A 144,179-nucleotide genomic window follows, 5' to 3' on the forward strand; every position below is an offset into this window, starting at 1 on the left:
TGTCTCCCAAAATTGAAAATGTTAGTCGATGTGTCCCTTGATGCCAACAGGTAAGTACATCCAACAGCTAGATTTCACTGTCAATATCTTTTGTTTATTCTTCTAGACGTGTGAAATCGAATTGCATAAACATAACAGTTAAAAAATTGTGAGGATCTGATTTTGAATATATGGAAAATGCAAAGTGTTTTCAAAATATGTGTTGGGGAAATTTCCCTTCAATTTCTTGAATGAGCGTTTGGTGTAGTTTGGTTTGTTTAATAATAGAGAATGGTTAATGTTGCAGCCTGAGTCACGGTGGATATTGAATTATTCTCGTCTTTTTCCTTCATTTTCCTTTCCATAAATGAAGGGAAAAGAAAGTAATCTAAATCCAAATTTGTCCCTTTCATTGTTGGTGGTGAGAACGAAGGTATTTCTACATTGACTTACGACATTACATTAATAACATCATATTGCTTTTGCATAATACTCTATTGCAACCTCAAACCTCTTCCAGAAAAAAAACTCTCTTCATTAATAAATGCTAATTAATGGAACATACTATCAAACAGACGCTCATCAAATCGTGAGACACGCCCCCTTTCTTTATTTTCCTTCCACTTGTCGAAACTTCATTTATAAATTATTGCAACTCTTGCATTAATTAAATATAACACTAATTTACATTATTTTATAAAGTAAAATTAAATTTAAAAGCAAAATATGATCCCACGCGAGATTTATATTTTCCTGAAAAAGTAATTTTTTTTATCTTGAAAACATATATTTTCTTCAACAAGAAAATATTAATATTAGGGTGAATCATAAGATTAAGATATAGTTTCATAACATATTCCCATTTGAATATCTTGATTATGATCATAAGAAATAAGACTCAGAGTTTTGTCTTAAGAATAAAGTCCTTCTTCAATCAGAAAAATATATGTTTCTTCAAACAACTAAATAAAATATTGATAAGCTTATGAATTTTATAAGACTCTTGCATTAAAAATTGCAAATGAATTTTAAAAGTGATACAGTACAGAAAAATTCACGAAATTAAACTAAGATATTTTTTACTAAGAAAAATTGTCTTAAAATATCGTCCCACAATGAAACCTACAAAAACTAAATTAAAACCTAGAGATAATCTTACATCAAAGACTTATCACATTAATCACATTGTATTGATTTGAAAAGTGTTCATACTGAGTGTGTAACGTTCCGGAACACGCTTAACTATAGAATTTTTATGAGTTAGGCTATCGAAAAGAAAATGCATTTGATGATATGAGTAGTCAAATCAATCCTTTTAGCTATCCTTCAACTATATAGTCCCATACCTATAGAGTCTTTAGATCCCTCTCATTCCGGTGTATGTTCGATTCATCCATGTGTCCTTTTCACTGGAAGCCTGTCAGGAGCCGCTCCTTGTCTGTGCCCCATGCACTTCGTGCCTCTTGCACCGGCGATCACTCCCGGTCCTCGTCAATACCCAGTGTCACAGAGTGAACTATAGTATTTTTTATTTATTTATTTAAACTTCTTTGTAAACTTTTAAAACAGAAAATAAGAAAAAAAGTAACCTTTTAAAAAAAGTATATATTTTCCTAATTTGTACATGCTTTAATTAATAAAAAATATTTTATATTTTTTACAAATGTTTATTAAAAAAATTGGGTAAATAAATACTAAAATACTTAAGTAGTACAGCTCATGATACCCACCTTTTAAATTAGATAGGGCCCGTCTGCGCGCAGATTGGACATTTGTTCACCGATGTTGAAATCTTTATGAATGAACAACACAATTCAAAAGCAATAGTTGAGAAGAAAAGACAAACTTACAACTTGTATTCCAAACTGCAAAAGTGATAATAAATGAATATACAATTCACGGAAAGAAAATACAAAATAAAAACAAAGAGTTACAGAAATAAAAATCTCAATATGCTATTTAATGGCTTTATTGTTTAGAATATGACTCATTAGAGTGATCTTTTAAGAAAAAACTAATAGTCTCTATAATTAATAACAAAAATTAATCATTAATATTTCAACATACACACAGTCTACACACACACACACACACACACACATATATATATATATATATATATATATATATATATATATATATATATATATTATGGTTGATTTTGTTTTACAATAACTAGTAGAAATACCAGTATTGTGTTGTTAATTTTGTATGTCCACATATTTTGGTAATAAAAAATTACTAACACAGTTACAAAGAAATAATTATCATGATAAGAACAGTATTATAGATAAAAAATTCTACAAAAATATATCTAATAAAAAATTATAAGAATTTATCATTTTTTATTAATTTCCATCAATATTATATAGGTTTAAAAGTATTTCAATTCTCTTAAAATTTATTTCTATCATAAATTTTTATATATTTTTATCTTCAAACTTTAAAAATGAATATAATTTTTAAATTCAATTATATTTTAAAAAATTTACGTGTTAAACATAAATCAGGTTAGCATTTAAATTCTTTACCTGATTTAATACATTCTCATTTTAATGTTTACTGGTTTTAATGTTTATGTTATGGGTGTAAACAACTAAATCTTAACATGAAACGCATTTAATATTAAAAAAATTAACGTAATTGATTAAAAAAAACATGTTTATTCATTTTTAAAATTTAAAGACAAAAATATATTAAAATTTTAAAAAATAACAACTTCTAATTTCGTATCAAAGTTTAAGAATTAAAAATATATTTAATTCTTATTTGTCTCAAATTATATCTTTTTATTTACAAGATCTTATTTTTTAGAAAATTGTTTGTATATCACTCCATCGACCATTTATTGATTAAGTTGAATTTATGATAATTAAAACTACTTTATTTTTAACTCGTTCGAAATGAGTGTTCAGTTTAGAACAATTGAATACGTTAATTTGGTACTCTAAATGGTTCCTTAATTAGTTAGCAAGTCCCTTATCACAATTGTCTTGACACTAGGGTTTCCAATTCAACCTGTCTTGGAGCCTCTATCACGGATAAAATAATAAAAAATATTTTTTCTTATATTTTTCTTCTCTCAAATAAGATTATTAATGGAAAGTTTCACATTAAAGATGTACTTTTAAAATAAAATACTCACAATATTATTTATTATCTTGAAGAAGACTGTATCTTATCTCCAACCTCAATGAGGTCATTTTCATATTCGGTGTAGAAAAGTATATTTCCTTTCTCCATCCTTTACTTGATGTTATTTTTATACTTTATAATTTAATTAAAGTAATTAAATATTTTGGATGGAAAAACAAGGTATTAGAAAAATAGACTTAGCAAGGACTCTGCAGAAATTTCGTCCATAAACGCTGTAGACTACACCCACTATATAGTTAAGCCTCAAAAGTTTGGTAAAGAGATTAAAGTCTCTGGGAAAATCACTTATATATATGGATATCTGATATCACCATCTCTCAGTAGTGGTAACCATCAGAGAAACATGGAAGAAAAATCTTCGTTAAAAAATTTGCTGAAAGATGAAGAAAGGCCTTACGATTGTAATACAACAGGAAACGGAACCGATGAACCCTTCCTTCATAACACTGTAAGTTTTCTTACTGCTTAATTTCTATCAGATTTGTAAACTCTGGTTGTGATCAGATGCTTTCAAAACCTTAAAATATTACAAAAAAATATGATCCATGAGACCATTATTGAGGTTGACCTTGGTCTCGATCTCCTAGCTTAATTCCATTTTTTACATTTTAGCAGAATTTTTAACAAGATGACATGATTTTGAGCGATTATGAAAAAAAAAAATTATGCAGATGGGATCCGGTGTTCTCTCCTTGAACCTGAATAACTCTGGACAGCCCTTGAACCAAGTGAGTGATATTAATTTCTGGGGTACCCCATAAAGCTCAGAAATCTGTTATTTTCTAAGCATAAATTTTCATTGTCCCTTACTGAACATGCATGATTAATTATTCTTAGATGGGCATGCTGAGAATCAAGCTTGAAGAAGCTAAGAAAGAGAATGAAATCCTAAAGACCATGCTAACCAAGGTTAATGAACACTGCACTGTTCTTCAGAATCGAATACTTTTTGAGATGCAGCAACATCAACTCTCTTCATCAGTTATCAATAAAAACAATAATCATGAGTCGCAGGTAATGATAAGCTTCTTTTATAAGCATGTGGTTAACCTTCCTTTTGTAATTACTTTGATTCAAAATTTTAGATTAATTGCCAAAAAATTAAGCAATTAATGTAGTTAGTTTTACTTGGTCAACAACTCAGCGTATATATTCAGTGCCAGCAATAATGTCAGGCCCAGAAGGTCTCTATCTTCTAGCTAGCTATACCGGGAATTCAAGACAAACAGATAAACAACAACTATATATGACCAAAACAAAAGAAAAAAACATTATTTTGTTGTTCTTGTAACTTTCATGACGTATATGCATTTGACAGAAAAATATATAAGTGTAGAAAGAGTAAAATGATTGAGGGAAAAACTGTAATAAAACCAGGAAGTTCATAGGAAATTAAATAATTAATATTTTGAATTGGAGACTCACATAGATGCCATTTCATTGAGATCATTAAATGTTGTCAAAATTTTGACATATGCAATTGCAATGTGATCAGAAAAATTTATAAACATTGTAATTGAGTTGTAGTTTCTGACTTTTATCAATAAATGTTGATGAGTGCTAATGATTTTTGCGTTATAATCATGTCCTATGATTTTGAAGAAGATAACTAAAAAAGTTGTATATCTTTTGAAGGGAAAAATACAAGATGTGGAGAAACCAATGCTACACACTCGGCAGTTTTTGAATATTGGTGACTGTTCTTCACTTTCAGAGGGTTATACAGAAAAGGTTGAAAAGAAAACATTAGACAGAAGCCTGGCATGTGAGAAAAAGAATATTGTTGAAGGTGAAATGAACACAAAAATAGCATTGCATGAAGCAAAATGCATAGAAGATCAAGCATCTGAGGTTACTTGCAGAAGAGCTAAAGTATCCATAAGAGCACGATCAGATTTTTCTTTGGTAAGAATTTGTATCTCATTTGGTAACTATTGTGTTATTATGGCTTTCTATAGGACTTGAAATTTTATATAGAAAAAATATCCCACACGCAACAACACCAATTTTTGAAGTGATGAAGTTTTTTTTTCTTTTAAAAAAAATAGATAGAAAACTGAAGGGGTGCAAATCGTTTTTTTATTATTCTTTATAAATTATAATATCTGTTACTTTTACATAGAAATTGTTGACTGATTATAGCAAGAAAAAAGAATAAGATTTGTCTCATAATAATACCTGGCCGGCTGACACCTGTGTAAAAATCCAGCAATGCCATTGGATTATATATGCTTTTAATTAACTGAAGGAAAAACTTAATTACTTTCCTTTATCAGTGTGTTTAAACCTCATTTTTCAATTAAAAAGATAAACACTTCTTAATAAGATTGTTTTTTCGTATTAAACCTCCTTTTTTCAACTCAACATTAATTCTTGTCATTGTAAATGCAAATAAAAAAAAATACTCTACCTTGACTGCAATTTAATTTTACATTAGATCAATAGCAGTCATTTTATAGTTAATTATAATTTCATCTTCAACAAACTTATAATATTAAATTTTATTGGAAATCATAGTTATCTCAAACAAAAAAAATCCTAATGTGTGTGGTGTGTGTGTGTGTATATATATATATATATATATATATATATATATATATATATATATATATATATATATATATATATATATATATATATATATATATAACATATGTTGAATGATAAGTAGATTAACTACCCATGCATGCAGTGTTTACAAATTGTGTCATAGACAGTGAAATATTTCTTCATTTTCTTGAAGCCTCTCCTTCAATGTGAAAAAAAATAAAATAACGTGTGTTTTTGTATTATAAAAAGCTTATCACATGTGCGAGGGGGGTGTAATTAAGTAAAACAAACGCGTGAAATTATCATGCCTCTCGGAAAACTTATTTAAAAAATATTAATTTAGACAAAAAGAAATTACATTAATATAGCATGATAGTTTTGACAAAATATAGTATTAAATATTTGATTAAAAGTTCAATAATTGGACGGTGTTATAGAAAGACATTTGTCAAAAAGAAGGTAACCTTACTACACCTTTGTACCTTAAAAGAATTAATGTCTGACTTTGAGATATAAAGAGTATTTAATAGGTAAACTCTTTTTTTTACTAAATTTGTTATTTTATATTGATAATATTTTAAGTTTAAGTTTAACTTAATTATGTTGGTTTATAAAATCTAATTTATATGTATTTTAGAATTAGATATGTCAAAATGAATTATTCATAAGTTAATTTTGACTAATTACAAATTTCCGTATAATTGGATTGGAAAATAATACAATTCTTTTTAATATGAATTAAATTAAATCCGGTTTACTAAAATATGAGTAAGCAAGTTCAAATAAAGCTTATGCAAATTCACCATTAACAATTTGTTATTTTTTTATTATAATAATTGTTTACCATTATTAAAGATATAATCGACACTTGGGTTTCCTTTAATATTAGAATATAGTATTTTAATGATTTAAATATTTAATTTACTTGTTTGCTTATTGATATTTTGATTTTCGTATATTATAATATCAGCTTATTTGTCTAATTATAAGTATTCTCATTTTGAATTAATGGATATCAACAATATATGGGTTGAGAGTTTAAGTGAGATATTTTCTAAATAATAAGATTAGTTAACAATGAGTTTTTTTATTTTTTATTTAAAGGTTTTATGTAATCTATTCAATATACTCTACTAATATTTGATATTGTGTTGGAACTTTGTATATGAGTTAACTCAAATGTTCTGTTTTTTTAACGTTAAAAGAATGGTCTAATCATAAGTAATTATAAATGAATATTTTTGATTCTATTACAATAAATATAATATAAGTAACAGGTTAGAAAAATAAATTATGTTTAAGTAAATTAACTTATCTAACCTATTAATATCAGGTGGATAAATTCCAAAAAAAACTAATATATGAAAAAGTGAGTTAGGGTGAGTTGATTGAAGAGCTAAGTGTGAGTTTGGTCGAGTCCATTTGGACATTTGTAATGAATTTAATGTGGATTTGAGTATAACTTTTGATGTTGTAATGCATTCAGATGGGAGATGGATGCCAATGGAGAAAGTACGGACAAAAGACTGCCAAAGGCAACCCTTGTCCCCGAGCCTACTACCGTTGCAGCATGGGAACTGCATGTCCAGTTCGTAAGCAGGTTTCTGTCCCAAAATCTTAAAAAAACCTTAAATTATCACAAAAACAATGTTCAAGGAAAACCGACAAAAGTTTTAAGAAAATCTAGTTGTCACATTTAGCAGTTTAATTACTTACAGGATATGGTGGTATTACATTTGCAACAGGTGCAGAGGTGTTTTAAGGATGAGACTGTTCTCATCACAACCTATGAAGGAAGCCATAACCACCCACTCCCACTGGCAGCAAGATCTTTGGCAAGCTCAACATCAGCAGCATTGAACATGTTCCTATCTGGCTCACTCACGAGTTCTGTTGGCACCACCACTCTACCAAACTCACCCCTCTTCTCTTCATCGCTGTCTTCTGTTTCCCCAACTGCAGTAGCCACTTTCTCCCATAGTGCAACATGTCCCACAGTAACACTGGACTTGACTCAGCCCAACAACAACAACAACTATCTCCAGTTCCAAAGGGCCACCACTTCACACCCTTTCTTCCCTCTCCCACTGCATGACCACCCTCATCAAGGGTTGCCCTTATTGTGTTCCAAAGTTCCAACCTTTTTAAGCCCTGACAAAAACCTTGCATTGGTGGATGTTGTCAGTCAGGCCATAACCAAAGACCCTTCTCTCAAGGCAGCTCTTTTTTCAGCCATTTCTTCACTCACCGGAGATTCTCAGAAGAACAGCAATAACCACACCCCACACAGTAAGACTAGCAGTGGTTATGACCCTTGTTCTAAGATGCCTGCAATACCACCTCATCAGCCTTGCTCTACTGAGTTGATATAGAGTTCTATGGATATATAGTTCTCAAAATAATAAATCAAATAGAAAAAATCTGGCTTCTTTTCCTGCAGCAAGACATGATATGTGTGTTTGTGTGTGAGAGAGAGAGGTAAGTTTTATGAGAAATCTAGGTCACACCAACATTGGCTTTCCTTAGTCTTTATACTTTGTAAAATAAATTAATGAACATATTGAAGTTTTGGCTTTTGGTCTTGTAATTAACTATATATAGTGTTATAAAAAAAAGGTTGTAATTTCATACTTGTAAGATAATGCTCTTGCAGGTCGAGATATATCCTATAATGGTCTCACAATATACATTCATCAACTTTCTCTTTTTTTTCTTTTTTTTTTTTTCATTTTGAGATGTATTCCTCCAAACACCAATGTGAGATGTATCAAGCAAATATGTCTCCAACTTCCGAGTACGCTCACTCCAATGCTTAAATTAGACATATGTGTCACATAAATAAATACTAAAAATAAATACGTAACTATTATCTCGTAAATAATGTCATTTATAAGTTTTTATTTAGTTAGGTTTAGGTCATTTAGATAGTTATCTTTCTTAAGATTTTGTTAATTCATCTTATGTTTTAATCTCTTTGTCAGTTGTGCTTAACTCCGCATCCAGACATTCAGTTAGGATTTAGATGTGCTATTTTTATAATCAAGATATCTTTATCGATAAAAGATAATATTGAGTTGTTAAATTATTATGGTGAAAATGTCTTTGTTAATATGGTATTGTTTTAAGTTGACGAAATTATCTCAATTATATATAAGACAAAAAAATAATAAGATTTCATGTATACTTGAGGAGGACAAGTGAAAAAGAAGAAAAAGAAATAAAGTGAATAGAATGAAATTTATTATTTATATGGATAGATATAGAAAATGAAGTGGGAAGCTTTTTCTCTATTTGTTCAATTGATGAATAGAAAAAAAAAAAAAAGTTGAATGAAACACTGATATTTTTATTATATTTAAGGTATAAAAATTTTATATAATATAACTAACTAATGAAAAATGATTTCTTTTATATAATTTTAAATTACACAAGCGACTCAATCGATTATTCATGAGTGAAGTATAGTTCTAAATAATTAATTAGTGTTATATAATATTGGGTCATTTGATAATAAATATGTCAAAAAGTTGGTATGCTTGAATTTCATTTTTTTGAATATTTTCTTAATAATATTTTGACAACAGAACATGTGTCGCCACTTTGTTAATCTGTTTTGTTAATCTGTTTGAATTTAATTTTATAAAAATATTTAAAACCCACCGATCACAAATCACCGCATATATGTTATTAAAAAGTTGTTAAAAAAAACTTTTTTCTTATGAGAATACGTGTCATATTTACTCCTTTTGGCCGCGACGGCAACGAAGTGAATTTCCCATTCTTTGTGTCCCTTCCTAAGGTAAGAATGATTTCTTTTTTACCTACAGTCCATTTTTAGAAGTAATTTAGTTATTAAAAAAATTTAACTTTTGTTTAAGGAAAAAAAGTATTAAAATAATAAATGTGAAGTGTGCGCAAAAATTTATTAAGTGTTAAAATAATATACCCTTAAATGAATTATTTTCATAAAGATTTATCAAGTAGAAAAGTAAAAACAAAAATTTAAATTAACTTTTATAAACTATAAACTAATTTATAAACTAATTTTATCTTATAAAAAAAATATTCATTTCATATTTATTGGGCTTGATTCGATCATATATATATATATATATATATATATATAGGTATCTTATAACAAAAACTCTTCAGTTGAATGTATTTGGGAGGAGGGAGTAATTGAGGGGATTTGAAGATAAATATTGTTGTTGTTTATTTGAGTAAATTTGGAGGTAAGTGAGAATGAATTTGGAGGTAAGTGAGAATGAATTTGGAAATAAAGTTTGTGACAATTAGTGTAAGATTTGATTGACGTGACAAATTAAAAAAATTACTTCCAAATGCACTTTTATTTACGTCCAAATTCACTTAAATAAACAACAACAAAAATTTATCTTCAAATCTTTTCGATTACTTTTTTCCAAATCTATTCAAGTAAACAAGAATACGAGGATTTATTCAAAGAATCATTGATGAGTAACTTAAACTTTCACAGATTTAAGGTCGACGTATATGATTCCTGGTAAGTTGATTCAAGTGGCAAATCGAAAGTCCCTGTAACATTCCTATTTCAAAAGTTGTAGAGTTTCTGGCAAATTTCCCAGTCAGGTTATGCTCATAATATGCTTGATTAAAGTTCTGATTGGACATTTGTATTTATTTTTTCATAGCATTTGGTCAAAGATTTCCATGCTAAAGGGGAGTAACTGAATATTCAATTCAAATGTTTTTCTTGCTAAATTAGAATCCCAATTAAAGTGATTACTTCATATATAATTTAAACCAATGTTTTTATTATCAAAACAAGTGATTAGTGACAGAATAGAGATTCAGTTTCTGGTATAGCTGTTTTCCTAAACGAGATGAAAACAACTTAATCTTGGGAAGGAATCCAGGTTTTTTTTTTTCAAATCTATTTTTATTACAATCCCTTTTTCACTCACTGATGAGTAAGAGGTTTTTACTGCCATAGAGTGTAGTGACATTTTATAACATGTATTTAGTATTGTAAAATAAATGCACAGTTAATTAAACATCTCTCTCTTGAGAGTTTTTCTGCCTTATATATATATATATATATATATATATATATATATATATATATATATATATATATATATATATATATTCTTTTACTCTTGTTTTTCTCTCATTTTAACACTTGGGAACAAATATCACAAATTTTATTCATAGAATATTCCAATCACCATTTACAACTGAATAGAGACCTTGAGACAAATTCTCAAGAACTGCAATTATTATTTGTGGATCATGCAGACCTCCATTTTTATCATTCAAAACGAATTTGGCAAAGTAATATCACCAAGCTATAACTATGCAGCTTCTGCAAATCCTATACGGAGATTTCCATAGTCAAATACTGTATGATATGCCCCCATGAATATATTTCCAAGAACCCTGCAAACATACCATTACTGTCATGTCACACATAACATAAGGATATAGTGGGGAAAGAGAAAACCAAGCACTTGGCTCATTGCTGAGTGATTTAGTAGCATACATAATTTACATTAACATGATATAGAATAGATTACCAGAGGGGACCCTGTGGAGGAGGAACATCTATAGCAACAAAACCACCATAGCAGACAGTAGAACAGCCTTCTTCAAATTGAAGTACATACTGAGGACAAAGGAAAGATTATACTTACGAAACATTCTGAAATGGGAACAAACTATGGATTGCATCAAAAAGCACCGGTTTTGCTTTGTCTATTTGTCAAATCTTTGTAATGGAAAGGAGTAGAAGAATCAATTTTGAGAAGTTGGAGAGAAACAGATAAAATTGAGGTAGTATCAGATATAAATACATTATGCATGAGCACTTTTCTAGTGCTAAGACAGTGATGTATAGAAGCAACACAGCATTCATGTTAAACAACAAACCTGTTCTGGAGAGAGGGGAAAAGATTTGTTTCCAATCGTGAATGTGATGTGTGGCATGGAAGAAATACTATTGCAGTTTATAAATGAATGTCCCGGGGGATTTGGAAGCTTCTCACACAGCTTTAGAGAAGGAAATTGACACAAAGAAAAAGCCTGTGAGTGATTAATTGGAGACTTATGTGATGTGAAGCATATCTAACAACTGTAAGCTTGTAAACAACTACCTCATCCACATATTTAAATACTTTTTCTTTCACATTGCTTTGCTTAATCTGGACTTGGATCCAAAGGACAATCATATTGCAAAAGGAACAAAAGGGGCTCTCCCTTATTGGTGATCCATTCCAACTTTCATTATGCACCACTGTTTCAATAACATCACTGCAGGTTAAAGTTAGACCTATGTTAAGAGAACAGGAAGAAAGGAAAGTGTCTCTAAAGAATCAAGTTTAGGAAAATGAAAAAAGTGTACTCCATTGTGTTAAATCCGTTGTTTGAACAGAGTCCAATGTCACTGCATACAAGTTCTGGATTTAACTGCAGATATGAGACATGAGAAAGTAGGTAAAGTATCATTAAAATTCCAATAGCTGTATTCTGTGGATAATTATTAAGTGTAAGTAAAATTACAAAAGGAACAAACCCCAGCAATCAAGGATGCCCATATTGAATCCCCATAGTTATGGAGAATGCTTTTACACTCAAAACTAACATACCCTTCTGCTCCAATGGCATGGTTAATTTGAGTCACAACACTCTGCAAACAGAAAATAGTAAGAAAAATCCCCAAAGAGGAAGTGAACAGAGAGAATAATGTTCGAGATCATACGGTTGGACCAGCAATTAGAGATGTCCCTGAGTCTATAATTGCAGCACAGCCACCCTCACACAACCCTGTCAAAGGTAATTAAGAAAAGTACCCGGCATGGCAAATTTGGAAATCATGCATGGCCGCAGTAAAAAATTTAAGGTGGAAAAAGAATCAAGAGGACCACTTGAATTAAAAAGAAAAACAGTTGGTACAAAAGACCTTTTACTTCTTAAATGGCTGTGGAAATTTAAATGTCATTTCTGGAAAAAGCACCAATTTGTTGCCTTTTAGCATAATGCAACATTTAGCAACCTTAATCTAACAAAACGTACATAGTATTCAGTCACAGCTATAACAAACAATGAAAAATAAGGCAGATTTAAGCATCATGAGGAATAGCAATGTAAGAGCACCTGTTGAGTTACTTGCAACTAGAACATCTCCCACATCAATCTACAGGTGCAAACTCCCGAAGTCAATAACGACATGGTAGATGATAATAGCCACGGATGAAATTATAAACATGCTGTACCTGCCAATAACCCTTTTGAGAAAGGGGAACATATGTGTGTTCACCTCTAAAATGCCTGTAGTCAATACCACCAAAGACAATTTCACCCCCCATTTCTTCTGTTGGATCTTGATTTAGCCAAAGAGAGAAAATTTGGTGGCATATTTGCTCTTGTTCTATCATATTATACCTGCATTCACCTAACTAATCATTGCATCTGAAGCATAAAAAACTCAAGAAAAAAGGGAAGTTTGACTATCCTTCTACCCTGTTACCATAAAAATACAATCACGCATACTCTGCAACATTTATTCAAATCTAAAATGGAGAAAAGAAGAAACATCAACGAAGAGAGAAATGAATTAATAAAGTTCTTGTGTGTACCAAACTGGTGTGACTTTTCCAATTGCAGCATCCAGGAACCCGAGTCCAAGTATGCCATCAAATGGAAGTGCAGAAAGTGTGAATGATCCCTCTCTTGTAATCTCCGCAAATTCCTGAAGGATGGGAAATTACAAATCATCAGCAAAACCAAAGCAGCATAATCTGATTGAAAACTAACAGAGGTCAATACACTGACTTGATCTTTGATGATGACATCTCCAACTTGTACATTATCTTGGCTGAAGAATCCATAAATAGATCCTTGGCCATAAGGGATACTGCAAGGCGTCCCTGCATATTTTCCCAAATGCAACTTTAAGCATGTTCATTGAAACAGCATTTATATTTCTGCATATAAAAACAAATGAAGGCATCTAAAATGAAATCAATTAATTTATCTTTTCAATGATATGTCATGATAATCCAAAGTTACCAATTTCGGTATAGGTGCTAGATATCTTCGACCTATACTTGGAATGAAAATAGCAAGCGATCTGCACATGCCATGAGTGTTTTTAAAACATGTTCATTCAAAAATAAAACAAATACTAATGAGTAAGCACTTGCATCAGAATCAGATCATCGGGTAACTTACAGAGAAGATGCATTTGGAAGATGGAACCCAAAGATTTGAGCTGCCAGTGTCAAACACAACATTGAAGTATTGAGGGGGTGAACCAATACTAATCTCCCCAAAATATTGTGCATCAACATAATTCTTAAGATATATTATATCTTCATCACAACAATTTTTTTGATCACCCCCTAAATCAGTAGGACGAACGAACTCTTTGATTCTTGCATCTTTAAGACTCTGAAAGTCTAAATTCCTCCTTTTTAGACCAACCCTCATCAACCCATCATCAGAAGTTGCAAAAGTCAACGATCCTAACCAAGCCCAAACACACATAACAACCAGCAGACACTTCAAAGCCATTCTTACAATTCATCTGGTTCAACATGTTCAATAAACTCAGCAGAAGCAATATAAAACCAACAAACTAATCACAACAATCAGATAATCTTTTCCGTTTTCTGTTCTGCTAACAATTTCAATAGTTTGAGTAAAGTTAACAGCAGAATTTTAAAAACCTCAAGTTCATTCAAATGCCAGCCATGTAAGAAACAAAGACATTTCTAAACAAAACCAGAAAAAGAAAATCATGATACTATCCTTTGAATTAACATCAGAAGCAAAACACAACAATTTCAAGGTTCACAGATTGAAGTCAAGGAAATATACTGGAAATCTAAAATCAATAGTGATTGACAACATATAAACATGAAAATTTCACACCTGATGAAAAAGGTATAGGCCTACACTATAAAGAGGAGTAACATGCCTTTCGTATATGGAACTAAACAAACATACGGGTCTTGCAATTTTATACACCTAATAGCTACTGGGTATGAAGTTTGAACAATTTACAGCTTCCCCTTTACCTCAAAATCGAAGCTTACTTGTTAATTTTCTGTTTAAGTTGTTTTTTATGCTGACAAGGAACAATTCAACCTTACATGGAAACCACTACGTAGTTTCGCTTAAGATGATGTTGTTTTCCGCACGGTAATGGGAGTGGAAGTAACTGCAGCAGTTTTCAGCATACGATGTAGCACATGCGTACTAGAACGATCAATATTCTTGCTATATTCCCAGAATCCAGACGACACTGGAGTTTGTACTAATTATAACGACGCGAACTGGTGTTGGTCGTGTTCAGGGCTTCACGGCAATATGCTAATTCTAGAACGAGTTACGCGTGGACAGTTTTATAATCATGTGATGTATGCTTAAATTCTTACCAGTTTTATTTTTCAATATTTTGTTTTAATCTATCAATAAATTTTAATCACAAATTTAGTCTCAATAGGATAACTATAATTGACATTCGCATTAAATATATTTATTTATATGCATTGGGATAAATAATAATAAGTTGTGACATGATACGCTGACGACAGTAATGTTAGTATTCAAAATAATAACAATTTCTTAAATCTCATAATCGGATAGTTTAGCTTCTAAGAAAATTTGTTTCTCCTAAATTTATTATTTTATTAAAAAATGCCGAGATATATTTAAAATAATATTGAAATTTTGAATGAGAGATGAAATGAAATAAATTTGAAATTAAAAAAAAAATCTTTCTGAAATTCGGTTGAATTTATTAATTAAGTATGAATTACTTAATATAATTATTACTATTTTCTTCCTCGTTGGAGAGAGGAACGGTGTATATATTTGAAATCTTAAACCATTTAAGCAATAGATTTAATAGATAAAATTTACTTAAATATGAAGCTAAGAAACCATACTTCAGGCTGATTTAAACAAGAGTTTCATATATACTTATAATCATATGAGATATGGGACAATATTTAACCACACTTTATTGACAACATTTTAACATTATTTATGTATTATTATGTGATTGATCCAAAATTACTCCTCAATCAATAATAACAATAAGCACCAACATGAATCAATCACAAGATGACACGTAGATAGTATTAAAATGTTGTCAAAATATCATTATCCAATCATATGTGTACAAATTGTCAATATTAATAAAATTGACATGTCATACACTTAATCGAAAATTCAAGAATAGAAATAACATATGAAAAATATAAAAATTTACAACTAATCTAAATATATTTTAAGTTCATTATCACACCAGTTCCAAGTAAAATCAAAACATTTATTTCAAAGCGGAGTCTACCACTTTATTGTATCCCTGGATTCATGGAATATGTGGCAAGAAAAACAACCAAGATCATGTGAATTAAAGGGAAATGATATTTTAATACACTTTTTTTTTCACACAATTTTGACATAGTTGGATGTGGAATTTCATAAATGAATTTATAATTTTTTTTAAGTAATATATTTGTCCAAAGTGGAATTTTTAAATTTGAAAAACAAAAATTGAAGAACTTGAATGAAGCGAGGTAAAGTTCGATGGTTCTCATGGAAAGGTCGAACATGAAGAAAGTTTGGTCGGAGCATGAGATTAGTCAGTGAAATATGTGAAAAGCTTGTTGGTCCATGCAAGATTCTTTACGAATATGTGAAAAACCATTTATTTCAATTTTCATTCTCTCACCCTTATTAACATGTGGCATCCCATGTTATCTCATATATACATTAATATTTTGTTTTGTTAAAAGAACAAAATTGAAAAATTACAAAACTTTTATAATAATATTAAAAATTATTAGTTATCATGTTGAAACACATTAGTGAAGTCTTTGGAGAGAGAGAAAAGTTAGGGTTCAAGAGAATTGGATATTGGATAATAATTAGTAAAATGATTAAGTACAAGATTCTATAAACTTTTTGTTGTAATGTTTTGAGTTAAAAAGTTATGATTTTATTTTTTGTACCAGCTATTCATAACTAATTAATGTTGAATTTCCTAGAATCTCCCGTTAACTTTCTCTTAGACCTTTTTCTATACCTACTTAAATTGATTATGGTAAATTGAGATTTCATGTTTGAATACATGTCAAATAAAGAAAAAAAAATGTGACATATAATAATCAATTTTGTCATCATGAACATATATAATTCCATCAACTTTTACAAGAAACAAAATCAATTTTTTTAAAAGCTAACTCCAAAATGCAAACAAATTCAAAATCATCCATGTCCATCCTCGACAAAAGTTTCATTTAGTAGAAAACATAATTTATAATACTTTTAAAAATTATTATAATTTCTTACGAAATCTTAATATTATAAAATAATTCAAACTACCTAACTTTTTACACATTAGAATTTTACTCTTTACATTTCAAAAATAGTCTACAAGTTTTCATTCTAAAAACTATAAAAATATACCTCTAATTCAATTATTTACGAAATTCATACAAATCATTTTAAAGAGTAGACGTGGAAACACTAAAAAAAATTATTTGCTATCAACCGTTATTTTGTAGTAGTGTAATAAATTGTTAAAAATAGTTTTATTTTTGTTAATTTTCATTAATAGTTTTATCTTTAAGTATATTTTTTTATTGAGAAAGTTTAATGACCTGAAGAAGCAAACATAGAAGATAACATGTTGTTTTGGAAACTAAAGTGTTGTTTTGGAAAATTTATTTTACTTTTTGTCAATTTCTTAAAATGGCATTTAATAAAATAACTATTTTTCAAAAATAAACAGTTGCATGCATGTTAGAAAAGGAATAGCCCGAATTGTACTTCTAAACTCAATATGTCAATGAAATTATGTTATTACAGAAACTCAGGTAAATATAAGCACCTACACATGCAAACTTCTTGTTCTTGTCACGTAATCAGAGAGTAGAAGGGATCTATCTTTGGGTTTTAATGTATATATATGTACTCAACGTAAAATATTTATCATCAATCGATTAAGATCAGTTTTGCTGGTTATTATCAAAGTTAACAAACTTATCATACATGGTAAATCTGTGTCTGGATGATCATGAAAAGTGCTTTACATTGTAAGTGCATATAGCTAACATATCCTTTTTTTTTCTCTCAAAAACTGTTTAAGCTCAATGACTGAAGATTTTATCCATAGATCAAGACGAGGGAGCAGCTAGTTTTTTCTTCAAAATCTCTGCATGTTTCTTCTTATTTCTTCTGAATGATCGTCAATGGTGTTGAACATTGGGGACAAGGAAAAGAAAGCATAAAATATCAATGGCCTCTTACGATGATGCTATGCCAGCCAAAAGTTCTCGAGACCCTGCTAAGTGTCCTGGTACATGTTGCCTTATCTCTTCAAAAGCACACAGAGTTTCTGCATCCAAACCTCCAGCAAACTACAAAGACATACCAAAATATGTGAATCAGTCACATAAATGATGAAAATTGTAATATTTCATGTTGTGAGTGCAAATAAGTTTTTTGCTTTTTATAAAAGAAAGGGTTGGTGGTCATTTCAAAGGCGTGAAAGAATTACAGAATTCTGCTAAATTTTCAAAACATCCACAATCATTAAGTTTGCAGTACAAGAAACAGAAACTTAGTAGTACTCGTCATTCAAACCAGCACATGGTATTTGTTCAATTTATGATCATGCGGTCTAATGACATTTCTAACGATTTGCAAATAACTGACACATTAGTAGGGAGGTTAATATTGATGACAAGAAGATATGCAGATATTTGCAGACACTAGGAAATACCTGATGAGCTCTGTATGCAAAATGGACGCCCTGAAGCAGAAGGGATTCTTGACTTGACTGTCTGTCAGAATTCCTAGCAGATCCAAGTTCCATTGTCACTCTTTTCATGTACATTTTGACCAGAATCATAGAAGCCTGCTTAATCTGCAGATATGGCATAATTATTATTCTTCTAATCAAGTTTTACAATGAAAAATTGTAATATCAACTCTCAAAAGATAAATATCGTATGTAAGTGATATTCAGTAACCGCTAATTACAAGAGACTTGGATTAATAAATCCTAAACTGAAGCTGTTCTTCATCCAGTTAGCTGTGTTGTTTCGATTCATTTTCATTGAGTTAAAGAAAAACTGAAGGTAAACCAAGCAACACATGGCTCACACAACTCAGTTCATGGTTAAGTATTATATCTATTCATGCAGACTGATTTCAAGAATTGCCAATGTCATTAAACCATAACTTCTAATTCTTATTAGAAAGACAAGGTTTACTGAGTGGCATTATTGTTATCGTCACATTCACAAAGAAAAGATAAAAATGATACCTTTTCCGTGATTCCCGAGTCAAGCATCCAAGCGGTTGGAATTTTGTAATCTTGATATGAACGCATTACAGAATTTCTCAGCTTGATTAGTCTCTGTATGCTGCACTCAGACCTATCAGAATGACAGGAGAGGACTGTGTAAGTATCCTTCAAACTATAAACCTGGCATATTTAAAATTGAGGAAACAGAATATGCACTCATAGTATAAATTTTACACTATCATCTAAGTACAAATTATCATGTATGGTACGTCAAAAGTTGTATCACCAAGGATATTTCATTGGCTCACAATGTAAAACTGTTGACATTATCTGTGCTCTGCATAATTAGTACCTAAATATATTATATAGATATACTTTCTTACTTATCTAATAGGGTGGCCATCTTTCTCAAGGAAGCTCCACATGGAATTTCAGGGTCATCCTTGAAGGAGGAAATCTCTTGTTCTAACAATTTAAGTTCGCGATACTCAACTGCGGCTTCACGCATGGCATCAGCTTTTCTCTCAGGCCAATTAAAATGCTTCAAGACTGCACGCTCATCAGCCTGTAGAAAACAGAATATGTGGCAATAAGAAATCAACAGCAATCTATTCTATAGAAAACAGAATAGATTAATAATTTTTCTACACACTCACCAATGATGAGAGTTCACCATCAAGCCAATTCACAAAATTTAAGACATCTTCAATGTCCGTGTAGGCCGCTTCTACCACCTTTTTTATAAGGTCATTGATAAAATTTCCTTTTGTTTCAATGTCTGTCCTTATCTGGAAAGCATGATCAGTCACTAATGCTGTATATTTAATTTCAAAATGACAGCAAATGTATAGCCACCAGTTCAATTTGAAAACACAGTGCTTACTGCTAATAGATGAGCAGAACGGTTTTGAATTTCTCCAACAATGCTGCTATGTACATTCACAGCAACTGGTTTCTGCTGTTTAACCGATCCTGTTGTGTTCTTCGTTTCTTCTTGATTCTTCAATGAGTGAAGTAATTTTACAAATGCAGGGGCCTTTTGGGTGTTATTTACTTTTGCTACAGGCCTAGAAGGGATTGATGGTGGCATCGGTGGTGGAGGCGGTGGCAGACATGCTTTTAGTGCAGGCTTTCTTCCTACCCTTATAGTTGTAGCTTCAGGAATCGTAGGAATTGCTGTTGGTGCTGGAGTTGAGGCTTTAACAAAGCAGCCATCAGTAATGGCTTCCTTTTTCACTATGGACCTTTCTAATTTGTCAGCAATGAGTTTCTGAATGTGTTTAAATTTGGGGCTCTGATGTTCTGCAATTGGCTCCTTCATCTAAAATAAAAACCAGACTTACTTTCAATGCAGCAACAGCTCAAACATAACTTTTATCCCCAAAACAGATATGTGGCCTCGTTTTTACATCATTATAGAAAATAACATTAAAATATCCAATCAAACTTCAGCTGAAAATGGGTTAACCATACAGAAAATATGAACAGTAGAAGTGAAAAAACAATTGAAGCTTATGATAACAAATAACAAAGCCGTTGACATTTGAACTCTCACCTTTTCACTTCCACCCAAAGACATCACCTTCGATTCAGCAGCAGCAACATCCTTAGTGAGTTTTCTGTTGTGAGATTCCAGCTCCACATTCAAGCCCTTAACTTTTTCCAACTCGGCCTTCAAAGCCAGAACTTCAGACTGCAGATTCTTGATCAAACTCTCACTCACCTCAAGCTTCTCCATCAGTTCCTTCTTACTCTTTCCATCAGGGTCCTCCTTATCCCTCTTCATAGTAAATTCCCCAACCGCACTCCTTGGCCTAGCAAACTGTTCCACAGCATGAGGCCGCACGAAGCGAGACACAGCCTTAGCCTCTTCAGCTTCCCTACCCCTGTGGGTTCCTGCAACCTCTTCATTGGGTTTGGCCTTGTTCAGCACTAGACCCCTTTTGATCCTGGAAGTGTGCTTCAGCTCTGGAGTGACAGACTGGGCTCTCCTAGTTGGAGTTGACACCACTCCATTGACAACCTCTGGTGGAGTCCTTGGAGGCTCTCTGTACTTGGAAGGAAGTCTTAACCTTGATGGCGTTAAACTGCTCTGAAGCCTGATCACATTTTTTGTTGGTGGGGGTGGTTGTGGTGGTGATGGTGGTGGTGGTGGTGATGCTGGTGACCCTTGTTTCATGGCTCTTGTTCTGAAAACGTGCCTCAAAAAAGAGAGATAGCTCAAAGAATGACACAATAAAAAGAACAAAACAGAAATAAATAAAAAACGTACATACATACAGTTCTCTGTGTCAGTGGAATGGTGGTGTTTTTGTGAATGTCAATAATACAAATGGTGGTTGAAGCAGGAACTTGCCACCTAGAAAATACAGGATTTATGCAACACCTTTCTGTGTGGAAGATGAGACACAACAAATCAGTGATAGTATGAGGTGGTCATAGATGACGAACAGTGACAACAATCTATGTATAGTAAAGAGCTTTGGTGATTTTTTATTCTTTCTTATTCTCAATTAAAGTACACATTGCAATGAAGTGAGTAGAGTCGCACAAACACTTGTTTGACATGGAAATGAAAAGCTTAAAAACTTGGTGCTTAACTTGGCCACCAAAAAAGAAAGTGACCCTCATCCAAAGGGTGAGGACACTATGACTCTTAAGGTACAGTTAGATTCTACTAGAAAAAAGGACAGAAATTCCATTGATTCTTTGTCTTTTGCTAGGCAAAATCAAGTCCTGGTTCTTCCACTTGAGATGGAATATATGCTGCTTGCATGCCTAGGACTAGTTTTCCTCAATAGGCACTAACCTATATCTGCAACAATGCTCCAATATCAGAGTATAAATACTTTATCAAATCAGATTATTAATAGATTATCTTATACAGGGTAAACCCATTTGTTTTAAAATTGAATGCAAATACTTTTTTCATTGCTAAACAAAATTTAATGTGTGTTCAAATTAATCCCATGTACACATTGTAAACTACAACATGTATTCCTAATTATACATACAGACAATCACATGCATGTGTCGATGACGATTTTTCCATAAAAGGACTAAACCGTTATTATCATAATAAAAAAACCTCTTGGGTCCCAAAAGAGAGTTAGTGTCATGGAATAATTCCATAGAAGACTTTGTCGTGTACTATAAGAGACAGTGTCAACATCCTTAATTCAATGTGACAAAGAAGTTGAAGGCATGAAACTCAGTCATTATTTAGTAAAGTACAATAGTACTGTTGGACACTAAATCATATTCCCATAAAACACATTATATAGAGAGAATCGTGTCTTCAAAGTCGAAATTACTAGTTGTTGGGTGTTATTTATTTTTGTAAGGCCAACATAAAACTGTATTATAAAAACGAGTATACTTGATTTCAAGTACATGTTTGGTGGCATATTCTCTTTCATTGTAGCTTGAATTACAAGTTTTAGCAGTCTGATTGGTTCATCGATCAATAATGCGTTTTCAATTGACTTAACAACTTAAGCACTAAACTAAACCACCTTTTTTTTCTCTAACCATGTGGGTAAACAATGCTTTGATTTTGGCTGAAGGGAACGAAATGTCACTTGCAAGCATGGAAACAATGTTTTAAGGATATGGATTCCTCTGCCTTAAATGTCAAAATCAAACTCATAGAGGTCACACTCTTTACCTTGTCTTCCACGGATAATTACAAAGTCTTTGCATTTGGGACCACAGACTCAGAAAAAAATATCATTACAAAGGAATTAAAAGATAGTGAAAGTAAAAGGTCCTCTGCATTTTTTTTATTTCTCTCAGCACCAATATTAGTAGGCAATGAATGTATCAAACAGAAAAATCTAAGGCTTAAAGTATATTGGTTCAAAACTCTCATGTCTCAAACCCAACAATACCATAAACTACTAAACTAAAAGACAAAAAGTGTGGGTGAGTATCATTAGCTTTAGCCATATTCTTTACTTGATGCCCTAAAAGCAATAAAAAATATACAGTAAGTTCCTTTTCACTTTCTACATGAAAGATTCATCAAGAATATATGGACAAACCTATGTGTTTTAGACCTTTATAGACTTTGGCTTGAAGTGTTCATCTATCTTTTATTACATATCAGATTCTTCATTTATCCTTGACATGATATATATATATATATATATATATATATATATATATATATATATATATATATATATTTATATCAGAAGGAAAAGTATTAGTATCCCATCTTGAGAAGTCAAATTTTAAAACCTTAATGACCAGCCAAGTAAAATTTAGAAGGAACGTATTGATGGAATTTAAAAACTAAAAACATTGTTGAATGTAACTATGCACTTTATCTGACTGCAAGTGTTTCATAGATATGAAGTGAATTTGATTTGTTCAATATTTTAGCAGATGGGAACTGCTGACATAAAATTTGTCAAAGCCTATGTTCTTCTGATCATAAAAATTTTCTCATCAAACATTTGATTTGTGAGAAATGTGACATGTGAAACCTGAATGAACTACATCAGCAGCATTCCATCATTGAAGTGATGAGAGAGAGAATGGTGTTGGTAGGAGCTGCAGTCTCTACATATATATTTTTCAGGGCCATTACATGCTACCTTGGTTCAAAGCAGGCTTATGTGACATGTGCACAAGTACAAAACACAATAATCTTAAGCATATCTTAAATGAAAATTCCTTTGCAATAAACCAATATCTAATAAAATCTAAAAGTCACTATCTTTTTAAAATAAAGCAACAGATTTTATACAAATAGCCCTTTTCAATGTTCTCATATATCACGAAGTTATCTTCTATGGAATTGTAGGAATGAAAAAAATAATAAGACAAAACTCATATAATTATTGCTACTACTAATATCTGTATTTTAATCAGAAATTTACGTTGGTAATAATAATAACAAAGTTATGATCATGGAAATATTCACACTTACAAATATTGTTGGTACTCGTGTCTACGATGCGCCATAGTGCCTGTTATTATAAAACTATTTTTATTATTTAAAATAAGTTATTTTTACTAGTTATTAATTACCAAAAAGAACCATTTTTTAGTTTTAAATTTTTAAATTATTTTTGAAAAACTGTCAGAGATTAAAACTTATGATCAATCTCAATTATTTTTTTAATTTGATAAATATCTATGGGTATTTATGACGCCATTATTATAGTAAAAATCTACTATTTCATCGTTATTTTGAAAAATAATGTAACAAATATGCAACACGTTTTGTACAAAAGGTTTAAATTGATCATATGGATTTCTTTGTTTAGATATAGCTTTACCCTTTTTATCTGTGAATGTGAAAATAGTTCTCCGAAAAAACAAAAATGTTCACTTGTGTTGCTAAATCAATATATATATACTTTGTGGGCAGAAAAAAAAAATATCCTGTATGACTTGGTACTTCATAGTGAATATATTTTGCATGCTATGTACAAATGTTTTTTAACTTCAAAAAAATGTTTTCCTTATTAAAACTAAATAGAAAACACACATACACACATATATATTTTATGAGGAACATATTTGAGCCTGCAGTGTTCGGTGTTTGATAAAAAAAAAGGTCAGAATTGCATCATAGACAATAGGTATTGTGAATGATGAAAACAGAGCAAAGTACCTGTTTTCCTGAATTTGAGAGATATAGTGCAGTTTTGAATATTAACTCCCCTTGAATCATTTAGCAAGCCTTCTCATGTTCTTCCAACTAAAACAACAACACGATCATCATCTAGCCATACAAATGCTATCATGCAGGAATTGTTTAGTTAAACTTGATATGCTGAGCAAAATGACTCATACTCAGATGGATAAAAAAGAAAGTTAAGTATAGAAGGGAAGGTTGAAGGGTTGAAGTGGTTTTTGCAATGTGAAAAGTTTTGATATAGGATTGCAGAGAAAGGTAATGAGAGAGAAGGAGTGTTTGAGGGTTGAGAAGGTGATTCCCTTAGAAGGAATACTTGAAATAGAGAAGAAAAAGGTTAGTTGTGATTTCACATCAGACACTGCGGTTGTGACTTAAGAAATGTCATTATATGTGTTGGATGAGTGCCTAACATTTCATGTATATGTTGCATATATATATACATAAAGAGGTGTGAACACAAACTTCTTCCCACTTCTGGTGGGCACCAAGGGTTTCATTAAAACTATCTTAAGATGGGAGACACCACCGGTTTCATTAAAACGCTATTTTTATTAATCTTCTATACAAAAGTTTATGTAATATAATTTTATCTGCAATATAAACTTTATTTCTTGCTTTTTTAGGATTATAATTATTGGCCTTTTCTTCCTGCACCTCCTAATTTCTTGGTCTACCCTATAATTTTTAAACGTGACTTCTTCTTCCTTTGTCACTGTGATGGTGCATGGCGGCAACGATGATGATAACAATTATAACAACAAGGGTGATGTAGTACAATGAGAAAGCGTGTTTTAGTTCTTTTTTTCTTGAATGGGATGCAGCTAGTAATAAGGTGGTGTAGGAAGCAGAAACCTAAGTATTTGTCCATGTAATTGATAGATGAAAGTAAGGGTACAACTCTATTAAAAGAGTTTTACAACAAATTTAAAAGATACGCATAAAAATATCTTGCTAATTTACTAGAGTATCAATGCTTTTGAGTGTGAAAAATACAAACACAAAGGACTTCTTAATAATAAACCTTTAGCCTTTCTTTTCAAGTTCACCGAGGGATATCAAGTTTTGCTTCAAGCTAGGTACAAATCTACATTATTTAAAACCTTTCTTAGTTCCATTGTGTAGGCTAAACTTAACTGTTTCAATTTTATGGTACAAATATTCACTAATTATCTTTTCCTAATTATCTTGCATGAGTATAATGTTTACTTCATATAAAGGATTAAATAAAAATTTAATCATTTAAAGGTTTTTTTTAGCTTCCTTTATAATCTAACTTTTATTTTCTTATTTGATACTTGCCTTAAAATTTTGTCAATAAAATTAAGAATAATTGTACTTTTGAATTTTATTGAAGGAGAACTTAAAAAAAATCTCATTGAACTAGAAAAACACATATATACAATCACCACCATTCAAACTGATTCACATAGCTAATTTTCAATGTTATTACTTGATGATTAAAAAGTTCACACTCACCGCAAAACCACCTACAACACAAATACAAATACAACAATGACAAAGGAAGAAAACATCATATATATATATATATATATAAGTCAGTAAAAAATAAACTAAAACAAATCAAATACATAAAAATAACTTAAGTTCTATTATAAAGTATTAGCAAACTTTAATATTAGTGCAAATAATTTAGTATAATAGCCATTTGAGCAATTGGAATCTTATATTTAACCTAATCACCGTATAAATTTATGGAATGTTCAATTTAAAGTAATTTTCTGGATGGAGTAATTCTTAAAAACTTTTCATAATCATCTACCAGGATATGAAATATAATTTTTTTTAAACTCCCCCGTTAATTGATTTGGAATGTATTTCCAGATGAACTAATGTAGAAGACTATGCCTATAATTCAATTTGTTGTCTTTTACCACCAATGCAAAAATGTAAACCCCACGAAATTAAGATTGGTTAAGAGAACGGTTGGATGTTTGATTAAGGCTGATATTAATAATTATTAAAAAATAAATTAATTGGTTAGTATCAGACCCATTAAAATTCACTCAAAACTCAGCTGACTGAAAGACAAGTGTCGAGGAAGGGAAGCTGGAAAACAGAAAGTGGAAGACATGTGTGAGTAGTGGAGTGGCCGTTCGGTTTTGACGATAGGAGTAAAACTCTAAGTTTTCAAAAATTCACGCCACTCTCTGCATGCAACCATCTTCTTCAACCTTCTGAAAATCCATTCTTCTCCTCCTTCTCTATAAGATTTCTTAATCTTCTCTCTACAAAATCTTACTCTTTTCTTCCTCCGATCATCAAGCAGACCACACCTGAGCATTCCCGGCGTCGAGGGCGTTCGTTTGAACCGATCAGTTTTCGATTCCGAGCTGGTAAGTTCATCTCTCCCTCAGTCGTGTGGTTTACTTGTACATGCAAACCTAGTTTATGGGTTGCATGAATCAATTATCTCGTTCTGAGAGTTTCTGGATTTTCTGTTTGGTTTAGTTTCGGAAGTTGTCAAGCGTTGAGGGTAGAAGGATTTGTAGAGGTGAACCAGTAACCATATCTGTGAGCGTTTGGTCACGTTAAGAGGTAAGGGAAGCTTATATAATCTAATTTTTATTCTCGTTTTTGAATGCTGGCATGCTTGTTTGGTTGTTGGATGAAATATGAAGTATGATTGTTACTATGTTTTGGCTGTATGAATGTATGAAGATAAATGCTGAGGAATGTATTAATAAGAGTATGAATTCTAAGTTCGTATTTCTATGTGAAAATTGATGTTCGTCATTGAAGGTCATTGACCGTTCAATTTTCTTGTGGACTCGGTTGGAACTGGATTCTGTCATTTGGAGAGAATTCCAGTTGAGGACCGAACGTTTTCATTTTTGGTTATAAACTTCAGTATATCTATATGTATTTGTATATTTCGTTCATTTTTGAACACTAGTTAAATGGTATCTTATATTTATCAAGCCTTTATTCTATAAGTTTAATAGTGTTCAGTCTTACACCGAGCGCTCGTACTAAGTAGTGCTCGGTCTTACACCAAGTGCTCGATCTTACACCAAGTGCTCGTACTAAGTAGTGCTCGGTCTTACACCAAGTGCTCGTACTAAGTAGTGCTCGGTCTTACACCAAGTGCTCGTACTAAGTAGTGCTCGGTCTTACACCAAGTGCTCGTATTAAGTGGTGCTCGGTCTTAAACCAAGCGCTCGACCTTGATTCTGTAATTTAATTTTTAAATAAGAGCATTCGGCCAAAACTAATAGCGTTCGGTCTCTACAGTGTTCAGTCTTCGACTACCACTCGTTCTCCTTGATGTTAAACTCATAAATAAGCTAAGTTTTTATAGCGTTCGGTTTCTTCATATAATTCCGTCACTTATTATTATTTGATGTCCTACAGTATCAGTTTCTATGGTGTTCGGCCTAGAGTCTTAGTACTCGGCCTAGGCTTATTGGCGTTCGGTCTAAACTCTCATGAGTCAGTTCATTAAATTGGCTCACCTTGTAAATAACGTTCGATTCTATTAGTCTTTGAGAAATATTATTGTAATCGGTCTCTTTCTCAACCCTGATAGTAACTCTCTCGGTTTTGATCTGTTTTGGAACTGGAGACCTCTCGGTCTCACTCCAAGTGTTCGGTCTCGTTGGGGTTGAAGATTAACGGTCGGTATTTGGTATCCTATGGGATCTGTATTCAAATTGGTTCGATTTGAGGTTTTGAAAATGAAAGATGATGGAATATGATGTAGATGAAATGAGTATGAATATGAAAGAGTGTTCCGGGGAGGAATATCTCATGAATGAATATTAGAAATTGGTAAAGTATGAATGTGGGCACGCTAAGCTGGCGGTTCATTCTGATATTCCGTGATTACTCGTTCTCACGTAGAGAAGGGTAAGTCATGTGTGGGAATGACAGGAGGTCCTAGTCCTTATGGTTAATTTGGACAGATAGGACTAACCTCAGGTGGCAGCTGTTGAGGGTATCCCAGTTACTACATCACCCGGTTGCACGAACATCGTAGCTACACAGAAATCATACAGTCTGGACCGTCAGAGTCTAGTATTAGGCTTTGAATGAAAGAGTTAATGATTTATCTGGTTTAATTGATTTTATGAAGTATGCTGATACATGAATTAAATTACATAAGCTTACCCTATTTTCCTGTCTTGTTCGTTTTGTACGTTCGGTCGTTTGTCCTGTTGCAATGATCATCCGTGTGGATGTGAGCAGAAGGAGCAGAGCTGCTGGAAGAAGCGCTGGAAGAAGAAAGTTTGGTCGAGGTAGAAGTTAAGACCGAACAGTAGAACCGTTCGGTCAGTAGTTAGTTTATTTGTACGATGACCATTTGATCATCTCTTACCCCTTTTTCTTTTGTATGACCGTTCAATATAGGTCTTTTGTAAACCGTTCGGTCTAGATTGCTTATTTGTACAGTTTTAACTTTCTCGTTATTATGTAAGGTCGTTCAGCCATAAGCGTACGTTCTATCTTTTGTAAGACTGATCTGTAGTATTATTAACATGTGATTGTTCTATTATATAGTTTTATACTGTATTTTTGGGATGTTACAATTAGATTCTTCTAAATTTTATAAACAAAATATAATTTTGAGATAAAACTTATTTTTTTTATAATTGAATTACTTTATACTTAAAAAAATTATGATTTAAATGTCTTTTTTTTTTCTATGTTCTCAAACCAATCGGTCACCTAAAATAAAGTGTATGTTTCTCTAATACAGGAATACCAGAGGAATTATCCCGTCCCATTCCAGCGTAAACAGCTGAATGACAAGGCACTATGGATGGAGTGACAGTAGTATCGAGGAAAATTATTAGAATTTAGTATTTTATTTGCAAACGAAAGGTACAGGAAATAAAAAAACCTCCTCGAAAATACTAATTTTAAAAAACCGTTAAATTAAAGAGTTAAACATACTTTTCATTACGTGACTCAAGTCTTAGTAATTGTAGAGATTAAATTAATATTTTCATAATCTATTGCGAATTTTATCGATTAAAATTAAAATAATAGTAAAATGACACGTAATTACGTTGATTTGACACATTATAAAAAGTAAAATATTTATAAAAAATATATTTTTGTAATTTTAGAAAAAGAAAAAAAATCAAATAAATATACCGCTAAAATTATACGCTCGTCAGACAATAAGACGAACCAGGTAATAAAAAGTAAAATATTATTTCTTCCAAGCTGTCACACACTAAAAGCGTTCCCGGGAACACACATTCCGTTTCAACCGCTTCCTCATCTCATCTCGCCGTTTCCGCCGCCGGACCCACCGCCATTCGACCGCGATGTTCGGGGCGAAGACATTTGTAAACTTCCTCGTCTTCCTCACGCTCCTCCAATTAGCCGCTATTGAACGAAGTCACTTTCCGTTACGGCTTCTTCGGTGTTGCGGAACCCGCGAGAGAATAACGCTTCTACTTTGTGCGTGTCTGTTCCGTTGACGCCAACCACGTTAATGATGGTGGCCTTTTCTCCATCACGCCGTCCAGTGATTGCGATGTGGATACCTCGGGGAGAGATTAGTGGGAACTTGAGCTTAAGGTGGAATGTCTCAAGGATTCAAGTGAACGGTCCCATGTTTTTTCCGTTACCGTTACATTGTTTCCGTTTTGGGCGTGCTTTGGTTTTGTGTTCATGCGGTGAGGTTTTGTGCTGTATTGCACTTTGATGGATTCTTCGTCTCGTCTTTCGGTAAATGCTCGTAACTTTTTCCATTACTGTTTTTGTTGTTTCTGATTTGTGTGTGCTTTAGTTTCGTGCTTGCGTGGTGTGGTTTTGTGTTGTTCTGATAATGGTTAGTTGGAGTTGCGTGAACACATGGGTTTGTGTTGTGTTGCGTTTAACAGATTGATTCTTCTTCTCTTCTTTATGCTATGTTTGGTTAAAAGGGGAAAAAGATGAAAGAAGAGGGAGGATTTTGAAATTTTAACTAAAGAGGCCGAGGGGATTTCAAGTTTGAGCCGTTGTTCTGACTTTGCTCCTTTAATAATGTATTTAGTAGAACTGGCTTCGATGCATTTCGTTTGTTTTGTCACGAGATGGTGGAGTTGTCTCTAACAATTTTTCTTTGCCTGATACTAGCTACGAAATATGGATCTTCCCTCTCCTTCTTGTTGACATTTGTGGTTGTTAATTGAAACTTTTGAATTTCGCAAATGCTAATGAGCCCCGTGGGAACAAGGGAAAGTATTAAATGAATACGAAAGTGGTATGTTGCCAACTTTTAGTGCTGCATTTTGTTTGAGAATAATTCTAAATTCCCTTACATAACTCTACATGCTTTGTATGGTAAGCATTTATTATTTTTATGATTCTTAAACTAAGTACATTTATTATTGTAGTTAATATTTTCTTTATAACATTTTAGGAAGATATATAAGGGCATTTACTTTGCTGGATCATATCTATGATCTTAAGTTTAAGATATATAAGACTTTCCCATTAAAACGTTGGCATGACATAAAATTTAAGACCTTAAGTCATAAGAATAAAAAAAATGTTTTGAAAACATCAACAATACAATAAAACATTAATTAAAGTGGGGGTTCAAGAGGGCATCTTCATTGTAGGGGTCATAGTCATAAGTTTACGACTTGGATCTTGTAAGACCTACATTGGAGTGTTTGGACATGATATAAAATTGAAGACCCTGAGATAGTTTAGAATTGAAGGTTTAAGGTTTTAGGAAATATAGAGAGTTAATTCTCTAAGGAAACAAATCCCTGTACTTATGGGATGATTTTTAAATACATAATCCTAATATTCATAGCAAGATACATATGTAATAAAGAAAAAAAAATATAGCAAGGATAAAATAAAAAACTCCCTTAAGTACACAATAGCAATTTATGTCTATAATGACTTCTAAATTGTTGGTCCTCTATTGGTTTAGGAATTTTGTCTTTTGTTAATGTATACCAATCTTGTATATTTTTTTAATAAAAAAACTCATGCTAGGTATTACTATACACACTTTGACATCTCAATTGTGCTGACACCTCAAAATACATCTATCATTTGCCATCACATGAAAAAATATTATTAAAAGGAATAATGAATCATGAGGAGAATAGACCAAAAACATGATCAGAAAATACAAGACAAGCTTCAATAGAAGCTAAACATCCCTATACATAGGAAGCTGGATGCCAATCTTGTATATTGTATGATAGCTAAGTCATGTCTTGTGTCTAGAAATTGCCATATTTGTGTGTTTGTCATATTGAATATGGGTCTTGTGTCATATCTAAGCTAAGGCTTCATTAAAAGCATGTTACTGGGTTTGCTGTTTGGCCCATTCTATCGAGGCCCATGAAGTACTTCAAAATAAGTATTTAAAGGGAAAAAATTCCTCTTCCTTACATATGTAACTTTACTTGTCTAAACAATGAAGTGATATATGGTTAAGTGGAGGAAACCTTGGTTAGGTCTTCTACAATTTTGTGAATCTTCAAGAAGGTTTTAATCTCTAGTAATGGATTTAAGAGGTATGTATGATTTGCAGCAAACTGCTCTCTATCTTATGTTTTAGATATGTGCTATGTTTGACAGCTTATTGTGAAATATAAGGGAATTTAGGGTATAAAACAGAACTAAAGTAGTCACTTTCTCTTGTTTGAATCTTCAACTAAGAAAAAGATTGTGAGTTGTCTTTCTTTGTTTCAAAGTTAAAATGAATTGAAGAGAAACTATTTCCCTTATTCAAGTATAGCTATTGCTTAAAATCTCTATTTAGAAGAAAGGAAGAGAGGATATGTCGCAGTCATTGCCACGTGCTTGAGTGTTATAGTTAAACTAAGGGGAGATAATCTGAAGGAAAGGGCTTGACAATTTTGATAAGGCAGCCAACCAAAGAGAAAAATACTATTGATTGGGGGTCCAAGTTCAAAATATCCTACCCTTGCAAAAATTGCATATAGAATCAGTAATTTTTTCTTGAAAACATTTCCACTGGAGGAGGCCACAGAGTCCTTGATTTTTTTCCCTTATGTAATTTAAGGTAAATATATTGTCTATTTCTTAAGGTAAACTATAGTTTCTTTTTTTTTTTTTAATTTGTTAACAGTCCTAAAATTTTGTTAAGTAAAAAGTGAATTCCACCTAAGTTTGATTTTCAGTATCTCTTGGTTAAGTTATACTAGATTTAACTAAAGTAATGTGTACACTTAAACCAAACTTCATTAAGATCAGAAATTGATATAATTCAAGGGGTTAAATGTATTTTGTTGTCTAATTTGGAGTGGAAGGATTTCAGGGCCTCCTCCTTCCTTTTCCTCCCTAAAATTTTAAAACATGGATATAGTAATTTGATATAATTAATAACTTGCCCACAAATTACTGATCTTAATCACAAATATTTATATTTGTTCTGTTTCAAATATCCAACACAATTATATTAATTGTGGTTGCAACTATCATTCTTTACCTTGTAGGAATTGATGGACATGCTGTATGTGAAGGTCCAATTGAGCAGGTGGTCAGAACAGAAACTAGAGAAGCTGAAGATTTATTGAAAAAATTGGATATTCTGGTGGGTTATCCCTTGGAGTCAAGTAAATAGATATAGAGTATGCTACACAGACCTCCCCTTAGGCAGTTTATGAAGCCTATGTAAATTGCAAACAACACATTATCTAGTTTTAGAATTTGTGTAAACTTTTTTCATATCATGTATATACTCATTGCATAACTTTTTCTGACACCCTTAGTAAACAATTAAATGCAGGACTTAGTTTAATATGAAACCAGAGGAGGTGTTGTCACAGGGTTCACAAACTTGAGACTTTGATGTAATTTACTAAGAATTTAATTGCAGTACATTAACTGTATAAGGGTTACACTGATGTGCAATCATGGATTTCCAAATAATCGAAAATTGAGTCCTTCTGATAGATATCAAAATTAAACTCTCTACTTATGGGATTAATTTTATTTGGTTCCTCATTTCTGACCTGTAATGTTTGTCCTTCAATATCCTTCTGTTAGTCTGACATCTGATATTTAAGGAAAACGGCACATGATTTTTGGATTAAAAAGACTACTGTGATGTGTAGGATTAAAAGCACCATGCAATGATTTTTCTTGTTTCGTTTTTATTATACCAGTTAAGCAATTCTAGTTCTATATATCATAGCAGGCTTTCAAATGACCAATGATAATATTTTTGTCACTTGAAAATCCTGTGTTGCATCAATTATTTCCATTTGTAATTGAATGACTTGAGTTGTATAAATAGAAACATTAGAAGGCTTGATTGGAACAAAAGAATACTGTGGGACTAAAACCTCCGTATGGGACAGTAACCTTGTTCCCAGAGGGTTGCCAATTTGAGGATGTTATATATAGTGGGACTTTTGTTAGGAAATTAATTTATGTTATTGTACAATTTGAAATTTTTATTTTCTTCCTTTTCAATTAATGTGCTGGGTAGTGGGTGCAAGTTTTCTAGTATTTTTATTTTACCTCATGATAGGATATAATATGATAGGTTATAATGGGTAATAGGTGTGCAGGAGAGAGAAAACAGTTGAAGACTTAATTGTTCAGTTTAGGAATTAATTGTTGTTGGGTAGTTAGAAGTGGGTTGCCTTTATAAGAAGGCAAGGGGGGTCTGGTAGAAGGGGGAGTTTTTGATATCAATTGTATAGACAGGAACCTTGATCCTGTGGAGGGGGATTATGCTCCCAGTTACTGGTTGTACATGACATTGGTTGATGTGAATACATATTTTCATTCTTTTCTTACCATTTGGATGCTATTGTGTGAGTGTGTGCTGTGAGACAGTTAGGTTTCATACCCAGAAACCTAACAATTTGGTCCGACCTGTCGGATCAAGAAGCTGCCGGATCCTTTGGAGAGGAGAACGTGATGGAAGGAAGAATCGATAATGTGGAAAGGTGGGCCAGGGGACAGAAAATAGTGCTAGCAGAATGGAGAAGAAATATCCAAGAAATAAAAGAAATGATGCAGAATATCAAGATTCAGATAAAGGGCACAACAAGAAGTGATGAATCTGCCATGAAAGGAAAGAAAGATGGTTCAGAGGAAGAGCTGGAGGAAGACAAGGGCAAAGGGCAGCAGAAGTGGAGGAAGCAGATAGAATTGCCTACTTTTGAGGGGATTGATCCAGAGGGATGGATATCCAGAGCAGAGAAAGTTTTTGAGATCCAAAACGTGGCAGCGGGGGAAAAATTAAGATTGGCCTATGCTAGCATGGAGGGAGGGAGGTGCAATCTATTGGTTCAGGGCCTGGGAAAATAAAACCAAGAACCATTCTTGGAAAGGGCTGAAAGAGGCATTGATAAGGGGGTTCGGAGGAAGAGTTAGAGGTTCTGTTTTTGAGAAGAAAAGAGAAACGGAAGCTGCAGTTTTGAATGTTGATGGTTTTGCAAGAATTAGAGGACAGAATAGGAGAGAAGAAAATATATGTGGAGAGGAAGGCAATGATGAAAACTGTGATGGAAACATTGGTGTGACTGCTGCTGGAAAAGTTGCAAAAGCTGTTGTTTTTACTGCTATTGGGAAAGTAGCAAAAGTTGTTGGTGTTGCTGCCCAGGAAGTGGCAAAAGCTGCTGTTTCTGGGAAGGAAAGAGAAAGAGATATCAGTGCAGAAGACAAAAAATGTGATGGAGGCATTGTTTGTGTTGCTGCCCAGGAAGTGGCAGAAGCTGCCGTTTCTAGGAGAGATAGTGGGGTAGGTTGTGATGTGTATGATAAAACAGTGAAGAAGGGTGAAGACAGAGGAAAGAAAGCAGAATATGGTGGGAACAGGGTGACTATGATGGCTGGAAATAAAGTAGAAGATGCAGCTGTCTTGAGTGGGGAAAAAATATGGTTGTCACAAACATACAAAACACTAGAAGACCAATGGCAGAGATATTTCTTTGCAGGGCTGCAATTTAACATTCAGAGGAAACAGTTAGCTCAACATGATGATGATGAAGGAATTGGATGGTCAGATCAACAAGTTCTTTCCTTTTTAGCTTCTAGGATGAACAAATTTGGGCAAGGAGAGGGCTTCGCCAGTACTGCTGCTATAAAAATACAAAACAGGTTTTGGGGGTGGAAGAAGAGAAAAGAATTCTTGATCATTCATCAGAAAAGAGTTAAAATCCAGGCCCATGTAAGTGGTCACCAGGTCAGAAGGCAATATAGAACAATCATAGGGTCCATGGGAATTCTAGAAAAAAAACAACTCTTAAAGGAGTCAACAATTTTTTCATATAGACCACCACCCAAACCTCCAGACCTGAATTGGAGGCAGCAACCAGTGGGTTCCCTTCCTATGATGATTAGCCATGGGAACAAGCACTACTGTACAAACCTTGAGGACAAGGTTGTTTTGCAACAGGGTGTAATGATAGGATATAATATGATAGGTTATAATGGGTAATAGGTGTGCAGGAGAGAGAAAACAGTTGAAGAATTAATTGTTCAGTTTAGGAATTAATTGTTGTTGGGTAGTTAGAAGTGGGTTGCCTTTATAAGAAGGCAAGGGGGGTCTGGTAGAGGGAGTTTTTGATATCAATTGTATAGATAGGAACCTTGATCCTGTGGAGGGGGATTATGCTCCCAGTTACTGGTTGTACATGACATTGGTTGATGTGAATACATATTTTCATTCTTTTCTTACCATTTGGGTGCTATTGTGTGAGTGTGTGCTGTGAGACAGTTAGGTTTCATACCCAGAAACCTAACACCTCAAGATATTGGCCTACTATATATCTTTTACCTTATGTCTTTTCTTCATTAATTGTTGGTGATTGGCACACTCTCTATATTTTTACCCTCACATTCTACCCTGTTTGGGTTTGGCTTGAACATTCTATAATGTATATAAAGTAAAATAACGTTCTTTATTGTCCTCATGCAGAGTCCTTCTTTGTCAAGAAATTCAGCCCGTGGAATATTTTGCTCCCGGTCCCTCAATCTAAGGTCAATTAGTGCCATTGGATATGACATGGACTATACCTTGGTGCATTATAATGTGAAGGTAATGATGAAATTATAGTGTCTCGATAATCTAAAATTACTCAACATTAATGTTTTTTAGAATTTGAGTTAAAGGCATAACTCGATTTTACAAAGCTAATTTGTAAGACAAAGACTGCTTAAGCGCTATAAGAATATTGATCTCATCTGCAATTGATGTGAGGTCTCTACTATGCTATATAATTTTATGAACCATTATATTTTAACTACTATGCTTACACATATAACTGTAATGCTCACTTGTATTACATGTCATGCATATAAATAAAAACAATTACAAATAAACTCTGTAGTTTAAGAAGGTTATACAGACAGACTATGACTGTGGCATCACGAGGTTTTTAATGAATGTTCTCTTTGGCATTTGTTAATTTACCTGTTCATGGGTACTGTGGTAATTTTCTCCATAATATCCCAAGTCTACAAGCTTTTTCTTTGTGGTGTTTGGAATATGTGAGATATTTGGATGGAGTTACCAAAAAGCTCTAGTCAGCAGTATGCTTCTCAGTAATAAATGCCAAATGAACAGTGTAATTACCTGGGAATCTTAACCAAGTTTTATTGGGCATGGGTCGTCCTTGGGCCTTACCTCTAGGTCATTTTGTGTGTTAATCCTACTTTATTGAGTAATCAGCTCTCTTTGATTAAGCACCTTAATGCATTACACATTTGAATATTGGGCCAGTCACCAAAGGCCAGAACTCTTTGGGTATATCGTGTATCATTAGTTTTGAGAATTTAGCACACGAGTAGTGGTGCAAATTATTTTCTCCTCATGGGGCTTAAAGTCTTTTTTTTCTTATTTATGTTAAGATCATTTTGCTTTGTACATCAAATAATAAGTATGAAAGAGGTTATTCAGTGTTGTTTTTTGAAACTATAGGTTATTTACTGTAAGTATCATCTTAGTTGAACTTCTACTATATGGATGTGTCTCTTAACAGGCTTGGGAAGGGCGGGCCTATGACTACTGTATGGAAAACCTCAAGAAAATGGGTTTCCCTGTGGATGGACTTACATTTGATCCAGACCTGGTAACATGTCATCTTTGGCAAGCTGAAGCATTTTGTGATGTGATTCATTGGATTGGATTGATATTATCTCTGGTTTTTCCAAGTGACATTTACATTCCATTAAATTTGTTCAGGTTATTAGAGGTCTTGTCATAGATAAAGAGAGAGGTAATTTGGTTAAAGCTGATCGATTCGGTTGTATAAAAAGAGCTATGCATGGAACCAAGCTGTTATCTACTCATGCTGTGAGGTAAGTGTGCTGAGCATCGTGACTTTTTTATTATAGAAATTCATAGAGTGTTAGGTTTCTGGGTATGAAACCTAACTGTCTCACAGCACACACTCACCAATAGCACCCAAATGGTAAGAAAAGAATGAAAATATGTATTCACATCAACCAATGTCATGTACAACCAGTAACTGGGAGCATAATCCCCCTCCAGGATCAAGGTTCCTGTCTATACAATTGATATCAAAAACTCCCTCTCTACCAGACCCTCCCTTGCCTTCTTATAAAGGCAGCCCACTTCTAACTACCCAACAACAATTAATTCCTAAACTGAACAATTAATTCTTCAACTGTTTTCTCTCTCCTGCACACCTAATACCCATTATAACCTATCATATTAAATCCTATCATAGAGTCTTCTCACCAATTTGTTATATGAACGAAGCCTGCAACAAGTAACAACTTCTTAAAGTAGATACCTCTTTAGTAGATAATGATTCTATGGTAATTCATTTTTATTATATATGGAACTTAATGATGAAATATGGAAGGTTTTATGATGCTATCATGTATTCAGTCTTATTGAAGTCCAGGTATACGTATACCTCAGGGCTCACTGGTTCCGTATCCCATTCTTTAAAATGAGTTAACACACTATTTGTGCACTTAAATAGTCCTATGAATCAACTACTTTTTCTGCTAGAAAATCATAGAACCAACTGGTAAAGATAATGAAAAACACAATAAAACAAAGAACTTTTATTGCCTCTGCCAAGTGACTGTAACTTTCTTCCACTTAGTTTCCACCAAGGTAGTTAAAATCAAGATTATAGTTAGAATTGTGGAGGGTTCACAAAATTGTAAATCTTGGGATCATAACACGAATTATAGATTTTACTTTCTACAAAGATATCACACACACATATACATATGTATGTATATGCACACGAGTGAAAATGACAAATTATTAAAATAAAATCAATCCGTGAGTGTGAATATTTTCTGGCCAACAATGTGAAGTGGAAGAAAATCTGTTGATGTCTTTAGTCTGTGAGTGCCGCTCTGCTGACTTAGGTATGTGACTGTAGTTTTTGAATTTCATAAGGAGGAGAAGAGATGCATGTTAGGTGAACGAGTGCCTCTTATGAATTTCTTAATTGTACATTTAATTGAATTTGGGTGAAGAGATGCACCTGCAAACAACCAATGCAAGTTACATGAAGAGATGTTTGTAAGTTGCAAGTGCCTTAATTCGGTTTTGTTTTAATTGAAACTCATTCAGTCAAGAAGGTAAACGGTGCAGCAGAAAACACCCTTAATTTTTATTTGGGTTTGAATTTTATTTTAATTGAAACCCCCATTCACCAAGAAAGAGAACAGGTGTTTGCAGCTGCAGAAAAAGGTGAATTTTAATTCTATTATTTTTTAATTGAATGGTGTTGTGGCTGACAACAAACATAACAAGGTAAACTTTTAATTGCATTAACTTTTAATTAGGTTTAGGTTTCATTTGAACTAAATCTAGTCACCCAAGAAGGGGAAAAAGTAGTTCAGCGGGCAATACAAATTAAATTAATGTAGCTCAAGATGTAGCAGTATGCAACTCTTCATCAATGTAGCTCAATAGAAGCTTCTTTGTAAACTTAATTGAGTTTGATGGTGGAGTCCCACTTCCCTATGTTGCCAAGTTTGAGTCTGGTGGTTCAGGTGGCAGTAGTGACTAGCCTATTCAAAACCCACCCTTTCCCAGTCGCAGGTGATTTCTTCCCTTTTCAACATCAGCAATGTATGGATGCCATCATCAACACAATAACCACTTATGACAAGGCTACCCTAGAAAAAGAACCCTTTTTGTTGTGTTCTTTGTTGTTTATTTGATTCTCCCTCCATTTTCTCCTTGCAATGTTCTTTGTTTTCTTGGATCCAATCCTTGTTCTTCAGAGATTCTATTTTAGTTTTTGGTATGAGGTTTCTGCCATACTAAAAAGCTTTAAATTTTGGTTTTGTCTCTAAAGCTAAAGATACTCCATCTTTAGTCTCTTTTTTTATCATTTATTCGTCTTATGTTGTTGTTCTTGATCCATCCATTAATTTTAATTCTTCTCTGATGCCATGTTTCTCTCCTTGCTGTCCTTAGTCACCATCTTTATCTCTAGTTATTTTTTCTTGCTTCCTTTCATCCGTTTTTGTTGTATGCACCATTGGTTCTTGCCTATAGTGGAATAGCTCTAACAAACTCACTGCAGAAGCATTCACCACACAGCGATAATCTGATAATAGAGAAAGAAATCTGCAAACAAAACTGATGTAGTGTAAACTAAGAAAGAACAAAAACCAATCACACACAGAAAATACCTTGGTTCAATTGAAGTGTTATTAATGAACTTCAATCTACATCCATGACATAATGCACTATGAACAGTGTTACTACTTTAAGTTTCTCTCTCAATGAACTCTCACAATTTTTTGTTTTTACTGTTGAACAACAACTCTTAGTTAACAATAATTTTCGCTGTGGGTAACTACTGTAACTAATTTTCATAAAACATGCATAAACTAGTGGAGAAGACACGTGAATAGTGTCTCTTACTACTAAGTTGAAATGTTGTGTAGGTGGTTGCTCTAGATGATACTTGTCTCAATAGAAGCTAAAAGACTAAATGTTCTACCAAGACTATCCATTTTGGTACTAGAAGATATACATCTTCTACTAGATGGTAAGTAAGATGAAGTTAAATAGTGTAGGGACCTTGACAAGATTTTACTGAACCAATCTTCACATTGACTCTTCTCTTGAGGTTCATCTTTGCTATTGTTTCATGCTCTTTAGGTTTTTAATCTTGAAGATACTCCCCAAACTCTGGTTGTAACAACTTTGTAGGAATATAAGATAGATATTCATACAAATGAGTCCTTGTGTATCATGAGCACAACAAAGGAACACATTATATATTGATTGTACAATACATTACAAATTGGCCTAGGTCTATATATTGAAAATACATCTAACAGTCTTGCTCTTCAGGATTTTAATATTGAAGATACCCCTAACCTTTGGTTGTAACAACTTGAACAAACCTTCTCAAAGGAAAAAAAAAAGTGTGGTATTTTGGTTGCTTTTCTTTCAAGAAAACCACCAATTGAGATTGCCTCCTCTCAATGCCATCCAAACCAAAGATAAATTTTCCTACTCATAATCCAAAAACCATCAAAGAAATTATCTAAATTGATCAACCACCAATAGGCATTCACCATCACATCAATTGTTGGAAATCAAATTGTGGACTCACTTTCAATACCCCACAACTCCTAAAGATTAAAGCTTTGATATTGTTGAAAATCTCACATCGATTTGAGATATGGCCAAATTATAGTATATAAATGAGTGAAAATCTCGTCTTACAAGTCGATTTTGTAAGATTGAGTTATAATTAAAGTTTACTTTCTAAGATGGTATCAGAGTCTATCCTAGTAAGGCTTGTTGGACCTATGATGTCATCCATTATCAAACCGCTATCGTACCACCCTTGAATATTTAGTCCCACGCTGGAAATATCTTAAATATGTCAAAATTATATTATATAAGTGAGTGCAAACATCTTCTTACAAATAACTTTTGTGAAATTTGGATTTCACTTTCTAAGAGATACCATTTTTGATAGAACCAACTAGTAAAAGAGAGAAAAATGAATAAACCTCAAGAAACTAAGAGCTTTTAGTCTCTACCCACCTATTGTTATAGGACATCCATTCACCTATTTAAGTTAAAGTATAGTAGACTCTAGTTTATGAGAGAATATCCTATATAGTTATTCATATTATATATTTATTTTTAATTCAAATTTTATTTTTGCTTTTATTGATTACGTTTAGACTATACAACCTTATTAGTGCTTGTATTTTGAAATCATTTTAATAGTTTAAGTTTTCCCACTATAAATACCTTATTTTTTGTGTGGAAGGGAGATATATGGGAGAGAAATGGTGGACTTGCGGCAAGAGGGTCGATGGGTGTTTCTAAGCACATTCTTCTCCGTGTCGGAAGCTGTGGCTTACATGCAGGTACAAGTTAATTGCTATTGAAAACCTCTTAATTTTTGTTGTATTGGTATTTAACTACAAATTGTGTAGTGAAATTTTGATCTTAGTTTATTTGTTCTTTTCAAATTCTAACAAAGGATGATAGGTTGTGTTGGTTTCTTAAAATTGAGAGCTATTACTAGTTAAGAGGAAAAAGGTTTTAGTATGCATATAAGTTTGGCCCAACTAGCACATGTATTTACCAAAGCTTTAAATATGGTGTTAGTGGTTTTATTTGTAGCAAGTTGGATGTTGTCAACATCTATGCTCAACTTGAGAGGGAAGGTTAGAAATTATTGTTTATAAATGGTCTTAGTATGTATATGGACCAACCCCATTTGCTTGTACATACTTAACCTAGTAATTCAAATATGAAGGTTACCATATATTGTAGTCTATCCCATTACAGTTTGCTCATTTGCTTTTCTCTCTACATTGCCTACATCTATGAATCCTTGTAGTTTAGCGGAAACAGAGTGCCTTTCTTTTACTTTTTATTTGTCACCTAGGGATTTTAAATGTTTATTTTAGATTAGTTGATAGGTCCAAATGAGAGTTTTTAAATATTAGGGTGAGTTTTAACATGAAGCAACTCTAGTAAGCAGGTTTAGTCTAGTTTATTCTTGTCTTGTGACTAACATTATCTATATTGTAAGCATCTATTTTATACTTTCCACTTTTAATTTAATTCAAAGTTTGATGGGATGAGACTTTATTGATGTGATGTGATTATTTTTAGATGGTTGACATGTTGGATGATGGGGTTATACCAGCCAATCTTGGACCCTTTGATTATAAAGGGCTTTATAAGGTAGTGTGCACATATCTTGATAAAATTATATTGAGTACAACTATTCTTTCTTTCTCACCTTTGACTTGACTTTCAGGCTATGGGAATGGCCCTTCTCACGGCACATCTAGAAGGTCACCTCAAGGTGAACATACACATGTTTTCATTATCTAGGATGATGTAGTTATGTTGTGCTTTATGTGAGCTCTATTAACTTACTGTATTTATCTAGAATGAGATTATGTCCAACCCTGAACAATTTGTGGAGCTTGATCCGGAATTGCCCTTCACACTTTTGGATCAAAAGGAGGTATTACTTATGTTAATCATTATTTTGCATTGCAGGTAATATGCTTCTACTCCTTACTTTGTTATCTTCATGAAACAGGCCGGAAAAAAGCTTGTGCTCATTACCAATTCAGATTATCATTATACAGACAAAATGATGCATTATTCCTTTAATAGATTCCTTCCTAGTGACATGGGTTGGCGAGATTTATTTGACATTGTAAGTTCTTGGAGATTATAAATGCTATATGAATTTACCCTCTTGATTGTGGAGGAATGAAAGATACCATTTTCTTTTGACTTTTGAAATAAACCTTGCATAAATTGATATGGCTCTTGGTCATGAGTAGATTGTTGTCTCGGCAAACAAACCAGAATTCTTCCAAATGTCACACCCCATGTATGAGCTGGTAACAGATGAGGGTTTGATGCGTCAATGCTTTAAGGCTCAAATTGGTAGGTGCTCCCTATGTCCTAGAGAGTATGTTTCATTGCCTTTTCACAGAGTGTAAATTGTTCTTATTTTGGATAAAGAGCATCACATCACATGTGACTTCAAACTTTTCTTTTATTGTTTAAAATATCTCATGAAGAATTTTATCTAGGACACAATTCCTTACTACTATTATTAGAAAGAAAAAACAAGAACAAAAAGGAAAAGTAATGAGTGAATTTACTTGTCTTTATATGGAAAGTGTTGTAAATAGCAAATTGAGCTATTATTATACTTCCTCAAATAGCTTTCTAGCATTGTATATATGGATTTGTAATCTCAGCATAATAATATATACGTTTTACCCTAAATTATGAGAATCTTCGTCCTTCTACATATGTTGACACAATTATGGAGTCTCCATATCTTCTTTATGCTCAATTAGGTCATTCCAGTCTTGCAAAATTGCAGCAACTTGTTTGTCCAATTTATCTAATTTGTTGTGTGAGACATGTCAATCAGGGAAACACAGTCATAGTTCCTTTCCTCGTAGTGTCTCACAACGCCCTGCATCACCTTTTGCATTAGTTCACTCTGACATTTAGAGACCTAGTTGTGTCAAGTATAATTTACGTTTTCAGTATTTTGTTTCTTTTATTGACGATTATTCCATATGCACTTGGTTTTTTTAATGAAAAATCATTCTGAGTTATTTCCTAGTATTCCAAAATCTTTACCAAGGCAATGCACTCTGAATGTATCATGGAGATGCAATGACTTTGAATGTGCTACTTTGAAGTTATTTTTAGGATGTTTAACTTTGTGTTGTACTTTGTTTACCATATTCGGCAGGTGGTTTGTACTCAGGAGGGAGTGCAAAGATGGTTGAAAGTTCCCTGAATATACATGGAAATGATATACTTTACATTGGAGACCACATTTACACTGATGTTAACCAATCCAAAGTCCATTTGCAATGGCGAACAGCACTGATTTGTCGAGAATTGGAAGAAGAAGTGAGTGCAATCTATTGACACAACAACTTTTGTTCGTGTAGTTTATGATCAATTAAATTTGGTTGCTCAGTTTCTTTTTATGTTGTGAATCATTTCTACGATATTGAACAACTATAATGCTTCAAATGCTCTCCAAAACTGAATTTCTTTGTGCTTTATCAAATGCTACAAATTCAGTATAATGCCTTAATTCATAGCCGAGGTTATAGACAATCACTGTTGGAGCTTATAAATCAAAAGGAAGTTGTTGGTGATATCTTTAACCAACTACAACTTACTCTACAGAGGCAAAGTAAAAGGCTTAATGCTCAAGTAAGTTTCGTCCTTTACTTCTCAAAGGCATGGTTCTGTTATAGAATCATGTAAAGCTAGAAATTTGGAGTTCTTTTTTATTTACTTTTCATGTATCTTTAATTACATTCTATTAGAAATAGGAAGTAGAGAAAAACTAGATTGGCTAAAAGAATTTTTTTTATTCATGTTAGTGAGTGGAAAATACCCATTATATAGGGTGAGAAATCTAGCCAACTATCTAACAAACAACTTGTGAAAATAGTTAATTATATTGTTGTCCAGCTTTTGTAAAGCTACTTTTTGCGTGTAGCTAGTCTAGCGATTAAGAGTTAGATTGTAGCTATTCCTTGCTATGTACTTCTCTAATCTTTTCATATTTTTTTAAAATAATACATCACCGAGAAAAACTGTGATAAGATCATAATCCTAAAATAGGAAGAGAAGCATGATACAATAAGGTGAGGGTCAAATCAATAATTTGTTTGTTTTCTTTCAACTATACCATTCTCATGGTTTATGTTTTCTTTCAACTATACCATTCTCATGGTGCGTATGAGGGCAGATGAGTCTATGAGAAATACCATGATTAGCTAAAACGGTAATGGCCGATATTCTCCACTCTAATCAAAGTGAATATTTTTTATTTTTGAGTCAAGCTGTAATTCAAGGATTAGCTTAAAAGTTTGAAAGACAAATAGTGTACAAATAGTGTTTTAAATTTAGACTATGTAGGAAAAATCTAATTGAACCTTGAATAAGCATCAGTAAAGGACACAAAATTTATATTAGGCGTAAGAGGTAATTCATTTATCTCTGTTCTGAGAATTTGTATACATATTGATTTTTCTAATTCTACTGTGAGAATTCTTATTGAATTTGTTGTTGTTGAATTTGCATTGTGTTAGTTGTTATATTTTCTTAATTGAACCAAGATAAATTTAATATGAATATTTATTCAAGACTGCAAAGTTATATTTCTATTAATATTGATATTTAGATTTTCTATGTTTTAAAGACCGTTGGTGCAACTGACATGGACAATGAAAACCTTAGTCAAAGCATGCAGAAATTACTTGCCGTCATGCAAATACTAGATGGAAAAATTGCTCCAATGCTAGAGGCAGATGGGGCTCTCTTCAATAAAAGGTAAAGTTCAAAGAAGAGGCCTGTTGATATACAAATTCTTCATTATACTAAGCTATTTTTTATTTCTGCCACAGGTCTTCTATACACACACACACACACATATAGCTTATATAGCTTATGTATACTCAGCTATACCCTTGGTTGGATAATGGTCCTGAGTTCCTTAAACCTTAAAGTAGTTGCGCTGTTTTCTGAAAATGCCATATGCAGGTCCTGTTCTTTCAGTCTATGGCACTCCCATCATCACCATTTGAACTATGTTTTGTTCTTGGTCTGCTTTGGTGGAACTTGGTTCCTTGGTCAAGGGTATTGTTGGAAGCTCGTTCATTGCCTGCCTGAATTCTTAGGATATAATTGATATTTGTAAGTTGAAAATATGGAGAATTATTTTCAATGAATATACCAGGCAGACATTCCTCCTTTTTATAAATGGGAACTACATCAGGTGATATCGTAAAATAGGGAAACTTTATCCTAAACAAAGGCAAGAAAATATCACAACAATGAATTGCCAAAATAAAGGCTAAACTAGAAAGGAACAAAATAGTTACTAGCTATTCATGGAAACAAAATAAATACAACTTTATTGGTGGGGTATTAAAGCGTTCAACTCTTTTAGAACTTTTTCCACCCATAACACCTGACAAATTCGATGAGTCACTGTCTAAATCAGCTTCTCCATTGATCGTGCTATTACAGTTTTTTTTTTCTTCTCCAACTACCAGATTTCTTCCAACAAGAGTGCTAAAGCCTGATATTGATATTCTGATAGGATGATGAGGGTGTATGTTAGGAGAAAGAAGAGTATGTGAGTAGTTAGTTGCATTAGCTGGCCTAACTGTCTGACAGTTAAAAAGGGGAACACTTATTGTGTATAAATAGTTAAGGGGAATAAGGGGAGAGGGATTGGACAGTTAGTAGTTTCTAAAACAGGATTTGGTTATCCTTGTTGGGGAAGGTTAAGCTTCCTTTGTTCTTCCTATTCTTGCATTCTTTCTTGAAAGTCAATAATATCAGAGGTTATACAGACTTTCTGTACTGTTTCCGAGAGTTGTTGAGTGAGAGATAGGAATTCTTTAACAAGAAACCTATCAATTTGGTCCGACCTGCCGGATTCCAAATTTTGCGAGAAGTGAACGAAGATGGAGAACCATACCGATGCGAGACTGGAGGCAATTGAGATCACGATGGAGGGAATGAAGGCTGAGTCAGCGGCTGTACGACGAGACTTGCAGCAAATTATGAGGGTCTTGGGTACGAGCGTTAATCCACCGGAGGGGAGTTCTGATGACAGTTCGGTGAACGACAACAGACACCGAGTCGTGGGGGAAAATGAGAATGGAGGGAATGGAAACAGAGGCGAGGAACAAAAGCCGTGGCGGAAAAGGATTGAATTGCCGACATTCGATGGAGACGAGCCTTTGAGTTGGCTCAACAGAGCGGAAAGGTTTTTCGACATTCAGAAGGTGATGAGCGATGAAGACAAAGTGGAAATCGCGTATGTGAGTATGGAGGGAAGCGCAGCGTACTGGTTTACGTTCTGGAGACAGAAAGCAAGAAATCGCTCCTGGGACGGTTTGAAGGCCGCGATGATCAACCGGTTCGGTGGGGGATTCAGAGGAACGGTGTTCGAAAGGTTGGCGTCGTTGAGACAGGAGGGCACGGTGGAGGAATTTGTGCGCACCTTTGAGGTATTGACTGGACAGACGAGGGGCATTCCGGAGGAGCAAGTACTCGGATATTTCCTCGCCGGACTGCGGGAGGACATAAAGGGGCAGGTTCGAATCCAGAACCCGCGGGATTTAATGGAGGCAATGAGGGTCGCTCGGGACGTGGAGGATGCGATGGTGAGAGCGCAAGGGGGTTTTGCGAGTGGGTTCGAATGAACCCTGTAGGGGCGCGATCATCGGGAGGAGTGATACGAACAGACCCGATTCGTAATCCGGCAAACCAAGGAGGCCGAGTGGAGACGGCGGGAAATGCGAGAAGAGATGGGGGTATCGCGAACGCGAATACGAGACCGAATATTGCGGGTGGGAACGATAACCGTGGAAGAATGGTGAGAAACCTACCATATCCGGAGTTTCTCAAGAGAAGCAAGGAGGGTCGTTGCTTCCGGTGCGGTGGCCCATTCGCGCCCGGCCATCGTTGTGATGATAAGAGTTTGAGGGTATTATTGTTAGCGGAAGACGAGGAGGAGGAAGTGGGAGAAGAACCCGAAACCCAAGGAGAGAAGCTCTTGGAGTTATCGGCCTGTTCTGCAGAAGGGCTAACGTCGGCCAGAACGCTAAAATTGACGGGGATGATCGGAGAAAGGAGGGTGGTGGTGCTGATAGACAGCGGCGCCAGTCACAACTACATAGGCCGGAAGCTGACGGAGGAATTAGCATTGAAGGTGACGGACACCCCGGCGTACTGCGTGAGTTTGGGTGATGGCCATCGGAGAATGACGCGGGGCCGGTGTGAGAAGGTGACGGTGAAGCTGGAGGAAGTCGATGTGGAGGAAGATTTTTACGTCTTTGAGCTGGGGGGTGTAGATGTAATTTTGGGAGTTGCATGGCTGGCCAAACTAGGAGAAGTAAGCACCAATTGGGGAAAAATGACTATGGTTTATAAAGTGGGGGACAAGAAGATACGTATAAGGGGCGATCCATCATTATCGAGACAGGTGGTGAATGCTAAGAGCTTGTTTAAACTAGTGGAAGCTGACTCAGGGGCTGTGGTTTGGAATCTGTGCAAAGTGGAGGAGGAAAACTGCAGTGAGTGGGATAGTGATGTGACGGAAGAGCAGAAAAAACAATTACAGGCGGTGCTACAGGCGCACTATTCCGTTTTCCGTGAATTTCAGGGGCTGCCTCCAAACCGAAACAGAGAACACCGCATCCAACTAAAAGAGGGAGTAGACCCCATAAATGTGAGGCCATATCGCTACCCTCACCTCATGAAGGGGGAGATTGAGAAGCAGGTGGAAGATATGTTGAAGGCAGGCATCATTCGTCCGAGCACGAGCCCATTCTCTAGTCCGGTCATCTTGGTGAAGAAGAAGGATGGGAGTTGGAGATTCTGTGTAGATTACCGGGCCCTAAATAAAGCAACTGTCCCCGATAAGTTTCCTATCCCCGTGATAGAAGAATTGCTAGATGAGCTGACCGGTGCACGTTACTTTTCGAAAATTGATTTAAAATCTGGATATCACCAGATTAGAATGGAGGAAGGGGATGTGCCCAAGACTGCTTTCCGCACTCACCTCGGCCATTTCGAGTTCCTTGTTATGCCATTTGGGCTCACCAATGCCCCTGCTACTTTCCAGAGTACGATGAATGAGCTATTGCGGAAGTATCTTAGGAAATGGGTGTTAGTTTTTTTTGATGATATCCTTGTTTACAGTTCCACATGGGAAGACCACTTGCTGCATTTAGACGGAGTGCTACGGGTGCTAGAGGAGAATGGATGGGTGGCCAACCAAAAGAAATGTGAGTTTGGAAGAAGGAGGATCCAATATTTAGGCCATCAAATCTCAGAACAGGGGGTGGAGATGGATGGTGATAAGACGAAAGCCGTGGTGGAATGGGGAGAGCCGAGGAGCTTGAAGGCATTAAGGGGTTTCTTGGGGTTAACGGGTTACTATAGAAGATTCGTGGCGGGATATGGAAAATTGGCCAGACCGTTGACGGAGCTATTGAAGAAGGGTAAGTTTGACTGGTCCGAGCAAGCAAAACAAGCGATGGATACGTTGAAGGCTGCGATAACCTCAGCTCCCGTGTTAGCTTTGCCAAACTTCGAACAAGAGTTTCACATCGAGTGTGATGCCTCTGGAGGTGGGGTGGGAGCTGTGTTGACCCAGAATAAGAGACCGATAGCTTTTTTTAGCAAGGCTTTGTCTACGGCTTCTCTAAGTAAGTCAATTTATGAGAAAGAATTAATGGCTCTCGTTTTAGCCATTCAGCACTGGAGACCTTACTTGGTGGGGAGGAAATTTACCGTGCACACTGACCAGCGCAGTTTGAAATACTTGATGGAACAGAGAATTACCACTCAAAGTCAGCAAAACTGGTTGGCAAAATTAATGGGATATGACTTTGAGATCGTATATAAAAAGGGAAGTACCAATAAGGCTGCTGATGCCCTCTCGAGGAGAGATGAAGGAGAGAGGGAAGAAAGAGAATTACAGCTCATTTCCAGACCCTTTTGGCAGGATTTTAACGACATCCTGCGAGAGGTAGAGGAGGACGTGACATTGCAGAAAGTGATTGCTGATCTGAAACAGGATTCAAACTCTCATGGAGCTTACACTTTAGAAAATGAAAGATTGCATTACAAAGGCCGGATGGTGATATCGTCCAGTTCAGTTTGGATACCAAAGTTACTTGATGAATTCCATGTAACCAAAACTGGGGGGCACTCGGGAGTCTATCGTACATATAGGAGGATAGCCCAATCTTTGTATTGGGTGGGGATGAAGAAGACAATCACTGAATTTGTGGCGAGTTGTGCAGTATGCCAGCAGCATAAGTACTTGGCAGCAAATCCTCAAGGGCTACTGCAACCCCTACCCATTCCGCAAGCTGTTTGGGAGGAAATCAGCTTGGACTTCATAGTAAGATTACCTAAATCCCAGGGGTATGATGCCATTATGGTAGTGGTGGACAGGTTGAGTAAATACGCGCATTTTATAGCATTGAAACACCCATATTCTGCTAAAACCGTAGCTGATGTGTTCACCAAAGAGATCATCAGGCTACATGGGATTCCGGTTTCTATGGTGAGTGATAGAGATCCCTTATTTCTGAGTATTTTCTGGAAGGAATTATTCAAGATGCAGGGAACACAGCTCAAAATGAGCACGGCGTATCATCCAGAGACGGATGGGCAAACTGAGGTGGTTAACCGCATTGTTGAAGGATATTTGCGGTGCTTTTGCTCTGAACAACCAAAGAGCTGGTATGCTATGCTTCCTTGGGCTGAGTTTTGGTATAACACGAGCTATCAAGGAGCTGCAAGATGCACGCCGTTTGAAGTTGTATATGGGAGAGCACCTCCCTCATTTAGCCGGTTCATTCCGGGGGAAACACCAGTGGAGGCAGTGGCGCAGGATTTGATGACAAGAGATGAAGCCCTCAAACAGCTAAAGTATCACTTGAATCGGGCTCAGGAATTAATGAAGCAGCAAGCAGATAAGAAGAGGAGGGAGATAGATATAAAAGTAGGAGATTGGGTGTACTTGAAGATTAGACCACACCGTCAATCTTCAATGCCAACTAGACTACACCCAAAACTCTCGGCACGTTATTTTGGGCCCTACAAGGTGTTACAGCAGGTGGGGAGTGTAGCTTTTCGATTGGAGTTACCTGAATCTGCCAGGATTCATTCAGTGTTTCATGTGGCGCAGTTAAAGAAAGCGGTGGGGGACCATGGGATTGAAAAGATGTTGCCAGAGGAGTTGCAAGCTGACGGTCCTGCTTTTTGGCCAGCAAGAATTTTGGAGCGTAGGCAAATTCAAAAAGAAGATGAAGTATGTCACCAAGTTCTGGTAGAATGGCAGACAGGGGGAAAAGAAGGAGCAACTTGGGAAGATCAAACCACAATCCAGGAACAGTTTCCAGAATTTAACCTTGAGGACAAGGTTATATGGATGGAGGGGGGGGTAATGATAGGATGATGAGGGTGTATGTTAGGAGAAAGAAGAGTATGTGAGTAGTTAGTTGCATTAGCTGGCCTAACTGTCTGACAGTTAAAAAGGGGAACACTTATTGTGTATAAATAGTTAAGGGGAATAAGGGGAGAGGGATTGGACAGTTAGTAGTTTCTAAAACAGGATTTGGTTATCCTTGTTGGGGAAGGTTAAGCTTCCTTTGTTCTTCCTATTCTTGCATTCTTTCTTGAAAGTCAATAATATCAGAGGTTATACAGACTTTCTGTACTGTTTCCGAGAGTTGTTGAGTGAGAGATAGGAATTCTTTAACAAGAAACTATCATATTCAGTCTATTTATACTTCCAACCTAATTTGCATGAGTGTATGATAGGAGCTTAGTTATTTTGAGATGTCTAAGTTCCACGTCGAGTAATATAAGATGCTTGATAGAAAATATAAGTATTTGATTATTTTCTCAATTAAACTAGTTTTCCGTGGTGGGTTGCCCAAGTGCCTGGGTACTTACCAATTAATATTAGAGTTGGTTGTAAGTGGTGAGACAAAAAGATGTGTCTCACACCAGCGATCACAATGCTTGTAGTCGCACCACCCCCAGAAACGCCATGTGCCACCATCAACATGAGAACATGTGACCCACACCCTGTTCCAGAGACACCCACTTGTCGCTGCTGCCACCAAAGACAGGCTTGCAGAGATCCCTAGTGCCATCCCAAAAGGTGTTGTCATCTAGTTTGACTCAATTTTTAGAAGATCTTAGTTATTTTGTCCTCTTAGCAAACGGCTCTTTTAACATTTGCTATTTATTATTTTTCCTTTTTCTCAATGGTTGAGGCGAAATTTACTCCTATGAGTCCTAATTATCTTCCAAATGTGGTGGGTCCCTATTGATTTAATGGCTGAAATTATACAGTGGAGCTAATATATTCAGAGGATTCTAAAGGATGGTCAAGATCATACCGCATCAATGGTAGAAAACCAGGGTCAAATGACCCTAATTTTGAGATAATGAAGATTCATTGATCCTCGATGTGGCATTCCATGGTTCCTGAAGGTGGTTGTATTTCAAGAAGAACTCAAGTAAATATTTAATATACAGACTACGCCAATTATTGATTGATAGACACCAATTAGTGGGTACTGCTCATTTATTTGAGAGAACCTAGTTACTTGGAGAAGTGAAAAACAACTTGTGGTTGCTAGGAGTTGTGCAGAAGTTCAGTTCAGATCCATGGCCCACGGAATTTGAGACGGAGATATGAAGAATGCTTGAGGAGCTTAAGGTGCCTACTAATTATACCATGAGTTTGTTATGCGATAATAAAGTTGTCATTAGCACTACAAAAATTCTTGTGCATCATAATAGAACAAAACATGTGGAAATTGATTGTCATTTCATAAAATAGAAGATTCGTGATGGGATAATTAACCTTGTGCAAACTCCTAGTCATCAAACTGTTGATATTTTGACCAAGGCTCTACCTAGAGCAAACTATGAGAACTTGAGATCCAAGTTACACATGATTGACATCTAAGACCCAACTTGAGGGAGAATGTTGAATTCTTATATGAATTAATTCGATTTGGAATTAATGTTGATATGATATTGTTGATAATTGAGGAAAGAAATCTTGATCAAGGGATCGATATATGGATATCAATCAGAATTAATGAGATGTGATTTAGGCTGTTAATATTAGGATTTGATGTAATTAGAATATAATGCATTTCCTTCTTTCCCTCTTTTTTGCCACAACAGCTATAGGAATAATTATTTTTTCTGATCTGTACGCCAGATTAGTTTACAAAATTATTGTCATATTATTATTTATACTTTCTGATTGTAACAGTTACCTATCAGATAAGTATATTATCTTTTCCACAAAAACCTTTATTTTGAAGAAATTCATTTATATTCTTATTAAAGATTTAAGTGTCGTTGCCATTTCAAAAATAGAGGCTTTTGTGTCAAAATATGTTTCTACCATTTCTGAAAAAACATTATATACCTCTATCTATCTATCTATATATATATCTATATATATATATATATATATATATTAAGAACATCAAATTCTCATGCATAAGGTAGATCTAACACATTTTTTTAAGTGTGAGCATCAATAAATGTAAACAAATAATTTTTTTCCCAAATTGGATTGCAATTTTTATGAACCCTATACATCACTGCAGACTACACAAAAAACTTTAGATGTATGATGGTAAGATTGAGAGGGCTAAGGAGTTCTATTACTTTTAGCAAGAATACAACTTCCATAGTGAAAAGAAGAACAATCAACAGGTGATGTTGGAAAAAAGAAGGTTGTTTTTGTAGGTTGGTGTTAAGTCGTATTATAAAGGAAGCTATTTTAAAGCTTAGTTGGGATCTTATTTCTTTTATTTTGGAGTGGGCTAAGACCGCAAGAGCGGGTAATCAACCTGTTGTTAGATCCATTCAACCTTCAATTTGGTCTGGTATAAACAATCACATTGATCTGGTTTTTGAGAATTCCACTCAAATGGGCAACGGTAGGAATATCAGATTTGGCTCTACGCCACTAGGTCTTCACATTCAAACATGGGTAATTCCACCTTCTTTACTCATCAAAGTGAGATTCCTGTGATGACTTCTTCAGCAACTCCTTTCCACCAACTTTAAGCCCTTTCACAGTTTTGCTCAACTCTGTTAACATCACATTTTGGTGTTGAAGTTGTTCCAACTAATATAACTAGCGGTTGTTATATTTATAACAAGAGATCCGTTACGACAATAGTTATCTTGACTGATACAGTTAAGTCACAACACAGCTAACAAAACTACCAGTCTAGTGTTCAGTTCATCAGTTTACTGACAATACAAGGCTAATCCAACTGATACAATACATCTCTAACGCATGTGAACTTGTATCGGCTCAGCAATCCTGATTTTAAGCCTTCTAAATGTTGTAAAACATTTTTTTTGTTTCTATTTTTCATTGTTTCGAGAGAGGAAAACACGCTATTCTTAGCGATCAATATATATGCTATTTGTCTTGCATTTCAGTTATTTATACCAGATGCTAGTTATTGACCTGCTCTACTGTATCTGCCTACATTAGGTGGGGCTATCTATCACGTGGTGATTTTTGGGATAAAAGCCACTTAATGCGACAAATTGAGAAGTATGTTCTTTCTTCTACGCACCCCAGATCTCTATCGTATCAGACTATGCACTTCATTGAAAATGAACTGTTTTAATTTATCTCAAATGCAGGTATGCAGATATGTATACCTCTAGGGTGTCAAACTTTCTATATTACACACCCTTTATGTATTTCCGCTCACAGGAGCAGGTATGCAGACAATCTTTTTCTTACCTCATCTTCCAAGTTATTGAAGCATTATGTTATCATTTGGCTGTAAACTAAGATATTTTTCTTTCTTGTTCTTCAGAACCTTGCACATGATTCATACACACACTATTGTTCTCAAGTGGATCACTTTCCTTCCAATGGAAAATTGGACTAAAAACAGAGGATAAACAGAATAAGTCTATGAATTATGTACTATATTATTTAAATTAATAACAAGTCTATGAAAGACCTTAGATATCGTGTTTCAGAATTCTTTAAAAGTCCCCGTATAAATCGAGATTATTTGTATTTTGGGTCAACAATAAGGATGGCGAGGTAAGGTGCTTTCCCTACACTAAGGGGTGTTTTAGTTGACTTTTTGTTTCAATGAGAGAAATAAATGGAAGAGATTGTGTTTCGGACTGAATCGGAATGGCATGTACACACAGTACACTGGGTGTAATCACATGTAATATAGTTGATGACCAATCATATTTCTATTATACTTTGGATATTGATTCAAATGAATTTTTTTCTACCATCATTATAAATCTTAATATTTCCTTGGCATATAATTTTATCATTTCTCTCGTTTCGAAACTTGAATAACAAAACAATGTTCTTTTCTTCCTACCAGAATTTTCTTCTCTCCCACTTCATCTTCTCCGTCTTCATTATGGCAGCGCACACCACCCATCATGCGGTCTTTTTCGATTTTACTCCTAGAGCTAGTGCATGATTCCTTTGTCGCTGTCAGGAATTGCCTTACCGTCGTGCGGGCTTCTTCTTGCACCCCACTTATTTTTATGTCCTGCACTCCTAAACTTTACTGTGATATCCATTATAACCCTGCATATTGATAAATTATTAAATTAATTAGGCAAATAATAATGACTAATTATCCACCTGTATTTACTATTGTCGCTGTTATATTTAATTTTTCCAGCACTTCCTAGTCATTTTCATGAAACAGACTCTTCAACGGTGTTACTCTTCTTCAGTGTTCTTCTTCCTTCAACGGTGTTGTTCTTTAATGAATTTTGTTTTCAATGGATTTTTTGTTCAATGAATTTTTTGTTCGTTTTGGTTGAAGTAGATAGGTATGTATTTACTTCCTTCTTCTTCATTTACACCGTTGTTTTTTTACTTCTTCGATGAGAATTGGCTGTGAATTATTTTTCATTTTTCGTTCATGTATTTGTTTTTAAAACCCGATTTACAAATATGGCTATCGGATTTTAAAATATGATGAGCAAATAGATTTAGTAAGCACCGGATTCGGTAATCTCGTTTAAAATAAACACCAGATTTTGAATTATGATGCAAGCGTATCCTAGATTTCAAAATTTGATTTTGTTATCTCCTTAATTTTGAAATTTGGTTTTGTTATCTTTTTAATTTTGAAATTTGGTTTTAGAGTCTTCTAGGTTTTGAAATCTAGTTTTAAAATCTTTTAGATTTCAAAATTTGATTGGAGTCTTCCGAGTTTTGTAATCTTCTGGATTTTGAAATCTGATTTTGGAGTCCTTACATTTTGAAATTTGGTTTTGGAGTCTCTTGAATTTTGAAATGTCTTTTTTTATTTCATGTGTTTTGATTATTTTTTATTTTAGTTATTTGGTGTTTTCTATTTTATAATTTGTTGTTAATTTTTATTTTAGTTATTATTATTCAACAAGTGAGGTATTCTATGTTGTGTTATGTTGTAAGAGGTTATGGTGTTGGTATCTAAGATGGAAGATTATTCTTTAAGTTTCATGAAATAATAAGTAAATGAGAGCTTTACGTCAGATTTCTCTTTTCTTTTATAAATGAAATGTGAGAGGAAGATTATACAAACAACTTTACAATTATCAAAATTTTCCCACATGATGAGTTAATTCAATGGGTTTGAAGAATTTCTTTTCATCTTGGTTTTGTTGTTGTTATTTTAAGATCTGATAAAGCTAATGGTCAACTTGAAAGAAAAACATATACATTGCTAAAATGTGAAATGAGTGGAAAGTACAAGAAATACAAATATAATATTCTACCTAATATATTCGACATAAGAAAATATGATTCTCCTTTTAAATTGAGAGGCAAACTAATTGGTGATGGAGAGAGATGGATATTGAAGGTAATATGTGGACATCATAGTCATGATTTGTCAAAAATTTTAATTGGTCACCCTTTTGTTAGGAAGTTAAAATCCAATGGACATCCAAGAGTCGAGTGAAGCCTATAAACATTCTCCTTAGTCTAAAAAAATAATAAGTGTAATGTGACAACAATCAATAAATAATAAAATGCAAGATACACTTACAAACTATCACTGAGAGATTCCATAACTGAAAACAACTAATGATATTGTTCGAACGTGATAAATACATTCATTGGAATAGATGTATAGATAAATCACTTGTGGTAAGTAACCTTTTTTGGACACATTATGTAGTAAAATTGTTGAATGCATTTAATATTGTTTTAATGGATAGCACATACAAAACCAATAAATATAAGTTATCATTACTTGAGATAGTTTGTTTGACATCAACGGGGTTGACTTTCTCAATTGTCTTTGTACTCTTATCGAGTGAACGACAAAATAATTTCACTTGGGCTCTTGAAAAACAAAGAAAATTATTTCTGACATTTGATGGTGGTCCTAAAGTCATTGTCAGTGACGAAAACCTAACTTTGATAAATGTCATTAACATTGTATTTCCTAAATGTTATTATCTCCTATGTCGTTTCCATATTTAGAAAAATGTATTAGCCAAGTGCAAAATGTTAATGAATTCTTTGAGGCATGGGATGTTGTCATGGAAGCATAGGAAAATGTCATGGATTATGAACATGAGTCAACATGTAGTCATTTTGTTGATCACCTTTATCATGTTTGTAATTCATGACCTTTATTATTTGAATATGTCAATGACTCATGAATCATTCTTTATAAGAAATACGTTGTGAAGGCATGGACAAACAAAGTAATGCATTTAAGAAACATAACATCAAACAAATATGTTTGAATCTATTTTATTAAATTATTTTGTTATATGTTCTACGGTATAGTTGATTTCATTTGTGTCAGGATTGAGTCTGATCACTGGAGTCTAATGAAGGTATTGGAAATCGGTACGAGAGACTTGTGCTCATGCTGGAGTACAATTCATAACATCATGATCTTATAACATAATAAAATAAAGACGTCATTTAAAAAAAAAAGTCTAAATCTGATAGCTTTGAAATCTAGCACACTACTAAATTGTATTTCAAAATTCAAGAGACCCATAAACCGAATTTTGAAATATGAGACATTCTTAAATCAAATTTCAAAATTCAATAACTTCTCTAATCTGATTTCAAAATTTGGTAACCTTCTTAATCGAATTTTGAAATTCAAAGCCTTCCTAAGTGGATTTCAAAATTCGATATCTTTAGTAACCAAATCTCAAAATCTATACCTTCTCTAATCAAATTTGGAATATGGTATCTTTCCTAACCGATTTCAAAATCACGTACTCTAGATATAGTTCGTTCCCAAACGTTTATAAGTCATCTACAAATTTCGACATCTAGTTCAACTGTCAAACTTAAAGAATTTACAAATTTTTCACCTTCCCGTTACTATACCTAAATAAACGATAAAAAAAATTAAAAATGAAACTTACTTGGAAGGAACATGAAGTGCATGCATGCGGTGGAAAGGGAGGGGAAAGAAGAGTTTGGAGGTGGTGAGGTGCAGGTGTGTGGGGGAGAGGTGAAATTGTGACAGAGGTGAGTACAACAATGAAAGTGAAAATGTGTGGGGTATACGTGTGCGGAAGTGAGGGTGAAAGTGTGAGGTGACTGAGGATTTTAGAAAAAATTGAAGATGTAGAAGAAAAATGTGGTGGGTGCAGAAAAAAAAATGTTGGATGCAGAAAGAAAGCCCCTATGGTTGGTGGTCTGTATACCTCATTTCTCATTCAAATGTTTGTGTTTTGCTTTCTGCAATCCCATCGTTACTAAATACAACTTCACACTAACAATCAAAAGACTAAAATACCCTCTCACTTTGTCATACTACCATTGCCGCTACAGTTGTTTTTTCCGTCGCCAGTGGAGAGGAAGAAGATAGAATACTACATAGGAAAAAGAAGAAAGAAAAGATGGAAAAAAAAGCTCTTTTCATAATATATTTCGTGTTCTGAAAATTTTATTCTAGAAAGGTCATTCCAAAAAAATTCAATCTAGAATATATTATACAAGTTGTTAAAAGCTTGTTTTGAAAACTTTTATTTTAGAAAATTTGTTCCAAAAAGTATTTTATGCGAAAATTGTTTCAAAAATCTTATTGTGAAGATCATATTTTGAAATTTTTTATCTATGTCCAGAATTGGTAATCTGGAAATCACTTTTATTAAGAGTAAAATTTTCATTAGGTTATGAAAATAAATTCTGGGGGTGCAGAGGCACAATGCCTAATTGCTATTATTTGCTTTTGATGTTTCTTTTCTTTGTAACGAGATAATATCAAACCGATGTAAGGAACAGTAAATCAAATCCGTTGATTCTAAATAAAAGTTAAAATCCTATAAAACCGTAAAACATGTATAATGCTAAATCTTTTGGTGATGTGTTGGCGACGAGCACATGTGCAATGAGTTTAGTTTACTGAAAGGTAGGTACAGTGTCAGCTCGTAAATGTTTGTCATCATTGCATATTGTTGAAAACGTGTTTAAAAGTTCTCCTCGAATAAGCTATCCAAGAGTACTATCTAAAAACGTCATTCCAAAATTGTACTATGAATTTTTGGCATTATAAATGGTCATGAAACTATCATTTTCGAGCATTTATGTGGGAAGTTTGTAAAAACACCTATGACATAAGTATTTTGGAATTTATCATTTATAAGATTACATGTCGTAAAATGAGTAATGACAAAGGTTTTATATTATGGAAACACATTTTTATAGAAGTCGAGTAAAGCTTATTAAACATTCGAAAAAAAAAATTATTAAGTTATTGATTAGACGATTGATAAAGATAATGTTTCATGGATCGAGTTATTTTAACATCTTCACAATTTTTTTAGGTCATTCGGCAACTAATTGTTCAATTTTCGTCTGCACTCCATCTTTTGGAGGGGTATCTGTCAAATGTTTTCTGATGGTGTGCACTCCACCGCTCGGACAGATCCAATATGGGTAGTGTATCACGGTTATTTTTTATCCTCTAAGTCGTCCGTCCTAAATGGTGTGCATTACTCTTCGGAATCATCCGACCCCTACGGTACATATAGTTTTATAGTTTGAAAAAAATTTACAAATATATTTAGAAAACATCTTTTAAGATAATAAAAAGCTTGTATATAAGTGATAAATGCAACAATGTAATACATTCAATTTTTATATAATTTTTATATTGGTTTACTCTAATTTAGTTTACATACAATTATCCTTTAAATATGTAAAGGATTTCATTAATGAATTTGTTTATTATAAATATTATATATTAAAATTTATGACTGATATAAATACACAAAGCTATGCATGGCTACTCAAAATACTAAAGTTATCCTAACAAATTTTTTTAAGTATTAGAGATAAAAAAAACCTTATAAACAAAATGCTTAATGAATACAGAATGTAAGAAAAAAACAAAACTATTAAGAAAAAAAATTAATCTCTATAAATATTATTAATGAACATATATGTACATGGACAAAAATAATGATTTCAAAGTTTTAGATATACTCACACAAGTAAAAAAGAACAAATTATACTAATGATCAACACGAATTATATTTATATGTTAATTTAACTCTCTAACTTTAAGTGATTTTGTTACGTTCATCTGATACAGTCTTAACTAAATGCATAACAAAATAACAAAAAGCTTAATTAGTTAAATAAAACAATTTTCAAATATAAATTATGAATGAACATACTTTAGGAGATAAATAATGTTCACTATATGGTGTCCATTAAACTATGTTTACTAGGCATTGTTTATTAAATGTGTCCGCTTGACAATCTCCACTAGACAACCTCTCTTAGACACACTTTATCAATTGTAACAATTAAATGTAGTCATTATAGACAAACAATGAGATGAAGAAGAGATAGGGCAAAACTCAACTATTTTCCACCTTGCCTTAGTCTTTTTTATGTCAATGTGTTAGACTATTGTTATTATAAATTAATATTAAACAACTTCAAACATTTATGAACTTGCTCTTAAGAACGTGTTTAATGAGTATAACAATTGGATTCTCTTTTGTTTAATCTTTCACACCTTGTTTCTCAATATGAAAAAAAGTATATTTTATTAATAGGTTTGGTTTGTTTATAATGAACGTAATCTTTAGTCAAGCTAGTTAATTTTTTATCTATTGCACATCATCGTATATATCAAACTTCTGGCTACATTAGCATGAGGAACGTGAATATTCATTTTTTAATTTTGAAAAGTGACATTAGTTACGAATAGAAAATAGATAATTTCAATAGAGTAGTAACTGATTTGGTATGACTCATGTCAAAATGATCTAAAACCTTCAAAATATATTTTTGTTTACTCAAAAATAGCTTTTTAATTCTCATGCCCAAAATTGCACAAAAACCTTTTAAGTTTTTCATCTCAATTTCACTACAAAATAATGACTTCAACATTTATTAGAAGGTGAGTTTTAACATTTGTATTTGTATTTCATCCTATACATACATATTATAAGTATACGTTTGTAAACAACAAAAGACAAATATTGGAATCCTTTTCCACTTTATTGTAATAAATAAATATATTATAATAACTTTTGATGTACTATGAACTTATTAAATCTCTTATACCATTATTTTAGAATTCAACATATTATAAATTTTATAATTTGAAAACGTAATTCTCCTTTCTTAATGTTTTCATTATAATTTCACATTAATAATGTTTGATAAGAATTAAAACCACTGACTATAAAAAATTGAAGTTGAAAATTTTGGCATCATCACTGTATGGTTTTATTATAATAACAAAAAAGTTTAGATTGTAATTATTAATCAGTTGCACTAAAAGTTTATTCTGTTAACTTCGACTGTGAAATAATTATTATTGTTTTTGCAAGGCCAGACAGAAACTCTTACTTTCACTTGTTTTTTTCAATCTTTAATTTTTTTTAAGTGAACTTAAATCCAAATATGGATTGTTATTAACACTATGATAACAATAATAAATATATCACCTCAAATCTCTATTTATATTACTTATGATAGGATTTGGCGACTTAATTATTATATAATTGTATCATAATTTTCATTACATATATAATCTGAAATTTACTTTAATAATCTTCATTTATAATGATTTGTCAACTTCAGACCGATAAGTATACATCGATCTTTCAATGGTGTCGGTTTTATCTATGGAGTGATAGTTTTTAACTATTGACCTATGTATTCATACTATACAATTATCAAATTTGATTTTGTTTTTAAAATTTGAAAATTAATATATCATTTGAAGTCATTAAAACTATATGAAATCAAAGAATAAAAAAATTGTTTTAATTATCCAAATTCCGGAATGAACAGTGATTATAATTGAACTGATTTTTCATATATAATTGAACTCCTTTCAATTTCAAGTCATTAGTGCCTTTTGGATTCATGAAGTTTAAAATTGAAATTTCAAATGCAAAAAAGATGGCTATTGATGGAATTTTTTGTGGTATATAAAAAATTGATTTTGCCATAAAAAATTAGAAACGAATTTCGATTAAATATAAAGAATATTACTTCCTGTTAAAATGAATAATTATTCGAAATCGAGGTAGTTCTCATGAAAAAATCTGAATATTTGTTGTGTAATGAGCTTAAATGAAGAAAAAAAAATCTAATATTGACCATCATTAAAATCGTCAAATGTCAAATGTCAAATTTAAAAGAAAAATCAAAATCAAAATATCATTAAGAATGAAGATAAAATATTAAAACTATTAAAGGTAATGATTAAATATTAAGATTATTGTATATAAAGATTGAATAAAAGTTATTTGAAATGTATGAGTAGTTAAAATTGATGTTGTATAAATATTTTGTACACAAAAATATAAAAGTTGAAATATGTAACCATTCACATAAATCTTATGTAACATCTCAAAAATAGAGAAATTTTTTATTTATTGATTGCATACATAGTAGATATTAAGCAATAGTGACATTGCAAACATGAGTCATGCATAGTATATATTCAATGTGTACTTACATTCATTTTAGTAAAGTTTTTTAAAAAGAGATAAATTTTTACATATTTCAAAAAATAAAGAAGAAGGACTGTGATTTATATATACATAATATATTTATACATGAACAAAAATACTTTGAGACTCTCATGGGAATCCACACCCTTATAACTTAATCTTAATGTCACCTAGAGTCTTATTTGTTTACATCATGATAATAATCATTGCAAAAGAAAACACACAACCAACATAACAAGGAGGATAAGCTAATGATAATTTTAAGCATACATAATATAAACTCTTATATGAAATAAGCTTAATTATTAATTTACCAATACAAACTAACAATCAGTTATGGACACATCACACAATGAGACACCTTAATACATAGGTAAAATATAAACTCAATTATCTGAATTTATGCATTGACTTGGACACAAGAAGTATTGCACTTGTCATAAAATCTCTTAATGGATTACAACAACAAGTCTAGCTCGATTTGGCCTAACAAATTAATCAAATTCCTCTTGATAGGATAAGTTAACTTATGACATCGTCAAACGAGGTGACCTACCTCTAATCTCGTCACAATAACCTCATTCAACTCTTACCACCTAAACTACGATACCCTATGTGAATTTGTAAACCTAGTAGAGTATAAGATGACTTTTGACCAACATATATCCCTTGGCTAATGCATAACACTAAACTAGCAAGAATTTACAATTCTTCCTTAAAAGCACAACCCTCATACAACAAAAAATTCAATAATTTCCATCTTTCCATCCCATTCATTCACTTTCATTCTTTCAAAACCCTCACAAACATCCATTCACATATATGCATCAAATTCACCCTAACAGTGCAAAGATAATAAGCACATACACAAGAGAATAGGCAAAGGACAACATATCACCCATAACTCATTCATCACATTCTCATATAATCTTAACTCATCAGAGCATGTCATACATATGAAATTTACCTTAATCCAAACTTATCACGTATCATTTAATTCAATTGAACATTAATGACACATATTTCATTTCCATTGCATTAGAAAAATATTCATTTCCAACATTTTCTATTAAGCACATAAAAACAGAGAAAAGCATAAATCAAACCACATGCCTCAAATAAAACATCCTAAAGGTAAAAATGAAGTGTCAAAATTTTAGCTTGATCCAATGTTTAATGAAGCAAGAATCTAAACTTTTCTAAGAAAACTCAAAGTTGTGGCATTATGCGTTGGGTAAGTGGCGCCCCAATGCTCGACGCTATGACCCTGGAAAGACACTGATTGGAGAGTGCCCAACAGTCCAAAAATGACTCCCAGGGCCCCAAGTCAATGACCATTGTCTAAGTGGTGCCAAACGGTGTTGTAACGGCACCCAACGGTGTATCAAATTCCTAAACTCTCTCTTTGAGTTTTGATTGAGTAGTGACACTTATTGAGTTAATCCCTACTTAACAAACCTCATAATACTTTTAAAAATTCATATTCTTAGATCAAGGAGTGTCAAGTTAGTTCAATTCAAAGATCTCACAAAGGTATTCCTAACCACAATCAAATCAAGATTTTCATGTTTATCACAAATTCATAGTTGATCCAAAACATGATAAAATTATTCACCTCAGCCAATATAATCAAATTCACAACTCAATTATCATGCCAAATCCTAATATCAATTTTTACATATAAAGAGATATAAAGAGAGATTCTACATCCGAATTCAATCATTCATAATAACAAACATGCTAATTTATCACACAATAAAAAATATTTTTGTTATAGATAATCATTCAATTCAAACATGAAATAGATAAAATTAGCTTATAAGATAGACTCCATTTTTCACACAGCTACTTCATAGAACTCTATACCACACAAAATCACCTAATCAACGGATTAAAACTTCAATTATAATTTTTAACATAATATTAGGATAAGAGAACAACAAAGATTTAACAAAAGTAACATTGAGTCACATGTGTCACACTAGACTCATATGCAACTCAAGAGCTAAAATACCTAAAAGAGAACAAAATGAAAACTTACTTTATTCGATTCTTTAATCAGATAAAGTTTCTCACGATGATAATCCTATTATATGTAATTTTTACTCAGATAAAGATTTGAATAAAAAAAAAGAAGATAAAGGAGAAAAAACAAATTATTAAAAATAAAATTTCTTCAAAAAAAGCATATGTCATTTATTTATTTTTATTTGTTGTTAATAAAAGTTTATTAAAAGCATTATATGGTAATAATGAAAGCATGTCATATGTGTCAATTTTTTTACGATAAATGAAATATAACTTTTATAAAAGTAAATATAAATAATTTTTATAATTTTATTATAAATATTTTTTATTTATTTTATAAATAATTATTTTACTATAAATAATTATTTTATTTAAAAAATAGTAAAAAGAATAAATTTAAAAAATCACTTAAAAAATAAAATGAATAAGATAATTATTTTAATTTAAAGAATATAAAGTTAAAAAAATATTTACATAAAAAAATCCCTTCATATATAAAATAGATAAAAAATTATATTAAAAAAAATAAAAAAAAATAGTAACATAAAGACACAAACACTGTATACTATACTGTTTACCTAAATAGGAATTCATCTAACAAACTTTTGTCTCTAAAATCAATTTCATAATGCGGTTAACTTACAAAAATTACATTATATGTTTAACTTGAAATATTATATTTATATCTTATGTTTAGTTATTTTTTTCAAATACATATTACATAAAATTATTAATATATAAACTTATGTTTATATATTATATTTATATCTTATGTTTAATTATGCCTTTACTTTTTCTATTATAGCTTAATTTAATTTTCATATGAAAGATTTTACATGTTGCATTTAGTTATTTTATTTTTTCAATCCTTCAATTAATATATCATGTAGTAACATATAGTCGTGACGGAAATATGTAAGTAAGAAGTGATAATAGTCACTAAAAGTTAGTTAGGGATTAAATAAAAAAACTGCTTAATTGTATGAATCATTTTACTATTTTTATTTATAAGTGAAAATAACATTTTTCTTATCTTTAAATCTAGATAAAACTTTGGTTACTTTTATTTCATATGATATTTTTCTCAAAATAAATATTTGATGGCTTAGGTATATTTTTTCAATTCATAAATTTAGATGCAAAATTAAAATTATTTTTATTTTAAATTTTAATATATTTTGAATTTTAAAATAAAAATATTTATTTAACTCAGTAGTGTCAATGTATTAAATAAAATTTATAATTATATTTTAGTTCAATAGATATGTAAATAATTAAAATGTTAGTACGAAACATCGTTCAATATATTACAAAGTATTCATACATCTACTTTTAAAAAATCATATTTATTTATTTTCAAAATTTAAAACCAAGTTATATTAAAGTTTGATTAAAATAATAACAAATTCTAATTTTACAGAAAGTTATTAAGTTTAAACACTGAAATTTATTTTACCATTAATATATATATATATATATATATATATATTACTTTTTAGAATATATTAAATTTTAATATATTTAACTTTATTTTAATATAATTATAGTATAAAATTAACTTTAATAATGGATGTTGTGAGTTGTTCACAGAAATCAAGCAGCCTGCTGCAGCAGACAGGGAGAGAGTGCCACGTGTGACCAATACGCATCTTGGGTAGAGCATATGCTAACTTTCAAAATATGAAAATTTATTCTAACCATTAAAATCATAATTAAATTTAAATAGATAAATAAAAATTATAAAATATTTAAATTGTGAAGACCAAGAAAGTAGTATTTTAGAAAATTATATTAAATTGGGAAGACCTAGAAAATAGTATTTTAGAAATGGTAGTGAGTTAAAAATAATGAAACTCTATTATTTTAATATTAAAATATTTTAGGCTTAATTACCTACTTAGTCCCCATGTTCGGAGGTAATTTGCTGTTTAGTACCCGGTTTTAAAAATGTAGGCATTTGATACCTATGTTTTGAAATTTGTATCAATTGAATCCTACCCACTTAACGCCGTTATAAATCTAACGTTTTTTCTGACTGTGTATGTGATTTGTGGACGAGCGGTTATGGACGAGCGTTCGCTTCGTTGGACGAGCGTCCTCTTCTGCCTGACTGGGCGTTCGCTTCGCTGGACGAGCGTCCTCTTCTGCCTCGCTGGACGAGCGTCCTCTTCGCTGGACGATCGTCCTCGTCGCTCGTCCACAAACGCTCGTCCACAAACGCTCGTCCACAAATCACATACACAGTCAGAAAAACGTTAGATTTATAACGGCGTTAAGTGGGTAGGATTCAATTGATACAAATTTCAAAACATAGGTATCAAATGCCTACATTTTTAAAACCGGGTACTAAACAGCAAATTACCTCCGAACATGGGGACTAAGTAGGTAATTAAGCCAATATTTTAATATAAAAGAAATTGTGATAAACAAGTTTTATTATTTTAAAATATATCATCTCTCTCGAAACTACTTTATATAGATTTCTCTGTCTTTTCTCTAAAGGTTCTTACACCCTTTTTATTTGTTTGAAGATCGAAGATCGTCTGTGTGATCTCGCTGTGAGATCTTCAAGTTTATCCGATCAGATTCTCAAAAAGAGTAAGTTAATTTTATGCTCTTTTTTCTAGTTTTACGTTCTTCAATGCATGTGGAGTTTTTCTCTGTCACATGTATGGTCTGGGCTTTCTCTTAGGTTCTCTATTGATTAATGATTCTAATGGCATCCCCTAATAATGTTTTTGTTGTCTATATATGTTGTTTGGTTTCTTGGAGCTGAGGGAGCAGAGTAGGGTTCTATAGAGTTGGTTGGAATTCCTAAAAGGTAAGGGAAGCTAGATGTTTGACTTTGCTTTAAATTATGTTTGTGGTATGAGTTTAGTATCTATATGAATTAAATGTAACTGTGACGATTGCTTTAGTGCTCTTTGTGTTTGGATACTAATTACATATAATATGATGGTTGCATACTTTGAATGGTGTGATTCTGATATTTAGTGTCGTCATAATTGTATGGATTGAAACTGAATTAATGGTTGTTTTTGGTATGAATGTTTTATTGGATGAGTAGTTATCAAATACCTAAGTTTTGTGGTTGAAAAATGGGGGCTTTAATAGGCAAGTTTGTGAGATAGAGGGTAGATTGGGAAATATGATGTTTCATGTTTGGTTACATGTTAATTGTGACTTGTTAGCACCTTGAGTTGGTAAAAATCTGATAGGTAAATTGATATGGGTCAATATAGTGGTTTTGATAGGTTTTAGGTTAAATTTCAAAGGTTTTGATAGGTGAAAATATAAATGAAGCAAGTTTGATTTAAAATTGAATGTTTAGGACTGTCTTTGGGTGATTTAAATTGTTTTGAACTTTGAGAATGGTAGGAATCTGATGCAAGAATATTTGATAGTTGGTAGGTTGAATTTAGCTTGGTTTGAAGCTATTTTCAGAGGTTTTACTAGTGAGATTCTAAGTTAGAGAGTCTGGGTTAGAAGGATTGTTTTGAGGTCTGTTATTGAGTCATTTAAGACTTGTTCATACCTTTAGTTTGCAGAGTTTATAGTTAGAAAGTTTAGATTTGAGTTTGGATACTTTTGGAGTTGTCATATGAGTTTAATGCACCTAGTTAGGATCTAATGATCAAATTGGTACTTTGTTTTAATTTTAAATATGTTTTTGCATCAATTCTAGGGTGTAAGAAATCCATTTGATCATTAGAACAAGTCTCAAGTTCATCAAAGTCCATAAACACAGTGTGTTGTCAACTAATATGATGTTGAGGGGTAGTTTATGGCATTGAGTGTCACATTCCAATGGCTCTAGTGTTGAGGGGTAGTTTTCTAGCACTGAGCGCCACATTCTAGTGGCTCTGATACTGAGCGGTAGTTTTCTGGCATTAAGCGCTAACGATAGCAAGTAGTTTCCTTTATTTTTAAATGATTTTTTTTTTGTGAATGCTTTTTGTGAAATTGTTATGGTGTACATGTTCTTACAATTATTTAAGGCTTTTGAAATGGTATAAATATGTTATGAGAATGAAAGTGAGAATGAGATGTTGTGGAAAAAGAATTCCAAGGAGGAATTTCTTATTGAAGAATTCATGTATAAATAGTATAAATTGTAAGAAGCCGATATGGGTTATCCTAACACTCTAATGATCATTCATACTCAATTAGAGAGTGATGAGTCATGTCGTGAGAGGAGCAGGAGGTCCAAGTCTAGGAGCCTTTCTTCATGGTGGCAAAGGGCGTTTTAAGGACTAACCTTTTGTGACAGTTTTAAGTGGGTCAGTTGTTCCATCACCCAAGTGTAGAACATTCCATAACTCGACATTTATACTATATTGTAAAGGGTTTGGCCAAGTTTGAGTCAGTGGTGTGAATGGGGGAAAATGATTTACTAATTGTATGATTGAAATTGTATGTTGAATTTTATTTTTATCATGTTAAATTGTTTTATAATTAGTTTATCCTTGCTTCTCTTTTTGTTTATCTGTGTGTTTTCTCTTTTGCAATGATAACCCTAACAGGTGTGAGCTTAGGGAAGACATCTTTCCAGTTGTCTCAGCGTAGAAGTTGGTGGTGAAGCAGCAGTATAGATAACTTCTTTTGTTCTTCAAATGTAGATTTTTCTTCTCTTGAAATCTCGAGTTTGTTGTAAGTTATTTTCTTTATAGCTCTCATTTTAATGGTTTTATATTATTAAAATGGGATATTAAAATAATTAAATATTGAATTATTTACTATATATAAAGGAAGTGTACATAAATATCAAATTTGAATACTATTTTTATATTTATTAAAGAACAAATATATTGGTATTTGTATTCATATATATTTTTTGTTATTTTAAATATTAATTAAATAATATTTTTTATAAAAAATAAAAAATTATAAAAAATAAAAAATTAGTATATTATGTATTTATTGTCAATTTTTAATTTTAATGTTAAATATAAAAAAATATTATTATATAAATAATAAATAAAATACTAAATAACAATTGAATACATAAGTAAAACAATTAAATAATAAGTAAAAAATGATAAATTTTTATCTCGAAAAAACTATTAATAAAAAATTAATACAATTGAGAAATAAATATAAGGTTTAGCCAATTTTGTCTCCAGTTTTGTTGGCAAATCTCAATTTAGTCTCTCGTTTTAAAAGTGTTTGAAATTGATCCTCACTTTTAAAATTTTGAGTCAAATTAGTCCCTTCCGTTAAATAGAAACAAACGACGTTAAAGATTTGATGATTTGGCAGAAAACACTGCTAACATGTTATTTTATAGATATATTTATGCTGACGTGTTAGTGTTACAGAAAACACTGCTAACATTCGTTGCTGCCTCGCAATCATTGTAACTCTGATCGAGATTCGAAACATCGTCGTCACTCTTCTCCTTCTTTCACTCAACTCAACATTTTTACTCTATCCTATCTCTTTTTTATTTTATTTTTTTTTCTGTTTCAAGATTTATTATATTATGTATTGGTCTAGATTTGCTTTCCGTGTAGAATTAAGAGAAAAACATTTTCCTCTTCAATTGAATATTTGAGGTTCATCTTCATGCTTTTGTCACCAAAAGCCCTTGACACAGCCAACCGTCCATCAACCCGTGGAACATCTCATGAAGTAATGATAAAAGTTGCACCCTTAGCACGGGAACAAAAGTCTATGCTGCTCTAATTGAACTTTTTAAAGCAAGCAACTCAACTAGATCAGAAAAATAGCGAGAATCATTAGCTCTATGCTACCAATCTTACAACCGATCATGGGAAGCACAACTTTTTAAAGCCTAGAAGGATGGTTTCTCAACCGCAGGGTGTAAAGCCCCTGGGAAGCACAATATTTTCCACGGCAATCTTTACTCTTCACAGTCAACTTCTAGTTCACTAAAACGTCAGCACAGATATATTTATAAAATAACATGTTAGCAGTGTCTTCTGCCAAATCATCAAATCATTAACGTCGTTTGTTTATATTTAACGGAAGGGACTAATTTGGCTCAAAAGTTTAAAAGTGAGGATCCATTTCAAACACTTTTAAAACGAGAGACTAAATTGAGATTTGTCAGAAAAACTAGAAACAAAATTAGCTATTAAACCTAAATATAAGGATGAATATTTACATATTTCAAAAATTATATTTTTGCACTCGATTTAAAAAATTATATATATTTTTTCATATTATACTTAACATAAAAACTTCTGATAACAAATAGAAAGAAATAAAAAAGATATGTATTGTTCTTAATTTTAACCAGCTTTATTAACTATTATGCTTTGAGTGATAAAGTTTCTGTTAAATTACTCATCAATAGCTAAATAAATATTGGTTAAAAATATCAGTTTCAATATAAAGAAATGACATCGTGTTAGGAGCAAGTTGATAATATTATATCATTAAAGTCACACTCAAATTTAAATTTGTGACATTTAAACAAAAAAGAATCACATACTAATAATGTTTTTTTCTTAATACTAAAAATAGTAAATTGAGCAATTAATATGAGAAAAAGATATATTGGTTGAATTTATATGGTTGTGATTATATATAAAAGAAGACATACATGGTGTTATATAGTTGTGTGGACCATGGCTTCTCTGACAAATGGGACCCTAATTATTCACAAATGCTCAAAGATCCAAACAAATATCTGTGATTTGTAATCACAAAAACAAATGTATGGTAAGCAATGGTTGAACATGAGCACTCCTATCTTCATTTAAAGGTTTTGGAAAGGAACAGACATTTTGAGATCTGAAACGTTTTGACATGTGGCAGATGAAGTTAACCTTCACATGTTGTCCCTCTTTGGCCCATATCCTTTATTTCATCACAAGTTAGGTTTGGTGGTTGAAAGTGATTCTAACTGAAAAGTGGTTGTCAATAAATCAACACCATTCATCAACCCAAAACTTCACTTTACAAAAACTATGTGTCATTGTGGTCACAGTTTCTTAGAGAGACTCCTCGATCCTGTTCGCATCACATTTTTGTCTGCGTTGTCATTGCATTTGGTGCGGAAACACGTACTTCAATTTTCTATTCTTCTTTTTATTCCTCATTTTTTATTAATTTTAACATTTTAAAATACATTCTTTTTAGTATAAATTTAAGGGTTAGATATGTTTAAGATGCCAAACCATAATTTGTTTGTATTCTAAATTTAAATATATTTTAGTTCTTAAAATTTAAAAATGAATTGATATAATGTATTTAATTTAATAATATTAACTTTTCTTTTAATTATTAAATACTTTTTCAAGCTCACATTTGAAACATGTATTAAACTATGTAAACACATAAAAAAATTAGCTTAAAACAGTGTTTACTCATAAATAAAATTCAATATATTTGAATTAAGATAAATATATATATTAAATTTTAAGTTCAGAAATTAAGATATATATAAAGTTTTAGAAAATAACAAATTCAAATTTTATATCAAAATTTATGAATTAAAAATATATTTAATTGTAAAATTAATAATATTTTTTCTTCTTTAAACTATTTTTAAAATTATATTTTATTTCTAAATTAAGTTATTTATCTATTTTATATATACTTTATAAAAATCGTATAAAAATACTTTTCAACATGTAACTATCACATGAAAAAGTACTTTAAATATTATTTATAAAGATATATATGTATGTATGTATATAATCTAATTTAAGGATGAAACATAATATGTTGAAAGAGTTTACGAGAAAAAGAAAACAAGTTTTAACTTTTAGTATATTAAGATTAATGAAATATGAAACATGATAGAAAGACATTGCATAAAACTAGGAGAGTCTGGACTCAAGAATTGAAAAATTGAGGAGGTAATTTTAGATTAAAGATTTTAAGATATTATTATATTTATAATCTTAAACTTCAGTTTTGCAATTTAATATTAAGGTATGGTGTTGGAGTCACAGAAAGCCTTCAGAGTGCCTTCAAAATTTGTCTTCTTTTAAAAATGGACGGTGTCATGCTCTTTAAATGTAAACAAGATATATTTTGCTTTGTATTCTATACTCGAGACATTAAAAACAATATCTATATCTATATATATATATATATATATATATATATATATATATATAATACTGTAAAAAGTTGGTTTAAGAAAATAAGTATAAAATAAAAATTTTATGTATTTATATATGTAAAAAATTAACTTTTGATATGAGTTTGCATAATAATTAGCAATAAAAAATTAAAAATAATAACTTTTTTTGGTCATATTTACATCATCCAAATAAAAGTAATTCAACTCGGATTTACACGTTTTAAAATATAAACTAAGTTAAATATTATTTCCGCGAGTTTAATTTAATTTTAAACCGAACTTGTTCCAGTCATTAATATTCTTAAACACTTGTTTAAAATATTAACCGTTTAAAAAAATCTCAATAGCACAGGAGATTGATCATTCACTTCCGACTACTCTAGGTTCACACACACACACACAAAAAAGTCACTAATAATTTAATCTCACTAGCAAAAATAAAAATATAATTAGAATGTTTTCCGTCATTTCTAGTGGATTAACTTTTACAATAAAAATATTTGAAAATATACTTATTTAAATTTTAATTAAAATATATTGTAAAAAAAATATGCTCATTCAATTGTATATTCTTATGTACAACAAGACTATTTGTTTTTTTAACAACTAATTTAAACTTAGAAATAAAATTAATTTTTAGTGACTAAAAATTACATATAAAAGAAATAAAAATAATAAATTAAAGAAGGAAAAAATAATCACATATTTGAAAAAAAATATATCAAATCTATTTAAGGGCACACACATAACACATTGATATTTCACGTGGAATTATTTCTTGGTTATGAATGTCAAACCTTTTATTTATAGCCATATTAAATAAAATCATCATTGGTAGCGTTTTGATCTTTTTGTTGCATGTTAGACTTATAGTATGAATGAATGTCCTTTATTTGTAAAGTCAATTAAAATTATTCATTTTAATAAATAGTAGTATCTTTTAATAGTAATAAATTTTTTTATGAATGGAAAATAAGTTTATATACAAAATAAAATGTGATGAGTTAAATAAAAATTTACAATAACTCAAATGGTAAACACTTTGTAACACTTGAGACATGGATTCAAACCTCTAATCAAGAAATTAAGTGGAGGAGCTAACATTTAGTTCACCCTATCAAGTATGAGATTATTATGAGATGCTACACTTCTAGTTTACAAGAAATCTACTACACTCAATTTGTTGTATGCTATGCTATTGAAGAGCTTTCATGCAAAATGGTTTTTAGTATGACGGATAATATTAATTTTGTGACATAATAAAATTATTTATCTAGTCTTAAATTAACTTCGTCAACAGTTCTATTTTCCTCTTATTTACAAAAAGACTCTTATATATAAGAGGGGAGGTCCTTAGTACAATGTCAAAATTCATTATTCCAAGAACTATTAAGACATTATTTTGCAGAACTTGAACTTTCAACTATTTAAAGTTATCACTAAAGTTGTTATTAGCATGAACTTTCATAATTGTATGATGAACGACAAACACAAAATAAACTCGCATAAGTTCCAAAATATAATAAAAACAAATCCATTTTGAATACTAACACAAAAAATACTTTTTGCATTTAATATTTTAGGAATTTTATGTTTTACCTAGATTAGATGTAATTGTACAGAACATAAATTTGTAACAAAACGTGAAGTTTTTAATCATTAAAATTTGACAACTCTATATATGTTAAGAATGTATTGTACATGAACACTCTACATTTAAATATAACCTAAAGTTAACATAAAAAATCTGAATCAAAAATCATTTTCTACTTAATTTTAGTGAATTTTATAAAATTAAAATCATATAGGTTAAGCTAAAATAGTTACACACAAGAGAGAAATTACATGTAAGAAAAATCAATCTCAATGCCATAATAACAATGATACAAAATATAATCTTTAGATACACAATGACACGAAAAGAAACAATATTTACACACAACAATAGTTATCATACCCACAATAACTTTTATAAGTACAATGAGAATTTTTCTTTATGGCATCAAGAGAGTAAAATAAAATAAAAAAGCATATTAAGATTTTTCTTTTTAAACAAATTTACCTCTAACCTATTAACGTTAAATGTACAAATTGATTTTTTTATTAAACCCTTAAACATTAAAAGACGTAAATTTACGTCTATCTTAAGTTAGACAATATAAAATATAAATTTTGATAAATTATTTATAAAAATGTCATTGTATAATTTTTTTTCATATATATATTAATTAAATATGACGCACTAAGTTTATTTGGTGTTGGTAAAAGTACCATTTATATGCAAAACGAAAAAATTAATATTTTATTTTTTGTGAAAACTTTGAAAATTTAGTGATACCTCAGGACAATAATAAAATGATAATAATAAACACGTGTCAAATAAAAACCCTTTTGTTAGTGATGATTTACTATTTATATGCAAAACGAAATAATGATTACACAATTATCGTCGTCATCAGTGCATATGAAAAACTAATCTGTCTTTTGGTTGATGCACGCCTACATTACAAGCTCAAAATCCTTTAATATTTTAAAATAAATTCATGTAACTTTGGTAAAATGTTATTTCAATTAATTAATTTCAAAATATAAATAGAAAAAAATATGAACATATGACAATTATCGAATGGTTGATTTAAAAAGATATCAAAAGACTTTTATTGTGTTGTTCATATTCCAATTGAAGATGCATACAACTATATAAATGTCCTTCTATTATATTGAAATATATATAAAAATAAAATAAAACCAATCACCCAATTATGAAGATATTTTTTCTTGTTATAATATATATATGAATTTATTTGAATTGAAAATACATGATAAATATATAAAATATTATAATAAAGAAATAAATCGTAAAATTACATAAAGATCAATATTGGATTGATGAGGAAATGTTTGTTCCATCGTAGAAAACGAACCTTCCTTCCAAAACTTTCATACTTATTTTGGAAAGTTGTGCTAGGTTAGTGGTGAGTGAAATTCAAAGTACTATATTTTGGGTATAGTTACATAGAATGGACATCTAGTCTCACATTTTAAAGGATTGCTGAATCTTTCTTTTTTGGGTATGAAAGTCAGTAAATACCAAACACAATCTTATGGTGTTACTCTAAAGAGGGTAAACACATTTAATGGAATAGATGACTATCAAAGTTGAGAGCTTGGGAGACATATTCTACCAATCCACATATATGATCCATTATGTCTAATGAATAAAATAATATTATTAATAATACAAGTTAAACATAAACAATAAAATATTAGTTTAAAATAAAATAATAATTTTATTTTTTAATTTTATTTTTCTAATTTTAGTTATTAAGATTTTTTATTAAAATTATGAATATTATTAATCTTGAATTGTTCTCTTTCATGCATTTATTTGAATAATTAATTAATAATTTTTATATTTATATCTAATCCTTACAAATCATCACTTTGCATCATTACCTATTTGTTTTTTCATTTAATATTAAAAACATATAGCTGTTTTATAATTTAAATTTATACTAAACTTATGCAGGACAGGTCAAAACACAAATTTAAAAACTTAATATATCCTTTTTTTATAAGTCTGCAAGTTCACCCGCACAGTCCAGTCTGTTATTTTAAAAAGAATTTTAAGATTTACTAAAAGATTATATATTTCTTAGAAAAAAATCACATGTATAAATTTGAAAATCAATATATTTTTATTTCTCTTCAATACAATGTTTTTCAGTGTTATCCCTAAATATAGTCAGCAACATCTCCTGATCTGATTTTTTTTTACACTATACGAAAAATTATAGATGAAATAAATTTCACGAATGTTTTGTTTTGTTTTTTGGAGTCAATGAAGAATAGGATGGAAGGACGCAACTTTATTAGGATGATGTCAATCTTTGAACAATTATTTCCTCTCAATTTAATGAGTAATAAATAGAAGTAGTTGACGATTTTGACATTTTAAATAATTTAATATTTTTATATATTTTATAATATTTCAATAATATAACTTTATGAAAATCTTTATTAAATAAGAAAAAATTAACTGGTGACAGAAAATAAAATATAATGACCAAAATAAATACAAGCCACATTAGTGATTAAATTTATAAATTTTAATGTTTTGTATTTATTTTTTAGCAAGTAATTTAATTCATTTAATAAGTATTAATTAATTTTTTATATTGGTGTTTTTTAATGAGTTAAATATGTTTTTCGTCCCTTAAGTATAACACGATTTTGGGTTTAGTCCCTCCTCGAAATTTTGATTGCTTTTAGTCTTCATAGTTTTCAAACTATTACTGTTAATCCTTAAAATTGAATGGCGTTAACTTTTGTTTGATGTGGCAAACGACGATGCCACATCTTATGCCAGCTTGCCTCTTCACTCTCTGTCACGTTGCTTGTGTTTGAGAACTTCGTTCATCTTCTCTGGCAGAGCAACCACAGTTTCGCTTCTCGTGCACCATCACCCCAATCGCGCAACAGCCCAAGCCGCAGATCAAGCAAGCATCTCCATTCTTCACCTGCAAAGAATCCAAACAGCGGAGCCCTTTCTTCTTCCTCGCGAGTCATCCATGGCATTCCCAGAATCACCTGAAACTCATACAAATCCAGAAACCGCGAGCAACCCCAATCGCAAATCGCACCGTGCCAGTAGACGCACACCGAGTTCGCTTCGACCAATCGAGAACCACGACCAAGCGAAATCCCAAATCGTGAGTGCTGCGACGAACCCTAAATCGCCTAAGCCTCTCCACCGTCGCGCCTTCATCTTGCAAGCTCCCCTGCAGCAACACCATCCTCCATCAACGCCACCTTCAACGCGCAAAATTCTTGCCAGCCGCGACATCCTCCCTTGCATCATCACCGTCATCCAGATGCGCCATCACCTGCAACAGACCTGCAAATCCAAAAACACAGCAGAAACTCCATTTGCCACCTGCAAGAGAGCAACCCTTCCCTTCTCGCGTTCTTGGCTCATGACGGCGTAAGATAGAAGAGCAAAATCATGTCGCAAGTGCAGGGGCAAGTTTCCCCAATCTGGCAAACCCTAATTTGGGGTGGAAGGGGGCTGACACGCGTCAGATTCTTATTGGCCAGATGAAAGAAAAAGTAACGTGGCAGAGAGTAAAGAGGGAAGTTGGCATAAGACGTGGCCTCGCCGTTTGCCACATTAAACAAAAGTTAATGCCGTTCAATTTTAAGGACTAATAGTAATAGTTTCAAAACTATGAGGACTAAAAGCAATCAAAGTTTCGAGTAGGAATTAAATAAAAAATCGTGTGATACTTAAGGGACAAAAAACACATTTAACCCTTTTTTAATCTAATATTCATTATTTAAATACTAATAAAAATATATGCGTGTTCAATTCTTTTTATAATAACAGAAAATAATAAAATTATAATTATTAAAATAAATAATATGAATATTTTTATTGTAAATAACTTTTTATTTGTTTTGTATGTTATATTTTATATTTATTATAAATATTTATTTTAGTTTAAAAATAATAAACTAAAAAATGTTTAATTTAAAAAAAACAGTTAAATTTGAAAAAAGTCACTTAAAAGATAAACGATTAATTAGCAAAAGATAAATTTGAAAATAAATGTGTACACCAAAATAAGTATATAATATAAAATAGGAATCAATATTTAAAAAGTTTTTTAGCAAAATTTAGTTTAGAAAGTGATTTTATGTTATTTAGGAACATATACTCCATGTCAAGCTCATAATTGATAAAATCAAATTTATATTTCATTTACTTCACAAAAAATTATTATCTCAAATAATAATCAAATATATTAATAAAAAATATTTACTAGTTTGTCAGATAATTTATTATTTTTTTAAATTATTTATTATGTTAAGTAATATAAAAAATGTACTTTCATAAATAATATGTTATGTTATAATTGCACTCATCTACTAACTATTATTTGTGATTAAGTGATGTAGAGACTCACCAAACGGTCAATCGAAGATTAACTTTAATACTGATTAACTTAAGGTATAGTGTGACTATAACCCGTTAGGTTACAATTAGGTAATTGTTAATCAAAAGTCTTCTGAAATCTATATAAATATAAGTTTGAGGTAAAGAGATAAGTGATTGTTATGACATTAATATATAAATTATTAAATATTGAAATGACTTTAATATCCGAGTATTTTCTATAGGAATCCTTCGAATCGTATTGGACTAACGGATACAAAAAATTTGGAGTGAAAAATAATGTTTGAACCTTTTGAACGATTACCTGGACATTGGATGTTGATCTCAACTCTACACCTAAAATAAACGTTATTGATGACATGAGGTGTAGTCAATAGATTGAGAATTAAACCATTGATTATGTTACATGTATATTGAATTAATTTAATACAAATTCCTAAAAATATATAAATGAATAGTATAAATTATAAAAATATCTATATGAGTTTTTATATATGTATATGTAAATGAGATTTTAAAAGACTAGTCTACCATGTTTCATGTTTGGTTTGATTGTATGTTGTTTTTCCAACTAAGGTGATTATGTGTTAATGAGAAGAATTATCTTCAGACAAAAATCTAACTATCATAGTTTGTAGATAAGGAAAAGAAATTTATTTTCTTTAGATATGAAAAGAAAAGTTTGTTTAAAAAAAAAGACTTTAAAATGCTAGATATATATATTTATTTTATCTTGCAATGATTAGTCGTAACTTAATTAAACTTTTCATTGAATGTGGTTTTAAAAACACCGAAAAAAAGGAAAATTGTCACTATAATAATTTATTGATACAAAACATTTACTCATAATATCTAAAAAATATTATTTATAAGATCAACTATTTTCTTTATATTAAAAATGATTAGGTACAAAAAAGAAATATATTATATCTAGACTTGATTATTTTAACGGTTTGTATACTTTAATTTCCTAAATTTTATATATAAAAAAGGTTTAATGTTTATATGAGCAATTTTTATACATTACATTTTTATTAAATAAAAAAATCTTTTAATCTTATTCTCGTGCTTTCTTTTTATTGTTGATTTCAATACTCATTTAGAATCATATTCTATATAATAAATAAAAATTATAAAAATTACTCAATCATTAACTTGATTTCATGTAATTATTTTCCTATCTAATATTAAATATATGACATAGTTATTTAACTAAATTTGTTTATTGTTTTAAAAAATTAAGGCAAATTTTGATGTTTACCAAAGTATGTTTGTGTCAACCTAAAATTATAGTTATTTAATTAAATTTGTTTATTGTTTTAAAAAAATGAAGGCAAAATTTCATGTTTAACATATGGAATCCGAAAACTTTAAAACATAAATAATATATTTCAATACGTAAAAATACTATATGGTTCAAAAATCTTAATTTTTTCGAAACAATATTTACAAAATTTAAATAAAAATATAGTTAATGAGAAACTAATTTAAAACACATGATATTTTCTTGGTAAAAAAATATGTAACGTTTCCATAACTTAAAAAAAACTACTCGTAAGAGAGAGCAACTGTTTTAAAACTGTAGAATTTGTGAGGTTATAATTTTTCAACAATGAAAACATCAAGCGTATTAATGATGACAAAGTCTTCTTTATAACGTAATATACCCGTGGATCTCTCTTCCCACGTCAGATCTGATTAAGAAAACTGACTCTATTAAAATTCATACTGACAAATTATTATTACTGACTTTTATATAAAAATTATACAAATACAAAAAGATGTTTCATTAATATTTAAAGTTTATATAAATTTCGTATTACATGTAACAATATAAAGAAGAAAAAAAACTTCTTTTTCTCACAACATTTTTATTAGTATATACTTAGCACCACTATATATATTTTTTCTGGTTTAATGTCTCAATAGGTCCCTATTTTTGTTCAGAATTTGAAATAGGTCCCTTTATTTTTTGACGTCTCAATTAGGTCCTTATTTTTGTTAATTTGATGCAAATAAATCATTTCCGTCAATTTCATCAAACGGCGTTAATGAATGTGTGACGTGGCCTGAGGACAATATTGACACGTGTAAGGCCACGTCACACATTCATTAACGCCGTTTGATGAAATTGACGGAAAGGATTTATTTGCATCAAATTAACAAAAATAAGGACCTAATTGAGACGCCAAAAAATAAAGGGACCTATTTCAAATTTTGAACAAAAATAGGGACCTATTGAGACATTAAACCTATTTTTTCTCCATCCTTAGAGCACCACATCTTATGACGCTATATTTTATCTTTCACTCCCACGTTACATTCTTTAAATTTTAAATTAAATCTTTTAATCAATATATTAAATTCAAGGCTTAAATGCTTACTTAGTCCCCATGTTGGAGGTAATTTTCTGTTTAGTACCCGGTTTTAAAAATGTAGGCATTTGGTACCTATGTTTTAAAATTTGTATCAATTATATCCTATCCGTTATGTTGTAAGGAACGGCGTTAAATGTTGAATGATGTGGAAATAACTTATCTGACCTGGCAAAAGATTATTTTAAACCGAAGGCAGGTATGAAAGGGCAGGTATGAAATTAGAATAAATTGAAGGCTAACGTGCTTGCCCTAAGACATTGATGTCGAAGGAGCTTAGGTGAAGGAGCTCAGGTGAAAGAGGTGAACTGAGGTGGGGGTGGCCTTCGTTGTTTGGTTGGTGTGAGGTGGGTGCCCTATGTTGAGGAACTATTGCTGTTGTTTTCTGAGGTGAAGGAGGTCGCTGAGGTGGGGTGCCCTTCGTTCTTTCGTTCGTGTGAGGTGGGTGCTGTATCGCTGTTGTGTTCTCTGATTTTGGTTCATTTTTGGGGTTTGGGGTTGTTTTGTTGGTGTGGACGACGACGCAATGTCAATGAATGATTGTTCGTCTTGGTCACGGGGGAGCTCTCATGGTGCTTCATCAAGAGGAATGCTTGGCAGCCAAATATGCTATTGTGGAGAGGTTGCCGTATTCAGAGTCGCAAAAACTGCTAAGAACCAAGGCAAGCCTTTTTGGGGCTGCCCTAATTACAAGGTTTGTTCCCTTCGTTGTGTTTTTTATTTTCGGATACATTTATTTGGTTTTTGCTGAGATCATTTTGGTTGGATGTTTTGTACAGCGTTGTCGAAATGAAGAAGTGCGAGGATGTAATTTCTTCAAATGGGCCAGTGAAAATAATGTTGATGAAAGGGATACTACAATTGGGTGGCAAAGGAGAAAGATTATTAATTTAGAAAAATCACTGTTGGTTTGTCAGAGAAGGGAAAAGGTCTTAATCTGGATGTTATGTTTGATGGGGTTGATTAATATCGTCTTTGTATGTTTTGTGATGAAGAAGTTAGTTAAATTGTAATGTTTCTTTGACACTAAATATGAACGACAATCTGGATGTAATGAGATTGTGCTTGTAATGCCATTGTATTTAATGAAGAAGTTGGTTATATTGGTTATATTGGTTATATTAGAATGTAATTTTCAGAGAAGCCAATGAAATGAAGTTTGAAATCAGAGAAGCCAAATTAATATGTCTATGAGAATACATTAAATATAATAAAGTTTGAAATCAGTGATGCAAAATGAATATGGCTACAACAATTACAAAATATATAAACAAGTTTCAAATCAGAGAAGCCAAATTAATATTGCTATGACAATAGAATATGACAGAACCCAAAATGTTAATCCAAAATACATGACAAAACATCACATATCATCCAAAATAGTTCAGATATCATCCAAAATGTAAAATAGTTCAGATATCATCCAAAGTGCAAAATACACGACAGAAAACAATCTACAGTTGTACATATCCAAAATAGAACAAAGATGTACTTAATGTTTGAAAGTACAACAATCTAAAGTTGTGCTGTGATTTCATCAGTCTGGGGTTCTTGAGTTATCTGACTTGCTTGAGTTGGGTGTGGTGTAGGTTCTTCGTTTGATTGTTGACTTGGTTGAGAAGGGTGTGGGTGGTGTTGTTGTTGACTTCCTTGTGGGCAATTAGTTTTTCTATGCCCAAGTTGTCTACATATGGAACATCTCTTAGGGATTCCTTTTTGTCCAAGTTGTGTATGATCCTTTTTTTGCTCCCAACTCTCGAGTCTTCTTTTCTTTCTTGGTCTACCTGGCAAGACCCGTTTTGGTGGAGGCAAAATATCAGGATTTGAAGTCCTTTGCCATAGATGAGGTCCATTGAGAGGGAAAATGATTGGAATGTATGTTTCTTCATACGTGGAGGTTCTGAACCAGTGCGAGATGAACTCTTCTGGATTCATGTTCAAAAACCTCATTGTTGTGACTGCATGACAACAGGGAATTCTTGATACAGTCCACTTTCTACAGCTACAGTCTCTTTTCTCTACATCAACGACATACTTTTCACCTATGTTGGATGTATGGCAGATCTCAAATATTTGCATCCCTGACCAACTGCAAAATCATAAACAATGAATGTTAAATGGAAACAGTATAAACAACAATAGTAAAGGAAATAAGTAGTTGTCATACTTTGGTATCCAATATTTTGTGTTCTGTAACTCTTTTTGTAGCCTCTTTTGAATTTTGGGGCAAATGAGACCTTGAAATCTACTTATCTTCTCTCTATTGGATGCCCACCTCTTCATCAAGTATATACGAATCTCTTCTAACATTGTTATGATTGGTTTCCCCCTTGCATCTAAGATGACACTGTTAAATGCTTCTGAAATGTTATTAACAAGTGTGTCACAAACAGGTCTTCCTGTAAATCTGGATCTAGACCAAAATTTGCAAAAAAAATATGAAGTTAAACATTTGGAAAAGAAACAAACATTTACAAAACATGAAACAACAATTACAGTTTTGAATACTAGCCTGGGTGGAATAACTATCAAATGTTTGAATGCATCTTCATTAACGTCCTTAATTTGTCGCATCACTGACTCCCATGCTTGAGGATGTGTTGATGATGCTGCCTTCCATAGTAATTGTCTCAGAGTTATGCCACCAAATTTCTTCCTAAAATTTGCATATATGTGCCTGACACAAAAACGTTGGTCCACCCTAGGCAAAAGATTTTGTAAAGCTGGCAGAAGTCCCTATCACGGTTAAAAAAAGAAAGTATGAGTCTTAAATTTCCATCGTCATCAAAGTAATAAATAAAAGTTACACAATTACTTACTTTCTGTTGATCTGATACAAATGTACACCTTGAACAAAAGCCCCCACCTCCAAGATCATCAATTAACAATTCCAAAAACCAAGTCCATGTTTCCTTATTCTCTACTTCAACAACAGCATATGCTAACGGACACATCTGCTCATTGCCATCTCTTCCAACAGTAGTTAAAAGTTCACCTCCATATTTCCCTTTTAAGAAACAACCATCCAAATGTATAATAGGCCTACAACATACAAAGTTGTCCTTACATGCTTTGAAACACACATACATTCTCTTAAATATGGCCTTATCCTCAGTTGGTTCTACATTAACTTTAATTGTTGAGCCAGGGTTTGATCTGAGTAACTCGTGTGCATAATCAAATAGTCTTTCATATTGTTGTTCGAAACAACCATCAATGTTGGCGGATGCCATTGCTTTTGCCCTACTTGTTGTAGACCTAGACACACCAATGTTATACTTTTTACAAAATTTATTGTGCAGGTGTTTCATATTAATATCCGGATTTCCTTTCATGCTCTTCTCTAACCTCCCACTTAACCATTTAGAGGTAACTAAACCAATTTTGAATTCCCTACTGCATGTATGACTGTCTACAATTTTCCTTAACTGCCATGTACGTTGGCTACTCCTATATCCACAATATGCATACCATGGACATTTTCCTTGTGAACCAATACATTTGACGCATATTCTTCTCTTGTCATTCTTAAAAATCTTCAACTTCCTACCGTTATGTACTCCATAAGTTCTAATTGCATCAGTGAAATCTTTTTTTTCAGGGAAGTATGTTCCCAGTTGCCATTTATATTCTTTCATACTAATTGGCTCTGAGAAGATCCCAAAATCTCCATATCGAGTTGTTTCATTATCTGACTCATCACTTAAATAAATACTGCCACAACTATCAGATTCCCACTCACTATCAGATAATCCCCGAGCTTGTACATGCTTATTTGGAGTAGGACATCCACTTCCTGTACCCACTTCAACAAACAAACTACCTTCGTATTGCTCTTCTTCGGGTTCTTCATCTCCTTGCACTATAACATCCACCAAATCATCTTCATTGACAGAAGCGTCTTCATCAGAACCTACCCAACTACTAACATCAAACTCATCTTGTACATCCCCTACACCACCATCTACACCACCACCAATGATATCATCCTCACCATCCCCTACAGCATCCCCTAAACCACCCTCTATACCACCACCAATGATATCATCCTCATCATCCCCTTCATAACAACCACCATCATCATCTTCACCATCCTCAGGAACTTCTTCTTCACTCCCATCTTCATCAACTTTATCTTCACCATGTTCAGTGACTTTACCATCAACATCCTCACCAACGTTATGGACCTGATGTTCATCATGTTCATCAACTTCAACAACTTTATCTCCATCCTCACCAACTTCTTGTTCAGCATCCTCACCAATTCCTTCTTCACCACCATTCTCACCAACCTCACCAACCTCATCATCGTGATCTTCACCTTCATGACGATGTTCCAACATTTCTATATAATATGGTTCCGACACCATGTGAACCACAAACAAATGAGCTTGACCATTCAATATCGCAATGCTGACCACATGCATTGCACATATGTCATCACTTAACAATTCCAACCTAGCTTCTAATACAGAACCACCCAGGGAATACCACACCTCCTTAACATTTCTATATCCCATCTCCTTCAGTATGGAGAAGATTTCAAAATAACTCCATCTGTCTGTGTCAACCATCAAGGTACTGGTAGAACCTCCATGGTATCTAAATGACCCATCATTCACAAACTTACCCCCATGGTGAAACACCACCTCAACATCAGGGTCTGACATTTTCTTTAATTGTCAACTATTATATGCCTATATAAAAGTAAGTTTCAGACTACATATGGAACAACTTAATGACCTTCACATGCATCTACTATCATTATTTAATGACCTTCACATGCATCTACATTATAAAGATGCCACGTTTTTAACAACTATTAAACGTGTAGGCATACAAACTTAATCACACGCAATCATTGGTTCACCTACAACATTCCATTTTGTCTTAATGCTTAAATAAATACGCAAGAACCACACAATCAACAACAACCACACATTCAACAATACCAAAACGAAAACAGTACGCATTAAAGGTACACAAAACAGTACGCACTCATGGGGGACCAAAAACATACAAACAATAGGTATAAGAAAACGACAGGCAGTAAAGAAAGGGACCACTACAAGCACAAGAAAGGGGACCACGACAGGAACACAACAGGACACACTAAGGGGACAAGAAGCCAACATATTACCATGGGGGACCGAAACTACATAAAAGAACTCATAAAAAGCGCACCTTTCACCTTTCCGCCTCCAAAGGGATACCACCGCTATCGCTATCGCTCACCCACCGCAATAGCTGACACACCGCAAGATACTTCACAACGCCTTTTCGCTCAACAAATCTCCTTCCACAACCTCGATCCTTCACTCAGTATCAACCTTTGCTCGTAAATCCTCCACACGAAAAATCCCCAATTTATAACCTATTATTCCTAATGTAGTTTATGTACAATAAAAAAACCCTAATTACTTTATTTCCCCAATTTCAAAAATCTAACCCCATTTCAAATTCGCAATTCTGGCTGCCACGTCAAGTAAGTTAAGCCAACTCACTGCCACGACGCAATTTATTGCCCAAATCACATCCACAGTCACAAAAACGTTATCAATTTTAACGCCGTTAACTGGATAGGATATAATTGATACAAATTTTAAAACATAGGTACCCAATGCCTACATTTTTAAAACCGGGTACTAAACAGAAAATTATCTCCTAACATGGGGACTAAGTAAGCATTTAAGCCTAAATTCAAACAAAGCAACCTTAAAATATATTAAAATTAAAAGTAATATACAAAATAATAAAAATGAACTAATTTCTTTGACACTATGAATAAATAATTTGATAATTAAATTAAAAAAAAAAAAGTATAGTATTTAAGAGATGCTTAGGGTCGTAAATGAATTGGGAAAAAAACCGAACATCAAGCGTGAATCACCCACCAATGTTGTAACGTGAAAGCGATGAGAGGTTACGTGTTTGGGAATCGGTTGTCGAAGAAGAAGTTGAACGGTTTGAAGCAGTAAGAATGGCCAATACTCTATTTATACATTTTCGTTATACATAGCCCTATATGTACACTCCAAAAAAAAAAAAGACTACTTGTTGTGCAACACTACACAACAAAACCATCACGTTGCAACAATTTGTTGTTCAAACAGGAATAGCCGTTTACTATTCTTCGCACACAGCAGAAGAAGCAGGTTCAGGTTAAGGTTATTTTTCCAAATCTTTATCAACTTATATTCCACGTAACAAACGTTTTCGATTCGCGTGTTATTATTCTGAAAATTCTCATTCGTTCTTATCCTTACAGAGGAGCCGTTTCAAACAGTTTCACCTTGTTCCTCTCGCAACAGTTACCGTTTAATTCAACGCAGATTGATTTTCATACTTAAGCAACCCGGAAGGGTTAGCACCAGAAAGAATCAAACTTTTCATCGGATTTGGCATCAGGGAGAGAAGGGTCGTGCAGAGGAACACGTTTGGGCAAGAGGGTGTTGAGAGAAAGGTGTTTCTCAGTGATGGTGACTTTAGCCCATGGGAGAAAGGAAGGGCAGGGAAAGAGACTTGGGAAATACGAATTGGGAAGAACACTTGGAGAAGGAAATTTTGGAAAGGTCAAGTTGGCAAGGGACACTAATTCTGGGAAGCTTTTTGCTGTTAAGATCCTTGAGAAGAGCAAGATCATTGACCTCAATAACACTGATCAGGTATGTTTCAATCACTGTTTGTACCGTAACATTTTCTTTTTACTCTGTCCTATTATGTACTTTCACCAATTGCAACTTTTCAAACTTGGTTCTGTCACAATTCATGGCTTTTAAACTATGTGGTGGTCCTATAATGCAATTGGTTCTGTGTTTGTTTTTGCAATTTTTGTGCCGACTTTTTGTTTGATTGCATCATCACTTCTCTCTGGTTCAGTGACTTGTAAATTCTGATTGAAACATAACCTATCAGTTTTCTGATATATTTTTCATGGCAGATAAAGAGGGAGATATCTACCTTGAAGCTTCTGAAGCACCCTAATGTCGTCAGATTATACGAGGTAAAATCCTAATCCAATGATCCACTCTATAACTTTAATCATAGTTAAGTTTTGCATTTTATTTTCATTCTCCAAAATTTTCTGGGTTTTGAGTTGATCCCCTCGTGGGGCACTGTTTTTGGTTTATCCCTTAATCTCTGCTATGTTTTTGGTGTTCTTTTTCTTTGCCAAGTGTTTCATTATACGTGTAAAGTGAAGTAAAGGCTTTTTGAAATCATTGATTCAAGAAGTGCTCCTATTTTTGATGTGTTGTTTTGGCATTTCTCCACTTGGTCAAGAAAAGTTACCTTAGCTTTTATTTTCTTCATGAAAACTTGTCCACGAGATTATCGGATCTGCAACTTGTACACTTTCTTCACTTGTTGACGTAATCAGAATATTTAAAAGAAAATCGCATGATTAAAATCTAAAATTAAAATAATTTTAAGACACTAGACGAAAGCATTTCATTAATCATTGAAAATGTCATGAGTGAAGATCCAGCCAAATCTCCCGGCATGGGTGTTCCTTTTCCCCTCAATTATTGGTTCGCTTATGTACTACACTTTCCCCACATTTTTGTGTGGTGAACATTCTATGTCTTTTTGGCTTAATTCAAGTCATAATTACCCGTTATCTCATCTTAAAATTCTCAATTTATGCTTTGAAAAGTAAAAGTCCATGGCCCAAGTTAACGGATTATTGGATAATACAGCTATTTATTTTTATTGGTTTAATTTATTATTTGAATTAGGAACCCCACTAAGATGATTCCCTTTTGAAAAGGGGTAAAATGAAAAGTGGAGGTGGGGTGAAGCTAAATTATGTCTAGAATCACGTTTGGATATTGGAATCGAGTTTTGCTTTCGTGGCTTTCAAAACACGTTTGGAATCTAGTTTTGCTTTTCTATGCCTTTCTAACCTTGAACTATACACTCTTTTGTGTATACTTGATGCTTCTAATATTATTCTACGTTTTCTTTTCGCGTTAAAATTAGCTTGTGAAACAAGAATTTTATTTTATTTTTTTATATACAATTGAACAATTAGAGGTATTTTTATTAAGTTTCTGGAATATAAATCATAACTTAATGCATAGGGGTTCTCATGCAACCATCAAGAGCAAACATTTAGTAACAATACTAGCCATAACATAGATATATGTCTTTGGATTTCTATCTTTTCATATAGTTGTACATTATTAGTTTAAATCAGAAGGCCCCACCATGTAGCATAAATGAGAGTTGCGTATTAAATTGTTCAATAGTACATTCTATCTTGTATTTTTCTTTTTCAGTTATTAATCATTGGCCCATAGATTTTGTCATTATTATCATTTTTTTTAATCATCATTATTATCACAAATAGAATAACACAGAAACACTGCCTTTTAATGTCATTACCATATATTTTATGCATAAAATAACATTCTTCAGACCAGATGGTCTCACCATATATGTATATATATTTAGTATGTATACAAATAAGACATGTTATACCATAAAGTGTTTTGAGACAATTTCTTTTACATCTAACACAAGGTTTGGTAAAAAACATTTATCTTGTATATCTGTCCTGCTTTTTTAGAACAAGAATGAGACACATGCTTAAACTATTAGGTTATGTTTTGTACTCGCAGGTCTTGGCTAGCAAAACCAAAATTTACATGGTACTTGAGTACGTGAATGGAGGAGAGTTATTTGACAAAATTGTAAGGAACATTTGCCTGATATTATCATTACATGATGATTTTTATATTGCCTAATGAAATGGCAATCAATGAACTATTCTTGTCTTCAGGCATCCAAAGGTAAACTTGAAGAAACTGAAGGTAGGAAGATATTCCAACAGTTGATTGATGGTGTGAGTTTCTGCCACAATAAAGGTGTCTTCCACAGGGATCTTAAGGTATTTTGTTTGTCTTCTTAGAAACTGTTATAGTAGTATCTTGGAGCTAGAATTGAAACTATGCTCCATGCTTACCAATTTTAGCTCATTTTTTCACCAACTGATAACTTGTTGCAGCTGGAGAATGTTCTTGTCGATGCCAAAGGGAACATAAAGATAACTGATTTTAACCTTAGTGCTTTGCCTCAGCATTTTAGGGTGAGATACAACTTCCATGAACCATACCTGTTAAAAATAACACATTATTATCATTGATATGACCACCATGGCTAGTTAATTTAGTTCTATATAAACATTCAAAATTTTTATTTTAGGATAAAGATCACTCCTTGTTTGCCTTTCATCATTCTGGTGTGATTGAATTGTGTGATAACTCTGAAAATTTCAGGATGATGGGTTGCTTCATACTACTTGTGGAAGTCCCAACTATGTTGCTCCTGAGATTCTTGCTAATAAAGGCTATGACGGTGGAACATCAGATATATGGTCATGTGGTGTTATCTTGTATGTAATTCTTACAGGATATCTTCCTTTTGATGACAGAAATCTTGCAGTTCTTTATCAAAAGGTATTCCTATATGATGCATTCCTTTTCTTATTTATATAGTTCAGTAGTTATATATATATATATATATATATATATATATATATATATATATATATATGTATGTATATATATATATATGTATAACTAAATATCATTTTCTTTCCGATGAGGATGACAGATTTTTAAAGGAGACCTTCAGATACCAAGATGGCTATCAGCTGGTGCTCGAAACATGATAAAAAGAATGCTTGATCCAAATCCTAAAACCCGGATAACAATGACTATGATCAAAGAAGATGAATGGTTCAAAGAAGGTTATATTCCTTCAAATCCAGAAGATGAAGAAGAGGGTGTGTTCATTGATGATGAAGCCTTTTCCATTCATAATGCGGTAATTAACTTGGAGCAGTCAACAATTGTTACCAATTCTTCCTTAATTTTTTTGTCTGTAATATGAACAAGTGAACATTTGTATTGGTAGCAGTCACTTGAATCAGATCAAGGTAGTCCAACATCACCAACACTCGTCAATGCATTTCAATTGATAGGGATGTGTTCAAGTCTAGATCTCTCTGGCCTTTTTGAGAAAGAGGTGAGGATAAGAGAATGAAACATTTTACTGGGTTTTAACTTCTAGAACATTTACCACTTCCTAAGGTAGGTTCACTCCATGTAACATAGATTATACTGAATGTTTCAGGATGTTACTGAGAGGAAGATAAGGTTTACATCCACTCATTCACCAAAAGATTTGGAGGAGAGGATAGAAGACATTGTAACAGGGATGAGATGTAGAGTTCAGAAGAAGAATGGGATGGTAAGTACTATTATTGATTACTTTTGTTAAGGTTGTTGTGATTTATTATTAGTTTGTCTAAATAATGTCCAATGTTGGATTTCAGTTGAAAGTGACACAAGATATTGAAGCACAGAAATGTCTCGGTAGTCTTTCAATGATAATAGAGGTAAATGCATGTATACTCTGATGTCAACAGCATCATATATGCATTTTGCATGTATAATTTTTCTGACATTTTATCTTATTGTGAAACCCAATAGGTATTTGAAATCAGTCCAACATTGTATGTAGTAGAGTTGAGCAAGTGTTGTGGAGATGCTTCTGCGTATAGACAGGTATGTTTCTCATCTCTGTATGCTTCGTCCAGAAAATTCAAAATGCTAAAATGTAATTTTTTTGTTTTGTTTTGATGTAGTTATGCCAGAAGTTGTCAAATGAATTGGGTTTTGACCCAAACCAACAGATAGAGAGCTCAGAAATGATTGGCCTACTAAGAGAAAATAATTTGGAAGCTATAAATGTAGATGTGTGATGCTTCTTTTTGTTGATTAGGATGAGATGATGATGTAGATGTGTTAAAATATTAATTTTATATATATTCTATTTTTCCATGGCAAATGTCCATCTTTTTGTTGTATTTTGCTATATGTTATGTTATTCTCTAAAATGGTAAAACATATATAAACCATTTTAGGGAACAATTAATAACCAAGGACAAATTCCTTACCAAAGATGAGAAATTCCATAAATTACTAATCATATATTCCTAAGTTATGATTTGAATCCAAAATTTTAACCATAACCAAAAAAACTTTTAGCATCACCTATATCTTGTTTTAAGTTATTTAATAATGAGACGAGCTTTTTAGTTTTAAAATAATCGTATAATATAGATATATCGTATTAAAGCTCAGTTCATTATCTAAATCACTTCATCTCTCTAAAATCTCCGTTCTTTACTCTTTCTCTGCCTTCTTTCTAGAATTTCTTCTCACTGAGCTATCGGATCGACGATCAGGAGGTGTCCAGACGTTCACCGCGTTGAAGGCTTCTTAACTGACCGATCAATTTCTCTAGTATAGCGGGTAGGCTGTTCTCCTCTTTTCTCTGCTATCTTGAACCTAAATCATGCGCTCTCTGCTGGTTGCATGTGTTTAGTGTGTTCTCTTGTTCATTCTCTGTCTAATTCTAGCTCTAAGAGCTGTTCCTGATCACTTATTGGTGATTTGTAGGGTCCTGTTGAGTTTCCTTGCGGTGTAAGGTACTATAGAGGTGATCTAGCTTACTGGACTGTGAGTCTCTGAAGTAAGGGGAGATTTCCATTTGAATTGATTGTTTGCTAGATGTATGTATTGAGTTTGTTTGTAATTGTTGTTTGAGCTGAAATGTGGTAATTGTGTAAGTGAATTATGTATGCTTTGAATGTTAAACGATGAAACTGTGAAATGTGATTCTTGGGTTGACTTTAGATGGGAGGAAAATCTGTTATTGAGTAAGTTAGAAGGTTATATTCTGTTGTGGTAGCTGTTAGAGTTAAAGCTCAGTGTGTTAGTGGTGGTTTTAGGTCATTTTAGAGGAAGTGAGATGGTGAATTTGGGAATTAGAGGTCAGTGGCTCTTTTGGTTTGTTTAGGCATTATAGGTAAGTCATTTGTGACTTGTATGAGGCTTTTAAATGGTCAGAAACATGTGCAAAGTGTTAGATTTCGATTTGGGTCCTTAAGTGGTGGAATTGAGTGTTTTAGAGTATAAATTGGTTCATGATCTCTTTAGATTGGTGGTAGGCATGTTTAGAATCATTTAGACAAGTCTAATTAGGTGTGTAATATAATATAGGAGTGTTGGAAGTTGAGGAAAATAGTTAGAATAGATATTTGGTGTTTGAGTTGCATAAATCTGTAGAATTACGTTCTGCAGATTATGCAGACTCGCTGAACGAGTAGTTTCGCATAGCGAGCCGCTATGGCGAGGTGCTCTCTGCCAAGGGAATTCGCACAGCAAGTTGGTGCGCTGTGCAGATGACGCGAGAGGTTGCTCTCTGACTAGTAATTCGCATGGCGAATCAAGGCGCTATGCACCTGCTAGTGGTCTGAGGTTAATTCTAATTATATTTGAATAGCGAAAAGGACAACATAGCGAGTGGTTTGGGAGGGTTGGTCTCTGTTTGGGATTCTCGCATAACGACCTAGGTTCGCTATGCGAGAGGTTGAGGTCTGGTACCTCTGCGAGTTAATTCGCATAGCGAGACAAATCGTTATGCGAGTGACTCCTAGTTTCACTTTGCGAATCGGGTGCGTAGAGCGAATGATGGTGAGCATATTTCTCTCTTTGGTTATTTTATGGGTTGTAATTCTCTTAAACGTTGATACATCTGGTTAAGTATGTTTAAGGTGGATGGTAGTATATAAATATGTATGATTATGATTGAAATTACAAGCAACAATATGTGATTCAAGGGGATGATTGTAAGATCAGTATAGAATCTCTTGGTGAGATTCCAGGTTGTTTAAAGTAATTGCAGAGAGCTCAGTCTTGGGGGTTTTCCTGAAACTCAAATGGTCTTTCATTCTCAAGTAGAGAGGATTGAACCATGTGGTGAGGAGTAGCAGGAGGTCTTAGTCTTGAGGGCTTTCTAAACTGTTCTATCATATTATGATGTTGACTACTATTTATATATAGTTTTTACTATATATTTTGGGCTGTTACATTTGTTAATTGTTAGATTGAGCTCAAATTTTGTATAAGTTAATGTGTTCCTAAATTTTAAATATTAATTTTATCAAATTTCAAGAATGTATAAAATGTAGAAAAGTAGTGAAACATGTAACTTAATGTAATAGTAATATAAAATTCTAAAAATTGATACTTAAGATAAGAGGAATGATTGAGAGTGTAACATTTCATTTTAATAATATAAAAAAGGTTTAATCCTTTTTGACATCCCTATTTGTGCAGGATTGTCTCAGATAGGTCCTCGTTTTCTAAAGTGTGTCAAAATGGTCCTTGATTTTGAAAATTGAAATCAATTGAGACCTTCCCGTTAAGTTGGCTGGACGACGTTAAAGAAATTAATGCGTGGGTTGCTGAGATGACCAAATGGTACTGACGTGACACAATATTGTTGTTGACCTGGCTTAATGGTGAGTTTTTATATTTAAAAAAGTTAAATTTTTAAATCAAAACGCAACGTTTTGATTTTTAACAGAATAAATGAACGTTTTAAATGAAGGAATCCCTAAATTGAAGAAATCCCTAAATTGGTTGACGAGAGCGAGGTTCGTGTTGGAGGTTGTGGAGCTTGTTATTTGAGGGTATTTTGGTTCGACGCAGGTGGGTGGGTTTAAGAACGTAGTTGTTCGAAGACGATGTCAAAGGAGCATTCTTGTTGTTCGTCGACATGCAATGTGTGGCGGAAGGAGAACCGTAAGATGTGGCATTTGTAAGATGTGGCATTTGTAAGGAACTCGGCCACAACAGGACTTCTTGCACCAAAGCAAAACAAACAATTGATTTGAACTCTCAACAAACACAACAAAGTAACCCATCAACTCAACCAATCATGCCATCATCAAATCAGGAAGAAGCTGCAGTTTAAGGGGATAAATGAACAAATTTAATGTTTCTTTTTATATCTTTTTGTAATGTCTGTCATTTGAACAACAGTTTGGTAATCTTTTTGTATTAGACAGCAGTTTGGTAATCTTTTTGTATTAGACAACAGCTTGGTGATCTTTTTGTATTAGACAGCAGTTTGGTAATCTTTTTGTTTTAGACAACAGCTTGGTGATCTTTTTGTATTAGACAGCAGTTTGGTAATCATCAGACAATGTCATTCTGCTTTTATCAGTCTGTATTTTGATGTTTTATATTGGTTTCTTCACCTCTGCTTATCAATGAAATCAGTCTATTTCTTCACCTCTGCATATCAATGAAATGAGTCTATATTTTGATGTTTTATATTTGTTGTAAACTTTTGTCCAGATATATTTGTTCTGCATCACGTATGTTTATCTACATATTTGGGCATCAAAACAATAGGATCGCGATATTTTAATAACGCCAATTTGACAAAAATTTGACAACGTCACGTGTCAAGTTTTAATTGGTCAAATTTGTTGTAACCTTGGTGACCATAGTCAAATTTTTTAATTTTTTGGCATAAATCATGTTTATAGACTGGAAAGTCATGTTTGGGCACCCCATGATTGAGGAAATGAACAATGTTTATGAGATGAACAACTTAGATAAAGTCTTGAAACTTCTGCACCAAAAAATACACTTGTAATCGTTTACAGATGCTTGGTAAACGATTACACGAACAAAATCCAGGATTTGTACAGAAACTTGTACTGGAGGAGTCAGTTGTGGTAACCTAGGTAACCATAGTCAAAATTTTTATTTTTTTGGCATAAATCAACTGGTTTTCACTTGATTTTAGTGTTTAAGTGTGAGTATAGGCTGGAAAGTCATGTTTGGGCATCCCATGATTGAGGAAAGGAAAAATGTTTATGAGATGAACAACTTAGATGAAGTCTTGAAACTTCTATACCAAAAAATACACTTGTAATCGTTTACAGATGCTTGGTAAACGATTACACGAACAAAATCCAGGATTTGTACAGAAACTTATACTGGAGGTGTCAATTGTGGTAACCTAGGTGACCATAGTCAAAATTTTTAATTTTTTGGCATAAATCAACTGGTTTTCACTTGATTTTAGTGTTTAAGTGTGAGTAGAGGCTGGAAAGTCATGTTTGGGCACCCCATGATTGAGGAAAGGAAAAATGTTTGTGAGATGAACAACTTAGATGAAGTCCTGAAACTTCTGCACCAAAAAATACACTTGTAATCGTTTACAGATGCTTGGTAAACGATTACACGAACAAAATCCAGGATTTGTACAAAAACTTGTACTGGAGGAGTCAGTTGTGTTAACCTAGGTGACCATAGTCAAAATTTTTAATTTTTTGGCATAAATCAACTGGTTTTCACTTGATTTTAGTGTTTAAATGTGAGTAGAGGCTGGAAAGTTATGTTTGGGCACCCCATTATTGAGGAAAGGAAAAATGTTTGTGAGATGAACAACTTAGATGAAGTCCTGAAACTTCTGCACCAAAAAGTACACTTGTAATCGTTTACAGAAGCTTGGTAAATGATTACACTTGTTAAAGAATCATTTTCCAAAACAATATATGCCTTATTATTGGGTGATGCAAAATTCTTTAAAAAGTGACCCTGAGCAATGCAGATTTTTTTAGACTCATAAAAACATCTCAGATATGCATGACGCAGGTGTATGATAGCAATATATAGACTCATAAAAACATAACAACTTCAACATAATAACATTATTTACTCATCACATTCCATAACAAAAATAGAATTTTTCACTAATAACAAGTCTGACTTTCATTGAAATGGAAGAAAGGTACAACACAGTTACAACCCATCAGCCCATTGTCATCAACATTGATACGCAAATTGTGTTTATTACACATAAAAGAAAAACCAACAATATCAACACCTTCATCCACTTTTCAACAACCAACAAAGATTTCTCAAACTTAACTAAAATTTTCCTATTACTATCCATTTCTTCACTGTGCACCGAACTTTCTTTGTTTCCTTCACACTTCAAGCATTTGCCCATTTCCTCTTCCACAACATCATTGAACCATTTGAAGTAGTTGCAACCACCCTCTTCAGCATCACTCTGTATAAACAACAATCTCTTTCGGCAGTGGCAAATCGGTGAACACACATTACGGTTCTCCTTCCGCCACACATTGCATGTCGACAAACAACAAGAATGCTCCTTCGACATCGTCTATGAACATCTACGTTCTTAAACCCACCCACCTGCGTCAAACCAAAATACCCTCAAATAACAAGCTCCACAACCTCCAACACGAACCTCGCTCTCGTCAACCAATTTGGGGATTTCTTCAATTTAGGGATTCCTTCATTTAAAACGTTCATTTATTTTGTTAAAAATCAAAACGTTGCGTTTTGATTTAAAAATTTAACTTTTTTAAATATAAAAACTCACCATTAAGCCAGGTCAACAATAGTATTGTGCCACGTCAGTACCATTTGGTCATCTCAACAACCCACGCATCAATTTCTTTAACACCGTCCAACCAACTTAACGGGAAGGTCTCAATTGATTTCAATTTTCAAAATTAAGGACCATTTTGACACACTTTAGAAAACGAGGACCTATCTGAGAAAATCCTGCACAAATAGGGATGTCGAAAAGGATTAAACCTATAAAAAAATTATTAATCAGATTTCAAAATAGTTGAGAGTGTAACTTTTTATTTTAACACTCCAATAAGTTAGTTTCCCACTAATATATTTAAATGGAATCTCTTTTGTCAAGGTCCCACTATGGTGGACCACAACTTGAAATCTCTTGTCACACATTTTAAATGCAAACCTACAAAATTAACTTTAAGGACATGGTACCATTGTAAACGCTTAAAGTAAAAGGTATGGGAAACGAAACCCATAAATGCAAAATCGACAATCATCCACTGACAAATAATTGTAAAATGTTACAGACCAATGTGTTACACACTCAATGAAAACAATGTTTTAAACAATTCTTCAAAACATCACCTCACCATAATGTAAAACAAACAATAGCCAACATGATTAGGAATGCGACAAAAATCCTACAAAAATCCCTAAACCCTAATACAAAAAACCAAGCATAGATTAGGAATGCATCCATGATCTAGGCATGGATCAATGCTTCCAATTTGAATGATAAAGTCGCCCAATGCTTTACACCAAATTGTCCTTGCACACGATACACAAACCTGTAAACCCAGACTTCAACCCTAATGTTTATTTTATTGGATATTTCCTAACCAAAGCACAATAAAACCTTCACACTTTAAAAACGAAACCCCTATTTTGCAATCCACTAACCTCAAAATGTCTAATTAAATTTTAGAAAACCACTTCCAAATACCACAAATTCACATCACTTTGTGTTTAAGTGGCCACATAAGCTAAAAACTACCACATCATCCTCATGTGGACACTCAATTGTTAACTATTTAGATGTTGTCAACTATTTAGATATTGTCAGCAAAAAGAACGAATTTTAACATAAATTACGAAAATAAGGACTACGTTGAACACTAAAAAAAATAAGTTCCACATTAAATAAAGTTGACGAATATAGGGACCAAAAGTAGTATTAAACCATTATTTAATGAGATATTCATAATATCATTTTTTATTTTATTTTACTTTATTTATTTAGTAAGGTATTCATAACCTCCTTTTATTTATATATTATTTTGTTTATTTAATTTATTTAGCAAGGTGTTCATAACTTCACTCTTATTTATAATTATTATTATTTTTATTTAATTTATTTAATGAGGTGTTCATAACTTCATTTTTATATTTATTATTATGTTTATTTAATTTATTTAGTGAGTGTTCACAACCTATTTTTATTTACATATATTATTATTTTTATTTAATTTATTTAATGAGTGTTAATAATCACATTTTTATTTTTATTTATTATTCTACTTATTTAACTTATTTATTTAGATGTTCATCATCTCAATTTTATTTATTATTTTGATTTATTTAAGTGAAGTGACTCTAAGCTCATTTTTTTTGTTTAGTTTTAACTATACGATGATTCTAACTATGATTTTGATATTTAATAATTGTTATATAATATATATATATATATATATATATATATATATATATATATATATATGGGATTTACTAACGCGCGTACACCTGGTTTTTCAGTTGGTATATTTTAACAATGTGTACTAGATTTCAGTAGACAAAAATACCCTTATGAATTCTAAGTTTTAAGGTTAAAGGTATTTTAAGAATTTCATTCTCAAAACTAAAAAAAAAAAACAAGAAACTCTCAAACCCTTACTCATCTCCCTCATTCCTCTCAACCCTTTCTCTTCCATCTCTCTCACTCTAACATTTAATCTGTTATCCTAATGTAGCTCCAAGTGAAAAAATCAGAAACATTCATGTTAAACAATTTGCCTTTGTAAAGAGTTGAGTCATTGACATATTTGCCTTCAAGCAAAGGTTCATTTAAGATCTCTTCAATTTCATCATCTTCACTAACCTCTCTAATTTCATCATCTGCAGATCTTGAGTCATCATCTCAAAAAAAACCCTTTAATTCTTTCATATGTCATTATGCTTGTGAAAATTAGATAGACAAAAATTATAAAATGAAAGCTCATTATAAAATCATTTATTTAAAAAATTGTTTAACGGCGAGTGTTTTTTATTTTTTCCAGGCCAATTACGAGTTTCTTTAGATGTCATTATGCTTGTGAAAATTAGATAAAATTAGATAAGACAAAAATTATAAAATGAAAACTCATTATAAAATCATTTTTTTGTAAGAAATTGTTTAACAACGAGTGTTTTTTATTTTTTCCAGGCCAATTACCAATTCCTTCATATGTCATTATGTTTGTGAAAATTAGATAAAATTAGATAAGACAAAAATTATAAAATCATTTTTTGTAAGAAATTGTTTAACAGCGAGTGTTTCTGATTTTTTTTTTTAAATTTGGAGGTTTCTTTTTTTTCTAGTTTGAGAATGAAAATTATTAAAATACCCTTAACCTTAAAACTTAGAATCCATGATATATAAAGGTAATTTTTGTACTAAAATCCGGTACACATTGCTAAACTGAAAAACAGGCATTCGGCGCATTAGTAACCCATATATATATAAATATAAATAAATATTGGATAATTGTAATTGAAAGTGTAAACCTTAGGAATTTAAATAAGTGGTATTAACTCATTTATTCTTACTAACCAGTACAAAATACAATACATTATTTAGTTTATTATAGTTGGAGGTACTTGAAGATTTCAAATAAGTAACATTAGCTCATTTATCATGAGTAGTCACTGTAACATTTATTTAATTATGATTAAAGAGAATTAGTAAATTATAAATAATATTTGTTATATTTGTTGGTATGAATTTTTTAAAAAAAGTTGATGATGATAATGTTATATATATATATATATATATATATATATATATATTATGATTTAATGTCAATATCTTACCCTTTTATTATTGTTGTGGTTATGATTTTCATCCTATATGCATATTTATATATACTAAAGTAGATGTAGTATTGAGATCAACGATAAATATGTAAGGTTGTGAATAAGAATGGACCTAAATATACATTTACGTGTTTTTGTATTCGACATTATCTTCTCGTTAATAAAAAATGTTTTTAATAAAACAAAATTACTTAAAATTTTGGAAGACAATAAATAATAGTATAAAAATTTATATTTTTATACTAAATATTATTATTTAGTAATGACTTAATTTAATTGGTTACATTTTTCTAATCATTTAAATACTTTTAACCACAACAATCAAATAAAAAATTGACTGTGTATCTCCTAAATTCTTAAGTGGTACTTTTTTATTATAATTTATTTTAATTTTAAAAAATAGTTAAATTTTAGAAATAAACAGGAAAAAAAGTAAATTTTAAAAGATTTAATATCTTAAAGAATAAAATTGGTAAAATAATTATTTTGGTCTTGAAAAAATCTTAAAAGATAAAATTAGAAACAAAATGTATACCTAGAATCTCTTTGTATAATAGTATAAAAATAATTTTTTATTATAAATAGTTATTTTAGTTTAAAAAATTGTTAAATTTTAGAAAAAAAATTCAAATAAAAAAGATTAAATTTAAAAAGATAATTTATAAAATTGGTAAAATAATTATTTTGGCTTAAAAAATACTTAAAGAATAAAATTGTAAATAAAATGTATATACGGAAAGATAAAATCTTCTTTATATAATAAAATTAATTTATAGATATAATAATATAGACATAAATTAGAAAATCAATTATATACTTTTATAATTTATTGTAAATATTTTTTATTTATTTTGTATATAAGTTTGTAATTAAAAAATTGTTAAGTTTAAAAAAAGCCAAATAAAAAAAATAGTTAAATTTAGAAAAATGATCACAAAAAACATAAAATTAATAAAATAATTATATTAATTTACATTTTTTATTTAAAAATAAAATTAAAAAATAATTGTGGATACTAAGATGAATTTCACACACACATATATATATATATATATATATATATATATATATATATATATATATATATATATTTATGTATGTATAACTATTATATTTTTTATCGATTAATTAAATTTCATTTAGAATATAGCGAAGAAAAATATGTAGATGGTATGTATTAGTAACTTTGAAAACCGCTGAGTAAGAACCAAATATGAAAAAGAACCCGCTGAGTCAACTCAACAGCTGTGTAGCGTGCCCAACTCGTTACACTCTCGTACACGATAATAACAAAAACCAAAATAGTAATTAATGAATACAATTTATTTATTTTTTATATATAATTTATTCATATTTTACTATAACGTAATAATCATGTGAATCTATAATCTGAAGACAAAAATAAAAAATCGGTATAACGCGGCCGGGTCGAGTTGAGAGTCTATTCACTCGCGACTCGCGATTCCGAAGCGATTTCCTATAGCCTCCTAAGGCCGAACGATTCCGCCGCCGGCAAGTCCTTTCGCCGCCGGTGGTTCAACTCCGATTTAGATCGTCTACCTTTCATTGAGGTTTTTTCTTTTTTTATCTTCTTTATGCTATTCGTTTATGTATTGCACATTCGTTTTCACTTAGGGTTTGTGGTATAGGCGATTGTTGTGATATCCATACGCGAGTCCACAAAAAAAAAAACAAATAAAAGGACATTGTGATTTTGAGGTTTATGCAAGCCCTATGTGTTCAAGTGGATTGAGTTTTCTTCGAAGTTATGTGAATTCTTTCAATTTAGCTTCGAGATTGAGTTATGGTTAGATTGTGAAGAATGAGAATGTATAGCATGGGGAACATATTGTGTCCTCTTTGGCCAGTGGTGAGTGAGTAGTTTGTGAATGGACAAAAGAGAGTGGACGTTGCAGTGTAGTGTGTATTATAAATGGGGATATATATGGAGGAACTTGTATCTTTGAGTGTGGTAAACACTGATAAATAAACTGATAAATTCGCATGAGTTTTGACTGCAATTGTTCATGCCAAGCTGAAAACTTTCACATACCTAGTTTTTGCTTGTTAAAATAGTTTAAAGAATTGACAACAGCTTTTAGGGAACAGGAACTAGGAACTAAATCAGATGCTATGTTAGATGCAATCACGGTTGGCTCTTTGATTTATCTAATCCACGTAAGTTCCAAATGCATCTCGTCTTGTTCTCTCATTGGGTAGTAAAATTAGAGGCAGAAAAGGCAGGTAGACTGAAGAATTTCTTCGAGCTGGAATGGCCTTTTTATTGGGTGTGTTATGGAGCTAGTAGATGTGAGGATTGAACGTTGAATCTACGTGCTGGTCAGCCCAAATGGACGCTTTTGGATTGTACATATAATGTGGCAGCAGTGAATTATCCCTCAGTGCTATCCCATCCCTGCATCAACAGAACATTTCAATCCGGCACTCTTTAAAAGATTATTGTGTAATTGTATAATTGTTTCTAATTCTTACTATTCTATTCAATGCTGTACACTGTACATTTGTTTGTTCTACGATGCATTTTATGATCGTGTAGGGTGTGTTGTAACTAATGGAATTAATGGTCTCATGGTGATGTGGACCGCTAATTAGGATTACCTTGTGTCTTTATTTTTTCCTATTTTAATAAGATCTAGATTTCGATCCTTATTTTATTAATTAGGACAACTTTTAGATATGAATCTATGATCCTATTAAGTAGGGATCTCTTTATTTTATCAATCAGGAAGTTGTTAGTCATGGTCCTATCCATTATCCTTTATTTGTATTTTATCAGTTGGGATACTAGTTAGGGATATCTTTGGACCTTTTTAAAAGGCAGTCTTGATTGAAATTTTATGAATGAGAAATGATTTAAAAAAAATAAAATCTATTGCTAGTTTAGTAGGAGCTGTCAATGATGAAGCTGCTTCTAACTTCACTAAAACTTTTGCTAGTTTATGGAGAACTTTGTCAAGGACGAGTCTGCTTCTCGCTTCCACTATAGGTTGAAAGTAGTCTTTTGTGTCTAGGCTTGATCCTACACAAAGTTGCATAACACTGGTATCCAATATTTGCCCCTTTCTGGTTTTCATGAAAAGGCTGCCTCCGTACTTACTGAAAAGTATAACTCATTGTTGACTCTATTCAATGCAGGAAAATGTATCAATGTTTCTTTCAAAAATGCTGTCTCACATTGGCTTTATTGGCTTTTCTCTCCTAGCTTCTATAGGTGCATGTATGTCAGAATGCTGTCTTTGCTCTGATCTTCAAGCATCCTCTGTTTCGTGACCCTCTGGATAAATTTTTTTGATCAGGATGTATTAAATAATGAAGCACCGATAATTTAAATTGGTTGATGTATATGATACGTAAATATAAGTAAGAAAAAAATGCTGGTTAATTAGCAATTGTTTGATAAGATTTGATGGCATTAATGCTAAAATTGTCTCATAATTGCACCAGATATATTTAGTTCTAGTCATTAAGACTTGACAAGTGTCTCATGGTTCACTCTTCTCAATTCATACCTTCAACATTTTATCTCAGAAGTTCTTTATGAGAAGCTAGTTAGCATGTAGCAGAGTTCTTCTAACATGAAGTGTAGACAGTTCCAAATCTTCTTAGTATGAGAGGCATGGACATTATTCTGTATGCCAGTCTTATTTCTTAGTGTAATTTTCTCACCATTCAACATTTACTCACATAGATTTGAATAAATTTAATCTTATCGTTTATCCAAATAACTTAGCATGTCTGACAAATACTAATGTTGGAGAAATAAATACTTTTTTTCTTTCGAAAGCTCTCAACAATCTACCAATAAAAGTTATTTCCCCGAAATAAGCTAATCCAATATATACTAAGGTTAGTTCAAGGGGTTTGGTTAATCCATAAAACTGTAAGGATATAAGCTATCTTGAGGTGGTGGACTAAGTCATTAAGATTATTTTATGTAAATTTTCCCTTTCTATTGTTTGATGGTATGTTCTGACTCAATTTCTTTCATATATCATCTAAAAATCTTGAGTTATATTATTTAAGTGATTTAGGCCCTGCATTTCTTCCACCTATTCCTTCCTTTTATTTATATCTGATTTCTTATCCTTCTTGTATATATCATATATATTCTTCTCTTATTTTATTTCTTTTATTTTCGTACAGCATTGCATTGAGGTCAGGGCACACTGTTACATCATTGTTGCTGCGACAGAGAAGGCTCTCAGATTGCTTGACTTGTAATTTGAAAGTTTTAATTGCCTTGTATTCAGCACCAATGCAAATGTGAGTAGCATTATAATTGCTCTGTTTTGGACATAATGGCTCCAATACGTTCCACTGGATTTGTTGATCCTGGTTGGGATCATGGCATAGCCCAGGACGAGCGGAAAAAGAAGGTTAGATGCAACTACTGTGGCAAAATTGTTAGTGGTGGGATATACAGATTAAAGCAGCATTTAGCTCGAGTTTCTGGGGAAGTAACATACTGTGAAAAGGCTCCTGATGAAGTCTACCTAAAAATGAAGGAAAATCTTGAAGGCTGTCGTTCCCATAAAAAACAAAAGCAAGTTGATGCACAAGCATACATGAATTTTCACTCAAATGATGATGAAGATGAGGAAGAGCAAGTTGGGAGTAGAAGCAAAGGTAAGCAATTGATGGATGATCGAAATGTATCTGTAAATTTGACTCCTCTTCGCTCCTTAGGATATGTTGACCCAGGGTGGGAGCATGGTGTTGCTCAAGACGATAGAAAGAAGAAAGTTAAATGCAATTACTGTGAGAAAATTGTTAGTGGTGGTATAAATCGGTTTAAACAACATTTGGCTAGAATTCCTGGAGAGGTAGCACCTTGTAAAAATGCTCCAGAAGAAGTTTATCAGAAAATAAAAGAGAATATGAAATGGCATCGTACTGGGAGGAGACTTAGGCGACCTGAGGCTAAGGAACTGATGCCTTTCTATGCAAAATCCGACAATGATGATGATGAGTTTGAACAAGTAGAAGATGCTTTGCATCATATGAACAAAGAAACTTTGATGGATGTTGATAAGAGATTCTCTAAAGATGTAATGAAGACCTTCAAGGGAATGCCACCCAGTACTTGTCCTGAACCTTTATTGAGAAGATCAAGATTGGATAATGTTTATCTGAAATTGCCCAAGAATCAGACTCCTCAAACTTACAAACAAATAAAAGTTAAGACAGGGCCCACTAAGAAATTACGAAAGGAAGTTATTTCTTCAATTTGCAAATTTTTTTACCATGCAGGGATTCCTGTACAGGCTGCAGACTCTCTATATTTTCATAAAATGCTGGAAATGGTTGGTCAATATGGACCAGGACTGATATGCCAACCTAGCCAACTAATGTCTGGCCGCTTTTTGCAGGAGGAAATCAATTCTATTAAAAGTTACCTTCTTGAATACAAGGCTTCCTGGGCAGTTACTGGTTGCTCTATAATGGCAGATAGTTGGATAGATACACAGGGTAGGACAATCGTTAACTTTCTGGTTTCTTGTCCTCATGGTGTATACTTTGTTTCTTCAGTTGATGCCACTAATGTAATAGAAGATGCACCAAATTTATTTAAGCTTCTGGACAAAGTAGTGGAAGAAGTAGGTGAGGAAAATGTAGTGCAGGTAAAATGTTGTTTATAATATTGTCGCATCTTCATTCATTATAATTTCGCCTTGAAGCTGTTATTAATCATTGTTTCTCCTATACTTTTGATGTAGGTAATAACTGAAAATACTCCTAACTATAAAGCTGCTGGAAAAATGCTCGAAGAGAAGAGAAGGAATTTGTTCTGGACCCCTTGTGCCACTTATTGTATTAATCGAATGCTTGAAGATTTTTTGAAAATAAGATGCGTGGAAGAGTGCATGGAAAAGGGTCAAAAAATTACAAAATTAATTTACAATCAAATATGGTTGTTAAATCTAATGAAAAGTGAGTTCACCGAGGGGCAGGAGCTTCTAAAACCAGCTACCACCCGGTTTGCCTCTAGCTTTGCTACACTACAGAGCTTGTTAGATCATAGAGTTGGTCTCAGAAGAATGTTTCTTTCCAATAAATGGATTTTGTCCAGATTCTCCAGCTCAAACGAGGGGAAAGAGGTGGAAAAAATTGTTTTGAATGTCACATTTTGGAAGAAAATGCAGTATGTTAGGAAGTCAATAGATCCGATAATGCAAGTACTAAAAAAACTTTATAGTGGTGAGAGCTTGTCAATGCCATATATATATAACGACATGTACAGGGCAAAACTTGCAATCAAATCTGTTCATGGTGATGATGCACGTAAATATGAACCCTTCTGGAAGGTGATAGATAGTCATTGGAACTCTCTGTTCTGTCACCCTCTTTACTTGGCTGCATACTTCTTAAACCCCTCATACAGATATCGTCAGGATTTTGTGCCGGTATGTAAGAATATTGAGTATTTCCCAGTGATTGCTTATTTTCAAATTTTATTTAAGTTTTCTCCTGAAGTGACTGTTTGATATGACTATAGCATTCTGAGGTAGTACGAGGGCTCAATGAATGCATTGTTCGGCTGGAGTCAGATAATATGAGACGGATATCTGCATCAATGCAGGTAATGTGTTCTTAACGAATGCTAATATCTATTTGGTACCAAATTGTTAGATATATGTTCTATGTGCTTCAAAGTGATGTCATTTCCAGATAGCTCATTATAATTCTGCACAAGATGACTTTGGAACTGAATTGGCAATTAGCACAAGAACTGGTCTAGAACCAGGTAACTGCTATGTTGCTGTAAAATCATTCATATAATAATTAACTTTTTTGGAGGTGCATTGCTGCTTCAGTTTGAATTGATTAATTTCGTTTCCTTTCTTAACCTCACTAGCTGCTTGGTGGCAACAACATGGAATAAGTTGCTTAGAGTTGCACAGAATAGCTGTACGGATATTAAGTCAGACATGCTCGTCCTTTGCTTGTGAGCATGATTGGAGTATATATGACCAGATACATTGCAAAAGACAAAATCGTCTATCTCAGAAAAAAATGAATGACGTTATATATGTTCACTACAATTTGCGACTTAGAGAAAGCCAACTAAGAAAAAGGTCCAGGGACTCAAAGTTGTCCTCTGTTGACAGTGTTCTGCAAGCTCATTTACTTGATGATTGGATAATAGATGATAATGTACAAAGCTCTGATGTTGATAAGGTAATCTTTGATTTCTGTGTTTTTGAACTTGTGATATATGCTCTTTAGCACTGAAGCAGATAGGATGTTGCTATACTGATGGAATATTTGTTTTTCTTGTTTTGTAGAATATTCTTTTTGGAGTTGAACTAGATGATGAATATGAAAATGATTCAATTGATTACGATGATGGAAGTGCTAGGTCTCTAAAGGGATCCCTTGAGCTGGTGACTATGGCTGACTTAGCTGTAGGGTCACCAGATGTAGATCATGCTAACATGGATGCTGCAACTGATGATGAGTCTGATATGAATTATTTTGATGATGATTTGAGCGAGTAATTAAGTTACATGGTTCTCATTTCGGAAGAATAATTATCTGGTCACCTAGTTGCGAATCGTGAACCCGTGCTTATTATTTTGGAGTGAAAAATCAAGATGATCATATCGGTGCGTAAAGTCATATTTATTTTATATTTTGGAGCGCAATCATTTTGGATCGTTCTAATAATAGTCATATATACTCATCAATGTTATTGTAAGATAAAATCTGGCACTGTACAACGTAAGAAATATAAAGCAAATGCTAGGATCTCGAATGAATATTCAATGTTATTAATTTTTCATCTAGTGCCATATAAATACAAGTGTCATTTCAACTTCTAGTCTATGGATTGATTCTATGCAAAAACGAACTCCTATTTTTTTACCTACTTAATAACGGGTTTTCTAAAAGTCTTAACTCCCGAAGTTTTTGTCAAGGGTCACAATCCGGTTCACCATGGATTTGAATCGAGCTGAGTTTGAAAAAAGTATATAATTTTTTATGTGAGTCAGATTTCAACTCGGTTCATTTAAATCTGTCTCATACGGATTGAACCTGTGGTGAGCCGGGTTGACCCACCAACCCACATACCTAATTTTATTTTATTAAAATTTAATTTCAATTTTATAAAAAAATATTTATTATTTTGTTTTTGTTTGAAAAAATTATTTAAGTTTCTTATTTTCAAAATTAATTAAACATCCATTAGAAGTGAAATTTGGGAGTGAAATTTGTTTAGATTTGAATTATAGAAAGTTTGTAATTTTTTTTATTTTAGAAAAATTGTAATTAAGTGAGCCAGTGAGCCAACCCGTTTACCCACCAACCCGTGGTGGGTTGGGTCGGATTCAAATTTTTCTGGCTCGCTAATAAATTAGCTTATTTGGGTTGGCTTATTAAGTGACCAACCTGTGGTGGGCCGGGACGGGTCGAGCCGGGTGGCCTATTTTGACAGCTCTAGTTTTACATAGACTGGATTAGGGTAGAGTTAGGGTGTTGCTCCTTCCACCACCACCGTATACTTCCTCCACCTCCCCACATTATTTTAAATACAATTATATCCTTAAGTTAAAAAGATTTTTACTTTTACCCTATTTTAAATAATTTGAAACCCTAATTTTACCTCTCTTCCCTTTTCCTCATTTCCGTTTCACCTCCCCACCTCCCGCGCTTCCATTCCTTTTTCTTCAGTTTTACAAAATCATTACGTTTAAAAACTAATTATATATCACATCCAAAATTATAATTTAAATATAAAATAATATAAATATACATTATTAAAATACATTAAAAATATATTCAAAAATAATAAATCAAACATTTAAATTAAATTATTAAAATATCTGATAAATTAATAAAACAAACCCTAAAAAAAACGAAACCTTTAAATGGAGGTGACATCCTTCAACAGATGTCACCTTCGTTTAAAGGTTTCGTTTTTTATTTTAGGGTTTTATGTCATGGTTTATTCGAGTACGCACCTGGAGGAAGCACCACACACGTACTGCACCACTCCATGCACTGCACTACGAGAGCGACACTACACCACCACGAGAGGGAGACTGCTTGATAATTCTTTCCACCACCATCAAGCTTTGCAACTTGTAGTATCTCATAGCAGACCAAAGAAAGAGAGGAACAAGTATAATATTAAAATGAAAGAAAAATATTTTATTTATACACGATACTACAATACGTTATTAGTGAAATAGGTTATGAAGGGGTAAAATTAAAAAATAATAACCCTAAAAATAAAATTTTACTAAGGGACAAAATAGTAAAGGGGAGGTGGATGGAGCAACACCCGTAGAGTTAAGGTGGAACTGGTCTTCCAAAACTTAATTAGTTTAATTTTAACATGATATTATTTTTTTTCTTTAAATATAAATATATAAATATTAGTTTTATAAAAAGGTATTCAAAATAATTTTTTAATTGTAATTATATTTTAAATATATAATTTTATTATTTTGAAAAATTAAAAATATAATATATGTTGAATTTAAGCTTAAAAATAAAGTAATTTTGAAAGAAAAAATTGTTATAAACAAGTCGTTTTTTATAAGTTTAGAAATTAATTATATTTTGATACAATGGTAAAAATACGCTTTCTTCTTTAGTTTTTTTTGAAAGTTTTTATGAATTTATTTTGATAAATCATTTTAAAAAGATTATATATAAATAAATTTTTAACTTATTATATTTTAGAAGATTTTGACATCTAAAATATAATAAACGCGTTTCAGAAATAGTTTTTTCTTAAAAGAATCATCCATAAAAATTAAATAAATAATTGTTTTTATAGAATTATGCTAATATAACATAAACATTTTCATATATTAAAATTGAATAAAAATACACACAATTTTATAAAATTAAAAAAATAAGAAACTAGATATTAATACAAATGTATAATTTGATTTGCATGACTAATGGATATAATTAAATTACAACATTGATTAGATTAATGTTAACTTAATCATTTTTTTTAATATCATTATGAATGAAATAGTAAGCATGTTAAAAGAAGATCCATGAGTTAGTCCTAGCCCATGGAATTTTAGAAGTATTTGATTCTATAAATTTTTTAATAAATGATTTTTTGGTTTTGTGGAATTTTTTTAGTCTTCAACCCAGGTAGAGTATGACCAAGTCTTACGAGATAGGCTAATTTGACAAACATACATATTAATAGTTGACTATTAATTTAGTTGAGCCTAAGATACAAATTTATTGATGAAAGAAAGGTCTTAGAGTTATTTGCATTTGCTGCACTAATCAGATAGTTCTAGGATTACTATGTTAACTAAGTTTTGAGAGATCAAATTTTTTGCGTAATAGGTAATTTATGCATAACATCCAATCAGGCTGTATATCTCACGCAAATTGCACCATTTAACACCTGTCCAAGTTAAGATAATGCATCCACGCAAATATCACACTTATTTGCATCTTAGACTTAGTTTGTCATGCATTGTTTTTATTGGTGGCAATTTTTATTTTCATCATTGATTTTTATAATTCTTGCCAATCTTGAATCATGCCTTGCTTTATTGCCCCCTCCCCCAATTACCCAAGCAAATCATTCACTTGATTGCTTTGTTTTATGTGGAGTGTATATACAGCTCCCACAGTGCTACTCCTAGTACTAATTCATTCATTACAAAGCAAGGCAAAAACATATGGATAGAAAGCAAACAAAAAGACCTTGTATTTTAATTTTAATTTAAAATTTTATAATAATTGCTAATAATCATGAAGCATATATAGGTATACTCCAACAGGTCGATCACCCCAATTCAACTCTCCCAACATCAAAACCATACTCTTGTGACACGTTCATAAACAGTAACAACATACAAATCTAAAATAATGCTTATAAGAGTATGTATGTGCCTAACATATCGTCCTAAAATCAGTTTTCACATGTTTATGTATAAAAGTTCTCGTAAACTTGTACAAATTCCAAAATGAAAAGAAAAAATCAATAAGAAACTTTGAGAGCTACAACAACAAAATTTTTTTGTCTCACACACAAGCCTTTCTTCAACATAGTTTTGAAGATCACTTGCATTTAGCCTGCATTCAGATGAAGATACTAGATTCAAGCGCAAACATTCAACTAAAGGAGACATTTTATTGACTCATTAAATACCCAATATTGTCTTGATAGCAAAAGCTTTTATCCACCACATAACATTTGTTCACACGCACTACGGGAGACATTGTACAATACTAAAATTATATCATTTGTTCAGATGACCATAACAATTGTTCATACAACCATTAGAAAAATATTAATAAAAAATATCATCGGGTAGGTTGGTGTGCTTCCTCTAAGTGTACCATTTTCTTGAAATTCATCCCTTGCTATGGTTGACCTTTAGATAATGGGATAAGTTGTTGTCCTTCCTTTGACTACACAACATGTTCTTTGTTCATTTGGGACAACGTGTTCTATTGTGACCCACTTTTCTACACATCCTAAATCTTTTTCGTAAGCCACCTTTTGTCATTCTTGTTTTATCATTTCTCATCTCCCACTACTCTAACGTTATTTTATTCTTAGGTTTACCTAGAAAGTTCCTTTTTAATGGAGGCAACACATGAGGATATTGGGTAATGTCCCACATGTTGTTGCCATTGATACGATAGATAATGGATGAGTAAATTTCCTCATATTTTCGAAAGCAAGAAGGTATGAAGTCTTCTCCATTTATGTTGAGAAACTTCAATGCTGCTAATGAATGAAAATCATCGTCTAATAAACACTTTTTTTAATACTCATTGTTGTCTTCTTCATCATCTTGCTATACCTCTGAAAAGACTAGTAAGATAAAATATTTTAAATACTTGAGTCATAATCACATTATTTTCATTTGTCCATTTGAAAAGACTATGATGATACAAGAGAATTGTTGTGTATTTTAGCCATTAACAATGATGACACAAGTGATACTTCTTCTAGTAAGAGTGAGTGTGAACCATATGCATGCTTGAAAATATTTAAAAATATTTTTAATAGACTCAAGAAAAAATAATTTTCATTATAATGGATTAAACATGTTCATTCATTATTGATAAAGGAAGTTGTGTAATCATAAGTAGAAAGAAAAGCTCAATCTACATATCATTGCTCACGTAATACCTTAAACACTTTAATGATCAAGTAAAGAAAGTTAGTTTTTTGTGAATAAGTAAGTGATGGTATTTATTTTTTTCATCAACAAAATAGTGTGATACAATTTTATGTGATGCATCCATAAAAAGCTAGTAAATTTGCTTTTTAGAAAGATCATGACTAGGGATTGTAAAAACTCCTACACTTGCAAATATCTTCAGGTAAAATTCATTGCGGATACTTATTGCTTGCATGTAGTTTAGTACTCGCTCGTTAACAAGTCAAGCTCGGACATGTATCCGTTACCCGTTAAAAAAAATTACATTTTTATCCTTAGGTTTAAGTTGTTGCTGATGTTTTATTTTTTTGCCTCTTTTTGCGATTGTGCATTTTGCTATACTAATATTGTATTATTAAGAATTTACTAATTAGAGGACACACACTATGCCACCATTGGTGTTGAATATGACACACTTTGCTTACCAAGAATGGTAGTCTAACTTTTCTTTCAACTACCTTTTTCATTTTTCTTAATTTTTTCTTATTTTTTATCTTCTATGAATGGTGTTTGAGTGGATGGGTTTAAGTTTTTCATGGATATTGTTTTTTGCACTTTGTTTTCAAAGCGAAGTTGTAATTCATATATATATATATATATATATATATATATATATATATATATATATATATATATATATATATATATATGTATATGTATGTATATATATTTATCATTGGGTTTGATCTTAAATAGTTAATTTTACAAACACTAAAGCAACATTTCAAGTTAGTTAATTGGACTAAATCAAGTATAGAGAAGAAGAACAATGCAAACAAATTTATAACAATTTATCTCACCAAAAAGATTACATTTAGTTTTTGACAAACTTGTCAAAGTTTCACTATTTGTTCTATTATTACTCTTTATACAAGAAGAATATTGTTGTATAGTAGTTTCTTCAAGTTATACCACGAATATTATTTTACAAGCTTCTACATGTTGTTACCACCACGAGTATTCTTTGTCATGATCTACATACAGTAGAAGGCTACAAAGAAAGACTTGGAACAACACAATTCACACTAGACTTAACTTTCAATATCACAAAGACACAATGATTTATTTATATGCTCTCTAGTTATACAGTAAGAAAGTTGGAGCAATATTGAAGAGGTGTAAGCAAGTTGTTATTCTTTTTAATACATTTTTCTAGTTCATATTTTCTTATACACGAGCTTAAAAGTTAGTTGTAACTTCAAAAGATTTTAAAACAATGAAGTTTGGACAACAAGAATGTTGTAGATTTTCCTCATCGACAATACCTAAATAAAGATAATACATTAACTTATTCATTTGAAAATAATAAATGTAACACAGGAATGTCAGATCATGCAACATTTCGTACAAAAATTATTGCTCTGCACACACATGGGTATGATGTCCCAAGTTAGATGATTATTAAATATTTTTTGCAAGTACAGATCAAAATTACATTTTAACCTATTTTCTATTTCATTTCTCACCATCATGTGGTACCCAAAACATAAAGTGAACCTTTCATTAAAATTAAGAATTTAAAAAAAAAGAACTAAAGTGCAGTCGTAAATATTGGAGTAGAGTTTTACTCATTATTGCAGTAACATTCTGACCTTTTTTTTATTACTTAGATGCTTTTGCTTTGCAAAATGCATTTTTACAGTCCCATGTTACCAAATGCAATCATAGTAGCAATAAATAATTCCACTTATCATGTTGGGGTACCCTGTTTTCCTGATAGTGACCCATCAGGTCCTGCATTGAAGGAAATAATATGCAATTTATTTGGATTGCTATTGGACCCCACAAAAATGGCCCATTTTTCTTCACCTTTAATCTTCATCCACATGCATTGATTCTTTAAGATAAAGGGCATATTCAATTTTCATTTTAGAAAAGAAAGGATAATTCTTCAAAGCTGGATCCTAAGGTAAAGAAGGGGCAATCACCATGCACAATCTTATGTATGACATATGTACAAGAAATTTTGTCAAATTATTAAAACATTTAAAAATTTGACTGCAAATAGCCCCTTTTGACACGAACAATGGTGTTTTTCCCTAGCACAAGATTATTGAGTTACTGAAGGTAACTCCGACTGAAAAGAGCTTTCAAGGCAAAGGTTCTTGTGAATCTCCCAAACGAGACAAATGGAGATATGCATCAGTCCCTGTGAATAAACAACCCATGACAGCATCAGAAAATATGATTGTTGATTCTGAAATAAGGACAATTAAATAGTACAGAGGAGCAGTTTAGAGAAAGATATAACAACAAACCAGCACTAGAAAATGTAATATAATATATCTATTTAAGAAATATAAGATACTTCTAAGATTATCATTATAGCAGTCCAAATGGATATCAGGGACATAAAAAGTAAGCAGAAAATATACAAAAATGTTGGTAAGTCTTCAAGTGACAAAGTAGTAGAATTAGATAAATGGTGGAAGAATATTTTGCAGAAAACCAATGCAAAAGAAGGGAAAACAAGTGATAGCCAACTCACCATATCCTTCCATAGAGATTATTTGAAGATCACCTCCAAAATACCGAGCATATAGGCGACTAATGGGAAGTCCATATCCATATCCAGCCATTGTCACATTCTCACCTATTCCAAGATCTGAATGCTCATCCAATGGATTTTTGGCTGTACTATATAGATATGTAAAAATTTTAGGCAAACCACTTCTTGGAATTCCACCTCCCTCATCTGAGACCTGAAATGCCACAAAGACTAACTGCTTTAGAAAAGCATCTCCACCATAACTAGTAGCAATCCTACCAAAAGAAACAAAAATATTCCAGAACAAAAGATCACTCAAAAACTATAAACTGCACAGTGAATTTAACCGAGCACCTTTATGGTAACATCCTCTATCCCATCAGCAACTATGATTCTAATGGGAGGTGCAACTTTATCAGAATCCATAAAACGTTCTTGGACAGCACGCAGTGAGTTCTTAACCAACTCAAATACCATAAGATGCAAGTGAGCTGGAACATACCTATAGTGGAAACATACAAGAATTATATATAGAAAGATAATAGAAACAGTTTCTTAACTATGATCACAAATCCTTATGAGTTAATCATTTCTAGCTTCTGGGCTCTTGAAAAGAAAACAAAAGGAGCAGGGAAAGGGAGATAAGTGTATAAAAGTTTAGAAAATGAATGTCAGGAAAACAAAAGCAAATAAATTCCTGAAATAAAGGATTATATAACTCACGGAAAAGTAAAATCAGGATCTCCATAAATTCGGACGTCAGGGGCACTTCCATATTCACGACAACATATAGCACGAGCATCCTCACTGGCGTTCGTGGCCACCTCCACAGGAGACATTTTTGTGTGTATATAACCAACAACAAAGGGTGGAGGATTGGGATTGTGCAACTCAACATGCTGCCCTAAATCACACAAAAAGTGAAAAATGTATACACTAAGCATAGGATTTAAGCCTCCGCTATAAAGATTTAAATGGAAAAGTAGTAGCCAAAAAACTGCATAGTCTTGTAAGGTAGTCAATGTTATCTGAACTAACCAATAAGCATTCGGATCCCAATTCTTGACATGTAAAAGCGATCAAGGAACTGGTGAATCTCGACAAGATCTTCGTAAACAATCTTTGGATCCATTCCTTTCTTCAATTGCTGAACACCCAAGGCCATTGTGGGAACCACATTGTTGTGTCTCACTTTGATGGCCTTGATCATTTCAGTGAACTCTCTTTCATCGTTCATATTCTTGATATCAGGGAAGGCTCTGAGATCACGGAAAGAATCCAGATACCAATCCCTAACCTAAAATTGTAAAAATTTAGCACAAAAGATCAATAAAAACATTTACAAAACGTTAACTTTCTATAATGTTGCTAAAACTTCCACAAATCACACATCATAAACTAACACTATCATGTTCTAAAGCAGAAGCACAACCCCAAGGAGTAATGTTAATAACAGCCACTGTCAAGAATAGTTGAATTTAATATCAGACAATGTTTTCCATTTTGATTGATGAATCAGAACTATTACCCTTATTGCATAAATAAAACAATATTGTCTTGACTAAACCATAGACCCTTTGCAGCTAATTGGGAGATAAATGTTCATATCAGATTTGAAAGCATAAATCGGAACCAATCAGCCTAAAGCCTGACATTTTTCATTTAGTTGGGATATTTGAACCTTTGAACAATTTGTTAGAAGTTCCATTCTCATTCATTTAAATATAATCTCGGTAGAGCAGTGTTCACATTGTGAGCCCTTTGTAGCAGTGTTCCAGGGGTATAAACTACTCCTGGCCTCCACCAAATAAGTTCAGTCTTTTGTTTACAGATTTTCATTAAACAAATATAAAACTGAATAAAGAAATGAACCGTGGAAATAATACAAAACTTCACATGCTTTTATTCCATACCGACTGCAAAGATGGTTTTGACACGGAAAGATTGTCCACAAACATGACACTCTGGACCTCTCCGTTAGACAAGAATCTTCTTCATCATGATAATGCTGATCATAAATTATATTATATTTAAATAAACTAGCTTTCAAAAGTTAGTCAATCTCTTAAATATCAATTAATGCTCAATAATATTACTGAAGCAAAGAAAAAAAAAACAAAACACTGGAATAACAATAAGACAAAAAAAAGAACTAAACTCTCTTCACTATACCCAGATAAGACCAAATAATGATAATTATCACCCAAAACCAAAGAAAACAGAATCAAGAACACCATAGATGAGAAAAAAGTACAGCACAGAATTATCAAGAAGCCACAATTCTGCACCGTAGAGTAAAAAGTTTACCTTCAAAACAGCAGGCTTTTGAGACAAACCATAGGGAAGATTCTCAAGCTCAATAGCTCGTCTGGCAATTCTAATGGCTAGCTCTTTGTGAAGAAACTGAGCAGAAATCAGCAAATTCTTGGAAATGGGTTTGGACCCAAACTCCATCATGTACCTCAGACTTACTCCTGTCTGCTTCAAGCAACCCCATCTATGCACATCCTCAATCAAAGACTTTGAGAATGACTCACACGCCTTCTTGGCAGCCATGAGAACCTGGTTCTGGAGGTACGAGCCCTTAAATCTGAGACTGAATTGGAACACCAACCAACATGTAACTCAAGAACAGAAGGCAAAAACATAGATGACAGAAAAGAAAGAAAAGTCAAGAAACTGTCACACCCCAATTGAGAAGAAAGAAAGTGACACGCCCCTTTTGTAGAGAAGGGAAAATTGAAGAGTGATAAACAGTGAAAGAAAACTGGGTTATCGTTTAAGTGTAATTCGAGGGTAAAGTTTGGAACTTTTCATTTGCAAGTTGAAAATTGAAGAACCTGGATAATGGGGTCACCTTATTGTTGACGATGGGAATTGAAAATTGAGACCTCCCAACACCGAATTGATTGGCACCATGTTGATGACACGTGTTAAGATAAGTGTTATAAACCAGGTAAGCAGTATAAAATTTCATCTAAGTGTATGATTTATTGAATAGGAAAACGAGGCTTATAAAAGCCAAAAACTCAGTACATCAAAACTGCTCTTATTGAAATTAAACCCGCACCTATTTAGGAATAAAAAACTAATTCTCCCTAAAGATTTATTTTAAAACATTAAAAGCTTAAATATATATATATATATATATATATATATATATATATATATATATATATTTGAAAATAGGTTTGTGTTTCCTGGCAAAATATAAGAAATTTACAATAAAATAAATTTTGGAAATGAATTTTTTAATCTCTTCTATTAAGACATTAATTTCAATATTTATCCTCTCCTGTTCATTAACCATTGCTGCATTCATTTTTCACTGAGATTTTCAACGGCATTTATGTTTTTTCTTTAGTTTCTTAACATTTCTTTTTATTCCTCTCTTCTCTAATAGAGAAACGCATTTTTTTATCAAATACTGTTAAACTTTAACTGCTTTTATTACATTTAATGATTTTGTTTTCTAAAATCGTCTGATTTAACTAAAAGAAAATGTTTTTCATGTTATAAAATTCTTAAAATATTAAACATGTCTTATAAAAAGTTCTAATATCATGTTTTTAACAATTATCAAAATCTACATAAATTACCTTAGGTTTTCTTTGTTTAATAGAAGAGTCGGTAGTTCATGAATTTGAATATATGAATTTGAAAGTTTGGCATTTCACATTTTTGAAGAGAGAAGAAAATGGTCTTTTAAAGAAGTTATTGGTTTGTGTTGTTTTAAATAGGGAGAAAATACAGTTTTTAAGGTTTCAATAATTTGTTTGATTGAAGAATAAATGGTTTAACTTTAAAAAGAAAGTAATTTTTATATTTTATTTTATTATATATTTTTTATATGTTTTCTCCTAAAAAAGTTCAAAGGTTATCCCTTCAGCTTTATAAATTTAAAATTCAGGAAAAGCAAAATAATTTTATCATGAAAGGAGTGGTTCTAATTTAGAATTGGTGGACATGTGGACCATGCCATGTATATATTGGTGAGTGCTATAATAAACCAAATATAAAAGTTATATGTAATTCAATTTTAATTTAATAAAAAAATGAAACCAATGTTTCCGTAGTTTAGTTTTAGTGATTTTTACAATTTTTTTTACCATAAGATTATTAATAGCTTAAATGAGTATTTCTTCCATTAGAAAAAAACAAAAAATTAAGTAATTAATCATACCATTACTCCATATGCAACTACAATTTAAACTTAAAATCATATATGAATCATTTATTGACAATGTATATTTTTCAACATGTATAACAAATTGAATATATAATAAACTAATATAAGTATCGAAATCTTAATAAAGAAAATAAGCCATTAATTAAGCATTTTTTTTATAATAGAAGCATAAAAGATGTATTTTTTACCATATAGTTAAAATACAAGTTGAAAAAATATTCTTAGTATTGAAACAATTACAAGCTAACATCACAACTAAAACCGGTAAACAATTATGTAATTGATTTTTTGTCCGTAACAGTTTAATTAGTGTTTCACTAAACTAGTTTCGTGGTAGTTCAGTCTTTAAAAAATAATTTAACTTAATTTTTAATAAAATAACTCAGTTTTCATGGTTTAGTTTAGTTCAGCTTTAGATTAAAATAGAGAATCAGAAAATTTTGAATTTAAATTCTTACAAGCACCAAAATTTATAAGTGTTTAAGATGAATTTATAAAAGTTTGATATTTTGTGAGTTTATACATATTTAAATATGTTTTTTAAAAATTATTAAAAAAATTATGTTTTATTTCTATTTTCATTTCTAATTTCTAAATTGTATAAAAATTATGTAAAATATGATTTTCAATAAACAATATATAAACTGTTTTCCATGTAATAAATGAAATTTCAATTCTGTATCTTTCATATAACAAACAAAATTTCAGATAAATGTTTTTTTGTCTAACAAATTGAAACTTCACAATAGATTATAATATATCATGTATTTACCATTTGAAAGTATGAAACATAGTTTTCTGTAACAGTTTTTTATTTAACTCATTTATATATATTATAAGGATGAAAATTTTCTATAACAAATTAATTTAGCAGTTTAATCTTGCATATCTTCAATAATGGTACAATGAATATTTGCAAACTCTATAAACCATATTTATGAAATCAATAAAACAAAGATGTTTATTTATTAGAAAAGAACTATGTACCATAAAGTATACCAAAGTTACTTTGGAAAAGTTGAAAAAACTAGAAAACGTAAATCAAAGATATGACATAATGAAAAAGAAGTTGTATATATCTTTTGTTATGATTGAAATGAAGGACAATTATTAGGATGCAAGGTGTGCTTTCTTTTCTATCCATTTTTCATACAAAAACTTTTAGAAGAAAGAAAGTTAAAATTATCTTCTCTGTGAATTTTTTTAAAGTTAATATATCTATGAACATTTTATCATGTGAATTTTTTAAAATTTAATTTTTAATTTGTTTGTAAATTAATTTTAGTTTAAAAAAATAATTTCTCCACCTAAAACCAGGACAGGAAATGAAGGCAGCAATGTAGAAAGTGTAGGAATATTATGTTATCACGCAATGCATATTTAGGTGACACCAATTACTATTGAAGCTAAAAGACAAAGTAGGTCCAGATCACGCTTTTCTTCTTCTTTTAAACCATAGACTTTTTTTCTTTTCATTAAATTGAGTTATTACATAGAATTTGATTGAAATCTACTAAAAAGTTATTTTATATATATAATTATAATTATGAAATAAAATGTAATATAATTTTTTTAAATATAGTTTTATTTTCAAATAATGTTATAAAAATTTTGCTCTTTATTTAATAAATGTCTCTTCTAATTTTATAATTTTTAAGTTAAAAGATGCTAAAAAATAACATGTTACTAACACTCTTTAGAAAATATTATAAGTTCAAAAATCTCAAATAATTTAATTAAATTTGGATTATCAAATCTACCTCGTAATGTTGACTTAAGTTTTAATATGAATTTTTTTTATGTTTTTTATTTAAAATTATGGCTTAATAGCTTATTTTGTCTCCAGTTTTGGTGAGTTGTGTCAATTAAGTCTCTCCTTTTAAAAAAGTGTCAATTGCATCCTCATATGGTAAAATTTGCCTTAATCAAGTCTCTTCCGTTAAAACTCACTAACAATGTTAATTTTTTATTCTCTCTCTCCTCTGTCTCTCTACAATGCAGCAGACCTTTTTGTCAAAATTATCACTACCTCAAAAGGATCCTGAAACCTTAATAAAAGCATATTGTCTTCAACATTCTATGTTCTAACTCCCTACAACTATCACCATTGTCTTCTCTCTCTTTCTCTCTCTCCCTCTCTCGAATCATAATCACTTCTCACAATCACTTCCTTACCAATCCCAACTACCACCATGGTTGATGCTGCCCTCTGGATTCCTCGCACTTCCTTGTCACCCACGACCATCACATCAACAACGTCCACTTCCACGCCCCTTTCGCCTTTCCTTCCGAGTTCCACTACGACCTTGGGCTCTCTTCTCCGCCGCTCAAATCTCTAGCCACCTCCACAAAGACCGAAAGCAGCAATGACAAAGAGGACTTCTTCGCCGCCTCACTCGCCGAGTCAGTAAGTCCTTGCTTAACGAAACTCGTAAACACCTTTTTGCGCTACCTATTCAACCCGACAACAGAACATTCTCGGAGATTCCGAGGAAGACTCAGGGTTTAATCGGGTCCCCGCAGTCCACACTTATCGAATTCAGGAGCTGGTCGGGTTGAAGCGCCGGTTCCGGCGACGGAAGCCCAAACGGGTACTCGCGCGTTCCTTCGTCCTCGACAACTCCATTTGACGAAAACAATGACCCCTGGGAAGCTATATACGCTGTCGCCGGACAAGTCGCAAGGTTGAAGATAAACAACAACCATGGTTCCTTATTTGCTTTATCACGTTGATATACACTCTGTTTTACTCCTATTACCGGTCTTATGTTGGGTTTCTAATAATGTTGGTTCCGTAGGTTGTGAGACCGAAGCAGCAGTGTGGTTCAGTTTGGGAAAGGCCAACCAAGCATAACTGGGTTGTTCAGCAACAACAGGTTCAGGTTCAGAACAGAGCGCGTGAGTTTGGCCATGAGACTGTGAATGTGAAATGCACTTGTCCTACATGTTTTCCCCAATCTGCATGGTCCCCTTGTCAAGTTCAGCAACAAAACAATCGGGTGCAGTTTGGCAAATCCGGGTCTCGGGTTGTTGTAGGTATGGGTGGATCTTCTGTGAAAAAGGGATGCGGTGGAACTAGGGTGTTCTTGCCTCGTCATTATGAAACAACCCCTTCTGAACCTCGCAAGAAAACTGGTGAGGAGTTATTTTCTTTTACTTGTACCTTTCTCTCTTGTGCCTATTCTCTGTATATCTCAGGTTTTTTGGTGTTTGATTTTGTCTTATGGTGTGCTTTTAATCTGATCAGGCTTTACTCATGTGGATTTACTGACGCTCTGGACTCTGGCAACCAAAGAGGCTCTGACAGAAAAGCTCATTAACGGAATAGTATGACTCCATAAAAGGACGAAAAAATAGCACTAACAGAAAGGTCTGTTGCGTTGCAGAGAAACAGAGGAGAGAGAATAAAAAGTTAACACCGTTTGTGAGTTTTAACGGAAGGGACTTGATTGAGGCAAATTTTACCAAGTGAGGATGCAATTGACACTTTTGTAAAAGAAGGAACCTAATTGACACAACTCACCAAAACTGGGGACAAAATAAGCTATTAAGCCTAAAATTATTTATATTTTTAATTAATTATTTATTATTAATTTTTTCATTAATTAAGTGACATGATTATTAGTTTCCAAATAAGATTATATACGGTATGACATCTTAATTATGTTCACATCTCAAAGTCCATCAATAATTTATCATATGAAAAATTATTAAAATAAAAAAAAAGTACAAAATATGGGAAATCACACCAAACTCATGATAAAAATTACACTTTCTGAACCACAGAAAAAATATATCTATTATGAAAAAAAATTTAAATAAATATATAGAAGTAAAACATCAAACACATTATATTAATATCTAAAAATCAAAGATAAATTAGCTAACTTATTAACACAACGATTTTCCTAACGAAAAATCATGAGAAACTTTGAACTACATATATATTTATGAAAACGTAAACATCGACATCATCTTCCTTTAAGATTCTAAAGAACCATTCGTTGGTCCAAAAAAGCATGACAAACTAAGGAAGAATAACTCTTTAATCAAAGTCTCTAAAAACCCTTCCTCCAAGCATACTTCAAAACATAAATGACCCCACAAACTTAACCTAAATAGAAATTTGCACTCCTAAAAACTGAAAAATTACAAACACATGAGCTAAATCAGGATAATCTCTAATTGCATCATCAATATTCACCTTGGGCCTTAGGAAATGAAACTTTACATATTACATCCATAAATAACCAATCTAGCCTCCCTAGTTTAAATATTAAAAAAATTCAACACCAGAAAATCAAAGACAATATTACTCATGTTTTTTAGATTTATTTTCAGTCATATGCACCAACTCCTTAATTTGGAAAATAACAGAAGAAAAAACAATTGGATCTTAAAATCTACTATGATTTCTCATCTTCCAAATCATCTAGATAATTGTAGTAATGGTAGTCACTTTAAGCAAAGAACTAAAATGAGACTTCATAAACTGAACAACCAGATTCAAAGAAGAAAAAAAAATGTAAATCCTGAAAAACTTCCTTCAATCATTTCTACAACCAAATAGCAATAGAACAAATGAGACAAAGATCCAACATTATTTTCACATAAAGAACATATAGAGCATAAAATCACTCATTTTTTATCTCTAAATCAATAAGTAAATAGTCATACAATAGCTTTCAAAGAACCAGATTTTTAGTTCATGGCACATCATCCAACCAAATCAAGTTCTCCCAATTCAACACTCCATACCAGAAAAGTAAGAAATTTTTGCAACTTTTTGAAAAAGCACACTTGTATCATCCAAAATCCAATTAGGTACATCATCATTCTCATTAACCATTAAAGAAAAAAAATCACATAAACTAGCAACAAAAAAAAGAAAAATTTTAGTGAGTACATGTCCAGGTTTAACTAACAACAAAGTATAACCTTACTCTATCAAAATAAGGAATTTTAACCAATTTAGATAAACAATGTGAGAACAACAATAATCATTCCAAAGATTAATACAATCATCTTTAACTAGTGTCTAAAAATTATTTTCAAAAGTAACATCATATGCATGCTTAATACCATGTCCAATTTGATAACTATTTAAAGGACATATATTTCTTATACATAGACTTAAAAAATCAAATACACATGAGTTAAGTCCAAGTCATTTTGTCATAAACAAACTCTCAACCTAAACATAGTAAATAAATTTTATTCTCTAACTAAATATTAATAATCTCCAAATCATCATTCACCTTAAAAGTCATCTTATTTACTTGCATATACATGATAAAACATATGAAATTTATGATTATTATGAAATGATGTTATTGTTAATATAAAAAAACATATAACTTTTATTGTTTTAATTAAAAATATGGTAGATAAAAATATCATCATGCTTTCCAGTAGTTTTTATGTCATTACTTATAACAATCAAGTCACTCTAACCATCTCTACCTTTAATGTCATTGTGACAATGACAATCCTTTATTTTTTAACACGTTTTCAATTAAAACAATAAAATTAATTTGTCTTCTATTATCCATATCACACACAAAATTCACAACTAGACAGGCTAACAATTACATCATCTACTTAATAAAAAAAATTAGAAAATTAAAACGCTATACAAAATTTAAGTAGTCAATACACAAAGAAAAATTAAATAAAAAGTCAATTGAAATCCAAATTTAAAAGAGACTTAAATCTTAATCAAACTTTAAAAGAAAAGAAAATTTCAATTTATCTTCCAATAATTGCAAGATAATTGTTAAACATATGCACGTTAAATATTGATATTCATTTCAAGAGAACTTTATTCTCACTTTTTTCAGCAACCATAACAATATTCTCATTGCTTCCAATTCTCGTACAATTTGGTATATTCTTCCACACAAAGAAAGTTTCTCCATTCTGTCTTTATTCTCTTTGGTGTCAACTGATTTCTTTTGCTTTGAATACAATACCTAAAATCACGTAACATTAAACTAAATCACATGCACTTTCTCCATATTCTCGTGTGTTATTAATTTTTTTTGTTTTTTTTTTTTGCTTTTAATATAACATACTTTAAAACAGAAATAACATGCAAAAAGAGTCTTCTTCAAGCTAAAGTCTATCTAAGGTTCACTCCACACTTCATTTACATAACTAGATTCTGTAATTACTAAATAAGATAAAAAAGCATGGGAACATGATGTTTTATACCTAACCAGATTTGTAATTAATAACTAATTAAGATCAAGCATGGAAAAAGGAGATTTACAACTTTCTCTTCTCAGCATCTCTAGGGAAAAAAACTAATCTAATTTATAGTATTGTAACTTTATTAATATGGAAGATTTTGTATTGGAGCTTGATGCGTAATCACCCATATATATATGTACGGATAATATTCCGTATAGACTTGTGCTTACATAATCTTTAATATCCTATTATAAATCTCTTATATGAAAAGCATGTTACATGTAAATGTTAAAGATGATTTGAACCCAAAAAGTAATATTTAAAAAGAATCTAAAAGGGGTTAAAGCTTAAAACCATTTTTTAAAATTGTACGACGATTCACAAGGGACAATATAAGGATGGTTGTATGTTAATTGGAAGATGTTAATGTTTTCTTCTATTTCCAACTCTCTCCTGAGTTCTTTTATCAGAGTCATATATTATATATGGTCCAACTATTCTTCAATTTCTTCTATTACTACCTCGTTCTTCGTCGTGTTTTTTTTGTAATCATCATGGAATTAAATGTAAATTTGGTTTCACGGTAAACGTCCAAATGTTCTTGTTCTTGTAAGGCTAAATATATCTTTATTCTCATTATCTTATGAATTTTACCTTTAGCAATTATACTTCTTGTTTGATCTTTCTCTGTAAAATAATTTGGTCATAGACTTGCAAAAATACTCTAACATAAGTAAGTGTTCGGTCTCAAATAATAAATGTAGATTGTTCAAAAGTATTATATATTTCATCACATATTTTAAGTGTCTTTAATGAACTTTTATCTTGTTGAAAATAGGTGGGTGAGAGGAAGGGACTCTCTCTAGAGTTCGAGTTATCTATCTAAGTTTGCATCAGATTAATTTTGAAATGAGGAAATGAAGCTCACAACTTCAAACTCTGTCCCAATTTTGTTTCCACGTCATTCTAATTTTTCTAATTTCATTTCCATGTGAACCAATCACATTTTGACATATGACCCATGTCAAAATGTTGTCAAACTAAACTATGTTATTAAAGTGTCATTATCCGACGAGATATCTACTTTTAAAGAGAAAATTAAGGTTGATAACCTTCTACCTTTAAATATAAAAAAGTTTGCGATTATATTTCTGTTCTATTGGAAAAAAACTCCTGACAAAATCTAAAATAAACTTTCACTTCTAAAAATCCATCACGGAAATCTAACATTTAAAATTAAATATTATCTAAAAATAAGTTTTTCTATTTTTTTAAAATTAAAAAATATTTACTTCTACTTTTGTTTCTAATAATAAAAATACGATTTTGCTTACATACAAGTTTTCTCACAAGAAAAAAAAATAAAATTATCTACTTGAGAAATTAACTTTAAAAGCTAAAATTTAAAGAAATTATACAAATTATTTTTTGTATAAGATAATGTTAAGTTTTATAAATAGAAAAACTCGTTTGATATTTTTTATTTTCAGTAAAATGTATGTGAAAAAGCCCCTCAAGTCAAACCTAAATCTTGTTTGAATAACCTTCTTCCTACACAATTTATGAAATAGGAAAAAAATCATTTTTTGTAAATTTTAATTTATGCATAAGTTAATTTCCCATTTATTTTCTAATTATGTATATGATAAGTTTAATTTATAAAAATGTTGTCGATATAAAACGATAAAGCAATTATTTGATTGATGTGAATGTGGACACATAAGATTGATTGAAACATGTTTGTTTGTGTGGAAAGAATGAGTAATGAAAGTTGCGTTATTGGCTAATATCGAAGGGCCTTCTTTGTTTGGTAGCCAACACAATAATGGTGTTATATTATAGGCCAAAATCTATTCGTACGGCTTTTCTTATTCTATATATTCATCTTAAAATGAAAAAATTATTCCATCGTAGTATCCACCAATTACTATTATATTTTAATGATATGACTAACAACTTATACATGCAATGGTACTTTATAATATTGATATTTTAATAAAATCAAGGTGGCTTAAAGTCATTTAATAATACCAATATAATTAAATATAAGTTTTACGTGTGTTAAAATAATGATAGTTTCAAGTTAATAATGACGATAATCCATAACGCCTCATTTCACGTAAAAATATTGACATTTTCTCAATAATGTTTTAAAATCTATAAAACTTCATTAATTTTATTTCCATGCATAACAATTTCCTAACCTTGTAACATTAAAAATAAATTTACAGTTATACAAAATTTCAATAACTACTGATTGTTTCTTTTCTCCTAGCGATAAAATAAAAAATAAAAACAAAATAACTGTTTTTTTTAACAAATGGTTAGTTCAAAGAAGTGGTAAATTCAAATTTGAATGTTATATATATATATATATATATATATATAAAATAAATGTGTTTGGAATAATGCAAACTAACTTTGAAAAACTTGAAGTTAATCTTTCTAAATGTAGATTTTCATTAGTATCTCATACATTGAGTTTGGTCCATTATACTTATATATATTAGGATTTCTAATTCAGAATTTAGAGTCGAGAATATCAAAATTTCGTAGTGATTAATAAAAAAGAGAATGACCTTTTATATATAATTAAAAAAAAGATATTCTCTTAATTAAAGGAGATAATAAATAATAAAAGTGTCTACTTCGTATTGTTTTTGTTTTGATATGGTTGAGAGTGACTATTTTTGTTGATACCCATTGGGCTTTTGATTCCTTTCGAATAAAGCCTCAGTGCACATGGTTTAGGTTTTTGAGGCCCTTATTCTTTTGCATAATATCACCCACGTGACTTATATTTTTAATAGATCTCACTTTCATCTTCTTTTTCTTTACAAAATTTCCAAAAGTGACAACTCACAATCAAATATAGTTTATGTAATGCCATGTCATGGTTCCACTTGTCAAATGCTATTTTATTATAACGATTTTGACATTACTTGTTAATCTCTTATGTTTGAAGGGAGTAAGGCTCATGAAGAGGGAGACAATATTATGATTTCTATCGCAAATTCTTGCACAATCACCTCTATTTCCTTCAAATTTTAGCCTTACATCTAGCAAACCTACAAGCTAGAACTGTTCTTATTTCCTTCAAGTATTTGAGGATCTACTTAAGAGCTTGCAAATAAATCCACTCAAAAATTGTGATTAAAAAGAACCCAGTCATGAATTATGGAGAACAAATCATTTCAGAATAATTTCCACCAATATGAAATCTTGGATAATTGCCTTTTATCCTACAAAGAACCTACTCCAAGAGGTAAGTTCTAATACAAATTGAAATATAAGGTTAGGTCTAGAAAGAAGGGTTTTGAATAATGCTAAAAGTGTTGTTTTAGAGATTTTTGTAGATTGTCCAATCAGATTCTTAATGAGTCTCACCTCGTGGTTTTATAAAAAAATTCTCATAAATAGTTTTCTAAAACATTTTACGAATGACTAAGAAATTTGCGTGAGTGATAGAGAAAGACAAGAAATACTTTAAATTTTATATTAATTCACACCTAACATGGATTAGGTCTAATTCTTCAATGCAAAAAGTTCCACCAAAGAATCTAATGTTTACAAGTATCTTTCAATACACAAATATACAAAGTTTCTGTAAGTTAATAATTGTCCGATATCAACTAAATATTTAGCTTTTGAGTCAACTTTTATCTAATACAACCAAACATAACCAATTTGCATCCTAAATAATACTTTCGATGAAACTGATGTTTTGGTGGGAAATAAAACATACAGATGCATCCATGTTGATAAAAAGACACATCCTAAACGGCAGATAAAGTGAGCTTGCTATGGTCAACACTTAAATATGTTCCTTAGATTACTGTTTGTTTCCACTTAGTAGATAACTTCCTTCTATTGTTTATTTAAAAAGTTGTGTGCCCAATGTTATTGACATTATTATCAACAAAAACAAGTAAATGGATACCACTAGCAGACTCCAGCAAAACAGTTTCCACATTCTTCTCTCTGGAATTAGTGCAGAGAAGGGGGAAAGATCATGCTTTCTAATTGGTATTTTACCCCAAACTACCTTAGGTGAGAAATAGCAAGAAGGGAAACGGTAGTTACGGTGAGAGAAAAGATCATAGAATATTTTCTTTATGCTCTCGGATTACGACGGTTATAATACTTCTTACGTTTTCAACCAATAATAATGTTAGTCACCTTATCCTAAATTGGGTTGCTATCACTTTCATTCCCAATGGGATGATAAAAACCCATATGATGGTATTAATTGAATATTGACATCATGGTGAGTAGCAATTGTTCCCTACTGATACAGGTCCAAGAAAAAAAAACGCATTCACTCGAGTAATGTAGCATCATTTTCATTACCTGCAAGGGGTCTGATATAAGAATAATTATGAAGATCTGCTTGAATTTTCGTTTAAGAATCCTATAATGTTTGAAAATCCCAAGTCTTCTCGTACACTGCATCTATCATGGAGAGGAGATCCGAGAAAAAAACGCCTATTTGTTCGACAGTTGTGGTGTCCAGTAAAAATGCTTCTAGACTTCAATAACCCACAAACCATGGCTGCTAAATCAGGTAGGAAAAAACTAGGATAATGCAGGTTTGATATGTATAGAAGTCTCTCTAGCCCGTGCTACAAAGATGTTCCTCCCAATCTGAACTTGGTGTAGCCCAGACTAATGAGTTTCTGAATCAATATTTTCTCAGCTTCTATCTGCAATCCATGAAAGTTGCAATAAATCAATAATAGAGAATTTTAAATTGAAGTGATGAAAATAGTGAATGGCGATGCAAAAAGGGTAAGCCGTCACTACTGTAGGATTTCGGGGAGTGTAAGATCAACTTCACACCATTCAATCAAAGTTACAATTTAAAAAAATCACAAGAACTGGAAAATTTTTAAAATCAATCATAAACTACAGGTATTTTATTTCAACAGAATCATATAGGTAAGGCCAAAGCCTAATACTAGGTAACGGCACATGCTAAGCAAAATAGTGCTTTACAGTGTTACACTCCCAGCAAAGGTAAAATTCCTATGGCCCCAAGCAATAACCCTAACTGGTAGTACAAACACACATACCCTCAGTGACAAATCCAGAATTTTTACCGTAGTTTTCATAACAAATTTTAAATTATGGGGACAATTTGTAATGCCATATATACATTATATTAAGAAAAAAATTAAATGTTTGTTGGGGCAATTGCCCCCAATATTCACCAAGTGGATTTGTCCTTGCCGCTCTGTCCCTCTGAACTATCCAATATAAGAGGTTTAGCTTCTCTCTCCTCTAACAAACTTTCCCTCTTATTTGTTATTTACAAGTTAGTAACTCCCCAAAATAAAGAGTTGATCCAGATAAGTAGGTGACTGACTCACTACGGCTTTACCAGTTCCCTTCTTGTAACTAAATGAAGCTAGGAACCTATGAGTGTTCAAATTTCTATGTATTAGTAAGTTAATCGAGTAACTGAATATGCAAGAATTGTAAAATGATTATTTATATCCAAGTAGAAAGTTAGAACAACAATATAAATTCTTAGATATGTTTTGAGAGGGCATCACTTTCTTGTTTTCAGAAGTTGGCTGAACGTATAGCAGTAAGAAAGTCATTTAGAAGGAGCAGAATATCGCTGCGCTAAAACACAAACACAATGAGTAGGAGAGAGACCATACCTCAAGCATGGGGCTATTTTTTGGAATGCTGCAAGCCAAAATTATGTTGAGACCAGTCTTTAACACTGAGAAACAGATAAAGTTAATTCATAAACTAGAATAATATTTTAACTGTCAGACAAGACACAGTGTGTTTGCAAAACCATTCCAACTCCATTGAACGTGAATCCCAATCATGTTTAATTTCTGGAATGTGAGTTTGAGTGTTGTTAAAAAGAAAAATCAAACACACAATAGTTACCTAATCGATGAGCAATGCCAGACCCTGTGTTATCACAAAATCCTCCGAGTATGGAAGTGACAGATACTGAATTGCTCTGTGTACCACCATAGATCACAATCCTTATACAATCTTTCAAAAAATACTCTTATACTGAGCTTAAAGGAATGAGACAACTTACAGGACGAGTGGGAGCTGCTGCGTACATGTGTCCCAATTTTGCAGAGTTGTAACCAATCCACACATATATCTACGATAATTAATTAACCATTCAAATCAGATAAACCTTTGGAAGAGATGAAAAATATCACAGGGTTGAACGTTTACAGCACAAATTATCCTATTAAAATCCCAAGCTTCCAAATCGTATGCAAGTGAAAACAGAGTTATTGCTATTTTGTTCCAAAAGTATACATTTGGGTGAATGACCCAGTTAAAAAAAAAAAAAAAACATCACACCTTATTTTGCCTTTCATTTGAATCTATTGAAACAAGAAGAGTTTGATGAGGGAAAACCTGTTTGGGAAAGCGAATGATCTGAAAATGGAGGTCAACATCATTGACAAGTTCAGAAAAGGTAGTGATCTGCAATTGACCCTGTGCCTGTTCCTGAACATGTAGATTACCCTTTCCTTCCTTCACGTTCAACTCTTCAATCCCCTTCTCCAGCCCTCCACAATCCATTTTTATGACAAAAAACTGCAAAACCCTAAACTCAAAACTCAGAACACACATCTGTCTACAAGTACCTTAATCAACAACTTTCATTCAATATATGTTATGAAACATGGATAGAGAATCAAACCCCAATGTGAAATCATATCATAACCAGTCACTAAAATTAAAAGTTTATTATGTAATTTGATGGATTACTTCTAAGTTATATACTCGTTGATATGTGATTGCACAAAGCTAATATCTACTTCTGCTAGTTTCTTTTCAAATTCTGACACCCTATCCTCTGTTTCTGAGCCAACAAAAATATTCTTCCTCGCAAATTTTAATAATTTACTTTAAGGAATTTTTGGCCATATTTTGTTCGTAATAGTTATTTTTAGGGATGGCAAAAAAAATTGTAAAGGATATTAAATTGATTTATTTAAGGGATACTAACAAGTAACAGGTATGGATAATTTAATTACCCACTTATTAATGGGACGGTTCATAGTATCATAGTATCTAACTTATGGATACCTACTACCTACTACCCATTGTTAGTGAATTTTATTTGGATATGTTTTCAAATCCAAATGATGATAAAGCTATTGGTGAGAGAAATATCAACCATTGAAGAATGTTTTAGAATTTGATTCTATACATTTATATTTTCTACTTAGACTTATGAAATTAAAGTTGTTTTTAAAAAGGTTAGTTCTTTTAGAACTGATACTTTTCAATATAACTTATTTAATTTTTTTTTTCAGCAGGACCAAATTTATTTACACATATTTTATTATGAAATTTTATTTAGATTATACTTTAAAAACAATATTTTATGAGTTTATCTTTTACGAATCATTTTTAAATGTTTTATTTAAAATTAAAAAAATAAAAGTGAGAAATATCCGCATACATGTGGGCATAAAAATGTCGGCAGGTAATCTTGTTTAGATACCCAGAAAGTAAAGAGGCAGGTGATAGATGTTTTTTAGAATTTATAAATTAAAATTCAAAACAAGAACTTGTGTTTTGTCTCTCTTAACCCACTAAACCAACGACTAATATGGTCGGTTTTACGGCGACTTTCAGAATAAAAATTTAACGAAGTAGAAGATGCTTTTCATTTGACATGGTTAGTCTCAAGGACACTCGAATGTTTGTTCTATCCATTTTTCCATTTGACTGTAAGCTTCTTCCTTTTTCTCTTATTCTAAGCATTTGTCTTTTGGAGACTTAATGATGTGGCTTTAGACAATACTCAATTTCAGTTCAACGTACACTTTTGCTGTAAGATATTATATAAACATCTCACATAGAATATCTGTATAACAACTTTTGGTAGATCTTTAATTGCAGTAAGTGGTCTCTAATTGTTTGGACTATTCAAATTATTGCATAATGCTTAAGAACTGATTAGGCTACAGCTGAACTCACACAACACAAGCACACTCAATATTTCTACAGCACATGTAAAGTCACGAAATATAATACATATCCATATTAGTTCCATCACAGGACTGCAAAAATTGCACCACTGCAACAAAACTTTTGTTTCCTTTTTGTCAAAGCTTTTATATGTTAACAATCAAAAACTGTTCCAAAGTTAAAGGACAAACCCTAGTTTAACCCCTACCCGGCAAGATATTTCAAATGAAAGATGCCAACAAATTTGTCTTATAGAAAAGTCTTATTTAATATAGGAGCACTATATAAAATTCAAAACGACCTCATGTGACTTATATTGACTGTAATGGTGAAATCCTTTTGTACCAATTAAGATGCTTGTTAATTTGAAGCTTTAAAGTATATTTTGCATTGGAGCAAAGGAAGGTTATCTTAAATTTTGTATCTTGAAACTTTGCTTTTCTATCAATGAATCTTTTTCACTTATCTGTGAAACATAATTGCCAAATGTAAATAATACTGCATAGTCTGTCATGATTAATACATTTTCTACTTTCTACTTGCTATATGCACAAAATAGATATGTGAAAGGTTTACTATTTTTATACAGATTTTATTCGTTGACATGAAAACTTAATATAATAAGAAAAATATACAAGAAAAATTTACATATAGCCTTGCTTAGTTCTTTCATGTACATTATTCAATCTGCAATATGTTGCAAACACATTATTGATTACAGATCTGATTAACCAAATAACTAATTTGGCCCAAATTGGCTGCAATCATGTGTAAAGAAAAACAACTTCCCGGTTAAAAGAATATAAGGTTCAAAGAAGTGAAGGCAATCTGTAATTCTAAACTTCCTTCTAAGGTCTAAACTACACTCGGACGACTTTACATTTTATGTTAGATGGTCTAAAACAACTGGCTCTCTCTCTCTCTATTAATGTGTTGGGTAGATCCAATTTGGAAACCGTGCTTCTTGATTTATCCCACCATTCCTTAAAAGTGAACTTTTAGGCATTTTAGTGGAGTATTGGACTTATCCTAATCTGTAGGATCAGTTTCTGCATATTTATTTCGATATCATTCTTGCCCCCCCATCCCACATTTCAGATGACTTGTAAGAATACAAATACACCAAACCAGGAAATTACTTGAAAGCATTTTTCAATCAGTTAATGCTTCCGCTGTCATAAGTCAACCAACCAATCAATTTGGTATTAACAATAACAAAGCAGAAAACAAAAATCTGTTTCCGTGATTCCAGACTCAACCCTTTCTTTCCTGCTATCCAGCTCAACCCTCTCTCTCTCTTGCTATCCAGCTCAACCAAATCAATCCACTTTAAACCCAAGTCAATGAAGAACATGAACAAGGTACAAAAGCCACAAATTTCCTGGTTCCTATCAGAAGAAAAAAAATCCTGAAACACTAATTACGGGATAATCTAACCCTAAACCCTCCGGTGAATCCAAAAACCCTTAAAACTACAATACACCAGACAAAAAATTAACCCACTTAAAATATTTTAGAAATAAAATATTGCATACCTTAAGCTCAAACAGCTAATATCATAGCACTCGGCCAATGTTTCGCACACGAGAAAAGAACTAATGCCCACCGACCCCAACAACCGAGCACGGCCACCACCGAACCACCACGGTAACGACGACAGACCACGGAAACGGAATAATTTCCTCAAGAACGCTGTTTTTGTTTGATTAATGTTTTCTATATCCGCATTTCCATATATCGTTCTGATTAGGGTTTTCTCTCTTCGCAATAAACCCAAATCAGAAAAAGTATACACAGAACAAACCTTTGCAACAGTAATTTCTTAACTCTATTCTCTATTATTTAGAATTCTATTTTTCAAATATTTTAAATCCATACAAATAAATTTACTTGTTTATTATTTTTAATTTTTAACATAACACTCTAATAATTTAATCTTTAAATTAAGAGTTATAATTACAATTTCACATTGATTATTTAATTATTGAAAAATTATTCTCTTTCTCGTCTTTTATAAATAATTGTGAAGCTTAGTTTATAAATAGGAATTACTATAATTTCTATAATGTGAAAATGGCAATGCTTACTGAAAGAAACGTGTTTTTACTCTTTCTCACCCATCTTGAAGTCAACCTACTATTTTAACAACCAATGCTTTCTATAATTTTTTTTCCCTTGACATCATTCTATAGGGGCTGAACTCAATAACCAATAAGGGATTTTTTTTTTAACTTAAAAAGGATTTAATTAACAAATGAACAAAATTTCCTAAAAGTTCAATTATATATTGCACAATGTCATGTTTTTTTACACAAATTTTTTAATCCAATTTTCTCTAAAAACTTGTTTATTGTAGAAAATTTCCCCGTTCATATTATATAAAAAGAATATTTAACTTGAATCAACTTAATTTATCATGATAAATTGAGTCAGATTATAAAATTTCTTACATATTAAAAGGTAAATTAAATTAAAGTTAACATGTTTTTAGCCTTATCTGGAAGCAATAATGTATTTAAATTACATTTATAACTCAGCATATTTTTAAGTTTAATGGTTATGCATTAATTGCTTGTATTTATTAAATAATAAAGATACGAAAATAGCAAAAAATATTTGAAAAGTTACAGTACCACTTTCTTTTATTGATGTGGTTTGTAAGAAATTCACATGTTTGATGTTGAAAGGTTCTTCTATTATATTATTTTTGTAACCTTGGTTTAACCAGCAAGTCATCTTTCAAGAAATGCATAACTCCTAAAAAAAGTAGCTCCAAAGGTTGTCATCTTCATTCCCATTCTAGCTATGTTCTATTTTTAGTACTTGAATTATTGCTACAAATTACAGAAAGAAACTTTTAAAGGTTTACTTGTAAAATTGTTGAAAAAATTATTAGTATTATCCAGTTAGTTATTAATCTAATTTTGCATCTTTCAAAGAATCCAGAGAGAGGAATTATAGAAAGTATAAACATCAATGTTTAAATATACAGCACCTCATATAATACATAAAAATTAAATCTTCATTCCTGGTTATTAAAGATTGAATATCATAATAAATAAATAAAAAATGCAAACTCATTTCTAAATTTTTATAAATTTCAAATTTTCACAAGTTTGAAATTATTCTGACAATCCAGTTTATGTTCTATCTCTTTCTTTTATTGTTCCACATCTCCATTTTTTTTGCTTTCTTTTCTTTTTCTTCTTCTTTTCAAAGGTTCTTCAAACATCTTTCTCAACCCATATATGTAATATATGCATAAATAAGTGGTCACGTATATAAAAAATAATAATAACGTTTTTTAAGTTAGTTTTCTTAATGTGTGAATGTCATAAAAAAATTTAATTATATTACGTATATGATGAATATGTGTGGAAGAAACAATACAAGATATGTTAAAGTGAGAAGATAAAGACAACAATGATAAGAAGAATGAACAAAATGAAAAAGGAAATGGTGAATGGAGTTCAAATAATTTGAGTAGCAATCTAAAATAATTATCTCAAAATGAACCAAATAAATATTTTGATTAAGGAAGTAATGAACGAGCAAGAAAAAAAAGCGAAGATTGATGACAAATTATGAAATTAGGAAAAAGTATATGAAGAAAAGAACTTAAATGCAACAATGATGATGATTGAAAATGATCCAATTTTGTTTGAAGAAGTTATGACAAGAAAAATATTGGAGAGAAACAATGTCAAAGGAAATTGATTACTAAATAAACTAGATATTGATGCATTAACTTAAAGAAGATAATTTTTCGTTGTATTTGGATTGGGAGAAGTATTGTTCAAGCAAACAGAAGAAAGAGTGTCATTGTTGTTTGGAGATTTCCAAGGATTTGCAAGCATTAATTTGCATGTAACGCCTCTTAAAGGTCACCCACAAAAGTGAGAAGAAGAGAAGGAAAAATCACATCATGCAAATAAAGTTACTTATTTGCCCATCTAATTTTAACTTATTTATGAACCCAAATTGGTGAATATGCTATAGGTGAGGTAAGTGATAGAGGGATGTGGCTCGTTTTGGCTTGAAGGAGGTTTCAAAGGAGAAAAGTGATAAAAGATGAAAGTTGAGAATGGATTTTAAGGATGGGATAATCAATTATCTCACATAAAAAAATTGCAAATACCTTAACTGAATTGATTCACCTCTTCCATCATAAACACATAATTGATTCACCCTTCACATATTCATATAGAATCGATTCGATCTTCCATGAGAATCAATTGTGATGTTTCTTTTCATGTGTTTGTGGTTTGTTGTGAGTATTTTTGTTTGTGGAATTCATGATATCAAACATTTTTACTTGTTTTCACACTAAATTGAAGGTTCATATTTTTTTGTTATTTCTTGGGTAGTGATCTCGAGGCTGTGAAGGTAGTGTGGTTGATGTACTCAAGAGGAAAAGTGTTATTCAGAAGGAAGAAAAAGTTGTATAATATTATTAATGATGATAATAATAATAATAATTACATTTAAATTTATATAACATTTATTCTCAATGATAAAATGGAAATCGTCTAATTTTATCCATTAAAACATTTTTTTAATCTATCATATCTATAACATACATAATTTTTCACAAACTTTCATCTCAAATCCACTTAAATCATACAATCTTTCCCTTAATACAAACAACCCTACCTTCACCTCATTTTCCTCTCAAATCCATTCATTTAAACCCATTCCCTCAAATCCAAACACATTGTTAAAGATGTTTTATTTTAGGCTTTATTTTTTATCCATTATCAAGTCCTAATCTTTTAAAACAAAACTAAACTTGGAGGTATGCATCTTAACTTTCGAATCTACCTACTACCCGCTCCTAGGAGGCCACTCAAACTCATTCACCTCATTGGTTGACGTTTCCCTTGTCTTTATGAACATTTTTCGGTTCAGAAGAGAACACTCGTGAAGGACCACATGAATACCTATAAGCTCTGTCAATATAAAACTTATAAGTTTGAACACATCTTACTACTAGGATCAACATGTATTCGACCCAAATGTATGCGACCAAGGAAAAATCATAACTATTGATATTGATAAATCATGATCAAGCTAAAAAAATGATAAAACAAAATTAACAAGATAAATAGACCACGTGACCAAGCTCATCCAAATAAAGATAGTAACACATTTTACGAAATACATTAATTATTATATTTATTACTATCTACCACATTTAAGAATTTGAGTATATAGAGTTGGAGTTCTTTCGATATATATTTAACTCTATAAAAATAATTATTTTATTCAAATTCTTTAAAATCACATTTTGAGATAGTAATGCATTTTTTTTTTCAATAAGGAAGTCTTGATTATATACTTTATCTCTTAGTTTTATGAGTTTTTTACCATATTGACATTAATTATGAAATTATAAAAGTTACATGTTATTTAAATTACTGTTTCTTTAAATTAATATTGTTATGATAAGTTTCTACGTGAAGAGCTGTCAAAATGGGTCATCCGGCCCACCACGTGTTGGTCACTTAGTGAACCAACCCACGAGTCAGAAAAATTTGAACCCGGCCTGACCCACTACAGGTTGGTGGTTAAACGAGTTGACTGACTCACTTAATTACAATTTTTTTTTTAAAAATTACAAACTTTTTATAATTCAAATCTAAACAAATTTCACTATGGGTGTTTAATTAATTTTGAAAATAAAGAACTTAAATAATTTTTTCAAACAAAAATTAAATAATAAATATTTTTTATAAAATTAAAATTAAATTTTAATAAAATAAAATTAGGTAGATAGATTGGTGGGCCAATCCGACTCACCACAAGTTCAATCCGCAAAAACCGAATTTAAATAAGTCTAAGTTGCATAAAAAAAATTCAATTTTTTTAACCCAATTCAATTTAAATTCATGGTGAGCCGCCGCGGGTTGTTATGACTAATTGACTAAGGATGGGATATGTTAAGTTTCTACGTATACCCCTTTATACTATTTCATAATTTATATTTTGCCATTTCACTGTTACATATAAATAAAATAAGAAATGACAATTTTCGTATTAAAAAAAGAAGCTGAAATAAAATCAGAAGATTAGAAGAGAGAAGTGATAATTACAATAAATAGAGTAATAAAAATAAAAAATGAGTAAAGTTATATTATTTTTCTTTCTACCTCCCTCCCTCCATAGACCAAAGAATGGGTGGGATTTACAGTTCACATCACCATAGTTTTTCTTTTGAGAAAATGGAAAGCAAAATGGTTCAGAGAAAAGCAGCATAATGCTAAAGAGAGAAAGAGAGAGGCACATGGCACGACGAAGAAGCTGCCATTAATGACTCACTTGTTTCCAAAGTGGTAACTTTCTTCAGCCACTTCCCAATTACCTACCACATTCATCTATTCCGTTCACACCGAAGTCCCTTTCCTCTCAGATTTCCATCATCCCAATTTGCAATCTGCAACATTTCTTCTCCTCCTCTTATAATATATCTATATTCTATCAACTGGGTACCCTCTCACCATTCTCCCTTCCCCTTGAGGGTACCCCAGAAACAGATCCGATCCACATCCTTCTCATTCTCTATTAAAGCATATTTTTTTACCATTATTACTGATTATTGGTATCTGGGTTTCGCTCTAAGTGGCGTTTGGAACATGCCATTGCACAGTGCTTAGTGTTGAAACCCTTTTTCCCCTTTGTCCAAACCCAGCAAATAAAATGATTAACAAACCTCTTTTTCTAACATATGTGTACTTGTTCATGTACATCTTGCTCTCATCCGGCGTCATTTTGTATAACAAGGTACTTACCACTTGGCCATGGTTTAAGAAAAGAAAGATGGTTAGTTAGCTAATGCTATTTTTTTTTTGGTTTTGTCAGTGGGTTTTGTCGCCGAAATACTTTAACTTTCCCCTTCCCATAACGCTCACGATGATTCACATGGCATTCTCTGGGGCAGTGGCATTTTTTCTTGTTCGGGTCTTTAAGGTAACCCTTCTTTTTCTACTAAAATCTTCGTTTGTTTTGATTATTAATGATTAGTTTGTTTGTGATTGATAGTGTTGATTTGTGAACTTGCACTACGTCCTTGTCATCTTTATCAGTACTACCACTCACTGCAAGATGAGAGCGCGATGGGTGTGTTGTTGGGTTAGCATTGTGTATAGCTGACTCTTTCTGTGGTCCACTTCACACCAGTTTAATTTAATTACATGAATTAATTAGTTCCTTAATTAAATATATTATAACTATTACCTGCTTTTAGCTTAGAGTTGTAGATTTCGGTGAAGAATGGAGTGATTGCTCACTTACATTTGCAATCAGAGATTGTATGTTGGAAACCATTTGGAATTGAGATTCTTCTTGTGAGATCTCACTCATCAGTTAAACATATTCGTTTAAAGAGGAGGAAGATCCTAAATAAGTGATACTGATTGATTACGTGATTTGAACCACAGTTCCTGAAGCTGAGTTTGCTCATACAATGGTCAACATTGTTGTTGCTGTCAAAAGTTAAAATGTTAGCTTCTTAGAATATATTGCAGCTAACAGTAATACATCCTACATTACGTACAAGTTGGTATATGTAATGGGTTGTTTCTTTAAATCCACGATGTTATGTGCAACTTATGACAAGCAATAGGAAGCAAATGAATGGTATGATACTGAAGAGAATGTTATGAATTTGCAGGGTAGTTCGTATGGCCTTTCTGATTTTTTTTAACTTATCTCTGCACATACACACACTTTTTGCTTTCACTAGGATTTTGTACACTACATACAATATAAAGCCTACCCTCTATGCTAGAACATTTTTCCATCCATCATCCCTAAGCTTGATTATGTTTCGTCATCTTATTATTTGGTTGCTACCCTGATCTATACCCCTTTGTTTTGTTATTGCAGATTGTGTCTCCTGTCAAAATGACATTTGAAATGTGAGTGTGCCATTGATTTGAATCCTTCTAGACTTATATTTGTCCTTTGTCAATCTTCTTTCTAAAACAAAGTTCCTCCTGTGGCAGCTACGCAACTTGTGTGGTACCAATAAGTGCTTTCTTTGCATCTAGTCTTTGGTAAGCACTGCAACATGAGCTAACTCTACTCTTTTCTGTACATAACTTGTTCGCTCATTTCTTAATTGTTCTTAATTTGACCTTGTTTGATTATTGATCTCTCTCTTTACCATTCAGTTTTGAGATGTGAAAAGTTAACTTGGTTAGGCATGTTGACGTAAGATCCAGTAACATCTGAAGCCTCTCATTATTAAATTAATTACATCTGAAATTGTTGAGTCAAGCGTGGTTCATTAAATTTTGTTTATGCTAGAATGAATGTTGATGGTTTAAATCGGGGTAAGCAGTCAAGCTTGACTGCTGGAAGTTTGCCCACTGAAACGCCATCCAGGGATAATTCTACTTTTAATACTGTTATATTTGTAAAATGTTTTCTCAATATCCCATAGTAATGTTATATATATTCGAGTTCTTATTCCAGCATTCACTATACAAATCTGTTAGATTGATACTTTTAGTTTTAAGTTCAATGTTCTTGAGTACCAACCCTCCTCAAAGAATATAGTATAATCAGGTTGATCATTGGTTGCCTAAAATTACTTTGCATTCTGTACTAAATGAAAGAACAGTTCAATAACATAGAATATTGTTCGTTTTTCGTAATATATATAATTCAAATTTCAAACGTTTATGTTTCTATGAAATTGTGGATGCTCCTTTTGCATAGTGCTAAAAGTGAAAGATTACTTTGGTATCAAGCACTATTCTCTTGTGATTTTATACATGCCTGCCAATATTAATACCTTTGAAATAATTATTTTTACGAGCAATATGTAATGTCTTTGGGTATACAGGTTTGGTAACACTGCCTACTTACACATCTCCGTGGCTTTTATCCAGATGCTCAAAGCTCTGAGTATGTTTTTTTAAATTTCACATGTTTCTCTTTCCATCTGAGCTCAATTTCGTTAATTCAAAATCTTGATATTTCAGTGCCGGTGGCAACTTTCCTTATGGCTGTTTTGTGCGGCATTGACAAAGCAAGGTGTGATGTGTTCTTGAACATGTTGCTGGTCAGTGTTGGAGTTGTCATTTCCTCCTATGGGGAAATTCATTTTAATACAGTTGGTACAGTTTACCAGGTCACAGGCATCTTTGCAGAAGCTCTAAGACTGGTCTTGACACAAGTCCTTCTGCAGAAAAAGGGGCTGACTTTAAATCCTATTACAAGCCTATATTACATAGCTCCCTGCAGGTATTTGTCATCATATTCTGGAACCAAACAGAAAATATGGCAATTAATCTGTTACTAATGAATAGTAACCATCTAATTGATTCATGATCTTCTGGATTTAATATCCAAAGATTTAAATTGCACAATTTTTTTGCAATATAGACTTCACATATGCACATGTATAGGTAATCAGTATCCTATTATTCAATGTTCTGAGTTTTTCTAATTATGCAATTCATGATATAAATCTAGTTTATTGCCAAACTTTTTGGCTTAAACAAATAAGCGATGTCATTTGGGGTCTGAATGCATGCTTATCAACAAACCCTGCATGCCATGTGTGTTGCTAAATTCTTTTACTCTGTTATATGCAGTTTTGTGTTTCTCTTTGTGCCTTGGTACCTTTTGGAAAAGCCAGTAATGGAAGTTTCACAGATTCAGTTTAATTTCTGGATCTTCTTTTCCAATGCCATATGTGCACTAGCCTTGAACTTCTCAATTTTCTTAGTCATTGGTCGAACTGGTGCTGTAACCGTCCGGGTTGCTGGTGTGCTTAAAGACTGGATATTGATAGCTCTTTCCACTGTTATATTCCCAGAATCTACAATAACTGGGTTGAACATAATTGGTTATGCAATTGGTAAGTTGTTTGAATCATAATACTCTTCAATTACTCCCTCCTTCTTACCCTTTCATATTTTTTCTGCAGCACTATGTGGAGTTGTGATGTACAACTACATAAAGGTTAGGGATGTAAGGGCCTCTCAATTGCCTGCTGAAACTATTCCAGATCGGATCACAAAGGTCTCAAATCCTTCTTTCTTCTTTCAACATTTAACTAGTTCAATTTAAATGTATAATCCTAGGGCAATGCTAAACTCACACTTGCTTAATACAAAGGTCTTAACATTTTTCTGGTATAAGTTAGATGCATGATCCTACTAAGGCAATGCTAAACTAAGATTTGTATGATGTTGATTAAGATGTTGAGTAAATTCTTTGTGACATGCATTCAGGACTGGAAATTCGAGAAGAA

The 144,179-nt window shown here is 31.9% G+C and overlaps 11 protein-coding genes and 1 pseudogene across 30 annotated transcripts in view; 7 read left to right on the forward strand and 5 right to left on the reverse strand.

Moving 5' to 3' along the window:
- Window positions 1–3,340: 3,340 nt before the first annotated feature.
- Window positions 3,341–8,392, forward strand: LOC124841697 (WRKY transcription factor 42-like). The gene is made up of 6 exons (XM_088105941.1): window positions 3,341–3,583; window positions 3,807–3,863; window positions 3,973–4,149; window positions 4,771–5,040; window positions 7,172–7,285; window positions 7,431–8,392. The coding sequence occupies exons 1-6, from the start codon at window positions 3,479–3,481 to the stop codon at window positions 8,055–8,057; spliced, it is 1,350 nt and encodes a 449-aa protein (XP_087962067.1). The 5' UTR covers window positions 3,341–3,478; the 3' UTR covers window positions 8,058–8,392.
- Window positions 8,393–10,846: 2,454 nt separating this feature from the next.
- Window positions 10,847–15,048, reverse strand: LOC124847247 (cyprosin-like). 5 transcript variants are annotated; one of them, XM_088105915.1, is made up of 14 exons: window positions 14,817–15,048; window positions 13,894–14,186; window positions 13,732–13,792; window positions 13,495–13,589; window positions 13,299–13,411; window positions 12,936–13,104; window positions 12,817–12,856; window positions 12,422–12,486; window positions 12,236–12,349; window positions 12,065–12,129; window positions 11,817–11,973; window positions 11,593–11,712; window positions 11,241–11,329; window positions 10,847–11,103 (listed from the first exon to the last, which is right to left on the reverse strand). In XM_088105915.1, exons 2-14 carry the CDS (start codon window positions 14,149–14,151, stop codon window positions 11,019–11,021), a joined length of 1,431 nt encoding a protein of 476 aa, XP_087962041.1. In that variant the 5' UTR covers window positions 14,152–14,186; window positions 14,817–15,048; the 3' UTR covers window positions 10,847–11,018. The 5 variants fall into 5 exon arrangements, with proteins under 5 accessions (XP_087962041.1, XP_087962037.1, XP_087962038.1 ...); XM_088105911.1 differs by having other exon boundaries at window positions 13,894–14,248; XM_088105912.1 differs by having other exon boundaries at window positions 13,894–14,248; window positions 14,760–15,048.
- Window positions 15,049–17,647: 2,599 nt separating this feature from the next.
- LOC124847244 (INCREASED PETAL GROWTH ANISOTROPY 1-like protein 2) lies at window positions 17,648–21,582 on the reverse strand. Of its 2 annotated transcripts, none has more exons than XM_047324687.2 (8): window positions 21,269–21,582; window positions 20,544–21,177; window positions 19,872–20,309; window positions 19,645–19,776; window positions 19,372–19,553; window positions 19,007–19,118; window positions 18,461–18,604; window positions 17,648–18,095 (listed from the first exon to the last, which is right to left on the reverse strand). In XM_047324687.2, exons 2-8 carry the CDS (start codon window positions 21,165–21,167, stop codon window positions 17,982–17,984), a joined length of 1,746 nt encoding a protein of 581 aa, XP_047180643.2. In that variant the 5' UTR covers window positions 21,168–21,177; window positions 21,269–21,582; the 3' UTR covers window positions 17,648–17,981. The 2 variants fall into 2 exon arrangements, with proteins under 2 accessions (XP_047180643.2, XP_047180644.2); XM_047324688.2 differs by having other exon boundaries at window positions 21,265–21,582.
- Window positions 21,583–29,789: 8,207 nt separating this feature from the next.
- Window positions 29,790–55,416, forward strand: LOC124847250 (uncharacterized). 8 transcript variants are annotated; one of them, XM_088105921.1, is made up of 18 exons: window positions 29,793–30,341; window positions 30,732–30,858; window positions 33,083–33,180; window positions 36,523–36,642; window positions 37,586–37,675; window positions 37,789–37,904; window positions 41,846–41,945; window positions 42,703–42,774; window positions 42,851–42,898; window positions 42,986–43,063; window positions 43,142–43,261; window positions 43,392–43,497; window positions 44,327–44,490; window positions 44,668–44,802; window positions 45,800–45,930; window positions 54,680–54,742; window positions 54,835–54,913; window positions 55,014–55,416. In XM_088105921.1, exons 4-18 carry the CDS (start codon window positions 36,610–36,612, stop codon window positions 55,086–55,088), a joined length of 1,410 nt encoding a protein of 469 aa, XP_087962047.1. In that variant the 5' UTR covers window positions 29,793–30,341; window positions 30,732–30,858; window positions 33,083–33,180; window positions 36,523–36,609; the 3' UTR covers window positions 55,089–55,416. The 8 variants fall into 8 exon arrangements, 6 of the variants coding, with proteins under 6 accessions (XP_087962044.1, XP_087962047.1, XP_087962048.1 ...); XR_015784050.1 differs by lacking the exons at window positions 29,793–30,341; window positions 30,732–30,858; window positions 55,014–55,416 and adding exons at window positions 31,048–32,137; window positions 52,495–52,661; window positions 52,785–52,864 and having other exon boundaries at window positions 54,835–54,911; XM_088105922.1 differs by lacking the exon at window positions 30,732–30,858 and having other exon boundaries at window positions 33,083–33,217.
- On the forward strand, window positions 46,747–47,816 carry LOC148203279 (uncharacterized). The gene has a single exon (XM_088106634.1). It carries the CDS (start codon window positions 47,073–47,075, stop codon window positions 47,814–47,816), a length of 744 nt encoding a protein of 247 aa, XP_087962760.1. The 5' UTR covers window positions 46,747–47,072.
- A 27,640-nt stretch (window positions 55,417–83,056) lies between the features above and the next one.
- On the reverse strand, window positions 83,057–85,062 carry LOC148203280 (uncharacterized). The gene is made up of 3 exons (XM_088105904.1): window positions 84,373–85,062; window positions 83,721–84,289; window positions 83,057–83,642 (listed from the first exon to the last, which is right to left on the reverse strand). The coding sequence occupies exons 1-3, from the start codon at window positions 84,886–84,888 to the stop codon at window positions 83,069–83,071; spliced, it is 1,659 nt and encodes a 552-aa protein (XP_087962030.1). The 5' UTR covers window positions 84,889–85,062; the 3' UTR covers window positions 83,057–83,068.
- A 2,338-nt stretch (window positions 85,063–87,400) lies between these two features.
- Window positions 87,401–95,629, forward strand: LOC124824455 (CBL-interacting serine/threonine-protein kinase 1-like). Of its 5 annotated transcripts, XR_015784051.1 has the most exons (16): window positions 87,401–87,720; window positions 87,822–88,218; window positions 88,494–88,556; window positions 90,175–90,246; window positions 90,336–90,443; window positions 90,561–90,641; window positions 90,832–91,011; window positions 91,169–91,381; window positions 91,475–91,582; window positions 91,691–91,807; window positions 91,893–91,955; window positions 92,050–92,124; window positions 92,772–92,874; window positions 93,022–93,094; window positions 94,744–94,928; window positions 95,018–95,629. XR_015784051.1 is itself a non-coding variant. In XM_088105924.1 (14 exons), the coding sequence occupies exons 2-13, from the start codon at window positions 88,030–88,032 to the stop codon at window positions 92,832–92,834; spliced, it is 1,332 nt and encodes a 443-aa protein (XP_087962050.1). In that variant the 5' UTR covers window positions 87,401–87,720; window positions 87,822–88,029; the 3' UTR covers window positions 92,835–92,874; window positions 93,022–93,191. The 5 variants fall into 5 exon arrangements, 4 of the variants coding, with proteins under 4 accessions (XP_087962050.1, XP_087962049.1, XP_047152846.2 ...); XM_088105924.1 differs by lacking the exons at window positions 94,744–94,928; window positions 95,018–95,629 and having other exon boundaries at window positions 93,022–93,191; XM_047296890.2 differs by lacking the exons at window positions 92,772–92,874; window positions 93,022–93,094; window positions 94,744–94,928; window positions 95,018–95,629 and adding an exon at window positions 92,205–92,407 and having other exon boundaries at window positions 87,427–87,527; window positions 87,667–87,714.
- Window positions 95,630–102,279: 6,650 nt separating this feature from the next.
- Window positions 102,280–108,736, forward strand: LOC124824456 (hAT dimerization domain-containing protein). 2 transcript variants are annotated; one of them, XM_088105925.1, is made up of 9 exons: window positions 102,280–102,464; window positions 103,851–103,956; window positions 104,050–104,131; window positions 105,058–106,535; window positions 106,632–107,318; window positions 107,411–107,494; window positions 107,584–107,659; window positions 107,771–108,093; window positions 108,201–108,736. In XM_088105925.1, the coding sequence occupies exons 4-9, from the start codon at window positions 105,213–105,215 to the stop codon at window positions 108,411–108,413; spliced, it is 2,706 nt and encodes a 901-aa protein (XP_087962051.1). In that variant the 5' UTR covers window positions 102,280–102,464; window positions 103,851–103,956; window positions 104,050–104,131; window positions 105,058–105,212; the 3' UTR covers window positions 108,414–108,736. The 2 variants fall into 2 exon arrangements, with proteins under 2 accessions (XP_087962051.1, XP_047152848.2); XM_047296892.2 differs by lacking the exons at window positions 103,851–103,956; window positions 104,050–104,131.
- A 6,184-nt stretch (window positions 108,737–114,920) lies between these two features.
- Window positions 114,921–118,565, reverse strand: LOC124824457 (pyruvate dehydrogenase (acetyl-transferring) kinase, mitochondrial-like). Of its 2 annotated transcripts, none has more exons than XM_088105926.1 (7): window positions 118,421–118,565; window positions 117,871–118,159; window positions 116,602–116,860; window positions 116,287–116,467; window positions 115,918–116,065; window positions 115,564–115,777; window positions 114,921–115,224 (listed from the first exon to the last, which is right to left on the reverse strand). In XM_088105926.1, exons 1-7 carry the CDS (start codon window positions 118,480–118,482, stop codon window positions 115,166–115,168), a joined length of 1,212 nt encoding a protein of 403 aa, XP_087962052.1. In that variant the 5' UTR covers window positions 118,483–118,565; the 3' UTR covers window positions 114,921–115,165. The 2 variants fall into 2 exon arrangements, with proteins under 2 accessions (XP_087962052.1, XP_087962053.1); XM_088105927.1 differs by lacking the exon at window positions 118,421–118,565 and adding an exon at window positions 118,252–118,270.
- Window positions 118,566–121,979: 3,414 nt separating this feature from the next.
- On the forward strand, window positions 121,980–123,085 carry LOC148203281 (uncharacterized; annotated as a pseudogene).
- A 7,081-nt stretch (window positions 123,086–130,166) lies between these two features.
- Window positions 130,167–135,730, reverse strand: LOC124824459 (proteasome assembly chaperone). Of its 2 annotated transcripts, none has more exons than XM_088105931.1 (6): window positions 135,451–135,730; window positions 132,347–132,539; window positions 132,012–132,080; window positions 131,852–131,927; window positions 131,611–131,675; window positions 130,167–130,647 (listed from the first exon to the last, which is right to left on the reverse strand). In XM_088105931.1, exons 2-6 carry the CDS (start codon window positions 132,512–132,514, stop codon window positions 130,567–130,569), a joined length of 459 nt encoding a protein of 152 aa, XP_087962057.1. In that variant the 5' UTR covers window positions 132,515–132,539; window positions 135,451–135,730; the 3' UTR covers window positions 130,167–130,566. The 2 variants fall into 2 exon arrangements, with proteins under 2 accessions (XP_087962057.1, XP_087962056.1); XM_088105930.1 differs by having other exon boundaries at window positions 132,347–132,529; window positions 135,451–135,591.
- A 4,385-nt stretch (window positions 135,731–140,115) lies between these two features.
- The window catches only part of LOC124826828 (putative sugar phosphate/phosphate translocator At1g48230), a 4,548-nt gene continuing 484 nt past the window's right edge, over window positions 140,116–144,179 (forward strand). The window contains exons 1-9 of the mRNA XM_047299769.2: window positions 140,116–140,695; window positions 140,774–140,881; window positions 141,800–141,831; window positions 141,919–141,969; window positions 142,764–142,825; window positions 142,903–143,164; window positions 143,518–143,783; window positions 143,853–143,947; window positions 144,160–144,179. The exon at window positions 144,160–144,179 is cut by the window's right edge and continues 484 nt beyond it. Of these exons, the coding sequence (XP_047155725.2) occupies window positions 140,612–140,695; window positions 140,774–140,881; window positions 141,800–141,831; window positions 141,919–141,969; window positions 142,764–142,825; window positions 142,903–143,164; window positions 143,518–143,783; window positions 143,853–143,947; window positions 144,160–144,179 (980 nt within the window). The 5' untranslated portion in view covers window positions 140,116–140,611. The remainder of the gene's footprint in view (window positions 140,696–140,773; window positions 140,882–141,799; window positions 141,832–141,918; window positions 141,970–142,763; window positions 142,826–142,902; window positions 143,165–143,517; window positions 143,784–143,852; window positions 143,948–144,159) is intronic.

The sequence above is a fragment of the Vigna umbellata genome, chromosome 2, assembly GCF_029865625.1.
Source record: "Vigna umbellata cultivar VRB3 chromosome 2, Vumbellata_1.0, whole genome shotgun sequence".
NCBI lineage: Eukaryota > Viridiplantae > Streptophyta > Magnoliopsida > Fabales > Fabaceae > Vigna > Vigna umbellata.

Bases quoted from the DNA above. Each gene is read 5' to 3' on its own strand.
- LOC124841697 (XM_088105941.1), top strand. From the start codon at position 3,479: ATGGAAGAAAAATCTTCGTTAAAAAATTTGCTGAAAGATGAAGAAAGG. The intron at 3,584-3,806 runs GTAAGTTTTCTT...AAAATTATGCAG, and splicing joins AACCCTTCCTTCATAACACT to ATGGGATCCGGTGTTCTCTC. The intron at 3,864-3,972 runs GTGAGTGATATT...AATTATTCTTAG, and splicing joins CTGGACAGCCCTTGAACCAA to ATGGGCATGCTGAGAATCAA.
- LOC124847247 (XM_088105911.1), bottom strand. From the start codon at position 14,235: ATGGCTTTGAAGTGTCTGCTGGTTGTTATGTGTGTTTGGGCTTGGTTA. The intron at 13,105-13,298 runs GTACACACAAGA...AGGTGAATGCAG, and splicing joins GGAAAAGTCACACCAGTTTG to GTATAATATGATAGAACAAG. The intron at 11,974-12,064 runs GTACACTTTTTT...TTTAACCTGCAG, and splicing joins AACGGATTTAACACAATGGA to TGATGTTATTGAAACAGTGG.
- LOC124847244 (XM_047324687.2), bottom strand. From the start codon at position 21,167: ATGAAACAAGGGTCACCAGCATCACCACCACCACCACCATCACCACCA. The intron at 20,310-20,543 runs GTGAGAGTTCAA...TTTTTATTTTAG, and splicing joins CTTTGGGTGGAAGTGAAAAG to ATGAAGGAGCCAATTGCAGA. The intron at 19,554-19,644 runs GTGAGTGTGTAG...TGTTTTCTACAG, and splicing joins ATGGTGAACTCTCATCATTG to GCTGATGAGCGTGCAGTCTT.
- LOC124847250 (XM_088105917.1), top strand. The intron at 42,899-42,985 runs GTGAACATACAC...GTATTTATCTAG, and splicing joins ATCTAGAAGGTCACCTCAAG to AATGAGATTATGTCCAACCC. The intron at 44,491-44,667 runs GTGAGTGCAATC...CTACAAATTCAG, and splicing joins GTCGAGAATTGGAAGAAGAA to TATAATGCCTTAATTCATAG.
- LOC148203279 (XM_088106634.1), top strand. From the start codon at position 47,073: ATGGAGAACCATACCGATGCGAGACTGGAGGCAATTGAGATCACGATG.
- LOC148203280 (XM_088105904.1), bottom strand. From the start codon at position 84,888: ATGAAAGGAAATCCGGATATTAATATGAAACACCTGCACAATAAATTT. The intron at 84,290-84,372 runs GTAAGTAATTGT...TAACCGTGATAG, and splicing joins TTGTATCAGATCAACAGAAA to GGACTTCTGCCAGCTTTACA. The intron at 83,643-83,720 runs GTATGACAACTA...ATGATTTTGCAG, and splicing joins ACAAAATATTGGATACCAAA to TTGGTCAGGGATGCAAATAT.
- LOC124824455 (XM_047296890.2), top strand. From the start codon at position 88,030: ATGGTGACTTTAGCCCATGGGAGAAAGGAAGGGCAGGGAAAGAGACTT. The intron at 90,444-90,560 runs GTATTTTGTTTG...AACTTGTTGCAG, and splicing joins TCTTCCACAGGGATCTTAAG to CTGGAGAATGTTCTTGTCGA. The intron at 91,808-91,892 runs GTAAGTACTATT...GTTGGATTTCAG, and splicing joins TTCAGAAGAAGAATGGGATG to TTGAAAGTGACACAAGATAT.
- LOC124824456 (XM_088105925.1), top strand. From the start codon at position 105,213: ATGGCTCCAATACGTTCCACTGGATTTGTTGATCCTGGTTGGGATCAT. The intron at 106,536-106,631 runs GTAAAATGTTGT...CTTTTGATGTAG, and splicing joins GTGAGGAAAATGTAGTGCAG to GTAATAACTGAAAATACTCC. The intron at 107,660-107,770 runs GTAACTGCTATG...TAACCTCACTAG, and splicing joins AAGAACTGGTCTAGAACCAG to CTGCTTGGTGGCAACAACAT.
- LOC124824457 (XM_088105926.1), bottom strand. From the start codon at position 118,482: ATGGTGCCAATCAATTCGGTGTTGGGAGGTCTCAATTTTCAATTCCCA. The intron at 116,861-117,870 runs GTAAACTTTTTA...TTACAATTTTAG, and splicing joins AAAAGCCTGCTGTTTTGAAG to GTTAGGGATTGGTATCTGGA. The intron at 116,066-116,286 runs GTGAGTTATATA...TTTCCACTATAG, and splicing joins GATCCTGATTTTACTTTTCC to GTATGTTCCAGCTCACTTGC.
- LOC124824459 (XM_088105931.1), bottom strand. From the start codon at position 132,514: ATGGATTGTGGAGGGCTGGAGAAGGGGATTGAAGAGTTGAACGTGAAG. The intron at 131,676-131,851 runs GTAACTATTGTG...TCTGTTTCTCAG, and splicing joins TGGCATTGCTCATCGATTAG to TGTTAAAGACTGGTCTCAAC. The intron at 130,648-131,610 runs GTATGGTCTCTC...CATGGATTGCAG, and splicing joins AAAATAGCCCCATGCTTGAG to ATAGAAGCTGAGAAAATATT.